The sequence below is a fragment of the Ambystoma mexicanum genome, chromosome 14 (assembly GCF_040938575.1).
Source record: "Ambystoma mexicanum isolate Mex_15411 chromosome 14, UKY_AmexF1_1, whole genome shotgun sequence".
Classification (NCBI taxonomy): Eukaryota; Metazoa; Chordata; class Amphibia; order Caudata; family Ambystomatidae; genus Ambystoma; species Ambystoma mexicanum.
The window spans coordinates 409,006,437-409,150,615 of NC_090940.1; the positions used below are offsets into that span (position 1 = coordinate 409,006,437).

General features: G+C 45.3%; 1 long non-coding RNA gene across 1 annotated transcript; it reads left to right on the top strand.

Moving 5' to 3' along the window:
• Window positions 1-6,057: 6,057 nt before the first annotated feature.
• Window positions 6,058-117,772, top strand: LOC138526832 (uncharacterized). Its single transcript, XR_011283742.1, has 2 exons — window positions 6,058-6,146; window positions 117,444-117,772. It is a non-coding gene; the product is annotated as an uncharacterized lncRNA (long non-coding RNA).
• Window positions 117,773-144,179: the final 26,407 nt, after the last annotated feature.

Below are 144,179 nucleotides of genomic sequence, written 5' to 3' on the forward strand. Positions count from 1 at the left end.
TACTGAAGTACAAAGTTGAAGCAGAAATACCAGAACTGTGGTTGTCTCTATTATTTTGAACTGTGGCAAAACAATCTTGGAGAGAGGATATCCAGGAGTACCATTGGTGCTATTTTCTTGGCTGGAATTGGAAGGGGATCTTTTCAACTGAAAGATGACGAACTGTTTACAGTAGATTTTTATTTGATGAATGGGTTTTATTTGGACCTTACAATAACTGGTTCAAGACTTTACTTTTTCTTTTGAACATTTGGGGAAGTTGACTTTGGACAATACTGGGGAAGGGATTTACCCAGAACAAGTGAGGATCATGCAAATAATATTGGTAATTGTTGTTTACTCTTTTATGTTGTTTATGAATTACTTTGAAAGTTTTGTTGTTTAGTGTGAGGTCCAGTTTGCATATGTTAGGAGTTTTCCCCTTTGCCTTAAGACTAGGGAGGAATTTCCCTGTTAGAGTATGATTAGTAAGGCGTTGTTTAAAACCTTTTCTTTAATTGTGAGAAAACTACAAGCAGTTGTCTGCCTCGCATTACTGCCCCCTCACAGTCATTTGTTTTCAGTTATCTTGCACTTTTTATAGCTCAGTATCCAATAAAAAGTGAGTTTTAAGTTGAGTTGAGTTGAGTTAAGTTGGGTGTGCATGTTGTTGCCTGGCAGCCTAAAAGAGTTCCTCAGTCCTGGGAGGGGGGTTTATGGGACAAAAAGCACTGCACACGCAACAAAGGAGGTCACAACCTTATGGTAACAGTCAAATCACAGTAGCATGACATAACAATAGTCTACCAGGGTGTTATTGCATACAGAAAGACAGACATCTGTCCCTTTTCTTCCTAACTATGATTGTTGCATATCCACTTCCGCCTTTTACACAGTGTAATTAACTCAGCCTGTTTAATTAGCTAAGACTGTGTTTTTTCACTATCAATGGCCATGTATTACTATTCTGTGATAGCCTAATTCCAGGCAAGGGACAACCCTGTCCCAGTGTGAACTAAAATAAAGTCTAGCATGACATGACATGGAGCAAACTCTTATTGATAAAATGTTTGACATCAAGATGGCAAGCTTTTTAATTTTACCCTACTAGTTTGAGCACTCCGTTCTCGTACCTTCTGTTACCAACAACAGTCACCTTTATTCACAGAATATTATTGACTATGCCACTCTTGGAAGAGGCTTGGCAGTCACAAAACTAACATTCTGGAGTATAACCTGTGATACATTGTATAGAGAAGGCAACAAACCTCCAGGATTACAAAGCACACGCTCAAGTCCCTCAAGCCTCGAACATTACATTGCATACTAACTTAAATTCTCTAAATCTGCCTTAGAAACACATCACAATTCCCCCAACACATTTGGACATATCTGCCTCCTCCCTTTTGCAGAACTATGGTCCACCTAATAGGACTGGCATGCACACATGGTGTCACAAACCATTGTCCTGTGTGTAATAAAAAATGGGAGGAACCCTCTTTTTTAGTGTGGGGGCCTGACTCTAGAGGGTTAGGAGATATACTGAAACAAAGGGAGATAGAGTCAAGGGCTACCCTAGACATAGGCATGACTCGAGGTCACCACACAATTGCAGCGAGGCCAGGTGACTGCTGGCTCTCAGAAAGGAATATCACCATAGACTACAGGAGTGGTACATGAACAAGGTTTATTTTTAACTAACAAAAAGACATATATACAAAGGGTGTCGTGCCACGTGGAATATGCAAGGTCAAATATTTCGTGGTCTGCATATTTAGTGGGTTAGTAGACAGAGTGTCAAACTTATTTGATTTCTTGCATTGTTTTACAGTAACAATGGGTCAACATTGTCTACACACTGATAGGTGTTTCAGGTTTGGTGTGTAATTGATGGTAGGCAGTGGCTGTACAGGGTGAGCAGCGCTGCTGGGGTACACCGAACTGTCTTCAGGACAAAGTAGTCCTGGTCATGACGTTGTTAATTGAAAAACAGTCGTCCACCTAAAGTAGAGGGGGACTGTATTAGTGATGAGAAAGGTGGTGATGTTACTAAGTTAGATAAAAGCAAAACTGCAAGCGGGTGACCTACCATGTCAGGTAAGTAAAATGCCTTGTCTAAAATACTTGATTTGAACCAGTTGCTGATTGATGGGGCTGGGAGGCAGGTCTGCAGAAGTCAGATGCCAGAATCAGAAAGTGAAAAGCATATATCAACAATTTAAAAAAAGGGCCACTAAGAATTTGGCGTGGACGTGTCTATTTGAGGTGCAGTATAGCACTGGAACTAGGCTGGAAGGACGGATGGTGACCAGCGCGTGGTGTCCTTAATAAGCAACATGAGACTAAGTAGCCATGCTGGCAGCCCGGGGTAAATAGCTGGGACAAGGCTCTAAAGCGGAATATATTAGTCCAGGACGTTCATATGCATACAAAGGCTTAGCGTAGAAGAGTCTGACAGAGTGTGCTGGAGGTGCGCTTACAGAGTGGATTTATCTACAAAAGCCTAAGCGGATCGGGCGTAGCAAAACTCTAACACTGTGATGTGGAGTCATTAGCGAGTGCAAGTGTTGACGTGTAAACACCAAGGGTGTGCTAGCGAAGTCAAAGGCAAGGTGGCTGACCAAGTGTCTGAAAACAGGAGAGCCGAAATATGCGGTGGCTGCGGCAGGCTTACCAATTTCAAAGAAGCTGTGTCACTGCGAGCGCTGGAAGGTGAAAAGCGCATGCGTGTAGAACTATTATTAGCCAGCTATGACTCAGCTCTAATGCGCATGTGTCGAGCGGTTTAGTGTTACTGGAGGGTGCGCGTCCGTGGGAAGGGCGGCTGCGCATGTGTGGAAGAATCACGCAATGGTAGAGGAAGGATACTAAGTACACCAGCTGACTTCCAAAGCATGTGCAAGGAAACACACTTGGACAGAGGAAAGGCTAATAGTACATCAGTAGGCAATACACGAAATTGTAACAGACTTGTTACAGCACAAACACAACACAAGGTTGTGACGGTCTTGATACAGCATACCAATGCAATTGGCAAAGAATGGACACAAGCACACAAATTTACATCGCAACTAGGAAAACATATTTTAATTGTCACACAAGTTTCTAAGACATAAGTGAGCTAGCAATTTGTTATTGTCCCGTGTATTATGAGTACTTGTGTCAGAGGAACAAAATGGCATTCTGTAACATGTATACGCCCTGAAATACATCGATTGACAATGAATGGACGGACACAGAATTTGTGAAATACAACGGGCATAATTACAGCACAAAATTTCAACTTGTCATTATGAAAGGACATATTGTGAATGTCACCTGAGCAACAAACATATGAGTGAGCTAGTACTTTGACGCATTTGCAGTTGTCCTGTAAATTATGAGTACTTGTGTCAGAGAAACAGATTGGCATACTGTGACATATATCTGCTCTAATTACATTATTGATGAAGACTGAAGGTAGCTACAAAACCAGAGAAATAGTGAATTTAAATTGGCATTTATCTATTGAAAAAGAGGTTCCATTCGATAGAAATGTTTAAGCCATTTTTCACTGAATTCAAACGATAAATCAATTTCTGCTTCAGTTTACGTAGGGCAAGATATCTATCCCCTCCGTAGAATGGGTTCCCAACTGTTTGCAGTATTGTCCAAAAAATGTCATTATGGGTATGGTTTTTAGCTTTAAAATGTGCCATCAGGGGCTTGTCTTCAATTTGATTGTGCACACAGGAGCGGTGTTCACAAATGCTTTTTCGCATTTCCCTTTTGCATTTGCCCACATGGATGAGGTCACACGGGCATCTGATTATGTATACAGACCATTTTGTTCTACAGTTGGTGAAATAATTTAGGTACCAGGGTTTGCCTTTCAACATAATGGTTTTAAGATTAGCTGTTAGGGTACACACAGAGCAATTCTTTCAGACGTGTGGCCAGTTCTTTGCTTTTACAGTCATATTCAATAAGTGTAGAACAATTTTGTCTTATTCAGAGAAATTGACCGTATGGGAGGTTCATCTTAATGCCTGAAGGATGGAAGCTGGAGTATTCAAGGAGGGTATTTTTTGATGTCGGTTTCCGATACAGCGTGGTGCTTAGGGAATTGTCCAGATTTTTACACATTTCTAGATCAAGGGAAGGTATTTTTTCCTTGCTGTGATCTATGGTGAACTTGATGCAGTTATTGCTTGAGTTAAGCCATTGTAGAAATGGGATGAGGTCATCTTCTGTTCCTTTCCAGGTCATGAAAACATCATCTATATACCGTAACAGCATCCGATGAAGTGTTTGAAAGCGTTGAGTTCATTATAGATGGAGTTTTTTTCAAAATTGTCCATGAATAGATTACCAACATTAGGGGCAAACGTGGCCCCCATACTGGTTCCATGACATTGGTGGTAAAAGGTTTGTTTGTAAAAGAAATAGTTTTCCATCAGGGCTATTCTGGTGCACTCCAAGAGGAAAGCTGTGGGTGGTTCCAGTGTAGTTCTATGGTCTAAGTAGGTTTTAAGGACTTGTAGGCACTCCATTTGTGGGATACTTGTGTATAATGATTCCACGTCTAGGGTCACTAGTAGATCTCCTTGTCGTATTTGTATAGTGTCTAACTTTTTTATCATGGCCGTGGTGTCTTGGATATAGGAGGGCATTTTGCAAATGAAAGGCCTTAGGAAAAATACGAAGATGACCTGCGTCACAACCTTCACTCCATTGAGTAATTCCATCAAAAAAATGGTTCTTAAACACTGGGACAAACTCCAAACAGACTCTTTCAGACCAGAGAAACCCAGATTTGCGTTCAAACGCAGTCGCAACGTAAAAGACCATCTTGTACACATGTACACCGAAATGGACGTCCCGGACAACGATCAAACCACACTATGGCAACTTCCACCAGTCAAAGGTCACTTCAAATGCGGGCATTGCTCTGTGTGTACCCTAACAGCTAATCTTAAAACCATTATGTTGAAAGGCAAACCCTGGACCGTAAATTCTTTCACCAACTGCAGAACAAAATGGTCCGTATACATAATCAGATGCCGGTGTGACCTCATGTATGTGGGCAAATGCAAAAGGGAAATACGACAACGCATTTGTGAACACCGCTCCTGTGTGCACAATCAAATTGAAGACAAGCCCCTGGAGGCCATTTTAAAGCTAAAAACCATACCCATAATGACATTTTTTGGACAATACTGCAAACAGTGGGGAACCCATTCCGCGGAGGGGATAGAGATCTTGCCCTACCTAAACTGGAGCAGAAATGAATTTATCGTTTGAATTCAGTGAAAAATGGCTTAAACATTTCTATCGAATGAAACCTCTTTTTCAATAGATAAATGCCAATGTAAATTCACTATTTCTCTGGTTTTGTAGTTACCTTCAGTCTTCATCAATAATGCAATTAGAGCAGATGTATGTCATAATATGCCAATCTGTTTCTCTGACACAAGTACTCATAATTTACGGGACAAGTGCAAATGCGTCAAAGTACTAGCTCACTTGTATGTTTGTCACTCAGGTGACATTAACAATATGTCCTTTCATAATGACGAGTTGAAATTGTGTGCTGTAATTATGCACGTCGTATTTCACAAATTCTGTGTCTGTCCATTCATTGTCAATCAATGTATTTCAGGGCGTATACATGTTACAGAATGCCATTTTGTTCCTCTGACACAAGTACTCATAATATACGGGACAATGACAGATTGCTAGCTCACTTATGTCTTAGAAACTCGTGTGACAATTACAATATGTTTTCCTAGTTACGATGTAAAATTGTGTGCTTCTGTCCATTCTTTGCCAATTGCATTAGTGTGCTGTAACAAGACCGTCACAACCTTGTGTTGTGTTTGTGCTGTAACAAGTCTGTTACAATTTCGTGTATTGCCACTGATGTACTATTAGCCTTTCCTCTGTCCAAGCGTGTTTCCTTGCACATGCTTTGAGAGTCAGCTGGTGTACTTAGTATCCTTCCTCTGCCATTGCGTGATTCTTCCACACACGCGTATTTGCCCTTCCCACAGATGCGCACCCTCCAGTAACACTAATCCGCTCGACACACGCGCATTAGAGCTGAGTCGTAGCCGGCTATTAATAGTTCTACACGCATGCGCTTTTCACCTTCCAGCGCTCGCAGTGACACAGCTTCTTTAAAATAGGTAAGCCTGCCGCAGCCGCCGCATATTTCGGCTCTCCTGTTTTCAGACACTTGGTCAGCCACCTTGCCTCTGACTTCGCTAACACATCCTTGGTGTTTACACAGCAACACTTGCACTCGCTAATGACTCCACACCACAGTGTTAGAGTTTTGCTGCACCCGATCCGCTTAGGCTTTTGTAGATAAATCCACTGTGTAAGCACACCTCCAGCATACTCTGGCAGACTCTTCCACGCTCAGCCTTTGTATGCATACGAATGTCCCGGACTAATATATTCTGCTTTAGAGCCTTGTCCCAGCTATTTATCACGGGCTGCCAGCATAGCTACTTAGTCTCATGTTGCTCATTAAGGACACCCCGCCCTGGTCACCATCCGTCCTTCCAGCCTAGTTCCAGTGCTAAACTGCACCTCAAATGGACACGTCCACGCTGAATTCTTAGTGGCACTTTTTTAAAATTGTTGATATATGCTTTTCACTTAGATTCTGGCATCTGACTTCTGCAGACCTGCCTCCCAGCCGCATCAATAAGCAACTGGTTCAAATCAAGTATTTTAGACAAGGCGTTTTACTTACCTGACATGGTAGGTCACCCGCTTGCAGTTTTGCTTTTATCTAATTTAGGAACATCACCACCTTTCTCATCACTAACACAGTCCCCCTTTACTTTAGGTGGACGCTTGTTTTTCAATTAACAACGTCACGACCAGGACTACTTTGTCCTGAAGACAGTTCGGTGTACCCCAGCAGCGCTGCTCACCCTGTACAGCCACTGCCTACCATCAATTACACACCAAACCTGAAACACCTATCAGTGTGTCGACAATGTTAACGCATTGTTACTGTAAAACAATGCAAGAAATCAAATAAGTTTGTCACTCTGTCTACTAACCCACTAAATATGGAGACCACGAAATATTTGACCATGCATATTCCACGTGCCACGGCACCCTTTGTATATATGTCTTTTTCTGTTAGTTAAAAATAAACCTTGTTCATGTACCACTCCTGTAGTCTATGGTGATATCCCTTTCTGAGAGCCAACAGTCACCTGGCCTTGCTGCAATTGTGTGGTGACCTCGAGTCAGGCCTATGCCTAGGGTATCCTTTGACTCTATCTCCTTTTGTTTCACAAACAATTGTCCTCCACTGCATGTCTCCCTCCTTCTGTTTGTAGCATCTCTTTTCCATTTTCCGATCCTCGTACCTTTCATCTTACTCATTGCCTCTCCTTACAACAGACCAAGATCAGAATGCTCCTGAAAAGCGCACAGTACACTATTCAATGGACAAGCCTCAGCACTGTTATACCAATACTGTGGGGATTTGGTGCAGTATAAAAGCAGATTAAATATAACATAACTCACTTTGGATGCTGATTCAGCCATATCCTTTTAGTATACCTCCCTTGACTGTCTCTCTTTGCTCTCATGCTTGCAAGCTAGCCAGAATCCTACAAGGTATGCGTGCACCAACCTGACCACGCTCCATTCCATCCTCCACCTCGGCAGATGATGTTTGATTGTTAGTTCTCCTCCATATTCTCTCAGATGTGAAATATCCTCAGAGCTCTGCCTTCCATCCCCATCCTCCTTCTTTCAACATTGTACCCAGTCAACCATCCTCTTCTGTCTGCAACGTCGCCAACCAAAATGAGTCCCATCCTCCTGTTAACTCACCCATCTTGCACCCCCATCAATCCCTCTACATCTTAACTTGCTCCTCTTAACACCACCAATCCCTCTTCTCAAAGTAGTCTATCACTGTCATCCAGATTCTTACTATCCTCCTACAAAGTAGCCTCTCTGCTTCCTCTTCTTAAAAATCTACAGCTGATCTTTACAACTCAGTCAACTACCACACTGTCTTTCTTCCCCTCCACTTTTCCAAGATAAGCGAGGGTGTGGTTGTCAACTGAATTAACTCATATCTTGAAACTTTGGGATTTATCAACCCTCTTTAGTCTAGCTTTTGCAGCTGTCACTCCACTGACAAAGCCCTTACTTTTGTCTCTGACTTTCTCACAATTACCTACACTCTAAACTAAAATAATTACTAATTCTTCCTGAGCCTTGTGTGGTCTTTGACACAGTCGACCACTCTTCTCTTCTCTCGGCTCGTGTCCACCTCAGCATTCAGGGTACTGCCTTAGATTGAATTGCATCATACCAAATAAAGGTTCTGTTTGATATAGTTAAATACAGTGTGTGTGGTGTTTAACTATCCTTAACCACTTTTTGTGATAATCTGAACATTTATTTGATTCTTGTGTTAATCAATAAGCATTTTAATACATTTCTTAAACCAAAAACCTCTACCAATAATAATGGTTTCTATACACAAAACCTTCACATCCAACACAGAATCACAAAATGACATAATTCCTACTCATGTTGTTCAATTAATTTCAACAGAAAAATAATTCAATTATGAAATTCATGATTTTCATATACCCTGTGTCAAACAAGAGTGCAATGCCTACATACGATAGGAACAACAATCATTTCCATTATATACATATAAACAATGTTTTCCGAATTTGCTCAACATGTTACTGTTCCTACAGAGTATTGTGTAGTTATTTATTTATTTTATTTATGTATAGAAATCACAGGAAAGCAATGCATTTTTGGCTCGAAAAACGTGTACAAAATGTAACATTGATAACAGCGCGGAGGGCATGGGTGCTTGACAATGGCGTGAGAATGTGACTTGAGGATCAGATGTTGAAGGGGAAGGTGGAAAAAAACCAGGAACGAGGACAGGACATAATTACTTAGGAACGGGATGGTGGAGGAAGTGCTAAATTAAGGATGGGGTGGCAGAACAGTGCTGTAGGGTTGTCTGTAAGGGTAGAGGGAGAAGGAAGCAGAGTGATGGAGTAAAGACATAGACTGCTAGGAAACAGGTTATTCTGAAAGGAGGAGGTCTTTAAGGTTGTATTTTAATAGTGGTAGAGTTGGAGTAGTGTGGAAAAGGAAAGGAAGAGCATTCCAGAGCAGGGGAGCAAGGAGAGGGAGAAGGCGGAAACGAGTGGGGGTGCAGGGGCCTCAAGTTGTGGCAAGGAGGTGAGCTGAGGATGATTGTAACAAGCGAGGGAGACAGTAGGGAGTGAGATGAGCAGAGAGGAAAGGTGGGGTAGGTCCATGTATAGATTTGAAGATGATGAGAAAACGTTTAAACTTAGCTCTTTGCTTCATATTTAGCCAGTCAATCTGGCAACAGGCAGAGTAGGTAGAGGTAAAGGGAGAAAGGTTGAAAAGTGTGCAGACCATAAAGTTGAGGAAGATGTCCGGAGGTGGAAAAGCATAGTTAGGAAGGCCATAGAGAAGACTGACACACTAGTCTGATCTAGAAAGGACTAAGGAGGAGATTAGCTGTTTAACAGTATTGAAAGGAAGAAGATGACAGGTTGTTCTGATATTGCAGAGGTTGAGTCTGGCTGAAGTGACAGATTTGGAGATGAAGAGCGAGAAGTTGTGAGATGGGCTGAAGATGACACCAAGGTTACAAGTGGAAACAGACTAAGGAAGGTAGTCAGGAGAGAAGAGAAGAAGGGGGAGAAGAAGAAATAGGCTGTTTGGCTGGGATAATATTGGATGGTGGGAAGACAGTTTGAACATTTTGATGACAGCTCATCAGATAAGGAGGTAAATGAGAAGAGGATCTGAGTGTTATCAGCAAAGAGTTGAATGGAGAAGCTGTAAGAGGAGATCAGGGTGCCAAGATCTGAAGTATAGAGAGTGAAGAGAAGTGGTCCATTGACAGATTGTTGGGGAACTCCAACTGTAAGGGTTGTGAGTGGGAGGTAAGGCTGTACCAGGACATCTGAAAGTGTCTATGGGCAAGGTATGACACAAACCAAGCAAGGGCTTTATCTCTAATGCCAAGGATGCCAAGGAGAGATACTGGAGAAAGAAGGTTAGAATTGTCGACAGTCTCGAAGGCAGTAGAGAGGTCGAGAAGGATATGAACAAGGGAGCGGTTTGCGTGACGTGCAGAAGAGACAAAGTTGCTGATATTGAGGAGAGCTGTCTCAGTAAAATGCAGAGGTCAGAAGCCATATTGAAGAGGATCCAAGTTGTATCTAGAAAATGAGTGAGTCGATTGAATATGACTCGCTCTACAATTTTTTAATACTGTTGTAGAAGAAAGACAGGATGAAAGCTAGCAGGACAGTTAGGATCGAGACCAGGTTTCTTAAGGACAGGGATGAAAGTAGCTGATTTATAGGATGAGGGAATAGTAAAGAGGAGTTGAAAAGGGAAGTAAGATGTCGAACAACACTGAGAGCTATGTGCTTGACAAGTGCGGGTACCGTTGGTCAGTGGGAGCACAGGAAGGGTTAGCCATGAGGAGTAAGGCAAGAACTTCAGTGTCCATCGTGGTTGATTGGGGCAAAGGAAGACATAGTAACTGGAGTGGATGGTAGGAGTAGTGGTGAAATGCGAGCATTCCTATGGCGATGATACACCGTTTATTTTACTGGTTGATCTGTCTCGGCCTGATATGGCTGCTCATCTTAGGGACTGCCTGGAGGCCAATGTGGATGGATGACCAAGAACCGGCTGAAGTTGAACAGTGCAAAGACAGAGGTACTGGTTGTAGGCTCTGTTCACCCATTATCCTTTTGGACTCCGTACTTCTGGCCTTCTAGTCTTGGACCTTTCCCATCACCAGCTACTCTGGTGAAAGATTTGTGTATTAAAATCTTGGCCTCGTTGTCAATGTCTGATCAGGTGGCTTCTATCTGCCAAGCTGGCCATTTTAAATTAAGGACCCTTTGTAAGGTCCTACCTTATATTCCTTCTAAATTCCATGCCCCCACTGTGTCTTCCTTGATGATAAGCGGAATTGACTACTGCAACACACTCTGTATGGTTCAACCTGCCCATCTAATTTATTGCCTCCAGCTCTTGCAGAATATGACTGCTAGAGCTGTGCTTCATCCTCCTTTTGGCTCTCATATTACCCCATCCTACGTCAGCTACACTGACTTCCTGTTGAGAAGCGTTGTGTTGTTTAAGTCCTTATGCATTTACAAGCTGGGGGCTGAATATCTTCAGACAAAATGTTGTCCCTATGTCCCTTCTAGATCACTTTGCTCTCAATCTTCCTTGAGAATTCAAGTTCCCCGGATAACATTTTCCCGTATAGGTGGACGTGCGTTCTCCGTTGCTGCAGCGAAAGCAAGGATCTCTCTTCCATTTGCCCTCCATGCAACGGATAACCATCATTCTTTTCGTCACACCCTGATGACTCTTCTGTTCTAATATTCTGTGACTCTGCTTTCTGTCTGTTACCTACGTTTTTTAAGGGCCAGAATGATCCCGGGTGGCAGTTGCCCGTTATACGTTTTATTAACATAACATACCATAGTAGGAGGAGGAGATAGAAGGTAGGTAGTGAGTGTACTGTGCATGGTAGACATTTCTGAAGCAAAGTAGAGTGTAAGATCATTTGTAGGAAGAGTGGAAGAGATGTAAGAGGGTTTAGGAGGTGAGAGAATTGAGTTGAGGGATTTTTGGGGGTAACTGGGTTCGTAGGATTGAGATGAAATAAGAGAGAGATAGAAGTTACGTTTGGCACAGTCAAGAGCAGAGGAGTAGTTTTGAAGAGCAATGAGGTAGAGTTGGAGATCTGAGGAATATCTTGACCTTTGCCAAGTGCAAAGCTTTTTCCGTATTTTTTGTTTTCAGGGTGCAGATGAGAGGTGTAATCCAAGGCCTTGGAGGGGAGGATTGAGGAGTATCTATTGAAAGAGGGTAGTGAGAGGAAAAGGGAGCATAGAGAGCAGTATTCTAGTTAGAGAAGGCTTCTTCAGTGAATGGAAAGGTGAGCTCAGCATAGGAGGAGAGAGAGTGGTGTAGGTCAGAGAGGCAGTCAGGGAGTTTGAAGGGGGAAATGTGTGCTTATTAACAGTAGTATTAGATGGAGAGAGTGAGGATGAAGCAGGATTGGAGATGAATGCATATACGATAGAGTGATTGGAGGGAGAAGGAGCAGTGGAGATATTAGAGGGGGAGAGTTGAGAGGCGATGACAATAAGCTCGAGGGAGTTTCTATTTGAATGGGTGGATGAATGAGGGAAGAAGACTGGGAGATTGCCCTTTATTGCAATGTCCTTAACTGAAGAGGCCCTGGGGCTTGACGCCCATATGGAGCTACTAAACTATGTAACAGGGCTGCTGCTTTTGGCTTCAGGACCCTGGTCACATGATCTGGGACCAGTGCCCCCAATTGGTGATTAGAACAGAGGCAGGCACATGGGCAATTGGGAGCAGTGCTTGCTGGGAGTAGGAGTTGTTTCTGGGCTCTGCTGTGGACAAAGTCACTTTAAGATGTTGGCTTCTTATAGTCCTGGGACCCTGGACACATGATATGAGACCAGGACCCCCAATTGTTGGTTAGAATGGAGGCAGTTCTGTGGGAAAGCTGGGAGCAGTGTTGGCTGGGAGTAGGAACTGTTGCTTGAGGTGGAAAGACTTTTCAAAGGTGGGAGTTTTTGGGGTCAGAGGTCACCTGAGCAGCCCCTAGACCAATCCTGGATGCTTCCTATAGGTCCCCTGAACTCTGCAGGAAGCCTCAGCCAGATGGAATGAGTGCCTCTGATGTTGTTGTAATGAGCTCTGTGTTGCTCTTAGACCAGTTGAAGCCCATTTTGGAGGTGGAAAGACCTTTCAAAGATGACGGTTTTGGGATCAGAAGTCACCTGCGCAGCCCCTACATCTATCCTGGAAGCTTATTGTAGGTCACTTGACGTCTACAGGCTGCCTCAGGCAGATGAAATAAGTGTATTCGAGGAACATTCATAAGGAGTGATCTTCATTAATTTCCTATCTTTAGCGGAAATTAACTCCAACATATTTTTGTTCCTATAGAGTACTGAAGGAAAATTAATCAGGGGCTGGCTTCATTCATTTCCTATCTTTAGAGGAACTTGACTCCATCTGTGTGAAAATAGTCAACTGTAAGATAACTAACAAATGTCAATTTTAGAGTTCGGCCAATTGCTTCTTCTAAACAATTTGTGATAATGACCTCACAGGGGTATTTCTTCCTATCATCCCTACCCACAACAAATTGTGTATGTTCTTATTTACCGGTAAAAACAAACATTTTCACAGGGAGACAGTTCCAAGGTGTTCTGCTCTTGGTTAGCTGCCTGGAAAAACAAAGGAAATAAATGACGTCCCCTTCTAAGGAAAAAAGAAGCTTGCCATATTTGTGGTCCTTTACTGGCACTAAACTTTCATTTTGAATTTGCCATTTCAACTTTCTTATGAATCTATCCAACTACCCCATATCCATTGAGGAAGGGAAAGTGATGAACAAGGGTCTTAGTTTTGTTGCTACTAAAATTCAAGAACCATTCAAATTTCCCAATGAATTCCAACTAGCAGACAGGTTTCTGATATATTCGGATCTAGGCAACAGGGATCCACTATTTAACTTTTATAGTCAATGTAAGAAAGTTGAATGGCATATTTAAAATAAAAGCTTAGCATCCACTTAACACTCTTACCCCATTACATCCAGGCTTACAACCTCAGAGTCCTCTTTGGCACCGGTCACACCTTGATCAGTGGTTCACCTCCATTGCCAGGGCTGCCAGGCATAATCGTCTGTTCATGCACAAGATCCTTTCTCACCTGGCTTCCCCTCTACCAAAAATGCTGATATCTAGCCTTGTCCTCGTCTCATGTGATTAACAATCCAGCCTGCTGGTGGGGCTCCTGTTCTACTTCTTCACCACTACGAAAAAGGTCACTGACTTTGCTGTGTGCACTTTCTTCCTTCTTTCCTGTTCTGCTTGCACATCCCACTACCAACTACAATTGGGGTGACTATCTTTGCAAAATATAGAGAAGCCCCTTAACGCTCATACCAGAAATAATCCAACCCACTAGGAAAAAAGGCCCAGCACACCTCTAGCAAGGAGAACAACGTTTTATTTCCACAAAAATAGAAATGCTCCATGAAAGAGCTCTGCTGCCACGGAACGTTCTGGCAAAATCAATACGAGCAACACTTTATGGAGACACACAGCAGCATCAGTGACATAAGTTACATAATGTACAAATCCAAATAGCTAGTTGGTGTGACCCTATACATAGGCTACCTGCTCCATAGGGGATGCCAGGCCATTGGACCCAGCCCCGTCTGTCCATCTTCTTCCACGTGGGCTCCTTCTTGTGTATCATCAGAAGATACAAATAATTGGCTATTATGTGAAGCAAAACAATACATGCTCTGTCACTAACCTAATGTGCACCTGGTACTGCAGAGATGGGCTGAGAGGATACTTTGAGGTCATTGCTTCTACAGCTTGATTCCAGACACGTCGGTGCCCATCCAAATCTTCCCATCCTCATTTTGGCTATGTTGTTTTATCCCTCCCATCACCTCGCAGCACAAATCACATGACCTATGGTGATGGCAACTAATCCCTGCTTTCTGATCTTCCATGATCGATTGTGGGTCTATTAGTTTTATGGTTGGTGGTCTGGAACTGATTGGTACCCTGGAATAGCTGGGTTATTGGGACTGGGGCTCTTGACTGCTATCACTTAGAGCGGCGACAGGCAAGGTTGAAGGCTTGTACCCTTCTTCTCGTAGGATCGCTTTCCCTCTTGTGGCCTTGCAGGGCGCATTCCTTCTGAGATGCAAAATGTTGGCAACATGAGACAATGAAGGGTCAATGAATCTCTGCAGCTCTGGCCTTTTTCACTGGTGCCCAAGCTACAACCTATTCCCGCATGCATATGCTTTATTTCTATGTGTGTGGCTCCCGCCTGCGGCTCTGGTTTCAGCACAAAACTAGGCCTTGATTCCAATATGGCTTCTAATATCTAAGATGGCGTTTGGTTCTCCCTGTATACCAAAACAAAACATACACTACCCTCCCCACACTATGGCCCCTAAATCCCCCGGCCCTCTGTAACCGTCCCGATTCCCTACTGCACAATCCCAGGCCTCTGTCTCATCTGAATAGGCTGGGGGACCTAGGACGATCGTCCCCCATTTTCAACAGAAACCGCCCTGTCTCCACATTTCTCCTAATGGTCTGTAAATCCATGAATGAACTGGCACCATCCAACCTATCTGCATCTATCTCTCATCACTCACTTACTCTCACTCTGTGGTCATCAATCATCCTCAACCCCTCTGTCCCTGCACCCCTTGTATTACCTCACACTTTCATTCTCTCTCCCTTTTTGCATAACACAATGGGACCTCCCTAACAACAGAATTCAGAGGCACCTCCTCCTTGGATGCCTCTAACATAGCCTAAAATGGCCCGCTCCTCTCTCAGGAGGGAACACGTCCCCACCAATAGGCATCTCCTCCCTTCCACCCCTCTTCATCCGTCCCTATGCTTACCCATCTGTGAATGTCTATAGAGTTGTGTTCATTTTAAATATACCACTGTATATATGATGCTGTTATTGATGTGTATTGTCCCCTTTTTATGTACCACTAGTTAGGTCTCCCAAGTATTGGGTTTGCTGGTGCTTGGTTTAGGAAGCTAGTATGTGGGAGGCAGCAGATCGAGAGTAAATTGTGTGAGCGTGAGATGGGAATTGTTTCTTATAGTTGAGTTCCTTGATTGGTTTCTTTTCAAGTGACTAAAACCAAAAGCGAGGGAGAGACAGAAAAACTATTGGTGCTGGGGAACTCGACAGGAATCTGGAACTTGCGTGTACATTCTAAACTGTATTTGTATTTATTTAAAGAACAGGGACATCAATTTTGATCACACATGACTTACAATAATACATTACAGATGGCGTATGCATTCCCACGAAGGGTGAGTGTACAATAGCACAAAGATGAGAACAAGTCGTGAGCCGGTTTATGAGGGTGTGAAAAAGTAGCACATATACGAGGGACAAAACAAAACAACCAGAACAAATAATATATAAGAAACCAGGTGACTTACAAAGGTAAAATTAAGGGCGCAAGTGCTTCAAACTAAAGAGTAGTACTATATGAATATACAAAAGGACATTATTAAGAGTCACTCAAGGAGTTGGTGGGGTCAGATAGGGAGAATGAGGGAGAGTTCACTGCGGAAATGATTGGATCGAACAAGATGGTGAGTGAACTGAGATACAATCAGACAGGTACTGAGGATCAAAACCATTTGTAGCTTTGTAGGCTATGAGAAGGAACTTAAAAAGAGAGCAGTTGTGCTTGAAGAGCCCACCAGCATGTTTTCGATATGTAGAAGTGGGGGATGATCTGGACAGGTGGTAGAGAGTGGGGGTAGTAAAGTTGAGGACTTGGTCTAGGGGGAGGAAGGAGTAGAGAGGAAGGCCAAGAAGTAGGCTCGACCAGTAGTAAAGTTTGCTGACCATGAGAGAAGCGATTAGAGTTTTTGTAGAGTGGCTAGTAAGAAAAGCAAGAATGTTGAGGAGGTTAACCTGAGCAAATGAAGCAGTGGTAGCAGTGAATTGTTGCAGTTGGGGGTTGCTACCAAAGACACAACAAGATTGCAAGCCTTGATTGAGGGGGCAAGAAGGTCAGGTGGGAAGGAGATAGGATAGGTAGGAATGGCATTGGAAGCCAGGAGAAAGAAGAGTTACATTTACTTATTTATTTATTTTATTTAATTTTTCAGATCAGCAATCGCCAAGTAAATACAAAAAGTAAAAACAGACATATTTCCAGTGCATTACTCAAACATACATTATCTCAGTGCATGACATAGTTATCTTTGAGAGTGCAGAATGAGGCGGAAGTGAACCATCCAGTGACAAATTGCAGTGGGCCAGTTTGTAATCTGTTCAAAGATGACTGGAGTGAAGGAAGGGAAGGAGAAACATATTTGAGTATTGTAGACTTATTTCCCAGCCCTAAGTCTTTCAAAGGAGTGCACCTCTCTCACCACAAACCAGAACCAGGACAGTCCCCATAGGAACCACCACCCAGCCCGCTGGGTAGGGAGGGGCGCTGCACCTGCTAAATAAAATTGCTAATACAGGAGGTGGCCCACACCCTGAGTTCCTTGATCAGTAATAGACACAGACACCAGAGTTCATTTTCTTTGGAGCCCTTCCTTGGAGGGTGCTGCAGGGGCTGTCTCTTTAAGACATACCCCACAAGCGCGCGTCACGCCAGGATGTGACGCGGTGAAAGAAGGGATTTGTGGGAAGGGGCAGGAAGTAAGTTCACTTCCAATTTATAATAGAATAAAGAAGGTTCCAATCAGTACCGCTGGTGTGTGCCTCTTTATTTCCGAGGTTGGAGTCCCAATAACAACTGGCGACGAGGCTTAATACGGCCCACCAGCGTCCTCCACCATTCGCGCACCAGCAATCCTGCTGTGCGCACGTCCGTCTATGTCCGTGATCCCACGGATCCACAACACCGAGCCGCGCGCCCTTCGTCTCCACACGCAAGCGGTCCTGCTGCGTGCTCCATCCGGAAGCCAGAAGCATTGTTTTCCATCACCAGCGATCCCGCTGCGTGAGTCATCCAGGACAAAGATTCCGAGGCACCCGTGCCTACAGCCCCTCCTACAGTCTGTGATCAGCGATCCCGCCTGCAACACAAGCCCCCTGAAAGTCCTTTCTCTATGTCAGGTGACCCTGCCTGGCGCCTGAGACCTGAGCCCTGCCATGAAAGCCCATCCAGACCGGCATGACTCCCACAGTAAACCCTGACCTCTGAAACAGCGCCCCACCTGGCCAGCCACACGCAGACAACGTACAGCCCAGAAATAAGGAGCAGGAGGCCCAGATAAGGCCCAAGGAACCAGCTTCAAGAGCAACCTGAAGCGCCTACCAAGCCAGGTGGGTGTCCCCATATCCCCAAAGTCTCCAAAGGCCATATTAACAAGAGTGATGGGGGGGTACAAGAAAAAAAAACTCTGTGTATCCTACAAATCAGTGCAAACGTTTACTGACAACATTGATAGAAGAAAACGCCAAGACAAGCTCCCTGCACCTTTTCATCAACCCACGCACCATGAGCACATCCCCTGATCAAGCGGGACAGGCCCAGCAGCCCCCCCCACTAGTGTCCAGGTCAACGGCCACAGCATGGCGCATGCTCCCGCCGTTCTCTATGACACCGCAGGCTGACAAGGGCCCTCAATGGATTGAATGGCTTGAGGACTTTAACAACTTTAAAGCGGCAGCAGGAGAAGAAACCTCTCCACGCCTACGCAGCATGTTTATTAACACGGCTGGTACGGAAATAAAAACCTTAATCAAAACCATCCCACCAGCAGAGCACACCGATTTTGCCACATTAATAACTGCTCTAAACAAGGCACTATGAAAGATATATGTTTAACCAATGTACACAACGCAGTGATGAAACTGTGGATGATTTCATCACGAGACTTCAAATTAAAGGGGCCCATTGCCAATTCCACGCATTTTCTCTAGAGGAGGCCATCCGCCTAAGAGTAATAGAGGGGTCTCTCTCGCCGACCCTGAAAAAGCAGCTACTCAAGAAACCCCTCACCATTGAGGAAGTAAGAGAAATGGCTAGGATCCTCCAAAGAGTTGACAAGCAAGCCACGCAGATGACCAGCACAACGACTCTCAAGCAAGAAAAACATGAAACAATAGCTGCGTTCCAGCCTGCTAACACCAGAGCAAGCGAGAAGCATACCAACTCCAACTACGCGTCAACCCCAAGATTGCAAAGACAGTGCTATAGATGTAGAATGGCTTTCCCCCATGCAGGATCATACCCCGCACTTACCCAAAAGTGTGGGAACTGTGGTAGAGAGGGCCACTTTCAGTCCATTTGCAGAGAAGGGAGACCTTTTCCCACGACCAACCTCCTCACCACAATAAAGATCGTATGAAAGGACTACATCAAATCAGCCATACCAAGCACGCCTGTATCAACGGGGGCCGAGAAGATATGTCAGAGTAGTGGAAGAACTATACCCTGAAGATGAAATTCATGACTATGAACCACAAGAGCTCGGTGCACGCATCCGGGATGAATATGACAATCCACCTCCGCTGAGACCAAGCTATCACACCATATCTCAACCCTCTCCAGACTATGAAGGTGACAACTTTGACTTATACACGCAAGACGATTTCGTGAATCTCATCATGGACGAGGAGGAGGAGTGGGAAGCACCGTGAATACCCGTAGACATCTGCGACAAACGTTTTGCTTCCTTATTGACTCGGGAGCCACAGTGAACATTATGGGAGAGAGAGAATTTCAACAACTCCAAGACTCACCACCACTGATGCCAACGTCATCCTGTATATTTCAATGGGGTGCCGACGTCCCCCTACACAGTATCGGGTCGTTCAAACGACGACTCATCCACAGAGGCAAATCGATAACCACCTTAATTCACGTCATAGGAAGCCTTACAAAAGGACGATGCCTCCTGAGCTACAAAACGGCCTCCTCGCTAGGTCTCATCAACATAAATGTGCTGTAAGGTGACATGATTAGTTCGACTGCGCCTGGAAACAAACTCCAGAACCACATCTGTAACATGGATTATGTGCCACACAGTGGCCCACTCATCACGAAAGAAGACCTCCTGAGAGAATTTCCACAGCTCTGCCAAGGACTGGGTAAACTGAAAGGCCCACCGGTCAAGCTACAGATTGACCCGGCAGTCCGCCCGATCCCACAACACCCATGCAGGGTGGGGTTCCACCTTCAGGAAGCCGTATCAAAAGAACTGGATCAACTCTAATGGATGACATTATAGAACCAGCCACTGGTCTAACCCCATGGGTCTCCCCAATTCTGATTGTCCCAAAGGAAGGGGGTCGGTTGCGGTTATGTGTCAACATGAGGATGGCCAATACAGCCATCCAAAGGGAACGCCACCCGGGTCCCAAGATCGAAGACATGATCGTTCAATTGAACAAAGCGGTATTCTTCTCCAAGTTGGACTTAAATCAGGGATACCATCAGCTAGAACTCCACCCAGACTCAAGACCAATCAACACATTTGCATCCCATGATGGACATTTCCTTTCTATATAACCCCATTCTACTTTTCCCTACTTAACAATACTTAAATTTATACATTTAAATATACATACATATATACGTTGACATACATCATATATACAACATATATCACTAAATAAATAGTATGTCACAATGGGGGTGACTGCTGCAGTCAGTCACCCCATAACAGTACCTTGAGGGCTATCTCTGGTGACCCTGGCACCCTGAGGGCTGGCTAGCAGGCTGCATGAAGGGCTGGCTGGGCGCCTGTCTCCTGATGATAGATGGGGGCATGGCCCCTAGTATTTCTTCAGGGTGGTTTAAGGGGTCAGAAATTTGAGGTGGACCAAGTTGTGAAATGTTCTCAATAAGTGCGATTTTACTGTAATATAAGGTTAGATGAATGCCTCACTATCTGTGCCCTGGCGAGGGGTTCCCTGCCAAAAATAAACTAAAGGAAACACTCTAACAAATTGTATCCATCCCTCACACTTAAACATCTAACAAATAAACAAGGAAATGCATGGCAGTACCAAACAACGATTCAGTTCAGAAAGTAACCAAAGTCTCTGTTCAGAACCTGGGCGAACTCCCCTTGCCCAGGTTTAAACGAGATTCAGTTTCACAGTTCAAGAAAAGAACAACAGGGAATCCTGATTCACAACAAAGTTCCAAAACAGTCTGATGTAACTTCATCTTGTCAGCAGAAAGTTCCAACACATAGGCTATAAGATTCTTCTTCTTCTTGGAACAGGTTATTAGTTCCTCAATAGCAACCATGTTTATATTGGTCAAGATGATTTGCCACTTTAACAACTTCAGGAAATATAACTCTACGACAGCCTTGCTTGGCACTTCCTCCAGTTCTAATAACAACAAAAAATGTTTGTCAGGACTACCTTGTAGCACTTCTCCAACTTCCACCTGGTCTGCTTCCTTACCAGGCCTACACTCTCCAAATGTTTGCCATCAGAAATACTCCACTGCCCGAGCAACGTTTCACAACAAGTGCTTTTTGTGGTCAATGTCAATGACAGCTTCAAAACTTTCCTCACCTTTTCAGGGAAGACAAGATTCACATTGATGTTCTTTAATCCTTTTTTTGCAAATGATGCTCCTCTCCTTCAAGGTTATCTTTTCCAAGAAGGTTAGTCTTTTTGCCATCCCTGTTTCCCCACTTCACAAGCAAACAAAGACTGACAGGGATGGGGTTTCTTCCTACCTCTCACCAGGTTTTGACAATGTGTGGGAGTACCAACTTGTACCAGTTGTTTATAATATGGGCAACCAATTCCAGAGTTTATAAACCTTGCAGACCCCTTCTGCTGTTGGCAATATTGGATACACTGTGCTTACCTTTCTTTCAGTGTCTCTTAGCCAGGCAATGCTGATTAACTCGAAATAAAGATGCCCCCACAGTTGGTTGGGTTTTCTACAAACTCCCATTTTCAAGATGACATTTAGCTTGGACACAGAGTTGTGCTGCTGTTCCCTAGTTTGGTATTTAGAAATCATACATGGGAACCACTTTCACTGTTATGCGAGTGCTGCGTCTACCGTTTTACAATTGTTCGGTATTCAAAACAAATATGTGTATTACTTTAATTCACACACGAGTGCTGCGTTGCACTCAGTCTGCTTCTACCAGAGCCCCTACATGTGTGCTGCTTTGCAATCGATCTGCTTCTACGCTAGTGTCTCTCACTTGCACGCCTGCTTCCAACTTGCGAGTGGGGACAGAATGCTCCGGGACCACTGACAACCTGTGAACTCACCGGTTCACACGTGCACCTTGCATCTCACAGGACTTCTGCTGCATTGGCTCCTCACGACTCGGCAATCCGCTTCGGTAAGTCTGCCTTTGACCACGACACTTCAACTTGGAGCTGCTCTAGCTCCGGAGGCCCTCTGGAGAATGCCAGCCTTCAGAGACAGCCTTGAGGCTCACAGGTGCATTCCAGCCACCTGTAACAGCCTCCTGCATGCTTCCTGCTGCGCAGCCTCTGCAGAACGGGTCACAACAGAGAAAGCCTTGCTTTTGCACGCTTCCTGCTGCGTGAACTCTGCAGCTCAGATTTTTAGGGATACAGACCCTCTCAGGACCGCCAGCTGATATCTGCCATGCAGTGGTTCCGGCGTCCTCTTTCCTCCAGCTTCTGTCTGTGCTGTCAACTCAAACTACGTGCCTTCTGCTTCTGACTTCCTTTGCTTTTCACCAGCAAAGCCAACTCTATGTCCTGCACCTAAGTGGGCTTTTTAAGCCTCTGTGCCTCCCTCAGGTGTGGGTCATCCACATTAATGAACTGCCCACTCCTATAACATTGCACCTCTTCATCCCTCTTCCTCATCCCAGTGCTTAGGGAATTCTGGGACTTGAAGTCCCTAATAGAAACATTTGTTTTTCTTATTTCTATTGTTTAACAATAAGCCAATAAAAGGGTGGGGCTTTGAGGAAAGTTAAACAAGGGTGTTTCCCAGCATTCCTGACCTGCTTCAACCTCATGTGATCCTCCAGCAGAACATCACCTCCAGGGTCAGGATCAGAAAGGGGCTGCCATAACCTGGCCACATGACAAGGGTCGCAGGCCATGTTTTCTGGGGGAATCATTGCTGATTCATCACAGTGGCCCCGTTCACCACATGTAGTGACCCAAGCTTTGCTGGTCTTCTGGGTGACTCCCTGCACAAGTGGGGGTCCACCCACCATCACTGTGACTCTCCACGGCCTCTTTCATTCTTCCGGGCGAACCGGTTGGAGTGGGGGCTACAAATGATAATCACCACACCTGCAGCCCTTTTAAAATGTTCTGGGTGGGCCCCGTTGGCTGACATCTGCCAGGGCCTTGTGGCAGCTGACCTGCCCCTGGCATAAGCTATTTGGCCACTTGGCTCACTCTTCAGGGGACTCCTGTCATAAGCAATTATGCCCATTGGCTCACTTTAGAGGGGGCTCTGCACATGCCCACCACACCCAGATTCTTGGGGCCACCAACGGCCACCAGGTAATCCTTGTTCTCCTTCTCTGCTGTCTTTTTCTTCTCTCTTTCTTCCTGTCCTTTTCTAACTGTCTTTTTCTAACTCTGACTTTACTTCGATCCTCTCAGGATTCTTTTCTCCACTTCCCAGCCAATTCTTGGGCAGGCAAGTTCTATTCCTTTATTTTCTTTATTAGTACCCGGCGAGGGCGCAATCAGAATGAGAGAGCCATTCTGTTTGGCCCTCGCCGAGTCATTACCAGGTCGGGAATCCCTCTGTCGGGATTCCACGTCCTTTGTCCCGGCGGTGGGTGTGGCAGCCCCTCAACCAATGAGGATGCTCGAAGCGGGGCCATCCCTGCTCCGAGCCTCCCCACGGCTGAGAGGCTACCGTCGCCCCCGCTGGGGACTGAGGTAAAGCTTTTTTTTCTCCCCTTTCCTCCATCCTCCCACCTCCCTGCCCTCCCCACCCCACTTACCTTCTATCCCTTGGTCCCCGGTGGGGGATGATGGCAGCCTCCTGCCGTGTGGAGACTCGGAGCGGGGCCATCCCCTCTCCGAGTCTCCACACGGCTGGAGACTTCCATCATCCCCTGCCGGGGACCCAGGTACGCTTTATTTATTTCGTTTTTTTTCACCTTCCCTTCCCTTCCGCCCTCCCAACCGCACTTACCTTCTTTTTTTTCAGGAGCGGCCGCTCTGGAAATGCTTCTGTTTCCAGCACCTCTGCTCCCGATGTCCACCATGGAAAGGGAAAACGGGCTCCGTTTTCCCTTTCCCGGCAGGCATTTTCTTTGTCGTATTTAACTATGGGCCCGAGGGCATTACCTGAGACGGTAATGCCTCCGCAGCTCGGGGCATATTGCTTTATTAACATTCCATCCAGCCCCATTGTGGGCTGGATGGTTTGACCCAAAGCCAAACACATTGAACACACAAACATAAATAAAGCATACCCTACATATGTAATAAAGTACTATTGTTGCCTGGGTGTCAGCATCTTTAATTCTAGGTTGGCTACACTATTATCAGCAAGAAGGTGATAGTGAAAGCGAAAGGATGAGAGAAGACTTCCTAAGGCAGATGTATAGCGGGTGAAGAGCACATGTCCAAGGACTAATCCTTGCGAGACGCCGACAGAGAGAGGGATGGAGTCTGTGTGGTCCAAGAGGTTTTAAATGATCAACCTTCTAGGTAGGAGGTGATCGAGGCAAGAGCAGATCTGGGAAACCCAAAGTCCTGCACAGTGAGGAGGAGAGGGAAGAGGTCGCCAGTGTCAACCGTGGCAGAAAGGTCCAAAAGGATGAGTATAGAAGAGATTGAAGTGATGAGCATTAGGCATGAGTGCAGTTTCGGTGAAGTGTTTACTACAGAGGCCAGACTGAAATAGATCTCCAAGGCCATTATCCTCAAAGTACTTAGTGATCTGTCAAAGGCCACACTCTCAAGGACCTTCGAACAATGGTTAAGGAGAGAAACTGGCCGATAGTTTGCTAGGATGTTTCGCTCAGCAAAGGATTTCTTCAATATGGGTAAGAAAGACATCTGCAGATTTGAAGAAGGCAGTGCAGATTCCGGCAGAGAGAGGAAGGACAAGTGATTGAGACTAAGTGCATGATTCACAGGTCATTTCCAATGGGATTGCACCATTATAAAACGCTTCTGTGAATCAGGCCTTGAATCTTTGACCATTTGGTATCAAAAGGGTCAAATGGAGCACAATATGGTTTGGCATTGCAAAGGATGGGTGCCAATTCAATAGGAGAGTTTGGGGAAGTTGTTAAGACTTGAAGAGGCAGGGAGAGGTGGTGGACAGAAGCAGAATTGCGGAAGAAGAGACTGGAGGGCAGTAAGAGTGTCACAAATTTTAGAGGATTTAGTGAGCAAATTCATAAGCACTATGGGACAAGGCAAAGGAGATTGACTTGGAAGGTGTGAGCAAAGATTGGAGGTAGATGAAAGTTTGTGTGGGTGATGGTGAAGGGAGGAGATTATGTTTGTGGAGTAGGAATTCAGTGCAGAGGTTAGGACAGCAAGAGATTTTTTGTAGGATATTAGGGTAGGTGTCCGTAACTTTGTTCAGTGTTGTAGGCCATGGCACACGTTTGTTTTGGCAGTCTGCATTTCAGAAGTGATTGAATTCTGATTACAGGAAGGTTGGAATGTGTGAGCAACATAGTGCTGCTCAAATTGACCCATAAGTATACATGTGAAAGTCATATAAAGCGTGGTCAATGGAAGAGATATCATTAGAAACTGCCCTTCGTCTGTATTGCTATAGGGGAAGGATCCCCTTTCCAGTACTCCTGGTAAAAGATGAAAGAACCCAGAAAATTGTCTTTAAATACTCCTGATTTGGCAGGGAAAACCTTGTGGGACATGATCCAGTAAACACTGATGCATGCTGTGTTGTCAGAAGTCAGAAAGCTTGATTTTAAATTGAAGACATTCTTAGTTATATGAATAATTGCAGTGAAATAAGCAGAGTTAACTAGTCAAGCTCATGGGTGGCCCACCAGACTCTGAGAGAGCGGATCTATGTATCTCTGGGCGGGCAACACAACTGCAGTATGAGAATCAGCTATTGATGGGAAGTGCGCAGGTCCAGACAGGTGCCTAGGTAACTATTGCCCCATCACCCATCTTCCCTTTCTAGGTAAGATCATCAAGAAAGTGTTACCCCTAGTATTGCAGCAACATATCGACACCAATAATCTCCTCCAAACCTACCAATCCGGATTTAGACTCAGATGTAGCACAGAGACAGCAACCATACAGGTGGTCGACAACGCCCCCAACATCCTTGATGACAGCCACCCCTGCCTCCTGGTTATACTCAACCTCTCACCTGCTTTTGACACAGTTGACCACTAAGCGCATATGGACACCAAACATGTCACGACCATAGTCCCTGGCCTGGGCACTTCCACACTGCGATCCGCTTCCATCTGGCTGCATTTCTTCTAGGAACTTCTCGGCGACCTGCAAGGAAGAATAGCACAGGTTAGCCTTATTCAAAGGACACTCATAGCACTGCGCTTCACGCATTCTCTTACCTTCTCCAGCACCGCCCTTTCCATCAGCTCGACGTCTTCATCATCCCTTCTGCATCTTCGAGAGAAGGAGAAGGTTCCCAGGGCAACAACTATTGCGGACACACATTCTTTTAAAACTAAAGACTTACTTCAAGAGTGGAGTCGCAGCCGGCCTGGACTCCCGGGCCCACACCAGTGAAGTAACTTGGCCGAAAGGTGCCCAGCCACGACACGCCCCTGCACAGAACAGCAGGATGGAGAGCGCACCTTATCGAAATACAAGAATAGACCCACGGCAGCGCGAGTCCCCGGAGGGGGTGAATCCAAGTCAGAAGCGCTCCAGTCCAGTCAGGTGGCGTCCCCGTGGATACAAGGTGAGCGTTACAGAACGCGAAGCCCAAACATTATAATCCACCCCGGCGCCTAGTATGGAAACCTCGGAAACTGACCAGTTGGCTCAGTTGCTGGGGCAGTTACGTGCGGAGGTACATTCAGCCCCACAAGAAACCAATGCCTTGAGGAGAGAACTAATTGTAGCCAAAAAACAAACTGATGATCTTGGCAGACAACTCCTTCAATCGCAGGCCGGACAAGCCCTGTTGCCCGGAATTAGCCCATCAATGCCAACCCCCACGAGTAATCCGGTTCAGATCAACCTACAGTTCCACTAGCTCCACCGGAGTGATTCTCGGGGGATCCCCGAAGATACGCGACCTTCATGAATCAGTGTCGCCTCCACTTTTTGTGCAGAGCTGGGGCATTTCCCAATGACCAGTCGCGAGTGGCCTTTGTTTTGTCCTACTTGAGTGGTAGTGCAGCAGACTGGTCAGTGCCGTTCATTAGCCGGGATGATCCGCTGTTACATGATTTCGGGGGCTTTCAACAGGAGCTGGAAAAACTCTTCGCCCGTCGCTCCCATGGACAGGCCTTGGACAACAAACTTTTGTTCCTTCGTCAAGGAAACCAAGATCTGTTGACATACATAGCCACCTTTAATAGGCTGGTGGTCGAAGCAGAATGGTCAGAGGACAAAAGAACCACCTTGTTCCACAAGGGCTTGCGAGGGGAGTTAAAGGATGTACTGACCTAAGTAGTGGACCCATCCAAGGAGTGTGCCGAGTTCATTAATCTGGTGGTACAACTCGACCATCGGTTGCAAGATTGGAGAACAGATCGAAGCAAACCGGATGCACGCCCCATGTTCGTGCGCCCCAAAGATCATGCCCAGCGGGAATCAGAAAGTTCTGTAGAACCAATGCAACTAGGAGGAGTTAGACCCCCTTTAACCAAAGCCGAACGGGACAAGAGGAGAGAACAGCAGTTATGCCTGTACTGCGGAAAGGCAGGCCATTTTCTCAAGGAGTGTCCAGTTAAACCACCAAGAAGAACCGTAGGAGCCACAGACAAGGAGAAACCAAGTGAGGAGTCGGAAAACTACCAAGCCCGGCAATTGTAGGGGTCAAATTGTCGAACAAAGAAATCCAATTACAGGCCTCCCATTTTTCTTTACCCGTGATCCTAATTACCCATCAACAGCCATCAAAGATGCATTTGTAGAAGCCTACATTGAAAGCGGAGCCGCAGGGAATTACATGGACCAGGATCTTGCAGCAAAGATGGGGCTCCCACTCTGCTCTAAGCCCACCACAGAGACTGTAACCACTGTAGATGTCACCGAAATCGCCTCTGGTCCCGTGTCCGAATGTACCACTGAACTCACCCTCCTATGTCAACATGGCCATCGAGAATCCATCACTTTTGACCTCATCAAAGCACCGCAGTTCAGATTAATCCTAGAGATGCCGTGGCTGGTCGCACATAACCCACGGATCAACTGGCATGCCTGAGAGTTGGTCTTCTCCCATGACTGCACACATACCTGCTATCCCAAAGGAAGGAAGGTTAAGCATGCCGACTCATCCGTTCAGGAAGATGCGATAAGTGTCTTAGGTGTGGTTGCTACCTTACCAACGAAATACCAGGACTTTCAAGATGTGTTCCAGAAGGAACAAGCAAATACTTTGCCACCCCACAAGCCCTACGATTGCTAGATCGATCCGATACCGGGAGCCCAAATTCCTTGTGGCCGTATCTACGCACTCACCGAATCCGAGAACCAACATCTGAAGACATATCTGAAACAATATCTGGCCAACGGTTTCATCCGTCCCTCAACGTCATCAGCAGCGTCTCCCTTATTCTTCGTACCGAAGAAGGAAGGAGAATTGAGGACCTGCATCGACTACCGTGCATTGAACCAAGTCACCGTCAAGAACCGCTACCACCTACCCCTGATCCCGGAATTGCTAGACCAAGTCAAAGAAGCCCAAATCTACACAAAATTGGACCATAGAGGGGCCTACCATCTTGTGCGCATTAAAGAAGGGGAAGAGTGGAAAACAGCGTTCCGTACCAAATATGGCTTACATGAATATCAAGTGATGCCGTTCGGCCTGTGCAATGCCCCGGCCGCATTCCAATACTTCATGAACAATGTTCTAAGAGAGCTGATTGACGTCTGCGCCTTAGTCTACATAGATGACATCCTGGTGTATTCGGCTTCAGAGCATGTCAGGCATGTACGGGCCGTCTTTACCAAGCTCTGTCAACATCATCTCTATGCCAAGCTTGAGAAATGCTCATTCCACGTTACGGAAGTAGAGTTCCTGGGTTTTATCCTCACTCCAAAAGGAATACGAATGGATATGCACAAGGTCGATGCCGTCCTCAATTGGCCAGCCCCTAGCTCATTCAAGGGAGTCCAGAGCATGCTAGGTTTTGCGAACTTTTACCGCCGTTTCATCCCAGGGTTCTCGCAAATAGTACACCCAATCACTTCACTGTTAAGGAAGTGCAAAAAAACATTCCGATGGACAGAAGAGGCCGAAAAAGCCTTTCAAGAACTCAAGGCGAAATTCACTACAGCTCCAATCTTACGACATCCACGCCCGAACCTTCCATATGTGGTGGAGACAGACGCTTCCAGTATGGCGATGGGTGCTGTATTATCACAAAGGGACCCACAAACCGACCAGATACATCCTGTGGCCTTCGGGTCACGTAAATTCACACCACCTGAGCTCAATTATGCCATCATGGAAAAGGAACTGCTGGCCATAAAAGCAGCCTTCAAGGCCTGGCGACATTATCTGTTGGGAGCCAGACACACTATCACTGTGATAACGGACCACCTAAATCTACAATACCTGAAGAGTGCGAAGGCTCAATCCTCTCGACAACTGTGCTGGGCCCTTTTCTTCGCGGAGTACGACTATGTGATCACGTACCGACCAGGAGTCAAAAATGGCAAAGCTGATGCCCTTTCACGCATGGGCACCGATGAGCTGGTGTATACACCTCCTGACCCTGTGGCCATTATTTCGATGAGACAGACTCTTAGGCATTACAACCACCATGACTCAAGATGAGTTGCTGTATGAAGTCTGACAAGTATTAACTCAGGAGCAGCTACGAGAATGGGGTTCAAGAGGAGAACACTATAACGTTAAGGACCAATTGCCTTACTACAGGAATCGGCTATTCGTGCCTGTAAAAGAACTCCAAGAAAAGGTCATCTCGGAGTACCATGACTCCCTCATGGAAGGCCACACGGGAATTGCCAAAACCCTGGCCAAGGTGAAAAGAAGTTACTGGTGGCCAACGTGGCGCAAAGATGTTATTCAATTCATCACCTCCTGTAGTATCTGTGCTCAAAATAAATCGTCAAAGCAAAGACCTGCTGGGCTCCTGCAACCATTGGACATTCCGCCGGCTCCGTGGCACACGTTATCACTTGACTTCATCACCGACCTACCCTCCTGTCAAGGTCATAACACCATCCTAGTGATCGTAGAACTGTTCTCAAAGATGGCCCTTTTCTTCCCGTTCAAGGGTCTACCAAATGCATCCGGTCTCGCTAAAACCTTCCTTGAACACGTGGTACGACTGCACGGGTTCCCATCAGTCTTGATTTCGGATCAAGGTACCCAATTTGAGTCGAACTTCTGGAGGAAGTGTTGCTCGATGGCCCAAATAGACATCCGATTATCCACTAGCGGATGGTCAAACTGAGAGGACGAATCAGACGCTCGAACAATACTTGCGCTGCATGCTTCACCAAGAGGAAGGGAATTGGAAGGATTTATTGTGCATTGCTGAGTATGTCTATAACAATTCACCACACAGCAGTACCGGGCAGACTCCATTCTTTACTGTGTATGGCAGACACCCATGCACGTCAGAACTGGACATTCCTACCACTCTGGAAATGCCAGCCATCAAGAACCTACACGCGACCATTTCGGAGGCCTTCAGGAGAGCCATAGAACATTTGCGCCAAGCCAAGGTTCGCCAGAAGAAATACGCGGACCAGCATCGCGAAAAAGCTCCCAACTACTAAATAGGGGACATGGTGTGGCTAGCATTTGAGCATGTGCCTCTGAAGGGAACCCGGACATTCCGCCCATGGTTTTTAGGGCCGTTCCCCATCGAATCCATCATAAATCCAGCCGCTGTAAAGCTTACTTTGCCAAACCACATGCAGATACATCCGGTGTTTCATGTATCCCTTCTGAAACCAGTTCAGCCTGGAACTCGAGTAACTACCCCACCAGGGCCTGTGATAATTCATGGAGAGCCAGAATTTGAAGTAAAAGACATCCTAGATTCAAATTAAGTTTGAACGAAACTCTACTATCTAGTGGACTGGAAAGGGTATGGTCCGCAGGACAGAACATGGGAGCCCAGTGACTACATTCATGCCCCACGTCTGATACAGCACTTCCACCAAGAGTACCCCACCAAGCCGGGACCAGACAGAAGAACCACCTTGAGAGGGGCCTTAGGGGGAGTGCTGTCACGACCATAGCCCCTGGCATGGGAACTTGGGGTCTCTGGCCCTCGCTACAGTGTTCCTGCAAGGCCCCAAGGGCCCAATCATGCCCCCCTCGGCTGTCCTGGAGCCAGTCCTGGCGCCTTTGGTGCCAGGCTCATATGGCAGGTGGAGTTTCCATTGGGGAATGGACCAACATGGCTGCCCCACAAGGTTCGGCGTGAAACTGCATCATGCAGTCTAGCATCTAGGGCGTGGTCCGGCATGAAGGCACCTGGGATACCTGCTGGCTATTTAAGCCACGCCCGAGCTGAGGCACGTGCTACGCGTTGTTCTGCACTTGCAGCGTGACGTTCACCAAGACCTGCTCGCAGCATCCTTGGCCTGCACCTACAGGGAGAAGAACACCATTATTCCTCCTTACCTGTTCAGCATCCAGCTTCTCAATCGCTCCGCAGTCTTCCCGGGAGCTCGTCTTCTTCCGCAGGCAACATCCTAGAGGGGGGAGAGAAGAAGAGGACAATTAGTAAGCGTTTGTCTTCTGATTCCATCACCTTCAGACTCCGCTTACCTACCGAAGCTCTCTTGGAATTCAACGGTCCGGACATCTTCCACACTGCGCTCCGCTTCCACCTGGCCGCATTTCTTCTAGGAACTTCTCGGCGACCTGCAAGTAAGAATAGCACAGGTTAGCCTTATTCAAAGGACGGTCATAGCGCTGCGTGTCGCGCATTCTCTTACCTTTCCGGGCACCACCCTTTGCATCAGCTCGACGTCTTCATCATCCCTTATGCATCTACGAGAGAAGGAGAAGGTTAACAGGGCAACAACTATTTCAGACACACATTCTTTTAAAACTAAAGACTTACTTCAAGAATGGAGTCGCAGCCGGCATGGACTCCCGGGCCCACGCCAGTGAAGTAACTTGGCCAAAAGGTGCCCAGCCACAACGCGCCCCTGCACAGAACAGCAGGACGGAGAGTGCACCTTATCAAAATAAAAGAATAGACCCACAGCAGCGCGAGTCCCCGGGGGAGGTGAATCCAACCCAGAAGCTCCCCAGTACAGTCAGGTGGCATCCCCGTGGCTACAAGGTGACCGTTACAGTACATCGGAGAATGGGGATCAGCAACCTTGTCCTAGGCTGGTTCAAGTCCTACCTTACCAACTGCCAGCAGTTTGCCAATGCTACCCGTCACCTATGGAGTCCCGCAGGGTTCCATCCTCTTTCAATCTATACATGGAACTGCGGGGAGCCCTCCTAGCCACACACAACATCCCCAGCCACCAATACGCTGCACCTCAAGATCGACTCCATCAAGGACATCCATAGGACCAAAACCTCTCGCTGATCCAGTCTTTGATGTCCAGTGCATACTTGAAGCTCAACCCCCCCCAAGACCAAATTCCTACTCCTCACCAACAACATTGAACACCCACACATACAGACCTGGCTTTCAACCATGAACTCTGAGGGCTTCACACTCGAGCTCACCTCCTCTGCCAAGTCCCTCGGGTTCCACATCAACAAAAACCTCTCCTTCACCACACACATAGCTAATATCATTCAGACTGTTTGGTATCAGCTCTCCCTCCTGCAGAATGTCAAGCCCTTCCTCCCTTCGAATAGCTTTAGGTCTTACCATTGAAGCATTGGTCCTATCTCACTTGGATGTGGGCAATGCACTCCTCAAAGTTCACCAGTTGTCCCCCCCTGTGCCCCTGAGAAGTGTTCTACACGCAGCCGCACGCCTCGTCAAAGGTCTACGCACATACAAACACATCACCCAGCCCTCATCGACCTTCACTGGCTTCCGCTGCAAACATGAATCACCTTCAAGTCTTGCTACATCATCTGTAAGGCAGTCATCCTCAATTCACCCAGCTACCTCATACCAGAAGCCAGGACACATGTAGACTTGAAATCTGCTGCTGCACAAAGGTAAGGACCGGAAACCAAGCCTTCTCTGCCTACGCCACAAGACCATGGAACCGTCCACTCCATCAGCATCAGACGCGCCCCTACACTCCTACAATTCAGAAAAGAACTCAAGACCCAGCTCTTTAAAGAATTTCTCCCCCTCAACACCTAGGCCATCATGTTACTCAGGCAACCTGACTCGCTAGACACCGCCCACACCTCTCTACCACCCGGTACAGCTGTACTCCTCCTCTGTGCCTCTCTGTATCCTACCCCCGCTGTATATCTGTTCTGATGTTACCTCTGAAAAGAGCTCTGTTATGCATCTCTACTGGTATATACCTCTGTAAAATGCTCCGTTACGTATTTGTATTGTTGTATACCTTTTTAAAGCGCTCCATTGCTTCTCGAAGCTAGGTCCATGCTCAATAAATACAATAATAAGAATATTAATAATAATAATTATTATTATATTAACCACAACAAGGTATTGGTGAGCTGTGGAGTCTGTGCAGGCCCACTTTTCGCTGAATGTTAGACAGTGAGTAGTTAGAGTAATTCGAACTGTGCAGGCTTGAAAAGGAGATGGCTTTAGCAGCCCAACAATGGTAAACCTTTTGCTGCAAATGTATGGAGGGATCAGTTTGAGTCTGCACATAATAAGAAAGAAGAGTCTCAGGCTCAGAAATAATTCAAAGGAAGATGCTACATTAGGAACTCAGGATACCATATATAACCAGAGTTAAGCAGAGACTATTCATCAGTAATACGGGTGATGCAGCTCAGGAACCCAAGGAGAAAAAACCTTAATAGCTATAAGAGGAATACAGCGAGAGGTAAGGTGTTGTGGAGAATGTTCTGAAGGTTTACATTCTAATATATTTTCTATCATCTCTCTTTAACTCTACAAATGTCTCGAAGAGTGTCACATTCCATCATTTTGTCCCAATCCCCTTTCCCTTCAGGGAGTCCTGCGAGTGTAGCATAGTAGTGAGTGCTGCTTATAGGATGCTCTGAGGGACAGGGGGACGGGTAGTGGGGCCTGGATCTGCTCCTGTAGAAATTGAAAAGGTTGTGTCCTGACACCACCGACCACTATTACAACAGATTTTTATGTTTGCTCATACTCCACCTTTATCATTGCAATGCACCCCAAGAGTGGCCAGTTCCCAAATATACTATGTATGGCGATTGTGTTAAAAACCCCAAAAATATAAGAAATACAAATACCCTGGGATTTGCCCCCTCATTCAACTTTTTTTTTTATTTCAGCAAACTCCCACAGCTATCATGGCTTCTCTCATATCCCAGTAGTGAGTAGTGTGCTCTCCGTCCCAGGAGGAGAAAGGAAACACGCAGACAAAGATGGAGTGACAGATGAGACAGCCATCTTACCCTTGCCTCCAAATCTTAGGACTGTAGGAACGAATATATCTAGTGAATGAGCATTGAGCCCAGTGTACTTTATGTAGAGGGTGGCTCAAGAGCTATAGTCATCATGAGTTATTGCCATCTTGCAAAAGTGTAGAAGCCCTGGATCTTTTTATTTGTAATGATTAATACAACAATGCCGGTAATTCCATCTCTAAAAGGTTAATTTGTCAATCAGATTCCCCTTTCATATGTTCCATGCCAAAAACACAGTGGGCCTCATTCACGGATGGCGGTAAGGGTTTACCGGTACCGGTATTTTACCGGTACCGGTAAATCCTTACCGCCTTACTACAAGGTCCCTTTGCGGGTTGGGGAATTTAACGCCTGCTTTTTGCAGGCGGTAAAAACCAACCCGCAAAGGGACCAGGGAGCTAATTACGGTACCGCAATTTGCGGTACCGTAATTAACGCCTTCCCCATTCCCATAGAGCCCTATGGGGCAAAAATGGGAATGGGGAAGGGCAATGGTGGAAGGGGGAATTACCGCCCCGCCAACCTTCGAATAGGGCGGTAATTCCCCTTTCCACCAAGGCGGTGCCAGTATTTTACCGGCATGAACCATGGCACTAATAGCGCCATGGTTCACCGCCATCCGTGTAATGAGGCCCAGTGTGTTCATATGCCCTGCTCCATAGTTATCCTGATCTGCAGCATCTGCTCTACCAGTGGCGCAGAGCATGTTCAGGGATCACATGTGCCCATTTGATGTCTTAAGTCACAGCCAAGTCTCTGCAACACAGGGGCTGCATTTACGACATGCACCTCTGTACCAAAACCCTATAATTATGAGTCTATTCTGGTAGCAGATACGTCATTAAATATAAGGCATGCCTGAGTAATGGTATGGTGAATGGTATTTCTCATAGTTATTGTAGGCATAACCATTGGGTATCACACATGTGGCAACCATGTGAGCCCAGCTCAGCTCAGCTGTGAAGTGATTATGGGCCTCATCACAAGTTGGGCTGTATTCCCGGCTGTAATACCGCCGACTGTAATAGCCCTAGCACCGACCGGTCCGGCTGTATTACCGCCGGATCACGAGTTGGGTGTTAACGGTAAATCCCCATTCCCAATTGGGTCCATTGGATTCAATGGGGTATTTTCAGCACTAATTATGCGGGGTAATACAGCCGAAAACGGGATTTTCACCTCTAGAGAAAGGCTGGAGGTAAAACAGTCCATTTAGCGCCCAACTCGTGATAGGGCCAGCCCTTAAATGTGGCTGTAATACCGTTACCACAGCATTTAAGGGCTACAGCCCAACTCGTGATGAGGGCCTATGTGTATTATTCACAGCCAAGGCTGTACTTGCCATTGCTGGCAGGACTGTAACCTTGGGGATTGCCTCTCATCGTTCCCCTTGAGGACAAGTAGCACCCTCCCCAGTGAGACAGCAGCTCAACAGGATGCTTTCCTGGGAACAGGAGCATTCACAAAAGGATAGGCCTCACCCCATGGTACCGCATATCTAAAGGCCTTTGATTCTATTGAGAAGGGAATGGGCGTGGCTAGCGTAGACAGAGCGAGCTCTTTACAGCTGGCGGAAGAATCTACCATCTTATTTCTTTCTGCTTCTATCTTCCCTTCCTATCCACTCCACTTACTGTAGCACAAAGCCCTTTGGGTGTGATGTCAGAAGGCAAAGTACACTTGATCTAAGAACAGGGATTGGGCCCCTAAAAAAGGTTAGCTTTAGTCCAATCACCTGTAGGCTTTTGCCTTTAAAAGAAGGAGTCTCCCACTCCTTCTTTGATTCACATTTGGGCAAACACTTAAAAAGAATACATTGGACTTCTGTTGAGAGAGTTGATCTTTCCAGAGTGCTCCACCAGTGATGTGAAAACTGAGTGCCAGATTCTCAAAACCTTTTGTCGCGCAAGTGAGGAGATGTACTAGCTAGTGCATTTTCTCACTTGCACCCAAAAAGTGCCAGCCCAATTCACAAAGGGCATCTAAATGAGCACATATTAGGTGTGCTCAATGCGCTCATTCAGATGTCCTTTTTCCCCTTTTCTGCAGTTGTGAAAAAAAGAGGGTGTTGCTGGGCATTTAAAGTGCATGCCAAATTCACAAATGGAATGTGCTTTATAATGCTCAGAAACAAGGGGCAACTTGCTTTGTCTGTTCAGAACAGGCTCAGGGAGAAGTGCAAATCATGGCAGGGTCATTTCTGAACCTGCCATGAATTGTTTTTGATGTGTGGCAGACCGCAGCTCCCAGAACATATTTGCCCGAAAATGAACCTTTCACCCAGAAATAATACATTGTCAGTGCTGATAATCAGCAATCCTTATAAGCTGAATCAATATTGCTGATTGTGTATTGATCACCTGCAAACTAACTCTGTGTAAGTTAATAACACCTGCAGCCTTTTTATCCCACGTTCCTCTGTTATTGCCATGAGGGGTTTGGGGAAGGATACTCTGGGTTGTCTCGACTGCGTGTGATCTTTACATAAGAAGCAGCCACTGCAACAAAATAAGAGGGACTGAACCCACATACCCCGGGGCAGAGTCTTGACGGCTGGCCTCAGGATGAATGTGACTGCACCTGATCAGCAGAAGAGAGGGCAGTCAAAAGCACTGACTGAAAATGGGGAAGACCAGGTCATAAAATGTATTTACCCCGGAAGTAATCCATTCAGAAGGGACCTGTTCTTTCAGAACAAATCTGCCCAGAAATGAACCTTTCACCTGGAAGTAATTAACTGTCAGTGATAATTATTAGCAATCCTTTTAATCTGAATCATCATTGCTGTTTATGTATTGAACACGAGCAAACTAGCATTTCCATCCCCAAAACAGGCATAGAAATGCTTTCTTTGGGTCAGTTCAATGAGAGTGGCCATTTAATGGCCCATCTCGGTGAAATGCGCTTCCAGCAACCAAGCGGTTGCTGGGAGTCTGTCATGCATTAGTCTTAGCAGCGCGCTCCTGGCACTAATGTATGAAAATGGGCTTGACAGCGTATTTTTCACCAATCTCCAGCCCATCCTGAAATGAGGAGGTCACCTTTAAGAATAAGGTGACCTGTGCATTTCTAAAAATATCACAAACTAAACAAGCATATTCTCTGTGTTCCTTTCATTAGCACTATTTTTTGTGAATCTGGCCCTCAGAGTCAAAGGCAGAGAACCTTCCCCAGGGACAAGTGGGGGTGAACTGTTGTCGGGAGTAGACCTGCCTGTCTTCCAGCTACATCAGTATCCACAACCTCACTGTGTTGAAGGACCTATGCAGTTGTGTTGCACTCTCCCCTGTATTATGGGGCCGGGGAACAAGGACCATTCGGCTCTTGGAATCCCTGGATTGGGATTGACAGAACACTGATTCAAAACAGTCAAGACCCCTATTTTCATTGTATCAAACTGGTCAAACTGTTTTGAACCACTGCCTTTGGCACTTAATCAAACTTTTTGAAGCTATCTCAAACATACTCAACACAACTTCATGCCTTGCGGAGCCTGTCACCTGCTTGAATAAACTGCTTATCACCGGACCCCGACTTGAACCGCTGGAGTATCACTCACTGACTCAATCCATGTATTACACAAATGGCTCAACCCGACTACAGCTCCAACTGCCGCTGCATCGAACCTCACACCTGGGCATCAAAATCACTGTTTCGTACCGTCTACAACCTTCGATTCAAACCATGGGAGTGTCACTTGACAAGCCTACCCTGAGGTTACAACCTTGACTCAAACCAGCACAACCCCAAATCAATCCTTGTGAGTGCTCCAACTTGCATTGCTCAAATGCTGCCATTCGAACTGCTCTGTGCACCATATTTGACCCAGCTCAACCTGAGCTCACTTCTTCGATCCACATGGGTCGCTGCACACAAACTCAGCTCGAACCCCACCAGCTCGAAGCCTGGTTCGCAAAAAGGTACTATTGACTGCTAACTGCCCCATTGGTCCATGTCTGGGCCCTAGAGACTGGTTAGGTCACTCTAAACCCTGTTGCATCCAAGAACATATCCTTTATAAAGAACATTGTGACATTTACTTGCCTTTCACCTCTTATAATTACTCAGGGTGATGCATCTTTCAATCTTTGCTTATTATGTGTTCTTTCCGTAGGGGTGGGTTTTGTGTAGTGTTTTCTATTAGTTATTATTTCATATTGTGTGTTCAATAAAGTATATATATATATATTTGTATAGAACCTTGATTTGACACACCTTTATTTTGGACTCTAATACTTAGCTGTTTGAGTTGCTACATTCACACTGCTCTTGAGAGTATAGTCTTCCCTCGTTCCACGTTACCACAAAAGGCAATAGAGGTATATCTCTTGACGGTGCCTGCTTTATCTTCATGATTGTCTTAGCTCTTGATTTGTGGATGTGTGACGGCTAAATGGGCGTTTTAGATGCTATTCATCCCTGTACTCCTGTAGGGTACAAGTCAATTCATCACAGTCACGTTCTGCCCGTGCTGCGGCCTTGCCTAGCGTAGCTTCCCCGGCTCCCCACTTCCCCCTCCCTCCCTCCTCCCGCCTCCCAGCCTGCCCCATGTACCTGATTGGTGGATTCACACCCACCTTGCTCGGTGTAGACACTGTAGCTCCAACTGGGTGCTCTGTCATCCTGAGGCCCAGATGACTGAGGCTGCTTGTGGTGACCCTCCTGGCACTGCCTTTGCCATTTGGGTGACTCTTTGTGGCCGTGCTGTGGCCTTGCCTAGCGTAGCTTCCCCGACTCCCCACCACCCTCTCCCTCCCTCCTCCCGCCTCTCAGCCCGTCCCGTGAACCTGATTGGTGGATTCACACCCCCCTTGCTCGGTGTAGACTCTGTAGCTCCACCTGGGTGCTCTTTGTCATCCTGAGCCCCAGGTGACTGAGGCTGCTCGTAGCGACCCTCCTGGGACTGCCTTTGCCATTTGGGTGACCCTTTGTGCCCTTGCTGCGGCCTTGCCTAGCGTAGCTTCCCCCCACACCCCACTTCCCTCTCCCTCCTCCCACCTCTCAGCCCGCCCGTGAACCTGATTGGTGGTTTCAAAGCCTTTCAAAGTGGGGGACTGGACCTGATTGGTCAGACATTTGCCCAAAACCCATCCTCCCTGGGCAGCCCTCTGCCCGGCAGCCCCTGTGGCTAAGGGCACCAAGGCAAAGGGCGGCTCCCACAGAGGCGGCTCCAGATCGTGTCTGCAGGTGTCAGCAGGGAAAGCCAGCAGTTAGCAGACACCAACAAAAACTGTAAGTGCAGCATGGGTGGGGTGTGGAGCAATTACTCTACTCCAGAAAGCCCCCGCCACTCTACCTTACCTTTCCATAACATAGACTGCCATAGACTTAGACCATGAACACTTAGAAAGATTTGTGATTTATTCATGACAGGATTGTAAATGTTGCCTTGTATTGCATCCTAACACACTAGTCAATGTTAACAAATGCCACACTTAGATGGAATGGTGAACACTAGCCTGCATCGCATCTAGATAGGATTGTGAAAGTTAGCACGTGTCACACATAGATGGAATTCTGAATGTTAGCATATGCCACACATAGATGGATTTGGGAATGTTAGCATATGCCACACTTAGATAGAATTGTGTATGTTAGCATATGCCACACTTAGATAGAATTGTGAAAGTTAGCCTACCTCACACATAGATGGATTTGGGAATGGTAGCTTTTGCCACACTTAGATAGAATTTTGAATGTTAGCATATGCCACACTTAGATAGAATTGTGAAAGTTAACATGTGCCACACATAGATGGATTTGGGAATGTTAGCAGATGCCACACTTAGATGGAATTGTGAACATTAGCCTCCGTTGCATCTAGATAGGATTGTGAATGTTGCATATGCCACACAAAGATGGATTTGGGAATGTTAGCATATGCCACACTTAGATGGAATTGTGAACATTAGCCTGCATCGCATCTAGACAGGATTGTGAATGTTGCATATGCCACACTAAGATGGAATTTAAACGCTAGCATGTGCTACACTTAGAAATGTAAACCTTAGCCTGCATCACATCTAGATAGGATTGTGAATGCTGCATGTGCCACACTTAGATAGGATTGTGAATGTTAGCATCTGCCACACATAGATGGAATTATGAAGGCTAACAAGCGCCACACTTATATGGAATTATAAAGCTTACCAAGTGCTACACTTAAATGGAATTGGGAATGTTAGCATGTCCCACAATTAGATAGAATTGTGAACATTAGCCTGAGTCGCATCTATATATGATTGTGAAGGCTAGCAAGTGCCACACTTAATCGGAACTGTGAATGTTAGCATGTGCCACACTTAGATAGAATTGTGAACATCAGCCTGCGCCGCATCTAGATAGGATTTGAAGGCTAGCAAGTCCCACACTTAGATGGAATTATGAAGGTTAGCAGATTTGTGAATCTTAGCATGTTAAATGTCATATAACCCACTAACCAAAAAGCTCAAACTTTCTGCATACTTATCTCACTCTAAACACTCACACAACCATCTCTCGCACAACATGCCACACACACTTCACCACACCGCGACAACGGACTAAAAGCACACGAGGACTGACATTGATCCGATACTCGCACCAAAGCTCAGCACCCGGTGTATACTGAGTTGAAGCTGCCAACAGAACACCACCCCTCTCATTATCCTACCCCCTCTTCACCTTACTAACCCGTCCCACCTTCTCATTTATAGATCCGCCAGAGCGCCTGGGGACCAACTCCGTTGGTGACGGTGCGCGGAACAAATACCTTTAACATTTAACATATGTTCCCAAAATGTTCTTTCATTGTATGCAAAGCAGCCACAAACAGGCATTGGTGCTTTCTGTCCCCTTTCCTATAGCATGGGGGTATTTTGAAATAGTGCAATAGATGTGTAGGTCTTCAAAATGTGCTTTGCTTAGTAAGACAAGTGTGATTTTCTTATTATGAATTCAATATATTCTGGAAAAGATTGTCAGAAAAGATCATCAGAATTGAACATTGTCAAATTTTAAAAAGAGCCTGTTTCCGTGCAAGTATATTTAAACAGGTTCTTTATTAATAGCATTATTTGCTGACAAAACACAGTGTCTAGTCAAAGGATCGAATCAAAAGGGTCGACAGGTCAAAGGATCAAATTTTTTTTTTATTATATATATTTTTTTAGGTTTTAGTTTAGGGAAAAAAGTGGTTTTTAGCAAATAAAGGGGGTTGGGGGGACCCCCCCAAAAAAAAAAATATGTGAAAAAAAAAAATCGATCCTTTGACCTGTCAACCCTTTGGTGTCGATCCTTTGACCTGTCGACCCTTTTGATTCGATCCTTTGACTGGCAACCACAAAACACAACATTTTGCCATATAAAATGCCCTTCCTTTCAGAAAGTTTCAGGTGCAGATTAAAAGAAATAATCTGTGTCTTCAGTGTGCTGCTGACCTCACACATTTGTTTCAGTTATTGGAAACAGTATAATTAACAAAAAACAGAAAATAACAAACACAGTTATAGGCCTTGCAGAGTTATAGGCCTTGCAGCCTGCTCCACTGGTTCCTTGCCAGGTATATCAGGACTCCTGTACCTCCTAGGCCAGACCACTACATCCCCTTTATATGGACAATGTGACATCAACGTGATGGTGACATTCTGCAGGACACATACAAAGCATGGGGTTTGTGGGAAGCGGGACAGGCCAGCAGGGAACATTGTTCCACTTTTTACTACAAATTTCGACCAAAGAGAGAGAAAGAGAGAGTGCGAGAGAGAGAGAGCGCTACATTGGCATATTATGCAAGGGCAAAGTTTTTTTAGTATAAATGCCCAATTTTTAAGATATATAATGGGCCTCATTATGAGTTTGGCAGTGTGGCCAAAAATGGTATGACTGCATTACTGCCCCAGCCGAACTATGGGTTTGGAGGTAAGGTGGAGAAGAAACCTCCAGCAAAATGCTGGAGGTAATGCCGCCACCTTATCCTCAAACAACGGCCATTTCGGTAGAATTACCACTGCCGGTAATTCTACCGAAATCCCAATCCCTATGGACTCCATAAATGGAAACTAACACCGCCATCACCACTTGTAATCCAGGGGTAATTCTGCCGGACCAAGTGGCTGTAACGGTAAATCAATTTGGTGGTATCTTGGCAGATTTACCCCCGAGATTCCGCCAAACTCATAATGAGGCGGCCCAGGGCTACAGACTTGTGCTTCTGCTCAGTGGATTGTAGGAACAAAGCCTAATCCTTAGTGCAAATGATTCATTGATGCCTAGTTCCCCCTCCATGAAGGAGAAGAGTGTATGGAATTCTCCGACAGTGCTCAGTGCTGTTTCTCTTCAGGTTCTACTTGACAGCTATGGAAATTTGGGAAGAGGGGCCAGTGTCATTTTGCAGCAAATGGTGAATTCATCAATAGCAACTCTGTTGTTGGGTTGCACAAATAGGAGTTCCTGCATGTAAATTCTGATGCTACGCAATTCATCAAAAGGATTGCATTCACCCATCCAGAAAGAGCAACTTGATCTTATGCGTGCGAAACACAGCCAGTTACTGCTTGGGTTCTGGGACTTGCTGAATATTCACTCGGGTGGCATGAATCACGTCATCGAAGTAAGTTCGACCACAAGCAAAATATCTGTCTAACTTGTTGTTCCAGTGATATTAGGACTTGTAGGCAGGATTGCATACACTTTCAGCAGTGAGAGTAATGTTGCATCTCAAGGAGAACCATCTCCGGTTCCGGAAGCACCTCAAAACCTTCCTCTTTGCCTCTGCCTTCTCTCCCCCTCTCCCCTGCTAAACTTCCTGAAACTGCACTGAATCTGCAACTGGGCCACTTACCGCTCTCGGTCCTTGGCCCAGCCACTCTCCCCTGCTCTGCCTCCCTGGCAATCCCCTGCACCGCGGGACTGTGTCTGCATCCCTACAGCCCCACTTCCCAGCACTTTTCTGCACTTATCTCGCACTTGCCACTAGCTGGCCCTTGTTATTTATCCTTATGCTCTTAACCCTGTACTGCACTCTCCCCTTTCCACCTCCCCTTTGTACTTTTCCCCTTCCCTCTACCCTTGCACTTGCGCGATCTGAATGACACCTGGCCTAGTAGGATCGTTGTCTGTCTCCCCTTGTTCCCCCCCGCCTCGTCGCGCCTTGAAACACTTGTGTATAGGCGCGTTACAAATGCCATATCATATCATATCATCTCCCTAAACATGACCGCAGTGAAATATGCTTTATGTCAATGCATCTTTGAATGTGGCCAAAATATGTTCTGCGTAGGACCAACAAAACATGTGACACAAAAGTGGGAGTTTTAACACTTAATTTCTTGTCAGGATAAAGTTAGGATGAATACCTATGGGGTCTAAGAGGCTTATCTACAACTAAATAGGCTGATCCTGACTTGACTCATCAGAAGGTGTCAGGATGGACTCAATTTTAAGTTGTAGGGTTTATTACCTAAGCATACTAGTCTCCACACAGTCACAGTGATATATGATATGATATGGCATTTATAACGCGCCTATACACAATTGTATCGAGGTGCGACGAGGCAAGGGAGGGGGAACAGAGTGAAGACAGACACCGATCTTACTAGGCCAGGTGACATTGAGATCGTGCAAGTGCAGGGGAAGGGGGAAAGGGGAAAGTGCTGAAGGGAGGTGGAGGGGGCAGTGCAGTACATGGGATCGACCGTAAAAATAAATAGAATAAATAAAAGCAATAAGTAAAAGGTGCGGCCAGCTGGTGGCAAGTGCAAGGGTAAGTGCAGTCATCAGGTGTCAAGTGCTGGTAGGGGCTGTAGAGATACAGAAAACTGTCCTCAAGTGCAGGGGTTGCCAGGGAGGCAGTGCAGGTGTGCAACTGGCAGGGGAGGGGACCTGGGCCCGAGATCAGAGGGTAGCCAGGTGACCAGTGCAGTTTTAGTTTCAGCCAGGAGTTCAGCAGGAGAGAGGAGGAGAGAAAGCAGAAGCAAAGAGGAAGGTTTTGAGGTGCTTACAGAACCAGAGATGGTTCTCCTCAAGTTTCAGGGAGGCAGGGAGGCTTTTCCAGAGGGAGGGCCCCAGCCGAAGAGAGAGATCTACCATCAACTCGTTGCTTGGAGAAGCGACTGACCCTGAGGGTGGTGGAGGCAGATGAGTGAAGAGCTTGAGAAGGAAGATATTTAGGAAGAGAGAGTTGAAGGAATTGAGGCCCCAGGCCCGAGAAGACCTTGTGGATAATGCAGAGGGTTTTGAACTTAATCCTCACAGCCATGGGAGCCAGTGCAGAGATTTCAGTCCTGGAGAGATACGATCCCTGGGCTTGAGGCCAAGGACACATCTCGCAGTCCTGTTCTGGATGAGTTGAAGGGGGCAGAGAGTAGAAGCAGGCAGATTTAGAAAGAGGCTGGTGTAGTAGTCCAGCCTAGTGAGAATCAGAACTCTGGAGACAGTGAGCTTATGGGGGAAGGAGAGGAAAGGAAGAATACATCTGAGGAGGTGCAGCTGGTATTGTGACTTCTTAGAGACATCAGAGATGTGAGGAGAGAAGGAGAGTGTGGAGTCGAAGATGACCTCTAGGTTTTTAGCCTCACAGGTGGGAGCAGGAAGAGGGCAGAGAGGGGCTGGCCATAGAGTGACAGGAAAGGACGGAGCGGGTGTGTCGATGAGGAGAATCTCGGTCTTACTGGCATTAAGGCAGAGATCATTGGCGGCACACTACCCCCAGATAGCAGACAGACAGTCAGAGATGAGAGAAGGAGAAGAAGTGGCGGAAGGAAGCCTGAAAATGAGTTGAGTGTCATCCGCATAGCACTGAAAGTTGGGGAAGAGAGTGGCAATGTGGTGGGTAAGAAGTGCAAGGTAGTGGTATATAGCCCCCAGCTCGCCTCTTTGCTCCAATCACAGTCACAGGAAAATAAAGTGCAGCTTGCTTTTCATGTACAAAGGGATAAAACGCAGAGCCTGGCTCACTTTTTCCTGTTTCAGCGATCATGGAGTCCAAATCACGCTTCAGGGGTGTAGTGCCCAGCTCACTATTCCGTAGCCCCAAGCCTTTCAGGGGTGACAGGCTTTTAAGCCGCCCAGGCTGCTGAGTTGCTGAAGGGTCTAAAGAATGATCACATGTCTATGTTTCGCAGATCCTGTGCTGCCTCTGCTCTTTTAGACCCTTGAGTTCTTGTCATTCTCTCCTGGAGCCTGATCATGGAGCGTGCCGTCAGGCATGCTTCATTGCCCCTAACTCCATCTACATATAGGCCTTTCCTATTGTGGCCTGACTACCAGGGGTCCAGACTGACTAGATTAAATTTGGCAGGTACCTCAGGTTAGACCTCACCCACTTGTTTCTTTTATCACAGCTGTTGAATTTCTGCAGTGGCCTGAGGCTTCAAAAAGCCTGATCATCCATCTTTAATTTGGGGAGAGGTCCTGGCTTCACCCTTCAGGTACACTATGGTGGTTTGTGGCTCTTCAGAGGCTTTTCTTTCACCAGCCATGCTGCTATGCTCTTCCTTGTAGATTGTCTGCTTCTTCTGGCAATAGCCTCTGGAATCCCTCCTGGCATATGGTATCCCTTGGATTTGCCTTGCACACTAGATAGTTATTTGTCTCTGTTCTCAGTCCACGGGTCTTCTATGCCTTGCACCACAAGAATCACTCGTTTTGCATGAGAACACAGAACTCCAAATTATTTCTAAACTCTGCTTCTTGTCCTTAAGTATGCAACTTCTGGCATGTTACCGGTAGCAGTTAGGGCCCAATAGGAAGTGTTCTCACGTCCTTGATCCTCGGTGTTTGTCAATGTCAATGGGCTTACAGTATGGGTAACCATAGTGATCTTTCAGACATCGTCTGGCACCAGTGAGCAGAACTCGTAATTTTGGCGGTACTGTATGAACAGTGCTGGTGCCTTACCGGCACTGTTCATACCGTTACCGCCAACATTATAATGAGGCCCATTGTCATGGTTTGTGTGTGGAATATTTCCTGCCAGAGATTTGAATCTTGACAAGTATCAGACACTGTTCTGTGGTGTTCGCAAATGGGGCAATTTTTGATAAAGCAGACAGACAAAACCACTGGACAAATATAGACCAGGTCTGAAACAACTTGGACATGAAGCGTTCAAAATAGTGCTTTGCTTGGTTTGGGGTTATTCTGTGAATTAGTTATTTAAATATTTGACAGAGAAGGGAGTGCCCCCTTCCCCCTGAAAAATAGAGATATCTTCCATGGTGCATTGCAGGATCATGGTTTTCAGAAATGAAACAACCACCATCTTGTTTTTCTCTCGATGCAAGAGATATTCGCAGCTATAACCGAGGATATGGGAAAATGAAACGCAGTAAAAAGCTATTTGCAAGTCAAAAACATGGAAATGCCATCAGACTAGAGGGGGAGTAAGGGGGGCTAGAGGGCACCAAGTGAAATTTTGGAGTTGAAGTGGGGGATCTAGGGACTGAATTTGCAGCACAAAGCTTTCTGTAGCCGTCATCTTAAAGCAGAAACAGCATGTGTTGTGGGGGGAAAGGTAGAGGGCAGGGCAGGAGGCCATCTAGGGAGTGGGGGAATGGGAGGGATGAGGCAACACTTGCTGAGGTGCTGTTTGTGTAGTCCAGTACACACAGTCACTTTTTAAAAGATATTTCTACAGCTATAGTGACGTCGGGATGAAAGATCACTGGCTGGCCGGCCATTTGATTGTCATCCTGATCTTCCATCCATGCAGTAACCAGGACAGACTCTGCTTAGCTTCATAGTGAGGAAAGGGTCCGCCCCCTCAGGCCATGTTGCCAGATAAATGAGCCAAAGTGACAAGACCACTTAGAGGATCGGGCTGGCCTTTTTTCTTGCTTTGAAGCTAAACAGGGTCTGTCCCTGTTACTGCATGGATGGGCAACCAAATGGGCATCTGAATATTTTTTTTAAACCGTGCTACTGTCAGTACTTGAAGGTTTTGCACTCAGAGACTATTTTTTGCCTTTTGCTGATTTGCATTCTGGTATTTATAGTCTCTCAGTCAATAATAATTTTTAAAAAACGATATTTTTACAGCAGCAGTGGGTTTCCCACCCCTGCAGTAACTGGGATGAACGCTGCTTATCTTACAAGACCACTCAGAGAAACATGGCATAAGGGGGCTGGATCCTTCTTTGCTTTGAATCTAAGCAGTGTTGGTCCCAGTTATTGTATGGAGGGCAGACAATCCACAGTCCAGAATGCTGTGTGTTTTCTTAGTGTTAAATATCTCATAATAAACAGCATTTGCATTATTATTATTTTTAAACTGTGCTAGTGTCAGTCCTTGAAAGTTTTGCACTCAGAGACCATTTGTTTGCCTTTTGCTGAATTGCATTCTGATAAGTGTAGTCTCACAAGATGGTGGAATATTGCCACAATTGTGCACTTTTGCCTAACATAGTTCTGCAAGGATTTATATATATGAATGACACTATGGTTTGTCTACTTCTTTTCAAGGTAGCTTTATAAAGCAGAGTATTGTTGAAACATGGACATGGGGGCGAGGAGGGGAAATGATGAGAGGGCAAGTAAGTGTAACGCCCACCTGGTTCCTACGGGGGCACTGATCTAGTCTGGATTACTGCGGCCTCTTCTAGCGTGATGCGCAGGACCCGGAACACCGATTGGACAGGACCTCCAAATCGTGCTTCCTTTACCCGTAGGAATATCCTTATGCAGATGAGAAAGGGGATTAACAGTCTGCAGAATGGTGTGCTAGCTCCCCCCTTCCCCCCTCCGTTCCTCTCTATTCCTCCAAACCCGGTTTAAGCTCACCTTATGGTTTGGAAGGTTGAACTCTCCATCCTGCTTCTGGTGCAGGGGCGCGCATTCGTCCAGTTACTTCACTGGTTTTCAGAATGGCGCTGGCAAAATCCACTTGACTTTCCTGAGCGATGCGCCGTAAGTATGAAAGTTCAAAGTTCAAGTGAGGCCCCCTTTATGCTGCCTTTCTCACCTGTGATCTGTCCTTTATTTCAGGTGCAGAATGAAGGCGATGCGTCGAGGGGTTAACCTGCCGAGGTGAGTAGTAATGAGGGCGATCCCTCTAGATGTCCTTATTATACCTCTGAAATGTCTGTAGTCCTTTCCCCATAGGGGCCGGGGTACAGTACCTGCCAACGGGGCGGCGCCGACCCGAAATGTGGAAGAAAAGCCGGTAAGTATTATGGCTGTTAATCAGGCTTTCCTTCTGAGTGTCCTTCTGCTCACCTTTTGTTTCATCCTCTCTCCCCTAGGTGCAGAGATGTGGCGTCCGATGCTGACAGCCGCGATGGAGCCGGGAGATGTCTCGAGGACAGGACAGGTGAGTGAAGCGTGGCGCTGCAGCGAGCAACGCGATGCTTTTAAATTGAAGTCTTCCTTCAGGGATGCTGGCGAGAAGATTCCGGATGCAGGTAAGAAGCTTGAAATAATCCTTGGTTTTCACCTTTCTCTTCTCTTCCTTCCTTGCAGGTCTTCCAGGTTCAAGACGGGCGTGGCTGTAGTCCAGGAGCAGGAGCAGACACGGTGAGCATTAAGCTGCAGGAAGCAGAACAACCCGAAGCATGAGCTGCTGGCTGGGCGTGGCTTAAATAGCCTCCAAAGAAGTCCCAGGTATGTATCCTTCCCCAACTAGGTATGTATCCTTCCCTGGCCACGCCCGAGTGAAAAAATAGTCCCTATGAAAAAATAGTCCCTTTCAGGTCTCCGGGAGGCCTGAAGCGTGCAGCATGGTCTGCATCAGGTAAGTGCACAAAACACCTCCCTTTATGAGCCTTGCGCCTATGGCGCCAGGACTGATGTCCAACATGAGCCTGGCGCCAAAGGCGCCAGAACTGAGTCCAAAGAGTCCCAATAAGGGGCCGCTGGGCTTTTTCCCCGAGGGCATGATGCCTGCTTCCGGGGGTGCTGGGCCTGGCCTGATGCTCCGGGGGTAGGCATCATGACAGTAAGTCATAAGTATTTGCCCATGATGTGGCAAGAGAGTTTGCAATCCTGGACACTGGTGCTGTTATTTTCCCCTGATTGTGGCTGCTTTTCAGGGCACCAGTTCCCAGTGCAGACACTTACCCGCAAGACCACAAGCACTTGCTTCATATTGGGATTTTGTTTTCCATTGATTATTTCTCTACAGATTACTGGGTTTAAAAGGTGGGGGACCATGGAGCAGGCACTCAACCTGTATTTACTGATATCAAATGTTGTTTATTGTCGGGGTGCAACGGTTTACCTTGCTATCATGGACTTAAGCACGGCTTTTGACAAGGTGGATCGCACCAAGTTGTGAGCCGTGCTTGAGTCCATGGGCTGTCCGGTTGATCTTGTGACAGTATTGCGGTAGATTAATGCAAATACTAAGACAAATGTTCGTTTTGGCCCGGGGGTAGCTGCACAGAGTGATTCGAAGTCATATTGGGAGTACACCATGGGTGTGTATTGGCACTGCTCCTCTTCACTCTATACATCAACGGGTTAGTGCAGGCACTTTTAAACACTGCTGCAGACTTTTTACGTGTGGGGGCAGACCATTCCTCATCTTGGCGTACGCGGATGACATGGTGCTCATGGTCTGAACACCTAAGGCACTGCAGGCATTGGTCGATGCGTACGCCTCATTCATGACAAGCTTAAGTCTAAAAATAAGTTCAGTCAAATCAGCGGTCATGAGCTGCAGTGCCAGCAAAAAGTTGTTTAAGATGCGCCCCATTGTTTGTGCAGGGGATATAATCCCGAGGGTACACGAGTATGATTACTTGGGTGTGCGGTTTTCTGAGTGTTTCTCGAGTAAGGCACATGTCACAAAACAATCTTTGAAAATGTGCCAATACTTGGGGGCCTTAATGGTTTTTCTTTGAGGTGTAAGGCTCGACACCTTGAATCTGCACTCAACGTCTATTCTATGCAGGTCAAGGCAGCCTCCCTTTATGCGGCAGCTATCTGGGGGTTCCAACAGCCTGGTGATATGCAGGTGAGGGAAAATCGCTATTTTAAAAGGCTTTTGGGACTCCCCTGGTCATCATCCTGTGCATCTGCACACAGGGAACTGGGAATGCCATTTTTGGAGGATGAGTGGGTGGCAGCTCCTGGTTTACTGTGGCTTAGAATCTGGGGAAATCCGAAGGCTGAGTTGTGCCATTTTATAATTAATTCAACCATGACGATACCCTGGCTCAAATTTGTATATCAGCACACATGTCCAGGGTAAACTTAGCGGTTATGCCACCTGTAACTAGGTTGCTTCAATCTAGAGAAGTAAGCTCTTTCAAGAAGTTGGTAACGAGGGAACAAGCGCCAACTCGTATTAGCGCAGTACGGCCTTCGCAGGCTGATGCGTATCATCAGCTAATTAGTTGTTTGCCCTCTATTCAGCCATACCTTATTTGGGCTAGGGTGGGTCACCACAGCAGGCTTATTACTAGGGCTCGGTTTGATTGCCTGTGCTTCAGGGGAAACACGGCAAAGTGGACAGGCTACTCGGACAATTCAAGCTGTCCTGTCTGTGGTGCCCCCTCTGAAGATTTGGCCCACTTTATTTTGTTTTGTCCTGGCTATTCAATCATTAGAGAGTGAACTATTTTGCAAGTATTGAAAGGTACTGGCTTTGATTTTATTGGCCAGCGCTGATGTTGCTACTAAAGGCAGAAACTAAATGCATTGCTTGGGCCCTGCTTTCATGTTTGAAGGTTGCAATGTGTTTGAGAGGGGTTGCCATAAGAAGACATGCTCTGGTATCCTAATCTATTCTGTAATGTGTGTTTTTTTATTGTATTAATTATTTTTGTATTTCAGAAGACTGATGAATTGCCCTATTGTGATATTTTATTGGTGCTTATGAACTATATTGTGGATTGTTAATTAATGATTCTGTCATGCTTCTATTGTGATATTTTTTAGATATGTGTTTGATGGATATTGTTTTGTCCGAATAAACTTTTCAAACTCAAAAGGTGAGCACCTTTTATACTTTCAATCTACAGAGCATTTAATCATTACACTGACTAAGTACACTTATAACTCATATACTGGACCAGGACTACCAATCCCAAAGAGAGGTATTGGGCAAAAAAAAGGGACAGAACACAGCTTTATCTGTACCTACAGCCCGCCCCTAATCCTAGGACCCGCTGGCACACAGTTTATCTGCAAAAGGATATAATAAGAGCATAAGTGATCATAGTTGTCAACGAGGTCACAGCAAGTTGTTAACACGTCCTGGTCTGTATAGCAAAAAGTCACACATGCCTAAAATCCAAGGTGTTATAATACATAACTGCCTTAGCCCTAAAGTCAAGGCCATAGGACAAATAAAACAATGGGCCTCCTTACAGCTTTGCCGATCCGGAAACAACGGTGGTGGTAAGCTTACTGTCACCGTTTTTTCCGGACAGTCAAAGTACAAGTCTGCGGTTATGTGCCGTCCCGTCTGCTCTTTCACTGAAACAATGGCACCGTTATTGCAGGGTGCTGGTGTTTACGTGATCCCCATTCCCATTGAGTTCTATGGGACTCAAATGGGAATGGGGATTCACGAATGTCGCCGCATGACTTACCGGACCGCAGGGGCTGTAATGCCCTGGTCATTCCGGCAAGTAAGGCGCAGTAAATCATCACGAGTCCGGCAGCAGCCTGCCGGTTATACATGCACGGCTACCGCCGGACTCGTAATGAAGCCCAATGTTTTTTTTTAAAGTGGAATAACCATGTGTGTGCATGTCTCAGGACTGATATTCAGCAATGTTATTCCCCCTGGATCATGCTTAAAATCCCCAAATCACTGGGCTCCACCCGTCCAGATCTGTCATCATGCCTCTTGGATACTGACCACTGGATGACGACCAACCACCTCATCCTCAACCCAAGGAAAACAGAAATCCTAGTCTGCGGAACAACTGTGCTTCTTCCGCAACCTGTGCCCTGGCCTCACTCTCTAGTACCCTCCCCCACCCCCGGTAAGATCCACTTCGGTGAAAAACCTTGATGCACGCTGGACACAGATATATCCCTCTCCCTACACATCAACTTCGTTTCCAGAACCTGTTTCTTCCACCTATGCATCATCAGACATATGTTCCCTACCTCACCTATCCTCACCGAATCTCTGCCATTCTCACCATCATCCTCTTTTGCTTACATTACGCAAACTGCCTTTATCTAGGCACACTGGCTTTCCTGCTTAGGAAACTACAAAGAGTCAAAAACGCCATGGCCCCCCTCCCAGAGAACACATCAGCCCACACTGAGCGTCCTCCACTGGCTCCCTATTGGACAATGAACTACTTTTAAAGCCATGTACATTACTCACCGTGCCCTCCACAACACAGGCCCGGAATTCCTCCAAGACAAACTAACCCTCTACCGACCCTCTAGGACACTCAGAACGAGACTTTCTCTTAGTTATCTCCCAATATAACTGCATCAGACTAGACAGATCCTCCTTCTCCGTCCAAGCTCCCAACATCTGGAACTCTATGCCCCTCCACATCTGCAGCAGTGACAATTGTAGGCCGCGCCGGCGGAGCCACCGATACCCCTCCAGCCGACACGGATACCAGAGCGGCCATGGGAAAGAGGGGCGGTCGACTTCTACGGGCCACCAATCCCCATCAGGCCCTATGCCGGATCCTAAGGGACTATCGTAACACCCCCATGAGGCCACGAACAAGACCCCAGCAGAACTGATGGTTCGATATGATGTACACACCCGCATTGTCAGGGGCCCCTCGACACCCGGAGGAGCTGATGCCGAGGTGATACAACGGGATGCAGAAGTGAAGGATAAAGCAAAGCAGTACGCTGACGCGAGACGTCGAGCGATCCCCAAGAACTTCCAAGTTGGGGACGAGGTCCTTGTTCAACAGCCCATGGTAAAGAAAACCGACTCCCGGTTTGCCCCGAGCCCCATGCAAGTCACAGCTATAAAGGGGACAATGGTAACCGCCCAGAACGAAGACAAATCCATCACGAGAAACAGCTCCTTGTTCAAACACTACACCAAGAGAGAAGACTGTGAATCTCTCCCACAGGAACCTGATCCAGTGCCTCGAGAACCGTGTGACGAATTGTGGGTCCTGCCTGGTGGAAGTGCAAGCCAGGAAGACCCCCCGGAGAACCCGTCAGCGGAAGGAGACACACAGGCCCCTCGCTACAGGCCACAGCGGATCACCAAGAAGCTGTTGCACTGGGTTGAAGAATGCTGACTCTGACGTCTGAACATTTCATGTGGAGGAGGTGTTGCCAGCCGCTGCACCTTTAAGAAATACGCCCGCCATGTCTGGTGGCGGAGTTGAGTGATGAAAGGGAAAGCGAGGTGCGTAAGCGCTGTAGCGCCAGTTCATGTTATACGTAAATAAAGAAAGGTTGCATTAGACTCCTTTCCGGCTGTGCGGCCTACGCATACAAAAAGGATGCACAGCTGGAAAAGATTCTAATACAACCTTTCTTTATTAACGTATAACATGAACTGGCGCTACAGCGCTTACGCACCTCCCTTTCCCTTTTGTCACTCAACTCCGCCCCCAGACTTGGCGGGCGTATTTCTTAAAGGTGCAGCGGCTAGCAACACCAATCACCTCACATTCAGAAAGGCCCTCAAGACCTGGGTTTTCCTCTCCTCCTCTTGAAACTCTGCCACTTTATACAGTGATTGCCCGAGCAAACAAACTGGCCCAGACCCAATTAAACACCCACTTTCCAAACCACTTCAGATGCCGACAGTGTTCTCAGCGGCACACTATGAAAAACATGCACTCCCTTGATGCCCCACGTACACAAGTAATGGCCCAGGCCCACGTAAACACCTACTCTTCCAAACTACTGCTGATGCCGGCAGCGTTCATAGCGGCACACCATGAGATACGTGCACTTCCCCCCACCCAAAGACGATCATACTCCACCCCATCCGTCCAAGGCCATGCCCGAACCACCAACTCTCTAACCGGTGCAATCTGGTGACTAAACAACGCCAGTAAATCTGATGCACCTTGGATGTGCCAACTTAAAGATGCAGGGACAGAATGCTTGTTCAGATGGACATCTAGAGATAGCAATGGTAGCAGGATCATTTTGGACAGGGGACAGCTATGATTTGCGCACTCAGCTGGAGGCCCCTACGTAATTATCAAAAGGCTTACCCACAGAATGCTAAAACCATAGGTCACACAGGGGGTAGTGAGGCAATGCCTAGTTCAACCAGGCTATGGGGCACAGAATACACTTTAATTGCTGTGGCGGTAGGATCAGAGACACACTAAGGAGCACTGAGACGATACTTTCCATCAGGGACGGGAACGATACTAGTGGTCTCGGCCAGAGGTGGCAAGATCTATTTAATGTATTTCCTATTGCACTCAAACAAAGGCACCAGTTAGGTCCTTCACAAAGGTAGTATGCTAACACCACCAAAGATGCACTCAAACAACCAATCTACTATTTTAAGAGACCTAAGAAAACAACACTGAACGAAAATCCGCCAGAGACTGAAGTATGTATAACTCGCAACCACGTCTGTGGACACATGCTGCAGGCACGGCTCCCCATCCTATGGCTATGCAAATCCAGTCTTGCAGCTCGCATAGGCGTCGTCACTGAAACCCCTGACTTACCTCAACACCTCTGCCATTAGTATACAGTGACAACCAACCTATACAAATTCAGCCTAGCTGGGCACACATCAAATCTCCTGTACTAGCACTCAGTCCCAATCCACCAACAGCACCCACCCACATGCCTGACCTCAGGGATGCTTACTGGGGCCCAGACAAGCCTCCTAAGTCCTAACCTGGCAGAATGCACACACACGTCTTAAACTTAACTCTTAGAATCTCTGATGCATGGATTTCAGTTCCTGAGTTTGTTCCATCTACAAAGCACATTGAGGCCATACAAATGGGAAAGGGCGCTATATAAATGATTATTCCAATTATAAGATCTAATGAGACCACGGGTGCCACCAGCATGCAGGGGCCCATATTGTCCCTAAAAACAGCTAATATGACCACATATCAAGAGAGGTGAGTCTCAAATTGGTTCTTCGCCTGGCGCAAACTCTTGCACCGGCTGCCATAAAACATGGCTCTTTCATGCCACTTCTCCCTCACTAATAATACAGAGGGACATAAAAGCAAGAGGAAAAAAGAGAACATAGACGAGTTGCCCAAGAGGGTGACCTTGCCACTTCAGCGAGAATCTTTTCTCTGTTCAACCTTTAATTTACCAAAGGCATTGATATTTTCACGTGCACTTCATATGGAAGGACTGGAAGGCAGTGCAATAGTAAAAAAAGAAAATGGAAAAAAGGCATGTGCCTTTTATCATAGCTAAATCAAAAGGCAGCTCTGAACACTCAGTCGTCAACTAAATTGCAGAATTGTTTGAAGACCGATGTCAGACATTTTAACTTTCATATTTAAAAAAAATGGACAGAATTTCCACTAGGTCAGTGAAGGGGCAAAAACTCAGTGAGGCCGGAGTGTGGGGGGAAAAACTAGTCAGGCTAGACCGCTTCCAGCTTATGGCTTCCGTTATCCCATTGATTAAAAGCGACTTTCTTCTGCGAACCCCCACAATCGCCTAACCGCAGTTATTTCATGGAGTCTCTCTGTGTCTTGCTTATTTCATACAAACACACACTCTCTCGTGTGCTTCAGACGGTTTATGTTTGGGGCTTTCGGAGAGAAAAACACGATGGCCTTTATAACTGTACGCACCCGACTGTTGGCATGCAGAGAAAGTGTTGTTGGCGTTAAACCTGCCACAACCCTGCAATCTACGGCACTGATTATCAATAAAAAACATGCGAACGCCCTTTACATTACATTTTCCTTGCGGCCGTATTATGAGTACTGCGGTGCGGTAAGAAACTGTGGTAATGCAGTGGTAACAATGTATTTATTTATTAATTCATATTTCTATACAGTTCAAACGAACTTTATCAAAACGCAAATAATCACTATTAACATACATTTCATAACATACACGCATCATAATACATTATACAGTAGCAATCCTAAAAGGCCCAGTGGTTTCCAATAAATACCGTAAGAAGCATAAAAGATCTGATACAATAATTCCTATAAAAAATGAGAATAGAAATAGCTAAACATGTATACATTCTACACCCTTCGACTTTTCCCAGAGACTTGTTTTCCTTTTAGCACACCCGCCTTCATTCTCCTGTCCCTTTACTATGTTTAAAGGATTGCTCCGCCCAGTGCCATACCCAATAAAGTGCAATGTGCAGGGCCTCCGATTTGGAATTCAGACAGTAAGTCCAAAAAGCCTCTGTCTTAATCGAATCGTCACTGTGAACACATTTCTCAAGCGTGCTCATGTATACCGTTCCTAGCATTGGGCATTCAGTGAGCACATGCTGTGCTGTCTCCAACCGGTTAGGGGGTAGACACAGCAGACAGAATCTCTTCTCTGTCGTGGTATACCAAGTTGCGTTCCTTGGAGAGACAGTTGCCGGAGTAACTTCAGCCTAAAAGCAGTTACGGCAGGGTTAGGGTTCTGCAGCAGATACCGCAGTGTGTTCAGACAACGATGGGTTACCCAAGCCACTACACTATAATTGCACAGATTGGATAAATGGAGAACATGTTTGATCCAGTTCCACAGGTTGGCCTTATTATGCATAGAGGCTTTTATGGCTTCAAGATTTCTCCAAGGTTCAGGCTGAGGTACCCAACTTATACTTTTGAAGAAGTCAAAATTGAACTCCTCAAATTTATGACAGCATCCCAATTCCCTCAACATAGGGCAATCTGGTGTCATTGTGGATTTAATATATAGGTCCCTCTCCTTTTGAGCAGCTGGGTACTTAGAGAAACAATCCCTAACTCAAGTCCATGGGGATCATACGGGGCTGGTTGAGGGCCTTCCCTCGGAAGAAACCCTCCAGCTGATGTAGGCTCCCCATCTCTCCCATTAACAAAGCCTCCAACCCATATAATACCATTGAGCAGAAGCATTGTTTATAGAGTATTAGTATCCCCTCAATAGTGTATCCAGCTGTCTTTCTGGCAAATTTGCACAAGAGCACCGTCAATTGCCTTGCCTTTCTTATTGTAGTGCCCTTTATAAACTGGAAACGATTGTCATAACACATCTCCAAACCCAGAAACATATAACTATTTACGTACTCGATTCTGCCAAACGGGGTAATCATCTCAAGTGTATGTACCTTTTTTACTGTAATTAACATAGTTTTTGGTTTGGAAACATTTATTTCCAGCTTACTCTCTAGTGCATAATTATGTAATTCCATGAACTTATGTTTCATCCCTCTGTATGGGTGGTCTAATACCACAAGGACGTCAGCATAAAGCATGCTCGCCACATGCTCAGCACCTAGTTTAGGGGGGCAATTAGAACTAGCTGTGGCGGACGGTCCGTCAGGTAGATATTGAACAGCAGGGCAGCCAGCACACAACCTTGCTTGACTCCTCTGCTTATAACAATCTCTCCCTACATGCCACTGCCATTATCCAGTGTGGCACGGGCTGAGGCATTCATGTGCAAAAGCTGGAGCACATATACTGGCCAATCTGGGCATCCCATTCTCGTCAGTTTCTGCCACAATAATCCTCGGTCAACATGATCAAACGCTACGTCGCATATAGTGAAGGTTTGTTCTTTCCTACCAGTCCCTTCATAGATCTGTCAAGTAGCCTAATATTATGCGTTGTGGTAGATTCTGGACAGAAGCCCGTCTTGTATTTGTAAATGATCCCCTTGGTCTTTACCCATCCCTGCAGTTCCTTCAGCAGAAAAGACCCAAAGAGTTTCCCTGTGCGTCCAACATGGACAGCAGCCTATAGTTGTCCAGAATATTCCTATCACCCTTCTTGAAAACCGGATCAAGTATAGACTCCCGCCATGAAGTTGCCAACTGATGGTCAATACTATCCCGCTCCTGCATCACCAGCAGGATCCTCGACCATGCCTCAGGTGCCTTTTTCAATACCAAGTTAGCCAATCCTTTAGGTCCCGGGCTCTGGAGCTTTTCAAATTCTCAATTGCCTCCACCAGCGACTTGTATGTAATACCAGCCTGCCACCTCATGTCACTATTGGGATCAACCAGCTTTTTCTGTTCCTTTTCCTCTGCCATATGCAAATGACTTTGCCACTTTTCTTCATTAATTGGTTTTAAGAGCTTCTTGTTATTGTCACCCCTAGCTTGAGATAGAATTTTCCATATAGAGCGCATGTTTCTACTACCAAGCACCCCTATCATTCTTTGCCTCTGTATATTTTTAATTGAGAACTTCCAGTGTCTAAGCCAGTTGTTGTACCTACATTTCTCTGTTCTTATTTTCGCGGTTCTCACTTCCCAAGGTTTTTGTGAATTTCTAATTTGTCTGACTGTTCTTCTCAACTTGCGTCTTGTGTCTCGAATTGCGAAATCGAATACATTTCAATGTCTCTTATTCAAGATGGTTGTACACTTACCCTTACTTGTTCCAGCACCATTTGCCACCCACTGAAGCCACTCTTCAAGTTCATATGGGGAGAGGGTATTCGGTGTATCCATTTCAAACTGAGAGGTTTCAGTGCCGCTCCTGTAACCTTGTTTACATTTTTGAGAGACCAATAAATGCGGTTACCTGTGCAATTATGCTCCAGGCCCTCATTATCCTCAAATTACCTTTGAAACCATCGATTGCTATAATCAAAGTGAGTATGGCATGGCCGCTACTTTCGGCAAATTCTATTCTAAGCTCCTGTGTCCTTTCCAGGACGTTATTACCACACAGGTAATCTAGTGTTGTCCAGTTCTTCCCATCTTTCCAAGTCGGTTGGCCTGGGGTCTCCCCCTTAGTTCTCCCATTCAATAGATACATTTCCCAATCTTTCATTGATTCTACCCATAACTTGCTATTCTTGTTTCTATTTTTCTGAAGCATGTTACTCTTTCTCGATATATTCTCATAGACAACACATTCAGTATCATCAACACATCGAGCATTAAGATCACCCCCCAGCAAAATTGCATCCTGGCTTTCACCACCCCCCACCAACCCCATTTTCCACAAATATCCTCGATGCAGTCATAAATTGTATCTAAATTCCCTGCACCTGGGGGCAAATATACATTTACCAGGAGCAGATTTTCCAACCTTTTTTCCTCATTAAGAAGGATTTCCTCCGCTTTCACATTGTCATTTGCCTTTTTTAACATTATACCAACAGATTTTTACTCATGAGATGAACCAATAATGAGGCCTCTGTAAGGTTGTCCGCGAGGTCCGTTCTTCAAAAATACCTCGTATAATTGATAACCATCTACACCTATTGTAGAAGTCAGCCAGGTCTCTTGTAGCATTAATATATCATGCTTTGTAAGGACATCTAGGGACCCTGACTCCTCCAATAGGTGAGCATGCCCCCTGGTATTTGGGCATGCAATCTCAATGGTTCACTTTGTAACAGCCCCCTGTATGCGAAGGAATCCCTTTAACCAAGCCCAGCCCTTCTCATTCTCATCCAATGGCACCTGAGGGACCAACTTCTTGCCTCCCTCCATGTTTCGCCTTGCCAGATACTGGCTTTGGCAAATATCACAACACAATACTGGCTTATCGTGTGCCTCCTCTTTATCCAGGACATACCCTAGGCTTGGTTAACTGCTCAACAAGCACACAAAAGAAAGTCATCTTTTTTTGGGGGCTGATTTGGGAGAGGACGTAAGTATAAGTGAACACACAAACAAGTCCCAAATGGCTACCCTTCGATTATACAACAGCTGGGGACTTATGATTGACCAAACAAAGTGAGATGTCATCTTTATAAACCTATATCAAAAGATGAGAAAAGGTTGCGTATATACAAAAATATGAAATCTTTTCAACAGGCATAGTAAAATACTCAGACTACTTAGTCATGAGAGTTAACAGACACAAACTAATAAAAAATAAAAAATCAGAAATACATTTCATGTGTTATCATGACTCAAGCCTACCATTTATAGAGAAAAGGAATGATTTCTCTGTATATGATAGGTTATGACACAGACTGGAGGTGATGTTAGTAACCTGTGGGTGACTTATCAACATGCATTTGTTTGAATTTCATCTATGCATTAGTCCCCACAAATATACAGGTGTCGACAGTCTAGATCTGTTTCCAGCCTTGTAGTTTGAACACAAAGAACACAGCCTTATTGTCACTAGTACAACCTATAGGTGGTGATGCAAGGCTTTCTTCAGGACACACACGGACTCCTTAGGATAGAGTAATATTGTATCTTGATTTGCATTTGCCGCATACAGAATTCATGAATGTATACGGTCCAGTCACATCTAGGGAGCGGACTGCGCTGGTATTTTGCACAAAATCATTACGGATGCGATTGACGAACGACCGATAGACAAGCTGGACAAAACAGCCCAATACATGACAAGGAAATCCCTGAAGATTAGTCACGAAATCCGCTTCTCTTCAAAATACAGGAAGGTGCCTAAGAATCAACATGCAGGCAAAGGTCCTTTGACCACGCCTACACCAGCACAGGAAGACAAATTCCAGTGCATTCTGCCGTATTTCCATACCAGCGCAGTCCGCTGACCAATCACGGGTTGCTTTTGTGCTATCCTATCTGAGCGGCAGTGCTGCAGACTGGTCTGTACCCTTTGTCAGTCAAGATGATCTTTTGCTACATGACTTCAAGGGTTTCTAGCAGGAGATGGAGAAACTTTTCGCCTGTCGTTCTCATGGACAGGCTTTAGACAACAAACTTTTGTCCCTTCGTCAAGGGAACCAAGACCTATTAACATACATAGCCACCTTCAATAGACTCTTGGTTGAAGCAGAATGGCCGGAGGAGAAGAGAACCACGTTATTTCATCGGGGTCTGCGGGGAGAGCTAAAAGATGTTCTCGCACAAGTGGTGGACCCCCCAAAAGACTGTGCAGAATGTATTAACCTTGTTGTCCAATTAGATCAAAGGTTGCAAGACCGAAGAGCAGATCGAACCAGACTGGACCCTTGCCCTATGTATGCGCATTCAAAGGACAATGTTGCTCGAACAACAGAGAACTCAGGGGAACCAATGCAGATCGGAGGGGTCAGGTTTCCCTTGACTAAGGCTGAAAGGGATAAAAGGAGACAGCAGCAGTTATGTTTGTACTGTGGAAAGTCAGGCCATTTCCTTAAAGAGTGTCCAGTGAAACCACCAAAGAGAACAGTATGGGCCACGGACAAGGAAGATCCTAACAAGGAATCGGAAAACTACCAAACCCGGCAAGTGTAGGGGTCCACTTGTTGAGCGAAGAAAGTGAACTACAGACCTCCCATTTTGCATTGCTGTGATCTTGATCAATCACCAACAACCATCTTGGATGCACGCAGTAAGAGCGTACATAGACAGTGGAGCCGTTGGGAACTATATGGACCAAGATCTCGCAGCGAAGATGGGGCTTCCTTTATGCCATAAGTCAACCACAGACACTGTCACCACTGTTGATGGCATGAAAATAGCTTCTGGTCCAGTATCTCAATGCACTGCAGCCTTAACCCTTCTATGCCAGGATGGACACCAGGAATCTATCACCTTTGACCTCATCAAGGTGCCTCAGTTCCGGTTGATTTTAGGAATGCCCTGGTTGGTAGCTCACAATCCTCGAATAGATTGGCGAACAAAGGAGTTGGCCTTTTCCGAAAGCTGTGCTCACATTTGTTATCGCCAAGGGAAACAGCCAATTTATACCAGAACTTCTGCACTTGTAACAGTGGCAACTGTTACCTTACCAAGCGAATACCAGGATTTTCAAGATGTATTTCAGAAAGAACAAGCCAATACCCTACCGCCGCACAGACCATACGATTGTCAGATCGACCTGATACCGGCGCACAGATCCCTTGTGGGCGAATCTACGCACTCACTGAACCAGAAAACCAGCACCTGAAGTCCTACTTAGGCCAATACCTTGCAAACGGATTCATCTGTCCCTCGAAGTCACCAGCAGCCTCTCCCCTATTCTTCATGCCGAAGAAGGAAGGGGACTTGAGAACGTGCATCGACTATCGCGCACTGAACCAGATCACCGTAAAAACTTGTTACCCTCTGCCACTCATTCCCGAACTGCTTGATCAAGTCAAATACGCCCAAATCTACACAAAATTAGATCTTAGAGGAGCGTATCACCTTGTTCGAGTGAAAAAGGGTGACAAATGGAAAACCGCCTTTCGTACCAAGTATGGCCTGTACGAATATCAAGTAATGCCTGTAGGCCTTTGCAATGCTCCCGCTGCATTTCAATACTTCATGAATGATGTCTTAAGGGAATTAATTGATGTCTGTGCCTTAGTATATATTCAAATCAGGACCACGTTAAGCATGTTCGATCCGTACTGGCAAAACTCCACCAACACCAGCTCTATGCCAAACTCGAAAAGTGCTCATTTCATGTCTCCGTGGTGGAATTCCTTGGCTTTGTTCTCACCCCAAATGGAATTCGAATGGATGTACACAAAGTAGATGCTATCCTAAACTGGCCATCGTCAAATTCATTCAAGGGAGTCCAGAGCATGTTGGGTTTCGCAAACTTCTGCCGCCTATTCATCCCGGGGTTCTCACAAATAGTGCATCCCATCACATCATTGCTAAGGAAATGCAATAAAACGTTTCACTGAACAGAAGAAGCAGAAAAAGCCTTCCGGGAACTCAAGGTGAGATTCACTTCTGCCCCGATTCTATGTCATCCTCGCCCAAATCTCTCGTAAGCGGTAGAGATGGACGCCTCAAGTATGGCTATGGGAGTCGTCCTCTCACGACCCAGAAACGGGTCAATTACACCCTGTTGCCTTCTGGTCGCGTAAATTCACACCACCCGAGCTCAATTACGCTATCACAGACAAAGAACTTCTAGCCATCAAGTCAGCCTTTAAGGCCTGGCGCCATTATCCCCTAGGTGCCAGACACACAATCACCGTAATAATTGACCATCGAAATCTCCAGTACCTAAAAACAGCAAAGGCTCAATCTTCATGACAACTACGCTGGGCCCTTTTCTTCGCTGAATATGATTACATGATCACATTTTGACCAGGAGTTAAAAACAGGAAAGCCAATGCTCTTTCCCGTATGGGTGTTGATGAACAGGGATACAAGAACCCGGATCCAATAGCCATCATTCCAAGTGACATACTCCTTGGAATCACAGCAACCATGACTCTGAACGAGTTACATGAAAAAATCCAAAGCTTAATGAGTCCCGAGCAATTGCAAGAGTCGAGTATGCAAGGGGAACATCACACGATAAAGGACCAGTTGCCCTATTTCAGGAACCGTAAGAACAAGTCAAGTCCGGTTATCATGATTCTTTAATCGAGGGCCATCCTGGAATTGCAAAAACCATAGCCAAGGTAAAACAGAGTTACTGGTGGCCCACATGGCGTAAAGACATTATCCAGTTCATCCTATCCTGTGGAGTGTGTGCACAAAAAAAATCATCCAAGCAGAAACCAGCTGGACTCTTACAACCATTGGATATTCCACCAGTGCCCTGGCATACGCTATCCCTTGACTTAATTACTGACTTACCACCCAGTCAAGGGTTTAACACCATTCTAGTGGTTGTGGACCTGTTTTAGAAAATGACACACTTCATTCCTCTTAAGTGTCTCCCAAACGCATCCACTCTTGCAAAGGTGTTTCTCGAACGCATCGTACGGCTCCATGGGTTTTCTTCGGTATTGGTCTCAGATTGAGGTACTCAATTTGTGTCCAACTTCTGGAGGAAGTGCTGTTCTATAGCCCAAATCGACATCCAACTATCCACCAGTCACCACCCCCAAACGGATGGTCAAACAGAGAGAACGAATCAAACGCTCGAGCAGTACTTACGTTGTATGCTACACCAAGCAGAAGGAAGCTGGTCAGACCTGTTACCGATAGATGAATATGCCTATAATAATTCCCTACACACCAGCACTGGGCAGCCGGCCTTTTACACCATATATGGCAGGCACCCACGCACTTCCGAGCTAGACGCCCCTGCGACCCTGGAAATGCCAGCAATTAAAACTTTGCACACAACCATTTCTCAAACCTTTAAAAGGGCAGCTGAACACTTACTCCAAGCTAAGAACTGCCAGAAGAAATTTGCTGACCAATGCCGAGTAAAGGCCCCCAATTACCAAGTTGGGGGTGAAGTCTGGTTGGCATCTAAACATGTGCCCATTAAAGGAACCCGGACCTTCCGCCCAAGATACCTGGGCCCATTCACCATCACCTCTGTGATAAATCCAGTAGCAGTCAAACTAGCCTTACCATCTAACATGCAAATTCATCCTGTGTTCCACGTATCTCTTCTAAAAACTGTTCAACCTGGAACCCGTGTAACAACACCAACGAAGCCAGTAGTAATCAATGGAGAGCCAGAATTTGAGGTCAAGGACATTCTGGATTCAAAGTATGTCAGATCTAATCTATACTATCTAGTGGACTGGAAAGGGTATGGCCCGCAAGACAGAACATGGGAACCTTTCGAAAACATCCATGCACCTCACTTGCTCAAAAGGTTCCATCAAAACCATCCAACTAAACCAGGGCCAGACAGGAGAACTACCATGAGAGGGGCCTTAGGGCGGAGTGCTGTCAAGATCCTTGCCCCTAGCCCTCTGGGACACCGTGCTGGAGCCAGGCCACAATACCTCAAATGGACCTTAAGGGCCTCTCCATCTTACCAGAGACCCACTTGGAGTCAGACCTGGCGCCTATGGCACCAGGCTCCCACATAACTTTGAGGACAACTTGGCATTGGACTTGTAATGCATTGTGGGCAAGATGGATGTCCCCACATAACCCAGTTCCACAAACTGAGTATGCGGTCTAGCCTTTTGGGTGTGGTTCGACCCAGGGATACCTGGGATACCTGGAAGCTATTTAAACCATGCCCAGGCAGAGAAACGCGCTTTGCATTTTTCTGCACCCGCAGCGTGACACTCACCGTGTTCGGATCGGTCTCCTGAAGGCCTTCGCCTTTCCTCCGCATCCCGCGCACCTGCAAGAACAAGAACAGCATTAATATTCTTACTTACCTTGAGGAGTATCCTGCTTCCATCCATCGCTCCCCAGTCCAGTGGGCAGCTTTACGGCGGTGTCACCTCCATATCGGCATGCCACATCCTGGGAAAGGATAACTAACAAAAGGAAAGACATTAGTAAGCATTCTTCATATCCCAGCTTAACCGAAAACTGCAAGAAGAGTCAAACGCTTACCTGAACTCGAGCCGCTCAGGGCAACTTCAGCTCCGGAGCATCCTGTCGACCTGCAAAGGGAAACAACAGTACAGGTTAGCACAGAAAGCGTAAGAAGGCGCCGCACATCGTGCTTACTCACTGCATCTTATTCTCTCAGCCGGCAGCCACGCTGGGACATTGCGGCGCCTGTAAGGGACAGAGAGAGAGAGACATTGGTCAATACAAGAAAGAGTGAACAGCTCCGCGCATAGCGCTTTCACTCACCGCTTAGTGCTCGGCTTCCATAAGCAGCACAACGCCAACTTCGACCCCTTCAACACCTAAGGGAGAAGAGACAAGTTATAAAGGGGACAAGAGACAAGAAAGGAACAGTTCATTAAGAATCATCCAACCTACCGGTCGGGCTGGAGTTACAACAAGCCTAGTCCGTTGGGCCCGCGCCAGTGAAGCAACTAGGCTGCACAGAGCCCCCATCAATCAACGCGCCCCTGCACCAAAGGGCAGGACGGAGAGCACACCACACAAGAAAACAAGGTGAGGAGAACCATCAGGGAAGGTTTGGTCCCCAAGGGAAGAGTGGGTCAAGCAACCAGAGGCAATAGAGTTAAACTCCAGAATCCTGCGTTTCAGGCCCAGTCTCCAGTCAAACAGATTCCAGGGAAGGGTTTGAGGTTGTAGGAGGTCCAAGCAGGCTGAGTGGAGTCCCCATGGATACCAGGTGAGCGTTACAGTTACCTGGGGAATAGGAGATATTGAGAAAGCTGACACTGAGACACTTTGATGTTGCCACAATCAGCCCTTGATGTCCACCTGTTAAGATAGGCACAAATATGCCAACAAGAGAAAACAACTCCAAGTGCACGAGAAAACTCAGCTTTATTCAGATGCAAGCGGCTGCTGGCAGAGCGTACATGGGACTATCTGAAAATGGCGTTAGGAACATAGCTGGTGTGATAGTTAATAATAATAAAAAACTTCTGCTCTGTTATTTTATTTGTTGGTATAGTATTGAACATATACTTATCTATAAGCAAACCTTTTACTATTGGTTCTTTTACAACTAATAACTCCTCCTAGATACATCCTTCTACAAATTATACATTTCATTCTAACATGCCATTGGTTGGAACTCTATTACATTAGTTGATAAGGAAGACAGGGTTTAATTGGTCACCTATTTGCCCATCTGGTCTCGAACACATTTATGCAGTGCCAAGGCATGTGGTGGGGAAGGATAGTTGGGTGAACTGCTATGATCCAGTTTAAAGAAGTTACTCCCTTCTCATTCCCAGTCCTGAGTCCTTATCTGCCAGTCTGTTTGTGGTTTTGGCATGTTGCCTCTGTGTCTAGATGTACTAAGAACATAGCAGGTGCACTATCTAGTTGGGCCTGGAATAAATAACCATTGTTTCAAACACATGGTAGAGGACCACTGTTCAGCTGTACAGCTCAATTACCTCCATTTATTGGATTTTCTGCTCTCTTAATGTGCGTGTGCTTTCTTTCGGCAGCCATTTGGGGTGCTGTGTATTCATTTGTTATGGGATAAATTGGCACGGTAGCTACTTGCACTTGGCATTCAAGGGTATGTGTATTTTTCACTGCTACCAATAGAAACTAATTAACTTGAATAATTGTAAGCTGTGTGCCCTGGTAAACATTATCTGGCACGGTTTCAGCTTCAATGCAGAACTCCTCTCAGTGCATTGACCTTGGTGCTTGGGTCTGCTGTCTTATCCTCGTAAGGGCAAGGATTTCATTTTAAGCAATTTTATGTCAGGATGTAGCATTTCAGAATCGAGGCCTTGCAGAGTTCAGTCTGCATAATGCCGGTACGTCTGCTCATTTTCTGCCATTCTAGTGTTCTTAGTGTCTTTTCTATGTCCCCATTCATTATTCCCTGCCTTTGTATGCTGCAACCTCTCCCCACCTGCTCATCTCTATACTACTTGTGTAACCCTTTCTGAGTATTCTGCAACCTCCTACGAATGCAAACTACTTTTCGCCCTACTTGTGTTGCACGGCTGATTCTACTCTTATGGCGGCTGCGTGATCATTGTTGTTTTAATAGTTTATTGAACCTGTCTAAGCTTATACTTTCGTTCATGGTTGGTAACATGTGGGGGTGTGGCCAGTACCAGTGTAACTCTCCTCTCCATTATTACCTCCCCCCTCTGGTCAATTTATTGACAACACCTTCATTTTTCTTCATTCTGTCATACCCATCTTTAGGTATCTATATTGTACAACCACACCTCATCAGCTGCCTCCTTTTTCTATGTACGCCCCTGGCCCACATGTCATGAAGCAGCACTCCCCATCTCCTTCACAATCAACCCAGGGCTGGGTATAATTTTCAGGGTCAAAAGGGGACTCAAACATAGTGCCTGGGGACCCTATCCGTATTTCAGCGATGTGCATTTCAAGTGGTTCATCAGTTTGAGTGTGGATGTGCACCTTGTTAACTTTACCAAATATCACTGTGATCATGTGCTGTTCTACAACCTTTTTCCCAGTTTTCCAACATTGTGATAATGTTATTTGCAAGACGCAGAAACCTGTTAGTACCAATAGCAGGTCTGCTATTAGTATTTTGAATGTGCTACCTAGCCAGGCAGGCACCCATGAGAAGAAAAGTCATCATCTTCAGCTTCACTAGTTTCCTGGACCATTATTTGGAAACCATTATTTGTGTGCAAATTTTACAGGGAACTTATCGCTTCTGTCAAGCTCCCCTTCTGCTCATCGTGTGCTGGTGTGGATGTGCAAAAGCTTGGGCCAATTTTCACACATACACCACCCTCCATGGCAGTGAAGAGATCAAGGACGTATCTGTTTTGGAGAGTCATCAATTTGATAGCTCTCAGCTCCTCCTTAATGACGTTGAGCCCTTTCTCTGTGGCATTTATAGCTTGGAGTAACTCCCATCGGGTTATTTGCAACCATTTGGCATTTACTACTGCTTGCAAGTCAGGGGCAAGATAGGATGTAAAGAACATTGATGCCTTGCTAAACAGCCTGTGTTCAGAGGGGATAGCATCCACTGAGCCGAAAGACAGCTTAGAAAAGTAAATGTGCCTTTTCTGCATTATAGTGTTTCGTATGCCTTCTCTTTCTGTTTACTTTTCACCATTGGATAATCTCCTATCTGCATCACATCACTTTGTGGCATGACCAGTGCTGGTGATATATGGTATGTGATATGCCATTTATAACATGCATATACACAAGTGTTTCAAGGTGTGACAAGACAAGGGAGGGAAGGCAGAGGGAGGACAATTCGATCGTGCAAGTGCAACAATGTGAAGTGCAGGGGGAGGGAGAAGTTGGGGGAAAGTGCAGTCAGGGCAGCATTGCTCCGAGTAAGTGCAACTAGGGCAGAATGACTCGGGGAAAGTGCGAAGGAGGCAGGGGACTGTAGAGGTAGCAGTTACAGACACTAAGTTTGCAGAAGGCCAGGAGGCAGGGAAGGTGAGACTGATCAGGTGGAGCCTGGTACCCAATGAAACTCTAAGGGTAGCAAGCACCCAGTCGGCGCAGCAAACAGGTAGGTCAGCAGGGGAGGGAGAGAGAGAATGCAGGGGAGAGAAGGAAGGTCTTGAGCTGCTTCCGGAACTTTTAGGTGGTCTGGCTCAAGTTTGAGAGGGGCAGGGAGGCCTTTCCAGAGGGAGGCACCCAAAGAGGAGAGAGATCTACCGCCACTTTCTGCCTGGAGAAGCATCTGACCCTCAGAGAGTTGGAAGTCCCTGAGGGAAGAGCTCAGAAAGGGACGTATTTGGGAAGAGGGTGTTGGATTTAATTTGGGCCCGGCTCCAGAAAGCCTTGTGGAGGATGCAGCTGGTCTTGAACTTTATCTTTGTAGCCACTGCGAGCCAGTGTAGAGATTTCAGGGCTGGGGAGACGCAGTCCCTGGACTTGAGGCCAAGGATTAATCTCACAGTCCTGTTCTGGATTAATTGCAGAGGAAGGCAGATTGAGGAAGAGGCTGTTGCAGCAGTCCAGCCTATAGAGAACCATGGCTCTGGAGACAGTGAGCCTCTGGGGGAAGTGACTAAGGGAAGAATACCTCTGAGGAGGTGAAGCTGGTAGTGGGACTTCTTAGCGAGGTCCATGACGTGAGGAGAGAAGGAAACAGTGGAGTAAGAGAGGGAAAGAGTCAGCAAGGGTCCCAATGAGAAGGATCTCAGTGTTACTGGCATTAAGGCAGAGATTGCTGTAAGTGCACCACTCATGACATTCAGGAATGAGCGAGTGTGGAGAGGAGGCTGAGGGGAGCCTGAAAGGTAGCTGAGTGTCATCTGCATAATACTAAAAGTTGGAAGAGAAGGTAGAGATCAGGTGTGCCAAAGGGGCCAAGGAGACATTGAAGAGCCAGGGTGAGAGTATAGAGCCCGGGGAACACCACATGTGGTGGAGTGAAAGGACCCAAATTGGACCGGCAGGGTCGGTCCAGAAAGAAGGAGGTCAACCATTCCAGGGCCTGATCCATGATGCCCAGGTGCTCTCAGAGTCGATAGTTAGTAATGAAGACTATCGTCTAGGAGCTTTGCATCCTCTGACCATCTTTTCCGATTACCGAAATCTTCACTTTCTGCATTCTGTCAAGATATTGACCTCCAATACAAGTACAACCCAGGGAGATAGAATAGTGCAGTGGAAACCTCATCTCAGCAATTTCACTGCAGTGTAAAGGTCGAGCAGATGGAGTCAGTGCCAGTGATACCTTCTGGGCACATTGTGGGCAAAGTCAGTTTTAGTTGAAAGTCAGTCGATTAACGCTGGGATGAGTCTAGAACAAATGTGTGAATGTGAGGTGTAAGAACGCGAGAGAAGAATCTGAGACGGTTTGCATATGGTTCTCATTTACACTTCCCAATGAAAGATAAGCATCATAGAGCTTTCAGGAGCACTCCGTCACTTATGACTGGCCATCCAGGGTACTTTTAGATTGTAGGCCACCTCCAAAGAAGTGTGTTTTGGGAATCCATGCATTCTGGCTTAGCAAGCTTATTGTCTCCTGTGAAGTGTGCTTGAGGGCACAGTCAGACAGGACCAAGTCATCTGTCTTTTTGACTGCATCTACCACCAGTACCACCTAGACAATGAAATACTATTTCATGGACCTCATAGTTGACCTTCCCCATGATAAAATTCATTGAGCTATACTGATCACAGTTAATTGAGGCTAGTGATTTCATTCCAGTCAAGTGGTAGGGGGACCAGTGTGTCAGTTCAGGTGCAATTATTCTTTCTTCATATTGTATGTTTGCGTCACGTTCAGAGTCCTACAAGGGACCATATCCTGCCTTGTTTTTTTAAAGCAGAATTACAGCATGAGGTTAAGGATTAATGCCACACTGTCCTGTCATTATCAAGCTGGAAAAAATGGTCCAATGGAACTGGTGAACTAAGAAGTAGCACATGCATTGCAAATTTAAGGTAGGGTGGATTTACTTTGGGCGGACGATGGAATCCACTAATGAAAGCTATAAAGATGTTAAATTCCATTGCAATGCAGAATTGGACATCCCATTGCTCCCCGCATTTTCTAAGAGAAATCAGCACTGAGGAGATGGAAAATGTTGATTGTGATGCTCGTTTGATGCACATACAAAAACAGTTTACAATGTGCTGTTCAGGCCCTGTAGAAAGCGAAGGTGTTGTGCAAAATGGTGGCTGATCTAAAATGACAGCTTGCACAAAATTAGGTATGACATTACACATGGTTGTCCACCAACGCTTGAGATTGTGTTGGCTAAGTGCTCTCCTTGTTTCATTGGGCCATTCTCCATTTAGAAGATTGTGAATCCAATGCTGTTTGATTGACGCTCGCCCTGGGTCATGTCATATAAGATCCAAGAGGTTTTCATTATGTATATTATGTATGGGATTTATAAACTAACAGCGGACTATACATAAACCACGCATGCATGGGGTTGCAAGAATGGGGCCGGGGTAGAAGAGAAGCTGGGATGGGTAGTGGAGACAGGGAAGAGTATAGATCCAGAGCTAGAGAAGTAGTGCATGTATGTAATGTTAGTTTAGTGAAACATGTTCATGCAGGACCAAAGTTACCAGTAGCCGTTCCAGTGGGTGATCAAGGAGTTTGTGGTTGAAGTGATCCTAAAGTCCAGGATAGTGCAATGAAAGTTGTAAAATCTCAATTAGAAAGGGTGTGGGTTGAAGGGTATGTATTGGCAGCTAGCTAGTAACCCTCTTGCTCCTGATTTCACTCATTGTTGTGATTCCCATAAGCACCTTTGAGAGGGAGATGTGATGTTGAGCTATCCTGCCGGACAAAGCTATTCTTCTTTATCTTAGGGAGATAAAAAACAAATAATCCTGTTTTTATGGAAGTTATTTTGTCAATATTTCCATCTGTATTTATCCCTACTTATTTTTAGTCATTTTATCAGTATTTATCCACATTTAGATTTGCTCTGGAAAAAAATTGCAACTACTACTTTTCTGCATTTTTTGAAATTCAAAATGTGCTTTAATGGGTGTAAGGTTAAAGAGCTGGATTCTTGCACATCAAGCCAAGATCCATTTTCACCTTAAAAACAAACAACTGCTCCTTATGATGATGTGATGCAGATCTCTGTAGCTCTTTAAACAATTTCAAAGAGAAATACATTATCTTTTTTAGCCTTTCCACTGTGTTCCTTTGCACGGCCTTTGGCCTCTAAGGCTTAATGGACAATCTGAAGACATACTCAAGACACATGAATTCATGTTTCTTTCCATTCATTTTCACAAATGTCAAAACGGAAAACTGGGAACCCTTTATAATACTTAAAAAATCTTGGTATTTGCTGGAATATTTAATGAGTAGAGCAGTGTCATTACTTCTGTAACTGGAAAGTAGGGATTTCACTGGTTGTAATGCCTGTGTATTTTGTGAGGGACAACAGAGGCTGGCAGTATGCAGTATATCTTTAACGGCTCCTCCAGCAGGAGCAATTCACAATAAATGAAAATAGAAACTGCAACGCAGTTAAGCCACAAAAACAGGGTAGAATAAGATTCATCTGAGCAAAACAGGGAATTATCTTCCAAACGACACAATGAAAATACCAGGGAAGGTGACACCATTTCCCAATCTGAGAACAAGGGTAAAAATTTGACCCGACAAAAGTAGAAATAGCAATCCAACTGAAAGAAAACTTCAAATCAAGGAACCAACATAAGTGTAGAAAAGGCAGGGTGTTTCATAATAAAGCATCCAGCTGCAGTGTTTTCTTGTACCAATAAAATGGGGGCAGCAAGGGTTGGAGTATAGGCAGCCTCCAAGTACAAGGAAAAGAAAATTCAGGTTTAATCGGGACCAGGCACTCCCAAGTACAAGGAAAAAAATATAAATTTAAAAAAACAGACAATAAGAAATGAACATAAGAAAATAAAAGATCAAACAGCAAACATTTAGGAACTAAAATAAAACTAAGCATGGAGTTTTAGAATAAAGCAGCCAGCTGCATCATTTCCATGTGCAGTACAGACATCCACTGGCAAAAACACATGTACAGCGTCAATGAGGATGTAACAGACTGAACGACAATTAAAGGAGGAATACAGCTCTGCTCAATAGCCTTCTATTTTGTAATGCTAAAGGCTGCAGCCCAAGAGAAGGCAGCAGAGCAACATACTGCAAAGTAATAAAAACAGGTTGGAAGGGAGGGCTGCAGGCTAACCCCAAGTACAAGGAAAGTAAAATATGGTCAAATCAGGACCAGGCAATCCCAAATACAAGGAAATAAATACAAGTAAAGAAAAATTGTGAGAAATTGACCTAATTAGCCAAATCATCCAACTGAATATGGAAAACAAACAGAATATGACAAAAGCAGCTGGCTGCAGAGTTTCATTGTATACAATAAAGTGATAAAATAGGAAGAACGTGGAGTCCAGGCAACCTCCAAGTACAAGAAACAAAAGCCAAATTAAAGGAAACAAAGGTGAAATAGACAATTTGACATTTTAATCAAGTTCAAAGGCTTTTAATAAAGAATCAATTTGCAGAATGTCCTTTTGCAGCGAGGATTCTCATTATGGGCATATATAGGAAAGATCAGAGACATCAAGGCAGAAACAGCAGAATTGCTCACTAGACCACCATCATAAAAGAAACAGGAAGTAGAGGGAGCAGTTAATGAAAACTAAAGGTCTGTGGAAACAAACAATACCAGAGAAGTGGGTTTAACAATATCAAATACAAGTAAAATATGCTGGCTAAATAACAGATACAAAATATAAATACATTACCTAGAAAAACAAACCAATCAAGGAAAAGTCAATTGGATGTTGCCAAAGGGCAAATGCAAGTTCTACATGTTGGGGAATAAGGAGTACAGTCAACATGGGCTTTTCTGCTTCATTATTGGAGGCCCTGAAACATTTCTAGGTCTTCATGATACCAGCTGACGTTTGCAAAATTGACTCTTCTACAATTTAGGAAGAGGCTAAAAACATTACGGTTTTAATAATGGCCACTGTCTCTATTATTTATCTTTTACTCTCTTGATTTTAGCATCTGTGCCCAGATGGAGACTCTGCCCGGCCCTAAGTGAAATGCGCATTATCAATCCTCAAATCAAATCAAATCATGACCATGAATAGATCATCAGGAATGAGGTCTATATCTGTATCTACAGCCCTGGAGGGCTATTTTCTTTTACTCTTTATCTCTCTGCCAATGTCTCCACAATTTCTTTAGAGTGGATATGTATGTGTATCTAATGACTTATTTATAATGCAAGATGTGTTGTAATTTGGCTACTAGAGCATAGCTCAGCCTCATAGATAAATTGCTGAGAAAAAAAAGGATATTGTCACGTATAAGTGGAATAAGTCGAGTGGCTAATCTTTTGAAGGACCCTGGGATAAAAGACAGGTGTAGGGTATATTCTCAGGGGAGCAGTACCACAATAACAAAATGTCACCAGATTAGGTGTATCTCCTCTAGAAAATATATCCAACATATTTGGTGCGTTGGCCTTTGGGAACTGAAACAGTTACTAGGCGTGGCATTGCATTAGGCATAGCCATTCTGTGCACTTAAAAAAGGAATTCATTCTGTGAAGTGATAGTGCAGCATTGTGTGCAGTGTCACCATGTCCCAAACTGAAGCAGATTTTTCTGATCTAGCAAATTACCTGAGGCAAGATTTTTGCCCATGGGATTTGGTCTTCAGAAAATGCAATTCTATGGAAGGACAGGATATGTGAAGAGGTGCAGGACATTTTTGAAGAAGGGAGCATCATATAGATATGCCTTATGAGACTTTCTAAAGCTCCAGACCGGAAGGGGGAAAAGGATTTCATAATACGATTATGTGCTAAGTTGTGGTTCCTTTTACACCAGTCTTTAAAAATAAAGGGAAATTATTCTGAAGTAATTAATATGTTTCAGGGCAGTTTGGATGATGCATTTGATCAAATAAAGTGCCTGAAAACTGAATTAAAGCAGTCTAACGCAGAAATGTAGTCTAAATGCAGTGATACGGATAATCAGTTAACTCAGAAGGAAAGGCAATTTAAGGAGAGTGAACAGGAATTGGTGCACTTAAAAAGGGCCTTAGATGCAATAAGACAGGACAAGGATGATGTCATTTCAGAATTACAAACAATTAGAAAGAATAACATGGAGAAAGATAAGGAATTGTCATGATGCCTACCTCCAAGGAGCCAGACCAGGCCCAGCTACCTCAGAGGCAGACATCATGTCCCCGAGGGAAGTCTCAGCAGCCCCAAGTAGGGGCCCTTTGGACTCAGACCTGGCGCCTTTGGTGCCAGGCTCATATTGGACAACAGTCCTGGCGCCATAGGCGCCAGGCTCATAAAAGATGACTTTGTGTTTAAAGGTGCTTGGTGTAAACTTACGTGATGCAGACCATGCTGCAACATCCGGGCCATCTCGAGGCCTGAATGGTACTACTTTATCTTTGGGGACTACTTAACCACACAGGTGTGGCCGGAGGAAGAATACATACCTGAGAGGAAGGATACATACCTGGAACTACTTTGAAGGCTATTTAAGCCACGCCCAAGCAGCAACTCACGCTTTGCGTTGTTCTGCATCTAGCAGCTGGACGCTCACTGTGTCTGCTCCTGCATCCTGACTTCTGCCACGCCCGCCAGCATCCTGGAACACCTGCAAAGGGAGAAGAGAAGAGAATAGGAGAAAGAAGAGTCCTTACCTGCTAAATCCGCATTCCGGAGACATTTCGCCGACGATCCTGAAAAGGAAGACATTCATTTTAAAAGCACATCGCATCGATCGCTGCAGCGCCGCATTCCACTCACCTTTACTAGGCGCCTCCATGTTCATCAGCGACCATCTGGATCCGCAGCCACATTTCAGCGCCTAGGGAGAAAAAGACAAGAACAAAGGTGAGCTAGGGAAGAGAATAAGAAAACCTTAATTTGCCATCATAAGACTTACCTGTTGGGTCATTCCCACTTCATTTCGGGTCGGTACTGCATCCTGGCATTTCCGGACCCCGGCCCCTAAGGGGAAAAAAGAGACATCAGCGTTAGTGAGCGAATGCTAAGACATTACCTGAACGCTCATTAAAGACTTACCTGATATCTACTGGAACTGCACCTCTCACTTCGGGTCGGTGCCATATCTCCGGCATTTCCGAACCCCGGCCCCTATGGGGAAAAAAGACACAAGCATTAGTGCATTAATGCAAGGACACTAAAGGAACCTCTCATCAAACAACTCACCTGAGTTTCCTTCGTCGGTTCCATTGCTCATCTAGGAATTTTTGTTCTGCACCTGAAAAAGAGACAACGGACAATTATTATTTCGGGCTCATACTTATAAACAGAATTCTCACAGTACTTTACCGGGAAGGTCAAGCAAACTTGAACTCTCTACAATCCATGATCCAGTGAAGTAACTGGATTACAACGCGCCCCTGCATCAGAAGCAGGATGGAGAGCTCGTCCTTTCAGACCCTAAGGTGAGACTTCACAGGGAATCGCAGAAGGGTTTCGTTGAAGGTGAGAAGGGGAGTGGGAGGCCTACGCATTATCCTGCAGATTGTTAATACTCCCTTTTCACACACAGAAGGATATTTCTACGAGCCAGACAAGCCAGATTTGGGGGTCCGGTCCATTCCATCTTCCGAGCCCTGCGCATCACCCTAGAAGAGGCCACAGCAATCCAAACCAGGCCAGCGCCTCCGTGGGAGTCAGGTGAGCATTACAGAACGCGAAGCCTACCTACAATTTCCTACCCGGGCGCTATGGATACTTCCGAGACAGACCAGCTGGCCCAACTTTTGGGGGAATTACGGGCAGAAGTACATTCCGCCCGCCAGGAGACTAACGCTCTCAGGAGAGAACTGATCCTATCCAAGGAACGAACTGATGACCTGGCCAAACAGCTATTGCAAGGTCAGGCAGGACAAACTCCGTTACCTGGTTCCGAGGGTAATCCCACTCCTGTGGTTTCGAATAACCCGGTACAAATCAATCTTCCTGGAAATATGCCACTGGCCCCGCCTGACTGTTTTGCTGGGGACCCCAAGAAATATGTCGTTTTCATGAACCAATGTCGCTTACACTTTCTATGCAGACCTGGGGCCTTCCCTAATGACCAAACCAAGGTAGCTTTTGTATTATCTTATCTCAGCGGCTGTGCTGCCGATTGGTCAGTTCCTTTGGTAAGTCAAGATGACCCAATTCTCCAGGATTTTCAAGGCTTCCAGGCAAGCATGGAAAGATTATTTGCTTGACGCTCCCAGGGACAGGCCCTGGACAATGAACTGCTATCCTTACGACAAGGTAACCAGGATCTCTTATCCTACATCGCCACCTTTAATAGGTTGATTGTGGAAACAGGGTGGCCAGAAAATAAAAGGATCACATTATTTCATCGAGGCCTGCGCAGAGAACTTAAAGACGTTCTAGCTCAAATTGTAAATCCGCCCCAAGCCTGCGCGGAATACATAGACTTAGTGGTCCAACTTGATCACAGACTTCAGAATAGAAAAGCAGATCGGTCTAAGTTTGAAACCCGAGTGTTGATCAAAACTCACGCTAACCCCAAGGGTACCGATGTTTCATAACCTATGCAAATCGGTGGAGTTAAAGGACTGTTAACTCAGAAGGAACGAGAAAGAAGGCGGCAGAAGCAATTATGTCTTTATTGCAGGGCTTCTGGCCACTTTTTACGAGATTGTCCGGTAAAACCACCCAAGAAGGTGGTTGGAGCCACTGACAACAATCTAACGGAACCTGATTCGGGAAACGACCAAGCCCGACAAGCGTAGAGGTCCGCTTGCCGAGCTTGAAAACAAACTCTTTGACCTCGCATTTCATCATGCCAATGGTCCTCGTGGATCCGAGACAATCTCGGCGGTTGCATGCTATAAAGGCATACATCGACAGTGGAGCTATCGGAAACTATGTTGATCGTGAATTGGCCTCCAGGATTAATCTCCCTCTCCGTCCGAAAACCAACAAGGATGTCATTACCACAGTTGATGGAACCGAAATTGCCACAGGGCTGGTAACACATTCTACTACAGAAATGACACTAGTGGGTCAGGATGGACATCGGGAAGCTATTGTGTTTGACGTAATCAAGGCCCCACAGTTTCAAGTAATTCTAGGAATTCCTTGGTTAGAAACACATAATCCTCAAATTGACTGGCGAGCAAAGAGAATAACCTTTCCTGATTGTACACAAACTTGCTATCCAAGAAATCCAAACATGGGCCTGGCCACAGTAACCTCCGCCACAATACAACTACCGCCTGAGTACCAAAAATTCCAAGACGTTTTCCAAAAAGAACAGGCCAACACGTTACCTCCCCACCGGTCGTACGATTGTCAAATCGATCTGGTACCCAATGCTCAACTGCCTTGTAGTAGGATCTATGCCCTTACTGAACCTGAGAATCTTCATTTGCGACAGTATTTAGATCAGTACCTTGCCAATGGTTTTATTCGCCCGTCAAAGTCTCCTGTTTCCTCAGCTCTGTTCTTCGTGCCGAAAAAAGAAGGCGACCTTAGAACTTGTATTGACTACCGCGCCCTAAAGCAAATAACGATTAAGAATCGTTATCCTCTGCCCCTGATCCCTGAACTTCTCGACCAGGTAAAAGATGCTTGTATATACACCAAGTTAGATCTTCGGGGAGCTTATCACCTGGTGCGTGTAAAAGAAGGCGACGAATGGAAGACTGCTTTCCGCACCAAATATGGACTCTTCGAATACCAGGTGATGCCTTTCGGATTGTGCAACGCACCTGCTGCCTTTCAATACTTTATGAATGATGTTCTTCGGGAACTTATCGATGTTTGTGTCATCGTATATATCGACGACATTCTGATGTACTCCTCTTCGGAATCCGATCACAGAAAACATGTCAAGGCAGTTCTTGAGAAATTGCGCCAGCACAAACTGTTTGCAAAACTCGAAAAATGTGTTTTTCATACCACAGAAGTCGAGTTTCTTGGATTCATCCTGACACCAAAGGGAGTCCGAATGGACTCACGAAAAGTGGACGCCATCCTCAAATGGCCATCTCCTAGCTCTGTGAAGGGTGTTCAGAGCATGCTTGGTTTTGCCAATTTTTATCGAAGATTTATCCTGGAATTTTCTCGGGTGGTTCAACCCATCACTGCACTCTTACGGAAAAATAAACGCTTCGAATGGACTAATGAGGCAGAACAGGCCTTTCAAGAACTAAAAACTAAATTCACCTCCGCACCTGTACTGAAACATCCGCGCCCAGATCTCCCTTACATTGTTGAAACCGACGCATCCAATCTTAGCCATGGGAGCTGTCCTGTCTCAAAGGGATCCTGTAACTAATCAATTGCACCCTGTAGCCTTTTGGTCCAGAAAATTCTCGGCTCCTGAAGTTAATTATGCAATCACCGACAAGGAGTTATTAGCTATTAAGTCCGCCTTCAAGGCTTTACCTTCTCAGCGCAAGACACACCATCACAGTGATTACAGATCACAGAAATTTGCAATATTTAAAAACGGCCAAAGCTCAATCAACACGTCAACTCTGATGGGCTTTATTCTTTGTGGAGTTTGATTTTGTAATCGCATACCGCCCTGGCCGCAAGAATGGCAAAGCGGATCCTTTATCCCGGATTGGGATGGGAGAAACAAATTCAAGCTTAGAACCAGTACCGATTATACCTGAACAGAGAATTTTGGGGTTGACCTCTTTACAAACTATTGAGGACATTCAAACTAGAGTTAAACAACTTTTAGACCCTACAGCCTTGCATGAATGGAGTCAAAAGGGTTCACACTTTTCTGTCAATAATGATCTACCCTACTTCCAGGGGCGATTATTTCTGCCTCATAAGGAATTGCAAGAACTGGTTATTGCCCACTATTATGATACATTAATGGAAGGACAACCTGGTATTGCTAAAACTGAAGAAAAGATCAAAAGGCAATTCTGGTGGCCCTCCGGCCGAAAGGATATAAAATCCTTTGTGATGTCCTGCAGAGTTTGCGCCCATGTGTTCAGAAACAACACAAATAGAAATCAATCTCCTGAGAGGTACCAGAATAGGCTCAATCAGGGTGAGTTTAAAAAATATTGGCTCAGGCCACAAAGAGAGGAATCCACGGACATGGACAGGTTTCAATGCCTAGAGGCCCAAGTTAAAATGTTGGCTGAGCAAATAGGCAAACTTTGTGCAGTTCAAAAAGTAGCAGCCAAGTGAAATTGCAGAATATCATAGGAGTGATTGTGTGCATTCTGATAACAAGTTACTATTTAATAGTCCCTGCACTGATAAAAATACAGAAGCCCAGGAATCACCTTTGTATAACGGTTCTGAGTTGCTTGCTGATCCAAAAATAAAAATACAAACAACTGAATGTGAGACAAGGAATGCCCACACACACAAAAAAAGGAGTGTGGTTCAACTTAGAGTTGAATAAGACTGTTGAAGTGTGTGCAGAGGAAGAACAGAAAGGGGAAAATGAACAAGAAAACCCTAAAGAACAAAGATACAGATTTAAGAAAAACATACTATGTGAAAATAAAATGTTTGATGAAGATGTAGGATTAGTTGTTAAAATATCCTCCCTTAATAGTCAAAATATTGTAGAGATACAGACAGAAAAAACGTTACCTCAAAAGGAGGGTGCAGGTCCGTCACCTGAGGAGTGTTTTGAGCCACGAATGTTCCAGGAGCCCGAAAGGATTGACACCATGAAAAACCCAGGTGAGTGCCATGCGCCAGAAAATGACAGGCTGCCACGTGACACTGTGAAAAGGTTCAGTCAAAAAGCTGTAGTGAGAACACTGGTAGTCCCAGGTCAGAGAGTCGGTCAGTGGCTACACTTCAAATGGGTTCTGAGCACAGAAAAATAGACAAAGAAATCCAAAATTAAATGGGCAAAAAGGAGGGAAAAGTATCATTTCACATGTCCATGTGTTTAGCAAGGAGTGAAAAGGGGCTAAGAAAGGGGAGTCCTGAAATCAGAAAAAATTCACACTTTTTGTGTGTGCTAGAGGAAGTTGAAGACAGGTACTATGCTCCTCTCACTGTGGAAGAAAAATGTAAGGCATTTGTAATGATCGACACGGGTGCACAGGCCACGATAATGTCCAAGCAGTTGGTAAAAAGTATCAATGAAGGGAGATCCCCACAAAATTATATACAGGTGAGACAAAAAGAAGGTCCTGTGCACAATTCCAATGGTGCGGAAATACCTATCGAAGGTGTCACTGAGGTTGACATAAAGATAGGGAAGCATCGGATGAGACAGGAAGTATTGATTACATCCATCAGTGAAATACCTTTCCTCATAGAGACACATTGCCTGAAGGGGTTGTAGCCCTCATTGATGGGGTAAATGGGGTATTATGGTCCCTAGCCAAAAAATTGTTGAAGCTTAAGAAGGTGATGTCACAAAACAACAGGACAAAAGAATGCCATGCTGTGGCTAAGTCAGATAGTGCAGTGGAAGTATATCTTCAGAATGGTTGTGTGCCTAGTATCACTGTCATTCGTATGTGTCAGGGTGAAAGGTGAGGTGAAAAAGAGAAGCAATCTATAGAGAATTATTTGGACCCCTAGAAAAAACGGCAAACCGAAATAGATTAAGACACATTACACTTTTATTTAAAGGAAGAGAAATGCAAGCCAAATGTTACTCCAGAGATAAACACAGAAAAACACATTTCAACTCTTTCGGAGATACACATGGGAGATGAGCCGCCATGGATCCCTATCCATGTAAATGGGCACTCTGAAATGATAGAAGCCACTTTATCACTTGAGCAGGAAAGAAGTTTCATTAGTGAGAAAATCCTCCAGCGGAAAATTGATAGGGAGTTTTTACATGCAAAACCTTGTACCAGTTTATTACACTTCATATCTCCATGCTAATTTTAAAACTTTTAAAATCTGTCCAACTTATTCTGATGATTTCATAATGTCCTTCATTATTTTGTGTATCAACATGTTCTTATTTTGTTTTGCTGAAAATATCTCTTAATAATTTCACCAATGCTATGGTCAGACTGATTTGTTGGCCTCTCAACAACTCCAACCACCATTCTTCGTGCGTTCTTGCTGTGCACTTTTTTGTAATATCTGTCATCAATTTGTTTAGTTTATCTTCTATGACCGGACAGAACATCACCAGATGTTTGAGGGTTTCCTCTACATTTGGATTGTTACACCATCTACATCTGATTTTCGTTGTTTGAGTTGGCCATCTATTTACTATTTCTCCCGTAGCGAATAGATTTAATCTGATCCATAGATATTGTTCTCTAAAGGCCCAGTTTGGAAATTGTTCCAAGTAGTGCGATAGAGTATTTAGTTTCCGGCTTTCTTCAAATGGTTTTCAGTAGCCTTTAAGATCTTGTCTCGCATCTTGTGGTGCTATCCAATCCAGTCTTCACAGTTTCATCTTAATTTTGTTCGGGTTTTCAAGTAATGTTTCTTCGGTTTCACCCAGATCGCTGATTATGGCACAGCATGTCATCTTCCATTCCACCAATGTATCTTCCCATTCTTTTCTTATTGCTTCCTGGATTATCTTGAACCCTCCATTCCCTGGGCAGTCAATGCATTTTTGGTATAATGCTAATGTTTTCCATGTTACTATGGTTTTTAATGCAGTCAACCCCAGCTCCATCCTCAATGCTTGCATTGGTGTACTTAGGGGCACTCTCATTACTCTCTTCCAAAAGGCCCCTTCGATGACCGTCCAGTTTTCCTGTTTGAATGTAAACACTGTATCAGCTCCATGTGTTAAAATGGTTACCACTTTTAATCTGTAGAATTCAATCAAGGGTTTTATTGTGTATCCACAGTATTTTTTCAGTAGTATTTTCCCCTGACTTTCCAGGTTCTTAGCTTTAGCTTTCAATGTTTTAAAACGATGTACATCCATTTTAGAGGTGTTTATTAACAACCCAAATAAGTTAACGCCGCTACTTGTGGAATCGTATTCCCTTCTAATTGCCATTTGTAGGCCTTTTTTTTGTTGTTGATGTCCCCAAAGACCATTACCCTTGATTTCTGTGCGTTGTTTTTTGTGCGTTGATCTTCAATCCATTTGTTTGAATATAACTGTGCAGTGCCTCCAATTGTCTTTGTAGTCCTACTGGTGTTTGGTCCAGTAGGACTACATCATCAGCATAGAGTAGTCTGCTTATCTCTATTCCTCCAATATTTGGTGGGAAACCTCTATCTCTTCAAAAGCTTGTTCCATATCTTAGATAAACATATTGAACAGACTTGCTGCTAGGGGGCATCCTTGCTTTAGCCCCTTATTTGTTATGATGTTTTCTGTTAGCGTACCTGCTCGATCTAATTGGATCTGAATTGATGTTTCCGAAAATAAGTCTTGGATCGCCTCTAAGATTGGCAACGGGCAGCTCCAATTTGTTAATTTGGTCCACATTTTTGGTCGTTCAAAGGCTTCAGTTAGATCTATAAAAAACATATATAGTTTTTTCCCCTTTTGCCCTTTGTTTTTGTGCTCTCAGTATGTTTATTAGGAATATATTAAGGAAAGTACCAATGACCTTAATAAATCCACATTGCCACATATCCTGCTGGTTCACCTCTTCACTCCATTGATTCAGTTTTTTTGCCACCATTGCTGCAAATATCTTGCCCGCAACATCTAACAATGCAATGGGCCAGTAATGATTAGGGTCTGATCTTACTCCTTTTTTTAATATAGGAATCATAATTGCTAACCTCCAACTTCGTGGAACTTCTTGCTTGTGGATGATGTGGGTGAACAGAATAGATAGAATTTCTGCCCATTGTTCAGGATTTTCTTTCAAATGGGCGTTCATAAAACCACCAGGCCCTGGTGCTCTGGACGTGTTCAGTTTTCCGATAGATTCCCGCAATGTCTGAGAGTTAGTTTTTAGCATATTCCAAGTGCTTTTTGTAGTGGCCCGTTGTTGATTCTCTTCCGCCGTCAGATCATAGAATTTGGCACAATGCCTGATCCATTTTTCGGCAGGAATTTGGTTTGACAAGATTGCCTCTTGAGGTGCATCTAAGTTGTTGATTTGGCTCCATATTTTGGCAGTATTTATTTGGCGATATTATCTTACATGGTTTCAGCATCAGCTTGTTGTAACATTTTCTTATGATTTTTCAGTCAGTTTCTGTACTTATGTTTAATCTTTTTGGCTTTCGTTTTTCCTTTAACTTCCTGTATATTTTTTATTGTTCTCAGCTCTTTTATTTTTTGTTTCTTCCGTTTCCATGTTTCACGGTCAAAACTACGTTTGTCTGAAAGTTGGTTTATTCATTTTACCTTTTTTTGGCTCAAATTCCATTAGCAGTAGTGCTGTGTAGCCTGCTGTTTTTGCTGATTTCGCTGACTGGTTTTTGGTTATTAAGTGTTCTAACTTTGATTGCAATTTTTTAATCTGTTCCTTGTATAATCTTAATCTATTTCGCCCTGGGACTAGTCCAGGGTCTATGTTTTGCAACTGCATCTTGTGTTCGCTGTTACACCACCAAGTTATTTCCAATAAATTGTGGTCGCTTTGGGTTTTTTCCACAACTTCCATCGATATTTGTCGTCTCAGTATATTATCACACATAAAGTCTAGAATTTGACCTTTCTTCCTTCCTCTCCATGTTATCTTTCCAGCTTTTTTCTCGTCTATATTATCCGTCAATAGATAGAGATTTCTTGAGGTCATCAGTCTCTTCCAGATTCTCTTCCTGTCTCCTCCCTTTCTCTCCCTTTTAGTTTAATACTATTACTCTCATATCAACCCAGTTCTTCATTTTGTTTTTCTAATGATCCAGGAGATGTATTTTTTTTTCAACTTCTATCATTTTAATCTGGAGTTTATGTTCGTCATTAGTCTATTCTTTCGTCCTCTCTTTCAACAATGTAGGTCTTGATGGTGACCTACTTACTTCAGTTCCTCCATGTTTAGGCTTAGATCCTTTGAGTACATTGTGTTTTCGTTTCCATGTGAAGCACTTTCGACCTATTGCGCGGCATACCCGCTCTGGTTTTTCGTTCAATTGTGTTTCTTCTTCACTTTCCGATGAGTCAGGTTCATGCAATGATTCCTCTTCCGTTGTGGAAGATTCATAGGATTGTTCCGACATCTTGACTGAATAAGTGGATAAATCTAACAGGTCAATTTGGGGCACGTCCTCCAGTGGTAGCGTGTCCTCCATTCGCACAATTTCTTCTACTTTCTCTGCTGGTGTCCACACTTTCATTGCATTTTGTTCTATTTGTGTTATTGGAGGGCACGTGATGTTTTTGATGAAGCTTCTGCTTCCGTTTAATCTTAATTTTCGCTCCCCCGCCATATTCTTCGTTTTCTTAGTTGGTTTACTTTTTCTTTGTTTCCTCCTTTGGTATTTTGTTTGATCTTATTTCTGTTTTGTCCCATCTCCAAAAGCTGTTTTAACTGTTCTTCGGTCATCTTCATAGTTTTGGAGAAGATGGGACATATCTTCCTTCCTACTTCGGCCTGTTGCATCTCTTTAATTTCGCTGATCTTTGAGTTTTTCATCTCCTTCATGACCTTTTCTTGATCTTTAAGACTAGGACCATCCTTGTCAGACAACTTATCAAATATTTATCTCGCATACTCTTAAGGTGTACCAAAAAGAGAAACTTTGCCACAGAAACACAGAATCACTAACCTGTTCAGCAGATGTATTCGAGATGATAGTGAAAGTTCCCGTGGGGTTCCTACAATTCCCAGCCCACCAAACAGGGAAAACTGAGGGCCGCAGAAATCCCAGGGAAACCCTCTGGGGTAAAAGACCCTGCTGCTCATCAGGAGACGGGTGGAGTGTCGTCTCAGGAATGGTGGGCATTGCAGTTTACTCCGATGAGTCAGGTAAGACGAAGCTCTTGCAAGAAGACAGAGGTCTGATAGGAGTAAATGAGAAGAGATCAGTTAAAGGTAAATCGAGGTAAGTAGTGGGTAGAAAGGTTCGGGAGAGGAGGAAAGGCTACCTTAGTATGAACACTGAAGAGATTAATATTTCGGTTCTCAGCTCCGCAGAATGTAGGGAGTACAGGGAACCACGGAATGGGAGCGGTAAGATTCCTACAGTCCGCTCAAGGGTATTATCTATGGGAGATAACAAAGGAGGGTTGCGGTGTTGGATTGTTTAGATAGGGTTTGAAATCTATGGTAAGTCTTTCCTACCGTTATGATGCTGAAGGGTCTCTCGGCCTGATGGTGTGTGACTGCAGAGAGAGCGGAACGGCGTCTGACAGTAACGCGCGGAAGGAGCCCCAACGTGCGAGCAGAGATGGGGAAAAAGGTTTGAAGGTAAGATCTCTGAGCAGATACAAGTGTTAATCATAGGCGGAAGTAAGAAGAGTACAGAACTTTGAAAGAGCAACAGGAGAGTAATAGTTGCAAACTTACGGAGCGTCTGGTAACAAAGTAGCGAAGCAATGCCATGTTTGTGTTCCTGCTTGAAATACGGTCACCTGACCGTTCGTGGGTGGAGTTCCGTGTCACATTAGTCCCCAAATGAATACTACGGACACAGACATATCTCCGCCGATTCCTCCGCCACCAAGACCATTTGGAGAAAGGAGACATGACAGTATGCCCCCCCCCCTCAGTGGCGGACAACCCGGCTTGCCCGGGTGGAGCCGATAGAAACGGTGGATTAATCGGGGGGCATGAACCCCGGAGTGTCATGAACCATCGGACGCGTCCCTTCTGGACTTCCTGGTCCCTGACACATAGGGGCTTGCACTCAGCAGTACTGCCAACATGGCTGTCAAACACGAACGCTGTTTACCAGCTTCCGTGTCGGACGCATCACGTTCTATAAAGAAGACACGCCCCCGCGGCTCTGCGCGTCTCAACGCTACCGCTTGCATTGGCTAGACATGTGCTGCCGTAGTTCGTTCTTGCTAACTTCTTTGATTCCTGGTTCCTGGCCCCTATTATTCCTCCTCATTCATTCCTTTCCTCTTTGTCCCCTCTTGCATCCCGGATCTCCATGTACCCGTTTCCGAGTACACTCTTCATCGTTTTTCCAGGACTTCCCGGACACTCTGAACGTTCCAGGAGTCGGAACGTTGAACGCATGCTGGAACCCGAGGACGTACGCACAGGGTTATACAAGACCCGAACTGTGCGCAAGAAGACTCCATCAAAGAACTCCAATAAACAACACAGACAGGTGAGAAGGGGGGGAAACCTGTGACACGGAGGCTGGTTCCGAATATCGGTCGACAGGAGAGTATCCCTTCCAGTCGACCAAAAATTGCAATTTCCCTCTACAGTAACGTGAATCACAGATTCCAGAAACTTCAAACTCGGGCCCCGTAGAGGTGGCCACTGGGGGAGGACGTGTCCTTGTTGACCTTGTGAATCGGTCCGAGACATGTACTTTAATCTGGGAGACATGAAATACAGGATGGATGCGAGACCAAGAGGGAGGTAAGTGAAGGCACACCGCAGCCTCTCCCACTAGCTGAGTGATCAGGAATGTACCGAAATACTTGGGAGATAGCTTGGAAGGCACCAGATGTCGTGGAAGAAATTTAGACGATAACCATACAGGATCACCTACAGCCAGAACGGGAGCTGATCTACGTTGTAGGTCCGCATAGTGTTAAACTCGTTCCTGGGCATCCAATAGGCCGGTTCGAGTTAGCTTCTGACTTTGATGTATGTTCTCAATCAATGCATCCACCCCAGGAAATCTAGATGATGATGGGGATGTGATAGGCAGGAATGATGGGTGAAACCCATAAGAGCAGTAGAAGGGGCTCAAGTTGAGAGCCATATGAATAGAATTATTGTACGCGAACTCTGCCAAGGGTAATAATTCCACCGATCATCTTGTGCAGCAGACACAAAACATCGTTAATAGCCTTCCAGAGTTTGATTAAGGCGCACGGTCTGCCCATTTGTTTGTGGATGAAATCCGGAACTGAAGGCTCTTTGGATCTGTAGCACAGAGCACATCTTCTTCCAGAATTGTGAAACATACTGTGTTCCCCTATCAGAAATAATTCTTTCAGGGAGTCCATGACGAGAGAAGATTTCAGTAATAAAAATACGTGCCATCTGAGAAGCTGAAGGGATCCCGGGAAGAGCTGTGAAATGTGCTAGTTTGGTGAAGTAATCTATAGTCACCATGATAGCTGTGGAAGGCAGGTCTACAATGAAGTCAGTTGATATAATTTGCCAAGGTTTCGTAGGTATGGGCATCCATGTAAGAAGTCCCATAGGAACCTGATGTGACAGTTTGGATTGCAAACTGGTAGTACAGGCAGTCACATAATCTTGCACATCTAGAGATACAGAAGGCCACCAAAATTGCCTCTGTATGAGGTCCAGTGTCTTTTCAATTCCTTGATGCCCGGCTGCCTTCGAATCATGACACATGAAAAGGACCTTTTTCTGGAGTTCTACTGAAGGAACTAGGACCTTTTCTTCCTTAAAATAAAGACCCTTTTCCTTTACCAAATGATGGATGTGCTCCAAATCCTGGCAAATTTCCTGATTATCAACAGTCGATTGTCTGATCTCTTGTATAAAATCAGTGACTGCGTGTACAAATACTGCCTTGGGGAATATTTGATCTGCTTTAAATTGAAGTTTCGGAGAATCTCTTCGAGACAATGCATCTGCTTGGAGATTTTGGTGTCCAAGTAAGAACGTGAATAGGATCCTGTGAGGAGAAAAGAAGTATGCCCAGCGTGCCTGACGACTATTGACTGTTTGTGCGTATTGTAGTACTTTGAGATTTTGATGGTCAGTGCGAACCTCGATGGGATGAAGTGATCCAAGGAGTAGATGTCTCCATTCTTCAAAGGAGTGTTTGATAGCCAATAGTTCTTTTTCTAGAACTGAGTAATTCACCTCTGATGGTCCAAAGGTTTTAGAGAGGAATGCTACTGGTCTTTCAGTTCCTTCAGAGTCTTCCTGAAGGAGCACAGATCCCATCGCATGATGAGAGGCATCAGTCTCCAGAATGAATCTCTTTGAATGGTCAGGTGTTAATAGGATTGGAGCCATGGTGAAAAGTCTTTTTAACGTGTCAAAGGTTTCTTGAGCCTGAGGGTTCCAGACGAATGGCTCGTTCTTTCGCAAAAGTCGGGTAATGGGAAGAACAATCTCTGAAAAGCAAGGAATGGACTTTCGGTAAAAGTTTGCAAATCCCAAAAACCTCTGGATTTCTTAAACATTTACAGGAGTTGGCCAATTTTCTACAGCGTTTACCTTCTGTGGATCCATTGATATTCCGTTGGCTGAAAGCACAAACCCTAAGTAAGTTACTTGAGACTGATGAAAGATGCATTTGTCTGGCTTGCAGAATAACTGGTTGGCTTGGAGTCTCTCCAATACTAAATTGACATGATGTATGTGTTGATCCTTTTTCGGGGAAAAAATCAATATGTCGTCTAGATAGACAATTACAAAGTCTAACAATACATCAGCAAATAGGTGGTCCATAAAATGCTGAAATATGGCAGGGGCATTTGATAGGCCAAAGGGCATGACATGATATTCGTAGTGTCCGAAGGGAGTCCGGAATGCGGTCTTCCACCCGTCCCCTGGAGCAATTCGAATTAGGTGATAAGCCCCTCGAAGATCCAATTTTGTATACATTTTAGCTCCTGTAACAGCTTCTAAAATATCCAGAATAAGTGGCATTGGATATTTATCCAGAATTGTGATCTTATTTAATGCTCTGTAATCGATGCACAGGCGAAGCTCATCAGTGTCTTTCTTTGGGATGAAGAATAAAGAAGCGCCAGCAGGTGATTTTGATTCAGTTATCAGACCATTTTCTAAGTTAGTTTGCAGATAAGCTTTTAACACCTTTTTCTTTTTGGGAGAGCATGTACATTCGGCCAAAGGGAATAGGGTGGTCAGGTACCAATTCAATGTGGCAATCATCCCTTCTATGAGGGGGAAGAGAAGAAAACTGTGGATGATCAAAAACTGGAAGGTACGTTTTGTGACATTCAGGGATTTGGCATAAATTACTGATAGTTGTAGGGGGATCAGTTTCTGAATCCTGAGAAGAAACTGGAACCGGACTATTACTTTGTGGAAAACAGTGGGTGACGCAATACTCAGAACCCATAAAGAGGGTTCCAGTGGTCCAATTTATGAACAGTTTATGTGTCCGTAGCCATGGCAATCCGAGGATAATCGGGAAATGAGCCGCCTTGATTATGTCGAAGCTGAGTTTCTCTTGATGGGTTGAAATATGACATAGCAGTGGATAGGTCTGTTCTTTTATGGGTCCGGACCTGAGAGGATTGCCATCGACTCCTTGGATGGGAACAGCCAGGGTCTTAGTGAATCATCGAAATCCCATATCCTTGGCCCATTCATCATCAATGAAGCATCTTGCGGCCCCACTGTCCACCAAAGCTGGTGCCTCACAAACTCTCTGATCCTGTAGAAAGAGTTTTACCAGGACTAAAATCATGGATGTATGCGGAAGACTAGTATTATGAAGCTAAGGTAAGTTCTGGAAACCATCCTGTATCACCCGAGCCGAGGTTCCCTTTATGACTGGGTGCAGGAGTTTCCCGACTTCTTGTCTCCCATCTTCTGGGAGAAGTGATAGGGCAGTCCCTTGCTACATGACTGGATGATCCGCAGTAGATGCACAATCCTCCAGAACGCCTCCATTCTCTTTCTTCAGGTGATAAAATTCCTCTGGCTATCCCTAACTGCATGGTTTCTTCTTCAGGGGATTCTCCTTTGAAGGTTGCACCGGTTCCTTCTGTTCTTGATTTGGGAGTTCTGGAGATTCGACTCCTTCTACGTTCAGCATGCCTCTCCTGAATACGGTAGTCAATTTGTAATGTCACTGTGATCATATCGGCTAGATTCGCCGGTCTAGGGACTTTAGACAGCTCGTCCTTCAATTCTTCTGTCAGTCCTCGACGAACAAAGTAACCAATGCACTGTCTGGCCATTCGGATTCTGCTGATAATTGCTTAAACTTAGTCACGTACTGAAGTAAATCTTGAGAGCTCTGGCATAAATCAAGTAATTGTTCTTGAGAGGAAATTGAAATCTCTTGCCTGTTAAACATGGTCTTGAGGGCGTTTATAAATGCAGGGTAAGAGTCCAGGATAATATTCCCTGAGGTAACTAATGGCGTAGCCCATGCTAACATGGCCCCACTCTCAACACTCTCAACACTCTCACTCTGAAACACTTGTGTACGAGCGCGATACAAATATCATATCATATCATATCTTTGTCCATTGGGAAATATTTGGCCTTGAACGTGAACTGAACAGTGCAGCTGTCCAGAAAGTCTTTGAGTTTATGGGGAGAGCCATCATACTTTCCCGTAGGGAGTGAGGATGGGGGTAATTCAGTATTAGCCCTGAATACTTGTTGTCTGAGGTGCGCGTTTTCTTGTTTTAGGCCTTGCATTTCATGGGATAGGGTTTGCATGGCAGACATTAATTGCTGCATCTTCTGCTCCATATTTACTGTAGCAATAGCTCCTCAATGGTACTATAATTTTTTAATTTTCGGGCGTCGCTATCTATCAAATGTTTATCTCGCATACTCTTAAGGTGTACCAAAAAGAGAAACTTTGCCACAGAAACACAGAATCACTAACCTGTTCAGCAGATGTATTTCAGAGGATAGTGAAAGTTCCTGTGGGGTTCCTACAGTTCCCAGCCCACCAAACAGGGAAAACAGGGCCGCAGAAATCCCAGGGAAACCCTCTGGGGTAAAAAACCCTGCTGCGACTCGTCAGGAGACGGGTGGAGTGTCGTCTCAGGAATGGTGGGCGTTGCGGTTTACTCCAATGAGTCAGGTAAGATGAAGGTCTTGCAAGAAGACAGAGGTCTGATAGGAGTAAATGAGAAGAGATCAGTTAAAGGTAAATCGAGGTAAGTAGTGGGTAGAAAGGTTCGGGAGAGGTGGAAAGGCTACCTTAGTATGAACACTAAAGAGATTAATATTTCGGTCCTCAGCTGCGCAGAATGTAGTGAGTACAGGGAACCACGGAATGAGAGCGGTAAGATTCCTACAGTCCGCTCAAGGGTAGAATCTATGGGAGATAACAAAGGAGGGTTGCGGTGTTGGATTGTTTAGATAGGGTTTGAAATCTATGGTAAGTCTTTCCTACCATTATGAGGCTGAAGGGTCTTTCGGGCTGATGGTGTGTGACTGCAGAGAGGGCGGAACGGCGTCTGACAGTAACGCACGGAAGGAGCCCCAACGTGCGAGCGGAGATGGGAAAAAGGTTTGAAGGTAAGATCTCTGAAAAGATACAAGTGTTAATCATAGGCGGAAGTAAGAAGAGTACAGAACTATGAAACAGCAACAGGAGAGTAATAGTTGCGAACTTACGGAGCGTCTGGTAACAAAGTAGCGACGCGATGCCATGTTTGTGTTCCTGTTTGAAATACGGTCACCTGACCGTTCGTGAGTGGAGTTTCCACTGAAGTAGAAACAGTGGAAGGTAGGAGCGGATTAGGTCCGTGAGCACGCCACCTTGGAAGGATTCCGTGTCACATTAGTCCCCAAATGAATACTATGGACAAAGACATATCTCCGCCGATTCCTCCGCCACCAAGACCATTTGGAGTAAGGAGACATGACACAACTGCCGATTGCATTCTCTTCTGTTCATTGGCAAGTTGATTGTATTTGATTTGGTTAGTTTTGCATGTTTGGGGTCATTGAATTCAATGGATTCTCTCGAATTGTGAGAGGTTTGGTTTGACTTATGTGTTTTTGTTTGCCCTTTTTCACTAGTGTTGTTAGATACTTTCCCTTTGTGTGGAATAGTCACATCCGCCACTCTTGGATTTTCCTCCCTTATTTCTGTTTGGGATTGTTTAGATTCAAGCACCTTTTGCACATTATTGGGAATTTTTAAATTTGTCTCTGCCATTTCAAATTTTCTCGATTGTCTTCGTATTTTTTTATTATTTGGTCTAAGATGTCACGTAATAAAGTAGACTCTTTGGCTATGCTATTGTCAAGTTCCCTTTGTACTCCAGTCACAAATTATTCTACATGCAAAATCTTTGAGTGTAACAATGCTAATACTGCTGTGTTGTTTCTTGTGCGTTCCCCAATTTGCTCATAGAGCTTCATGAAGGGCGCAAGTACCGTAGTCAGCGTTGCAATCACTTTCTTTTGCATTTGTTTCGGGTTCCCCTGTATTCAGTGAATTTTTCTTTTATATTCTCAGTTTGTGTTTCTGTTGTCACATACTTTATTGCACCTTCCACCACATTTCTGTCCCTAAAACTTTGCTTACTTGACTTTATTAAGTCTTGCGGGTCCTCGCTTCTCTCACTCTGATCTGCGTTATATATGGGTTCAACCCCGTCTTATGTGGAAGAGGCAGGATCCAGTTCCAGCTTGATATTACATCCTGTGGTCTCTGCTCATCTTTTTCCAGCCCTCTGTCCCCGGATTGTTGATGAATTACCCTCTCTGATTCCATTGTCAATGAGGTTTCTAACAGCAATACATCCGATATTTCGGGTTGATTGAGCTTTCCCTTCCACAATAGGGTTCATCGGTCGCCATGGTGGTGTTTGCTTATTCTTTCATCTACTGGCTTCCTATAGTTTCTCTACATTAATTGCACTCCTGTTGGTCCTTCCTGTGCCATATGTTGCGCTTTGAAGCTTATTAGCTTCCATATGTTTGCTCTCTTGGCCGTTTCAAACATCAGCCTCTGCTCTTGCTTTGTCCCTTCATGTTTTCTTTTTTGGTACAGCGCCAGGCATTGTTTCTCCTCTATTTTCTTTAATGAGTTTGTTCTGACGCTTGTCTCCTCTTGTGCGATCTCCGTAGCGTTATTTCACTGTTTTTAGTTATTGGGGGCCATTTTTATTCTGTCTATAATCAGCCCTCCTTTTAGTGAGCTGTCTGGTGGGGGTTGGGTGTCATTAAGCTGTTCACCCATCCCAAGCTTATTTCTTTCATCACTCCACCCACCAGTCGCATCTCCATCTCTTGTTGGAAATTTTCCATTTTGTAAAATGTTTATGTGAGACTCTGTACACGCTGCTATTTTCATTGCCGCGTTGATTGGCATTGGCGGGTGACAGCTCTGATTTATTAAGCTAGTCATCACTGGTCTCTGGGTTTTGATGTGTGGACTGCTACCTCGATCTTCATAACTGTTCTCACAGTTTTCCCCCGTAAACTTAGTGCTGTCTGTATTTGGTTCCTCCCATTGAGTTTTCATGCTCGTGTGAATGTGAGTGTAAGTTCCCAGTTTCAGCTGGCCTTACCTCATCTTAATTACTTGGCAGACTCAGTGAACTCGAGGTGCTTCTTTCATACAATGTGTCCTTAGACTCAGAGTTCCGGGTTTTTCAATAGGCACGCCCCTCCTGTCTTTTTCCATTTCAGCAATTTCCAACCTTCTTTGTTATAAATCTGTGTATTCTTTTCGTGTGTTGATTTCTGAGTGTCTAGTTATTCCCCTGTGCTATGGAAATGGCAACACTCAGCAACTTCCCCCTGGTGGTCGAACAAGGTGGCTCAAAGGGCTCACGTCCCGCAGTCACCGCCCTTAAGCACGACTGGCAGGGTAACCTCCTCGCCACCCGAGGTCGCCTGAGATCACTGCAGATCACTTTCTCTCCACTTTCCGCTTTGCGTTCCGTAGTGGAATTGAGATTTTAAGTGTTTGTGGCAAACAGCAGTCACAGTAGACACTTCTCCAAGGCAAAACGAGTACACAGACTGCAGCACGTTTCCAGTAGCCTCAGTAACAGCAGATCACTTTCTCTCCATTTTCCCGCCGTATGTATGGATATTGTGAATAGATTTTACCTGAGAAATGACATCATGCAGAGAATGTGTATGGTGTTAGATTTCCTCAATTCTAACTGGTCCAGATTGGGAGGGGCTCCGCCTGTATTTGAGGACAAGACAAGAGACAAGCTCATCATTGTGCGCAAATGACCCCATATGCGATTGAATTGCAGGTGAGGAAGGATATTACCAACCCCGCATTTGCTAGACAAGTTACAATAGCATTAAAATACAGGAAGGCAAAACAGATAAAAGATCCTGATGCATTTGTATGCCTAAATGAATCCATGAGGCAGCAAGGGCTAGAATGCAAATATACACCACTGGTAGAGATTGGGGATGGACCCATTAAAATTCTGGTGGACAATAAAGGATGCCAGAACATTCATTTAGAGGAGAATTTAGCGATAGGAATGGCAATACAAAGATCTCCTTACACTGCAGATTTCAGTAATGCAGTGATTGGGAACATCCCTGAAAGGTATGTGACTGCGCAGGGTGAGTTGCCAGAATTCTTGGCCTCTCAACAAAAGGAATCTTTAGAATTCAGTCTATGTATCCTTATGAGTCGAGCGAGACAGTGTGCTGTCACCAAGATGATTGCATCCTATTTGATTTAAAGGAGAATAAAACAGAAAAACAGCATATTGAAATGGAAGTCAACTCTCCAAAGAGATACAGCCAACCAGTTAGAGGAAAGTACAGAGTTTCCTCCATTGGAGTACTTCCCAGAATTTTCAAAAATTGGGAGAAGAGCATATTTAAGCTGCAGATGCGTGCACAAATGAAGAAGAAAAGGACCAATTGAGAAAAATATGCATAGAATTTAAAGAGGTTTTTGCCAAAGACGCATATGATTGTGTGTTAACAGATTTGCATGTTGCCACATTACTAGAGGGACATGGTAGGGAACCAGTATTTGTGCAACAATATCGGTTGCCACTGGCATGTTTGGAATCACTAGCTGAAATAATTCAAAATGTAGAATCCAGAGGGATCATTAGGCCCATTCATTAAACATCAAACACTCCCATATTAGGTGTGTTAAAACCGAATGTCCAATGGCATTTGTGTGCAGATCTACGAGAGTTAAACAAGAGAGCACCCGTTGTTAAGGATTTCAATCAGGCGACACACACCTTGGTCTCAGCCTAGGATGTAGCGCTCAATTGATATGCCTTTCTCTTTATTTAATGCAAATTCAATTTGAGATGGTACACAACTCGTATCACATCCCCTTTTTCAAATACCCCGGGACACAATGGACCATGAACCAGGCCGGTTGGTGAAAATACAATATTTATTTATTTTTTAAATTCAAAATAAATCATACAATTATTAATATGGGGCAGCAATCACCAATGGGATGATATTTACAATGAAAATGGAAGCAATGCACTTGGTTTACCTTCTCCTAGAACATATACAAAACACACTGAATAGGAGCACTTTTTGGATGAGGATAGATAGCACCCAAGTTAAGGTTTCCCCCTGTAATGTTCCCTCAACCCCCATGTAAAGTTCCCTAACCCACAAATAATCGAATTCTGAGTGGATAGAAAGAAGCAGCAGGTAGTAAGGGATAAAAATCCGACCTTGCCTCACAGAATAAGAGGCAAAAACAGACTTTAAACCCTTAGCAACGGTCTAAAATAACACTCGGAAATGGCAAATAAATCATTAATATGCAGTTAAAACCTTGAAGGTAATATGATTTCTCTCTGAGGCAACAATGCATGGACACTTAACAATCACAATGCAATGGATCAACAAGGAGCATACAATTCGAAAATGAGTGGAAAGTTAACACAGCTGCAGCCAAATGACACGTTGAAAAATTCCCGTTTAAAATGTCAAAAACGGTTTCTTTGGAAAACGGGTGAAATACTCTGATTTGGAGTGCGGTTTTTGGGCTGGGGAATAGATATATATCACAGGGACAATATAAAGGTGAAAATAGGTCTCTAGCTGGTGAATTGAGAGAGATTTGGAAGGTAGAGTAAGGTTCATTTTTAGGAAAATAGAGCAGTTCAAAGTGGGAACATTTTGGTTTTGCAAGAAAGGAAAATGTTACTGTCACTAAATGATCTAGGCTATATTGTTAAAGAGAAACACAGTAAGCTCCAAGGTTGATTCGCAAGGTCAACCTTGTCACCCAAGTGCTCAACCCCAACAATAAAATATATGGAAATTAGTTTGATTACTCCAAATATAACTAAGGGCTTACCAATTACACCAGACAAAATAGAAAATAGATGGCTCTAGCACTTAAACATTAAGGACAGGATACAAGGGTAATTCTAACAGTTTCAACAAGTTACCAGGGTATAAATATGACTACTCAGAGAGTGGGATAAGGACAAAGGCAAGACAAGATGGGCTATGCGTTTCTAAGGGGTGGGGATGATACTCACAGTCCACATTTTGGTTTCGGGATTTTTGTTTAGTAAACAGGGTCTGGTTACCACACGGCAGCATGCCTGGCAAACTTCAGCTGGGCAAGGTCTGGTCTACGGGTAGCGAACAGCTGGGCGATTTGGGTCACTCGATGGCACAGGTACCACTGGATGCAGTTAGTGAGCAAGCAGTTAGTGGGCCGCAAACCAGTCTGATTTCAGGATGCAAAAGGTACGACAGCTCTTCCCCTTTTTAATGGGAGTCTAGTGGATTTTTCTGGATCAATAGCCTTGCTGGAGTAGGAATCAGCTATGCTTGGGTTTTGCAGGGGGCTCTGGAGTAGGGTCAGCAATGCTTTGCCCTTGTAGTTGGAAGCAGCAAGATGAATGGATCAGATCAGGAACTCAGAGCAGGAACTTCAGGAAAAGTGTCTGTCTGTAGTTCTGTCAGCTACTCTTTATATAGAGCATGGTGACATCACAGAATTCTTGGTGGGCAGAACTGAACTAGGCCTACCTCCAAGAAGCGGATAGGACAATCAATGTTGGTTGCCTCCTCGAGGAGGAGTGCCAGTTTATGAGGTTGCATTTTATGAGGTAAAAAGCCATCCCACAGTCCTTTTTACACAAAATCATTCATAACCTAATTTACACATTTATACATTTGTGGCATTTTAACAAATCACATGGGCAGAATACATATTGTATGTAGAGCATAGCAGTCCAATCCTCACAATTGTGGGACCTTGTTTCGCCCTTCTACCAGTTTTCCGCGCTTTTCAGGGAGAATTATATTACCTAATGCCCAATTCTCTGCCATTTCTATTCCGTAGGGGTCAGTGAATGCTACAATTTCTTAAATTATAAACCACAAAATCACATTTAAACGGTGACATTTTCACATTTTTGCAAAATCCTGCTGCAGAGATAAAAGTCTTTAAAGTTTATTTATCTAATAGTCTCTGGAAACAGATGGTCTGTATTGTCACCCATTGGACAATTTTTTTCCTTTTCAGTTACCACCAACTGTCACTTCCCCCAGAGGGGGGATGGGATTTTCCCAGCTTGATTGAAGGTTTATTGCCCCTTATCCACTTTGCACATCCGTGTCCTGGAAGTTCCATTGTCAGAGGGTTCAGCCTAGACCAGATTCTGTCCAACCTAGTAATTATCACTGGGGTGTTAGTATCTACTGAGAGGGCCCCTTTTGTTTCTGTCATCCTCTCAGCAGAAACCTGTATTGGGCTGATTACTCCCCCCATGCAGCCACTGAAGTTTGATTTAATTCTATTTATTTTTGCTCTGAATTGGAAGAAAATCTGCTGAATAGAACCATCTTATCCATGTATTGTCACAGCACAATCCCCTTTCACATTGTTAGGCAAGAATTTTTTGTTCAACCTAGTACTCTCAAACAAGCATTTTTCTCTTTTAGTTTCCAAAGCCCATTTTTACACATGTGGTGCAAGCTGCTAGCACTTTGCATGTTGATTTTTCTCAGATTTCGTTTCACAGAGCCTGTCATTCAGGGGTCATGCTTGGTTTTGCTGAAGCACAATGGGGATATGAATGGGCATGGCAGGGCCTTATTACTAACAGTAGTTTGAGGAAGAACAGATAAAAATAGCATCAGAGAAGCATCATTTTAAGGTAAAATACCCCCTTTTCAATGGGGACTTTGAGCTGGCAGCAAAGCAGCGCTGCTTTTTCACTCTGTTTCTTTTGTCGATGTAAGAACACACTGACAAGCTCCCTCAGTGTGCCCCCTTGTTTTGAGGCCATGGTGCTCACAGAAGCCAGCGCAGACATTTTGCTGCTGACTGTAGATGCACAGCTTGGTGACGTTAGGACGTACTGCTGAATGGGTAAATTTTTCCCACCCCCCGACTCTTCTGAGATTCCGAGTCGAGGGAGAGTTGGGCAACGTGGTATCCATCAGGCAGGGAACACAGGTCCTCCTTGGTCTTTGAATAGGCGCAACCAGTACAAATCTTTTAAATAAATAAGAACTGGTTATTTCATTTTCTCACTAACTGCCTTCCAATAGGGTTGACGGCAGTGGGACACGCATGCATTCAATAATGACAATGATAGTGAAGTAAAATACTCCCTGTTACATAATTATACTTGTAAATCCATTGTTCCCTTCCGATTCTTCTTTTTCTTATTCTCATGCTTCAGATGTCTCCTCTAATTGATTCCCTCTTGGCTCCTCAATTTGCTGCAAAGTGTGCATAGAGTGAAAACTCTTTAGCTGATTAATATGGACCCATTTCTCTTCTGTCAGTTCTCCTTTGGGGATGCAGATTCTGTGTGCGACTGGTTAAATGTTATCTACAATTTGAAAAGGACCACGCCAGCTTGGCAAAAATGTAAGCTCTTTGGTCTGGTGCCTTTGGAAATTGTACAAGTAGACCAGGTCTCCTACTTGGTATTCCTTTTTGGTTGTTTTCAAATCATATTGAGTCTTCATACCCTCTGCAGCTCTTTCCTGATTCCGCTGAGCGTACGCAAAAGCATGTTGAAGGTGATTCTCAACATACCCATGAGTTGTGGAGGCGTTTATCAGTGTCTGCTCTTGTGTTCTATAGAGCAGATGCTGAGGTAGCACCATCCTTCGTCCAGTCATCAGCTCAAATGGAGATATCTTGGTCTGCCACAAACATTTTTAGAATGCTCACAGTGGTTTTATTGTACCTCTCAACTCCACCACTAGAGGGTGTCGGTATGCAATGGGATGTAAGTATCTCCCACATCTTTGTCATCACTTCTCTGTAGGACGAATCCTTTGGGGTAGCGAAAAGATGTGGTTGTTCATCAGGGCTGCTGTTTCTGCCTTGCAATTTGGGGCTGGGAGACATTCCACCCATTTAGTAAACAAGCATGTTACGGTTAACATGTACTTGTTCCCCCTAGAGGAGCGAATCACAGGCCCGATGAAATCTACTTGTAAATCTGACCAAGGCAGTGTCATCCGCCTCTTCTGGAGGGGAGCTCGGTGTGTGAGTGAGGTTGGCTGAAATTATGCACACACAAGACACCCCTTCAAGTATTGGTCGAAGTCCTGCCCCATGTGTGGCCAGTATGCAACCTCTCGCAAGATTTCTACAGTAGTGTGAAACCCCCGATGAACGGCTGTGGCCACGTCATGGGCGTGATTTAGCATCAGGCTTCGGAATGAGGTAGGGACCACCCACTGGTCACAGCCAGATATAGATCTCCTTACCAACAAACCGTCTTGGATTTGGAACATTTTTGGACATTTCATCAACCATCCTGAGTTCCTCTTGCCCAATGTAATCGATATCCGTCAGGGGAAAGTTCTCAGGGTCCTCAATGTGTTGATAAAATGTTCCAATAATTGGATCCCCCTTTTGTACCGTGATTAAATCAGCATCTTGGGTCTCCTTACTCCACTGAGCAGTTGAGAGTTCATTGTGAGCATTTGTCTGGGAACTAGTGATAGCAGTGACCTGGATTTACCCCAACAGGGACTCGATCTCGAGGAGATCCCCCTGGATGGCTATGGGTTTGGGCAACTGATCAGCTAGGTTGTTTCCAGTTTTGTCTGGCTCCTCTATTCTGGAATGACCCTTGATCTTCTTCCAATAGATGGTCGTTCCACTAGAGATGACCATATCATCAATATTTTTGATTAGCTTGCCATGTTTAAGTAGTTTGTTGTTAGCACATAGCATGCTTCTGGTTTTCCAATTAACCAGGTGTTCCACGTACCCTTTCCGGACATAATCTGAATCAGTGATTATGACCAGTTTGTGGAGTTGGTGTTGGACAGCAGTGAGGATGGCCTGGTGAACTGCCATCAACTCCATCAACTCCATCACCTGACTACTACGGGGACCGATTTTTTTACCCGGTGGAGGGCTCTGGGGCATCATTCACACAGGCATTCCCCACACCGGCCACCAGTTACTTTTACCCTGTTGTTGTCCTGGGTTTTAAGACTTTTTTCCTCGAGACAGTTTTCTTTGGCACAATCATGCAAGTCAGCCAGACCTTGCGCGAGGGGACTCTTCTTGTTTTGGCCATATCTGACCTCCATAGGAAAGCCTTGCATTGACAAAATCCCGGAAGTAATTCTGGAATTACTCATATTTCTGGCCCGGATTCTGTCGCCTTGGAGGCATTGCAAAGGCTGGTGTGGAGTCTCCACTATGATGTGTTCCCCCTGGATGAACGGGCGGTAATTTTTCAATGCCCACACCGTTGCCAGGAGTGCCTTCTCACAATAGTTGAATTTTTCCTCACAGAGTATAAAGTCTTGCTTGCATAGGAGATTACTTTATTGACCTTGTCATTGTCATGCTTTTGATATTATACTGCTGTCAAGCATATATTCGAGAACCCTGTCTCCAAGAAGAACTCCTTGTTTTTGACAGGCTAAGCTAGACAAGGCGCTTGTGAGAGGCTTCTTTTGAGTTGCTTTAATGCCTCGGCTTGTTCTGGACCCCACTCCCACTTGACCCCCCTTTCAACAGATGGATAAGGGGTCTTGTGATCTCTGCGTAATCCTCAATTAACTTCCTACTGTAATTAGTCAGTCCAAGGAGGCTTCTTAGCTCACGCAGAGTTGTGGGGTGTTTTAGTTTTAGGAGTGCTTCCACTTTCTTTTCCTGGGGACAGAGACCCTCAGGAGTTATCTCATGCCCCAAGAAGTTGACATCCTCTTTTAATACTTGATTCCCTGGATGCTCATTCTGGGGTTCAAGGATGGGCGATAATGAATAAGTCCCCACACCCACCCAGTCTTCATTGATCTCTTGGGGCCCATTTTTCTTTGGGCGGAGTTCCCCAGCCCCTGAAGGAGAAGAATTTTTTCCAAGAATCCTCTGAGGATTCTTCCCCTTCAAATTGGAGGACACTAACATCCTCCACAAAATGAGCCTTTTTGCTGTCTTTATTTCTCCTACCCAACCGCTGTTCCTTGGGTTTCAGATTTTTGGGGGCAAGAGATTTTTGTTCCGGTTTCTGGGTGTCTAGGGGCTTTTCACGAGTACGGAAGGAAGCTTCCCCTAAGGTTTTACACTCCCCTTTCCCCCGTGCCTCCTCCTCTGGAACCGGTGAGTTGTCAGGGTTCTCTCCCCGTCATTGTTCTGGGGTGCCAGACCCTTGGTTTGTGGGGTTCTGAGCTGCCATGTTCATCTGAGGGTTCTGTTGAGCCCTCAACATGCGACCCAGATCCTGGGTAAGGTTCGGGACCTGGCACTCTAGTTGGGACACCCGTTCCGGCTGGTACGGGATCTCGGTTCAAATCTAGGTGGATCACGGGAAGGGTAACTATCCCTTCTCCTGTAGGACCCTGGATATTGTGAATGTGTTATGATGCCTACCCCCGGGCATCAGGACCAAGCCCATCAGCTCCGGGAGCAGGCATCCAGACACTTACTAAAACACCAACAGCCCCGGCTGGGGGCTCTTTGGGTTCAGTCCTGGCGCTTTAGGCGCCAGGCTCATAGACTTTACTTACCTGATGCAGACCATGCTGCTAGTGAGTCCAAGCCAACGTGAGGCCTGGATGGGACTATTTTATTACAGGGACTATTTTTTACTCTGGCGTGGTTCTAGGGAACTTCTTACCTGGAACTACTTTGGAGGCTATTTAAACCACGCCAGAACAACAGCACACGCTTCACGTTATTCTGCATCCAGCAGCGTAATGCTCACCGTGCCTGCAGTCTACATCCAGTCTTCTGCCACGCCTGCCTCGAATCTGAAGCTCCTAAAACAAAGAGGAAAGAAAAGGACAAGGTTAGAAAAAGAACTATTTTTGAATTCCTCACCTGATTCCGGATCCATCTCGCCTCCGGACCTGGAAAGAACGTCATTTCTGTATGCGTCGCATCTCCAGCTGCAGCGCCGCGCCATACTCACCAGTCCTCGCAGCATCTTTCGATTCGGCGCAGTCTCCATCATTTTTTCGCCGAACTCCAGCACCTGAGGGACAAAAGAAAACAACAAGGTGAGCCGAGAAAACCAACAAATATAACTCTTATCACCATAGACTTACCGGATTTACCACCGGAGGCATTATTCTATAACTCTCCACATCTTCATGTGCCGCACCTGCAAAGAGAGAGAAAACAACACGTTAAACATGTGCAACATTTACCGGACAGCGTCGGGTAATACAGACTCTTACCTGAGCTCCACCAGCTGCTACGAGAGCATCTTCTCACGATCTCAGCTGCAAGACAAGGAAGGAAGGAAGGGGGGACAAGAGTGAAACATCGGACATATTGAACTCTATAACCTTGATACTTACTGGACCTTGCCAGGAACCTCAGAGTTAATACTCTCGGGAACTCTCCCACGCCTTCAAACCAGTGAAGTAACTGGCATCAACGTGCCCCTGCAATCCATGCAGGATGGAGAGCTCATCTTTCAAGAATATAAGGTGAGATTCCTGAGAGGGCACTTCGGAGGTGATTAGTTGGGAGGACTGTGAGGGGTGCCATCACTTGAATCCACGGGTGGCTAAATCCATCCCTCCACTTGCAGGAGGATACTTCTACGGGTCATGCAGACAAGATTAGGAGGGCCAGTCCAGTCAGTCATCTCTGCACTATGCATCACGTTGGTGGAGACCGCAGCTGTCCGGATCCGACCGACGCCCCTGTGGGAGCCACGTGAGCGTAACAGAATGTTGGTAACCCTCCACCCTCGGCCTCCCCTCTCCCAGATTGGGTTGTCTGATTTCCTGAAAGCAGGAAAAGAAAGGAGGGTTGTCCTGCAGGTTGGGGTTTTGTGAGTACCATGGGAAGAAACTTAACCCAGCATTTGGGGGATTACTGCCCTCCTCGGGGAAGTTAGGAAGGAAGTTTCCCGGGGCAGTACTTACCTGTTTGGATCCCCCCTTGGGCTGGGGGAGTCCATACATACCCCAAGATTGGTCGGTTGCCCTTGTATCTGCGACTTATATAATCAGGGGAATTAGGGGTGTCATTGGGGGAATTACCTCCCTGACATCCACCTGTTTGTGATTGGCCTAAGGGCCTTCTGGGTCCCTGATTTTGCTGATTTTGTGTAGGTACATTTGTAGGCTCCCACATCTCTAGGTCTAGAATGGGGGGTCCTTCACCTCCGCCACCTTAGCAGCAGCAGGGGTGTTGGCTAGTTTGGGGTTTTTGGGCAGATTTCTTTTTTCAGCAGGTTTTTGGACTTCATAAATGCGGGTCGCCTGCTCTATGACCCAGTCCAGAGATCTTTTATCATGGAAGTCCCTCACCAGCTGGGTCATAATATACTTTGGGAGTGTATGAAAGAAGGTAGTTATAAACTCCCTGCTATCCGTGCGCACCCTCCTAGTGGTTTGTGCAAAGGCGCATTTTAGCTCCTGCACAAATTCTCGTGGGGCTTGATTGTAGTGTCCTCAGTGTTCTTTACATAGCACGTGAGATCTGCACAGCTCGAGAGAACTGCACGAGGGACTGGAATGAGAAAGAGGGATTCCAGGGCGGAACGCTGGGAGAGAGAAGGACGGTTGGAAAGGAGGAGGAGAGAAGAGACGTTTGCAGTTCATGTCCCCTTATGTTATTATATAAATATATTTATAATTTATGAATAAATATACATTTAATCTCCTTATTAATTGTCACTGTTACTTCAGTGGCGACGAGGATACCAGAACCCATTGTGGCTGTTGAGAAGGATCTCCGGCTGCGGAGGAGGTAGGAGCAGCTGTTACCGTTTAGCCAGCCTCTCGTTACCGGCATCTAACACTGTAGCCTCACAATTTCGTCTCCTGAGAAGAGCGTAAAGACCCCACTGCGCACACCCGCACCTCAGACACTGCTGGGAACCCCTCTACGGTAACACAGCCATTCGTCAACACGGTACCGTACATTGATTGGGTACCTGTCAGGAGAGGGTGTGTCACGCAGTTGTGGGAGGATAACACCGTCGACGGTTGAACGCACCGAAGCAGTCGAAGGCGGTCTCTATATACTGCATCCCTGAGCCAGATTACACGCCCCTACCTCCGCACTGCCAATAGCTACGCGAGTCAAGACGAAGCAAGACAGCTTTTACATATTACTCTTCTTTTCTGCCCCACGTGACACATCGCAGTTCATACATATTACACTGCCGAGCTGCATTGCTATCCGCCTCACTATCACGTGACCCATACGTTGATACGACGTATGCGACCACATATAAAGAAGAATACCAACAATGTTGACACGGCACAGTTCTGATATAAACAGGTCATTAAATGAGTGTTAGCCGTCTGCTAACTGCACGGCTACGGATAATATTGAAGCCTGTGTTAAACCACGTGATTTAAATAAAAATAAAAAAAGGGAGAAGGAGTTACAAACTATTTAAGACAACAATAAGACTGTCATACGCCCAGAATCTATGTTTATATTCCTTATTTTCATATTTGATACGGCACGTACTACGTCACCAGAACAGTGTCAACACATTATTCCACAGTTCATATTTCTTCTAGTACCGCACAATAAAAGCTCTACACACTGAATTGGACGTACCAATTGTAGTGTCTTCCACACAGGTGTTTAACAAAGGCACTTTCAAGTTTTTCAAGCACAGTTGCATAGCCATTACATTTTCAATAACTCATTGAAGTAAGGAACAGCATGACAATGCAAGGGGTCCAACCTCCTCACATGTTTTTGCCAGAAGTAGGAGAACCTGTTCTTCCATGGAAGCGCTGGCTTAAAGCATTTGAACATTACGCCCATGTAGTTTGTGGCGCGACATACAGAATTGAAAGAAAGAAATCTTTGTTGTTGCACTGCTTAGGTCCGGCTGGACAGGAGAAATTTGAAGATCTTCCTGACCTGTTAGATGGTGAATTAGGGGACATGAACGAATACGAAATAGCCATAACTAAACTCAACAGGCACTATGACAAGAAAATGAGTACCACACTAAAGAGGTACAAATTTGGCAAACGAGTTCAGGAACAAGGCGAGACAGTGGAGCAATATGTTACAGCCTTGAGAAAACTGGCTCGTTATTGCAAATTCAATGGACAGTTAGAGGAACGGATTAGGGATCAATTCATGCTTGAGTGTAGAAGCAGCAAAGTCAGAGAGAGACTATGGTCTGAAGACGACCCCTCACTTGATATAGTATTAAGGTTGGCCAAAGAAGTGGAACACACAGAAACATGCATAATGACCTTGGAGAACAGAGTAAAGGAAGTATCGCTCAAACCATCCGGATACAGCCGGAACAGGAAGAAGAAATAAGTGTGATAAGAGGTGCCAGGAAGAACAAACTATCACCATACCACGGCAGAATGATGTCGAACCCCAACAATTCACCCCGCAGGGGTACAGGAAACCCGGAAGTATGCAGAAACCGTACAATGGTGAAGAGACCAGACAGAGTGGACATTTGGAAGTCTGACAAGTTTGAGTCAAGCAGAATGTCCACTTTGGGAGGAGAATATCAAAGCAAGGGACAGATTTCCCAGAGTGGAAGAGAAAGGACTAGACAAAGAGGATGTTATAGGTGCGCCAGTCCATCCCACTGGGCGAATAACAAAGATTGTCCAGTGCTGAAAATTATCTGCAGGAGGTGTGGAGGTAAAGGACATTTAGTAAAATGCTATAAGACCAACCAGAATGACGATCATACCTCCAACTGGATTGGGGACGATGATGAGGAGGAAGAGTGTGTGTTCATGATTTCTGATGAAGAGACACAAATTGAAAGTCCCAGAACAACGTTTTTTATAAATGGTTCTATAAAAATGATGGTGGACTCAGGTGCCAAATATACCTTTATTCCAGAGGAGATGTGGAGGATGTGCGGACCGGAGTACCTACGTGAAGTAGATGTGAAGCCCAAAGCCTACAGGGGAGCTAGAATAGACCTTATTGGGTGGTTCAAGGCCCATTTACAATTTAAAGACAGAGAGGCATGTGGTCACATTTATGTTTCAAAGAGAGGTGAGACGGCTTTACTCAGTTGGACCCATCAGAAATTACTTAAAGTACGATTAGACCCAAATGCCGATGACACAGTATTCCAAGTTGAAGGGAGCAACAATGAAAACATCAAAAAAATTAAGTATGAAATATTCAAAGACGATGTTATTGGTTGTTTGAAAGGGGTTTCCCATCGCATTATACTCAGGTCGGGGTCTAAGCCGGAAGCCCAAAAACTTAGAAGTGTTCAGTTGGCCCTCCGCACCAAAGTTAAACAAGAACTAATCAAATTGGAAGAACAGGGCATAATAGAGAGAATTGACGCTGCAGAGTGGGTATCGCTGATGGTCATAGTGAGGAAACCAACAGGAAAAGTGAGATTGTGCGTGGATATGAGGGAATTGAACAAGAGCTTAGTTCCGGATAGGCACCCGTTGCCTAACATATAGGAACTAATATCAACACTAGGTCCTGCGAAGGTGTTCTCTACTTTGGACCTCACGGACGCCTATCACCAAGTCAAACTACATGATGACTCTGAACATCTGACTGCCTTCATAACCCCGGAGGGGCTTTACCAATTTCGGAGGATGCCCTTTGGCCTAATATCCACTGCCTCCGCTTTTCAGAGGGTTATGCAGAGAATACTAGGAGATGTGGATGGAGTTGTGTTCTTTCAGGATGACGTATTAGTCTACGGCAACGACCAAAGAGAGCATAATTTGAGGCTGAGCAGAGTGTTACAGAAACTACATCAGGCAGGCATGGGGTTGAGTAGAGTCAAATCTAAATTAGACAGAAAGGAAGTTGAATACTTAGAACATATAATATCTGGAGAAGGCATCAAACCAAAGAAGGATTTAACGGACTCTATCAGATCTATGATTGTACCGAGTGGCAAGGAGCAGCTCAGAACATTCCTTGGCATGGCTGAATACTATGCGAAGTTCATAGAAAATTATTCAGACCATACAGTGAAGTTGAGAAGATTGTTGAATCAGGCCATATCTGAACAGGATTGGAAGGATGAAATGGGGAAAGATGAGACGTTGATGGAAGTTGTGAGAAATGTTGAGGAAGGAAGATGGAGGAAGAACGAGGTGTTCTGTTCAGAAGTCAAGGCGTTCTGGGTTGTAAGAGAAGAACTGTATTTACAGAGCGGCTATCTCATGAAGGGTGATAAGATGATACCTCCCACCAACCTGAGAGAGAAGATAATGCAGCTAGGCCACGAAGGCCACCAAGGCATAGTAAAGACAAAAAGAAGGATCAGAAATACATATTGGTGGCCCGGATGTGATCGTCAAATAGAGGACCAAATCAGAACGTGTATCCTTTGCTCAAGAAGCGATAAAGTATGCGTGGGTACCAGTTATCCTATGGTGTTGAGAGAAGTCCCTGAGAGTCCGTGGAGTGAGATTGCTATGGATGTGATTGGTCCAATATGGAGTGATGGGTGTTCAACTTTTGGGTTGGTGGTCATTGACATGTTAACCAGATGGATTGAAATTACTTTCTTGCCACAGGTTACTACACGGAAGGTTATTGATTTCCTAGAAGAACTGTGTGAAAGAGAAGGGTATCCCCAAGAAATTCTCACAGACAATGGTACTCAGTTTAAATCCAAAGAATGAGAGAAATATTTGAGTGATAGGTCCATTACTCATAAAATTTGTGCAATATTCCAACTTCAGGCCAATGGTATCGTTGAGCGATGTAATAGAATAATCAAGGACACTATAAAGTTGGCGTGGGCGAATGGTAAAGATTGGAAAAGAGCTGTTAAGGAGACTTTGTTAGCTCACAGATTTATCCCTCACAGCACTACGGGTGTTTCCCCCTTTGAGCTGAGTAGGGCCAGAAAAGCGAATACCAAGCTTTTCCCAGGTTGGATGAGTGCGGTAGCAGGTAATGGAGTTAATCTGGATGGGGTGAAAAAGAGTGTGGTACAGAGTCAATTAAACAATAAGGGAGTGCATGACAGCAAATATTTTAGGAAAGTACCCGAACCACATGTTGGTTGTTTAGTAAGGATTAAACTGCCATTAACTTTGAGGAAAGATGGATGTCACTGGTCTACGCCTATTAGAGTGGTGGAGGTATTTTCCCATGCTGTGAAAACCAAAGATGGTAGGATATGGAATAATGAAAGAGTGATGGTTTTAAGGGATGAATGTGTGGAGAAAGACACCAATGGAGGGATGGAGATGAGCAGAGAGAGAAGTGCGATGTATGATGGAAGAGGTACAAATTATGAGAGTGAATGGAGGGAGAATAGGAGAGATAGGCTGGCCTGTAGTGTTTCTTCCTTGGCAAACCATCCAGATAACCATCGAGGAGAGAGTAGGAAGAAGTCCATAGCCGGGAGAACCTACAGACGACCGAGACAGCTTTCAGATTATGTGAATCAACAAGTTTGATGTCGTTCCATAAGGAAGGGGGATGTGTAGTGTCCTGGGTGTTCTTTGCATAGCACGTGAGACCTGCACAGCTCGAGAGAACTGTACGAGGGACTGGAATGAGAAAGAGGGATTCCAGGGCGGAACACTGGGAGAGAGAAGGACGGTTGGAAAGGAGAAGGAGAGAAGAGACGTTTGCAGTTCATGTCCCCTTATGTTATTATATAAATATATTTATAATTTATGAATAAATATACATTTAATCTCCCCATTAATTGTGACTGTTACTTCACTGATCTTCCCTGCACTGCAGATTGTAGGCCACTTTGCGAGCCTCTTAGGGGTTTCTGTGGGCGGAAAAGTGTTTCAAGATGGCCGCCCTGTAGATGGACCATCTTGAATGGTTCTGGTCCTCCAGTCCAGCAAAGAAGCTGGAGTACTCAGGAGAGAAGGTGCATTTAACATACTCTATGCAGTTCTGGTTGTTTTTCAGATGAAAAGTGTCCATCATCTGCTCATAGAGTTCCAAGTGTTCCCACACAGAATATTGTGCGTTTCTGTGGTATGGGGTTATGGAACTACTAATGGCCTTAATCTGCCTAATGGGGTCTTTTGTCATAACTCTCTTGAGTTTAATTGCCTTCTTTGGCTTAGTCACCAAGTCCACTCGCCCTCAGATGCAGAGGCACTGCTACTTGAGGTCCCCTCATGATCATCTAGGCGCTCCCTGATTCTGTGAACTTGAGAGAGGCTCGCAGAATGGTGGGACCTAGTTTCTACTCCCCTGTGACGCACAGGAGAGTAGTCTCCTGACTCCTCCCTGCTTCCAGAGTTGGCGGAGGATCCCCCGGCCCCACTGCCCTGATTGGGTGGAGATCTTCAGGATGCTCTTATGGGGCCTCTTTTCCTGTTGTTCCTGAGCAAATTGAACCAACTGGTCCCTTTGGAGGTAGTACTCCTGCAGGTCTGATTCCCTGACTCTCTCCTCATAGGAGGTTTCCTGGTCAGAGACATAAGCCTTTATATGTTTGTACCTGCATAGGGATGCCCTTCTATCAATTTCTTGGGGGCACAGACCTGTCAGCTCCATTACGCTTGGCCCAATAAATTCTGTTGGCCTCATGGTTTCCGGCTCATGTGAACCGTAGCCATGAAGTCAGTAGTGCGCAAAGGATTAAATCGGTGTGAGTCCCTTAGTATAGAGGTCTTCATACTATGATCAGGGGTTGCCCTGTCCCTCTTTACCTGTTCGGGGTCCTACCAGTTTGTATTAGATCTAGGATACTCCTTCTCCAACCTCGCTAGTTTTTCTTTCTCTGCCCCTATCTCTTGATAGTAGGCAAAGATCTGAGCCTTTTGTTCGGCTATCAGGGTTTTACTGGCCTCTATGACCCGCTCTTGTGCTGCCACTTGTTTGTGGAGCCCGTCATTCGCTTCACAGAGGGCCTCATTATCTCTTTGTGCTGCCTGTATAGTTTGGGCACCCTGAGCCAATTTTTGTTGTAGGAGACTCACTTCCTGAGTTTGTGCATTTTTGGTTTGGGTATTCTCTTTCAGAGCACCTTCTATCCGTCTGGCATGCTCCAGTGGACTCCCATATTCTGTCTTGAGTTCATTTAGCTTCTGGAGGCCTAACTCTCTTCCCTGTAACTCTGTTTTTAATTTGCTTACTTCCTGGCTTAGGGCGTCTTTCTCCTGATTGAGGGTGCCTCTCTGTTCAGCCAGGTCATACCTTGGTATTTAATCTTTGGCGCTCTTGATCGAATTCTGCTTGGGAGTGGAGTTCTTTAATAATGTATTTGCTATTCTCCTCTTCCATCCTTTTGACCTGATCTTGCAGCATGGTTATTTATCCTGAGCAGCTCCTGTTATACGTTAATTGTTGAGTCAGTTTCTGTTGACTCTCTTCCAGGGAGGCAACCTTTTCCTGACACTCTAGTCTTAATGCGTCTAATTGGGCTTCTTGGGCTACATTATTCTGTTGTTGGAGGACCAAGTCCTCTTTTATTTTTTTTATGTAATCCCCAGATTCTGCCTCAAACTCTTGGCTCTTTTGTAATTTTTGTTCTGCTAATTTCAGTTCCGTCTGGATTTTATTTAATAGTTCAGATTGATTCTGCGCAAGAGTTGTGTTTTCCTTATGCTTTTCCTTCATCACTCCCATGTTGAGATACATGAAGGCTGCGATTCTAACAATTGTGATTTGCTCCTCTTTAATTTGTGGGGTCATACATAACTCACTCAATGCTTGGTGTAATAGGCCACCGTCCTGCCACGTATCCATGTCTATGGCAGTGACCTGTTGCATTATTTCCCCCAGACAAATTGTTTGTGCAGAAGATGCTCCCTAGCTATGTTGATCTCTACTGTGGCCATTTTGAAAAGTGTTCTTTCTTTATTAATTTATTTATTTGTGTAAGGGTAACCTGTATTCTGTTGCTTTCTGTCTATTTTGGGGTTGATTTAGTTTTACTTTTAGACACAGGCCTGATACTTAGAGTATTTGTTTTGGGGAGGTGCTTGTACAGTGTAACCCAGAATTCCAACCACACACAGTATCACTACCTTGCAGGTTAGTCGGCTGTGTTAGACTGCCACGGGTGGCAACCAAAACCCAAATCCCGGCGACGAGCCCCCAAGTTTGTTAAGGATTTCAATCAGGCGACACACCCCTTGGTCTCAGCCTAGGATGTAGCGCTCAATTGATATGCCTTTCTCTTTATTTTATGCGAATTCAATTTGAGATGGTACACAACTCGTATCACACCCCCTTTTTCAAATACCCCGGGTCACAATGGACCATGAACCAGGCCAGTGGGTGAAAATACAATATTTATTTATTTTAAAATTCAAAAGAAATCATACAATTTTTAATATGGGGCAGCAATCACCAATGGGGTGATAGTTACAATGAAAATGGAAGCAATGCACTTGGTTTACCTTCTCCTAGAACATATACAAAGCACACTGAAGCTGCACTTTTTGGATGAGGATAGATAGCACCCAAGTTACGGTTTCCATCTGCAATTTTCCCTCAACCCACAAATAATCGAATTCTGAGTGGATAGAAAGAAGCAGCAGGTAGTCAGGGACAAGAGGCAGAAGACAAAATAAAAATCTGGCCTTCCCTCACAGAAAAAGAGGCAAAAGACTTTAAACCCTTAGCAACAGCCTAAAATAACATTCGGAAATGTCAAATAAATAATTAATATGCGGTTAAAACCTTGAAGTTAATATGATTGCTCCCTGAGGCAACAATGCATAGACACTTAACAATCACAATGCAATGGATCAACAAGGAGAATACAATTCAAAAATGAGTGGAAAGTTAACACAGCTGCAGCCAAATGACATGTTGTAAAATTTGCAATTTACCCATTTCCCGTTTAAAATGTCAAAAACGGTTTCTTTGAAAAACGGGTGAAATTCTTTGATTTGGAATGCGGTTGTTGGGCTGGGGAATAGATATAGATCACAGGGACAATATAGAGGTGAACATAGGTCTCTAGCTGGTGAATTGAGAGAGATTTGGAAGGTAGAGTGAGGTTCGTTAATAGGAAAATAGAGCAGTTAAACGTGAGAAAATGTCGGTTTTGCAAGAAAGGAAAATGTTACTGACACTAAATTATCTAGGCTATATTGTTAAAGAGGAACACAGTAAGCTCCAAGGTTGATTCGCGAGGTCAACCTTGTCACCCCAGTGTTCAACCCCAACAATAAAATATATGGAAATTAGTTTGATTACTCCAGATATAACTAAGGGCTTATAATTTACACCAGACAAAAGATTCTGTCCAACCTAGTAATTATCACTGGGGTGTTAGTATCTACTGAGAGGGCCCCTTTTGTCTCTGCCATCCTCTCAGCAGAAACCTGTCTTGGGCTGATTCCTCCCCCCATGCAGCCACTGAAGTTTGATGATTTAATTCTATTTATTTTTGCTCTGAATTGAAAGGAAATCTGCTGAATAGAACCATCTCATCCATGTATTGCCATAGCACAATCCCCTTTCACATTGTTAGGCAAGAAGTTTTTGTTCAACCTAGTACTCTCAAACTAGCATTGTTCTCCTTTAGTTTGCAAACGCCCATTTGTACACATGTGGTGCAAGCTGCTAGCACTTTGCTTGTTGATTTTTCTCAGATTTGGTTTGACAGAGTCTGTCATTCAGGGGTCATGCTTGGTTTTGCTGAAGCACAATGGGGATATCAATAGGCATGGCAGTGCCTTATTACTAACAGTAGTTTGAGGAAGAACAGATAATAATAGCATCAGAGCAGCATCATGTTAAGGTAAAATAGCCCCTTTTCAATGGGGACTTTGGGCTGGCAGCAAAGCAGCATTGCTTTTTCACTCTATTTCTTTTGTATATGTAAGAACGCACTGGCAAGCTCCCTCAGTGTGCCATCCTGCCCATGTGTGCATGGCAAGAGGGTGCGGCCATCTTTTTGTTGCTGAAAAACACAGTTTTGAGGCCATGGTGCTCACAGAGGCCAGTGCAGCCACATTGCTGGTGACTGTAGATGCAAAGCTTGGTGATGTGGGGACGTACTGCTGAGTGGGTAAATATATCCCACAACGTTTCACGGTGGCTGCTTCCATTTATTGATCAGGGTCTCGCACAGGTTCATGGGTCAAAGGTGTTTACCACATTAGATTTTTCAGCTGGATACAGGTGTGTATTTTATTTTTTATTTGTTTTGGTTTCTTACAAAAAACCTTTACAAAATTACAGTTTACAGATTAATTTATGTGTACCATTGGCTGAAGATATCCAAAACGTGTTTGCATTTTCTTTTGACAAATCCCAATATTCATGGGTCCGGACACCTTCTGGATATGTCAATAGTGGGAGTGAATTTGGGATATTCCTAAGCAAGGCGCTACCAGATGCAGCAGAAATGGGGACACTAGTTTATGTGGATGATGTGCTAATTAAAAATGAGAATCTGAAAAATCATTTCGATGAGATTGAACATGTGCTTAACCAATTACAGAAGGCTGGAGCCAAAGTATCTTTACAGAAAGCACAATAGTGTAAAAAGAAAGTTAATTTCTTAGGCCATGAGGTGACTGAAAATGGGTTAAACCCACAAAAGAAGGTGGAGCCAATATATAAATTGAAAGATCCTACTAATCTGAAGGGGTTAAAAAGTTTGTTAGGGATGACAGGTTATAACAGGAAATGTATATAGAACTATACAGAGATTACACAGCCTTTAACAAGATTACTAAAGCAGGGTGTATGCTGGAATTGGGAATAAAACAATGTGAAGCAGTGGTCAGGCTGAAAGAGTGTCTCATTAAGGTGCCATGGCTGGCATATCCCATAAAGAACCAGGATTTCTTTGTAGAGATAGGGTTCACTGATCAGTGCATGTCTGCAGTGTTATATCAGAAGCATGATGGGAATAAACAACTATTGCATACTCTAGTAAAGCCTTGTTGCAGGTTAAAACTAGGTTCAGTGAATGTGAAAAAGCACTCCTAACCACTGTCTGGGCGTTACATCATTTCTGCCCCATAATTCAAGGGAAAGAGTAATTATTGAAACAAATCACCAGCCCCTGCAGTTTCTGCAAAGTAAAAGAATTAGATCAGGGAATTTGGGAGAGTGTAGAATTACCTCCTGGACATTGGCACTTCAGGGATTTCCTGTGGAAGTAAAATATGGACAACATAAAAAGAGCCCAGTTGCCCAAGGGCTAGCAGATTTGCATGATTGTTCTGCTGCATGTGCACCTGATGAAGCAGAAATAGAATCAAGTTTGAATTAATTTGAATAATCCCGACACAAAGCATTCAATGAAGAGATATGTAGGGATTTACCAACTTGTATGTAGATGATTGTGCATACCATGTGGAAAATAACACAGAAAAAGAGCTTGTGACAGGAATAGGAACCATCTGGTTTAAATGTGACAACATTCCAAGAGTGAGCATGAGGATTGGGCCTAGAAGTAGTCAAGTGGCAGAGTTGCCTGCTATTTACAAAGTAGTCGCTACCACAGTAGAAAACAAACTCAAAGAGATAGTCCTAGTGACTGATTCTGACTATGCACAAAATAGTTGTGTAGAATATTTACCTGGCTGGAAGGTAAAAGGTTTGCTCACCATTAACAAAAAAACACTTAAACATGGTAAGATGATTTAAGCCATAGACAAACTTGTATTAGAAAATGATTTGGTAATACATTGGAGAAAAATATGTGGCCATTTAAAGATGCCATGTGAGGGCAATGACAAGGCAGATAAGTTATCCAAAATTGGAGCTGTGATAGGAGAAATATTTCCTACCGAGCAACTGCTTGGTGAAATACAGGTAGATGTGATAACACGCTCCAAATATCCAAAAGTAGTTCAGCAGCCTATGGTGAAATGGAGTTTTGATACTCCAGACCAGGACCAGGTCAAAGCGCAAGAGGAGGATCTGATATTAGGCATATTCTATGTTCATCTGTTAGATGCTGAGAAAAATCCTCTGACTGAAGAAGAGTGTAAAGGGAAAGGAGTTGAGGGTGTTGCTAAAAAAACAAAAAGAGTATTAGGTTACAAGATGGACTGATGAATAGAGAATCCGTGACAGGTCAAATACAATGGGTGGAACCTTTGTCTTTTCTGGAATTGATGTTACATCATGCTCATGATGCGATAACTGCAGGACACAGAGATTCCCAGAAAACTTTGGACATTTTTAAAAGATTACATTTATTGGCCACACATGTCCCAAGATGTTGAACTATACACAAGAGGGTGTTTAGTGTGTGCACAATTTCAACCTGCTTCACTTACGCATAGAGCACCATTAATAAAAAGGGGTTTGACCCTCCCATGGTCTGATATACAAATCGACTATGTCGGGCCTGTAAAAAGATCAGCAAGGAGAAACAATTATATGTTAAAAGTAGTTTGTTTAATGTCTAAATGCGTGAAGTGCATTCCAGCGCCAGATTGTAGTGCACAAACGGCAGCCACATTACTCGTGAATCACATTTTTTCAAGATTCAGGTTACCCCAAAGGATAGAGTCAGACCGGGGAAGTCATTTCACTAGTGCATTGATAACAAAAGTATGGGAAATTTTGGTTCTGAAACGGAAAATGCACATATCATACCGACCTTCCTCTTCAGGTGGAGTAGAACGGAACAACAGGTTAATTGTGAATATATTAAAGAAATGTGTGGCTGAAGTAGGTTCTAGTTGTGATCTTCGGCTTCCATTAGTATTAATGGCCATTAGGTCGACTCCTACTATATCAACAAACCTCAGCCCTCATGAAATACTGACAGGAAGAAAAATGGTGTTTCCACAGCATTTATTTCACAAGACCCATGAGCAGACACTTGTAAATGCCCCCACAAGTCACGGATATGTGGAAGAATTTGGAAAAGGCTGCTGACGGTGCAACAACATATTATGATAGGAAGACATCTACAAAAGTGTACGACGTAGGAGATCAAGTTTAATTTTTGAAAGGGCAGGCATAAAAACTCTAAATTCCTTTCAGCATGGCAAGGGCCGTACAGAATAACAGACAAAATATCACCCGTGGTGTACAGAATAGCTAGAAAGGAGGGTGAGTTGATAGTGGAACAGTTTGTCCATGTAAACCAAATCAAACCATTCCACTCGAAACATGAGGTGAAGATGTTGAAGATGTTGGAGCAAGTTGAGGCTAGTTAAAAAAAAAAAAAGATAATGAGTGTAGAATGAAAGGTTATCATAGCCAGGGAGTCAATGTAAATACTGCTAGGACGTGGGAGATGCTAAGGGGTTCTAGTATAAAGGTCCAATGTGGGGAAGGTGTATATTTTTGGAATTGTTTGGTTGCATGACATGATATGTATGTCCCTGATTTTTATAATGATACATTTATTTTCAGGTGTTCCAGCACGGCAGGCGAGTACCTATGGTTGCGCGAAATAATAATACAATTTCATTTTAGTTGTTCCAGTAGAAGAGTGATGAAAAATGTATTGTTTGTGGTACTTAATGTGTCTTTTCCTTTTACTCTAGAGGATTAACTTAGCACTGGGCCCCTGGAGGATGCCATGGGATCAGAGGCCCTGGGAGGGCCCCCTGACCGAAGAAAGGGGGTGAAGATAAGGAGCCTGAAGGACCATGGAGATGACACCTTTGGCAGAGGTCCCCTGGAGTGCCGGACTGGAGGAATTCTGCCAATGAGAGCGTGGTGTGCAGTTGTAGTACAACGGTTAATGGAGCAGATATACCTGTGACATAGTACCACAAACCAAATTACTACAGGACACATGCAGTTTATTGTAACGTTTATTTTGTGTTTTTTAATTGGTTTTACATTTAATTAAATGACACAGATGTGTAAATACTCTCTGGGAATGTTAATGATTTGATTGTGATCTTACAAAAAAATACACTACGGCCCGTGGAAGCAGCCGTGTAGTTATGGTTAAGTTGCTAAACTCATAGGACGAGCACTTTTTCGGCGGCTTATAACTTTGCTCCCCCTGGAGGAATCCTCACCAAGCTTTGCAAAAAAAGTATATGGCCGGGTCTGAATGTATTCGCCAAGTTGGGGGGGGGTTTGTGCGGGGGGGCAAAGTTATAGGGGGGTCTGAATGGGGAAAAACTTTACGCACGGCTACAGGCCGTAATTTGCAGCAAGAGTGGGGGCTTGGGTCAGAAATCGTGCTTTTGTGTGTTTGGTGGAAATCCAACCAGTAGTTTTGTTGCAAATAACTGAAATGTACGTCACAAAACATGCGTGATATCTGGGTCCGCTCCACGGACCCATTTCCCTGTTCGCTCCGTAGACAGAAGTGTCATTGACTCGTGGTACGACGTGCTGTCAGAGAAGTTTGGACGCGACCGGTGGTTGGCTGGAGAGAAGCGTGGTGTATGTCGACATTTTTTGGGAAAGCCGCCATGATGTATTGGAGGACAGTGCAGCGGCGGAAGGGTCTGGAAAATGTACTGCATGGAATGCATTGGCGGCAATAAGGAAGGGGATGGGTGGGGGAGGGAGAAGTGCGTAATGTGACATATGTAGGAGAGTACTGTGTGTGGTGATTGGAGGCAGCGGTCGTAACAGCTCCACAGGTTCTGCCGCAAATTGTTTGCAGCAACCTCTGTTTGTGGTGGCAGGTGAATTGTCCCGGGAGGATAGATCAGCGGCAGCGTGCGCGTCTTGGAAGCAAGGCGACACGAAGCAACAACAGGTTCGATACCCGGGTCCGCGCTTAGAAACCTCTGGGTGTTTAAGCGCGTTATAAATAGTAACTAAGACAAAAAAAAAAAACAACACACACAATTACGCAACTAGAAAAACAAACAATTCCTGTAAGAGCGCCTCGATGCCTGCGGGCTATGTGAGCGCTTTATAAATGTAAAATAAATAAATAAATAAATTGCAGAAGGGGAGTGATTTGGACATGACATAGGGTGGGTGGGAGCGTGGGTGCCTGTTCGCTGCAGATGGAATGTGGTAGTTGGCGACTTGGTGGCATGCATGGGTGAATGAAGGAGCGGTGGGTCTGTGGAAGGATTGGACTAATGGGTGCATGGGCGAAGGGCGTAGGCCTTAGGGTGTAGGGCATGCACTCAAGAGCATAGGGCTGCTACATACCCACCGCAGGAATGCATGTTTGACTCTGCATTTGGTACAGGGTGGTGCCTGTATAGTGTGGTATCTGCCGATTGGTTGCAATAAGGCTAGTGTTCCGACCAGAATGTGGGTAGGTTGGCAGTGACACAGTACTTTGTGAATGGAAGTGGGGACACCCATTGTAAGTGAATAAAAGTGCACAGGGGTGCAGGAGCAGGGGCGTTGCTAGGTTTTTAAAAGATCCGGGGCTAGAGCCCATTGCAAGTTTGGACGTCACATAACTGCATGATATGAAAGCACGCACCGCGTGGCGATTTCAAGCTTTAATATTGCAAACTATACTGCTCAAAGGGCTCATACTCATTTGGAAGATTTGCCATTCCAAAACCGGAATGATCATCCAGTAGTGCTATGTAATACTTTATGAGGTTATATAAGGCAAAGAAAAGCCTTTGTACAGGACAGCCAAAAACTTGGTGTGGATTGAGAAATTTTATTTAAGCAGCAACTGGAGAGATATCTGTTTGCTACATTAACCATTCAGTCACTTACTGCTGGTTTTTGGACTGACAGTGGGTAGCTAGTGGGCTTACGAAGTGGCGGGACATAACGAATGTAATTAACCAATGTAGCGAGCGAGTGCAGCGAGAGAGCCTCAACTTGACCAGGGTGGTACGGGGTCGGAGGGTCCTCCCCGCCACCCCCCACCAGAACATTTTTGAAAAAATGCTGTCAAAATCACACACATTTCAGCATGATTTTTTCAAAGTTACCAGTATAGTACATATGTTTCTTAGTGATCTAAATGGCTGCTGAATACTGTAACACTAATAAGCTGCAGCAAGCAGGTGGGATACAAATACCCAGTATAACATAACATAACTAACAAATGAAAAGCATTTTCAATTCCAACATACATTTTCAAACAAGTATATTTGTGGTTTCATTCCATTTGCATTTGCATGTAGTTGCATTTAGTAGAAATGCAGTATGGACAGAACATACTGCAGTAAAAATGAAAGACTAATTTCCAATTCCAACGGTTGTTAATGAATTAAAATTCAAAGATACCTAATAAAAAAACAAATATGATCCTTTGCAATAACTGAACTGTACATAGATACTGCATCAATCCCACCCTTTTTCCAGCCTACCTCCCTTCGCTGCACATGCATATTGTGTGTTCAAAGGTTAGTGTGGGGGCGGGTGGGACATGGTTCACATTACTGGGACACAGTGCCTCACACTGCAGAGCAGTGAATGATGGGACTGGTTTTTGGCTGTCAGAAATTATGGCCTGGGCCGATTGATTGTCTGGGGTGCACTTCTCACCTCTTCCTGATGTCGATTCTTGGGGGGTAGTGGTGGGAAGTGGTGATAAGAGTGCCCTGTGCATCTTAAAGAGGCTCACGTTTCCCAATGGCATAAAGCGATGGCAGAGGTGGACCGCGTCTGTAAAGCCTAATGCGGGGTTGAGAGGACAACTTAAAACAGTTACATGTGATCACCAAGAGCCCCTTTACGGTGTCAAAAAGAGCACCTTGATATTTTCATGAATGAAACGTTAATGAAGCACTGCATTTATTCATGCTTGGGATGGACAGGGTTACTCCGTAAAACTCAACTCCGACCTATGGTGCACCGTGCATGTGCTGTCGTTGATACACATTCTGGGGGCATGGCTTCCCAGAGACACCAATAGGAGCCCAAAGGGCCCGGCTTATGATAGCACGTACACAATGGTGCTGCACGATCAATGGGTGGAAGGGTGCCTGGCTGGCAGGCTGCGCGGGGGTGAGCGCTGATGAGCAGGCACTGTCGGGATGCATTTCGTGAGTGGATGCCCCCTGACAATCGGACCCCTTCAGCACTCACCCCTACCTGACCCTGTACGGGGTTCAGTGTCTGGGGCCTGCCACTACAGCCCTTTCACGCCTACCCACTTCTGACTCCGCCATTTTGCTCCCACACTCTGGACACGTTTGACACTGCAATGTGGAGAAGGAACAGTGTTTCACTCCCCGGGCCCGGGCCAGGTTTAATGGCGGCATTACACTTATGAGCTGGGACGTGTCTGCTCCAACAGGGACCATTCAGTCAAGTGGGGAATGAGCACGAGCTTGGTAATGGGGCTGTGTCTGCGTGCTCCCTTTACCCCCACATCGGTCTCTAAACACAAAATTACATCAATAGAATATCAGTCATTTAACCAGTCGAGATATTGTTAACTTTGCATTTTAGACGACATTGTGTGTGCTATCTTCCCGGGGGGGGGGGGAAGGGTGTGGGGAGTATTTGGGGGTGAGACCACTGCTAGACAGTACAGGCCGTGAAGGCGGAACTGTTCCACCCCATTTGCACATAACATGCCATCGCCCACAACAAAGATGCGTGCCCTTTGCCGAATGGCATCTGCAAAGTCACCCCTTTTCAGCCAATTTCAAGGGAGGGTCCATTTGCATGGGAACCACTTTGGAGAACACTGTGGAAAATCGTGTGCCCATAAGTGCAACAATGGGCATGGGATAGGCGTATCTGCTCTATAGATGTCCTCTCTAAAGTGCCCTGGCAGCAAGCGTGTTGGACTGGAGTTGTTTGTTTTTGAGGTGCTGGAGCAGTGCAACCCAAAGAGCAGAAGCAAGCGAGGCATAGGCGCAGGGCGGGGAAGCAGGTGTGTCTGGGCATTAATGCATGCAATAAACAAGAAACATGTATGCCTTTGTCACCGATGGTCACCTGTCTCCAAACGGTATGCATGGCCCGAGGGCAAAGTGTGTGCAAACATCCCATAACTAAGTCCCTTGCATGCATTTACATTTAATATTACAACTTTCCTGCTTTACAATTGTCAACAAATCAAGGAAAAACATGGATCAAACAATACTATAAACCGTTAACTTTTGGGACAAATTCAAATTAAAGATCGCTACTTTGAGACGCAGATGACATGATGTATAAAAAAAAAATTCCATTGAAATTTCCCATTTAAAAAAAAAAGCCTTTTGTATCTCTGGCTCAGAGGGTCTCTCGGGAGACGTGAATGACGTTCTGCTGCATGACGAGCTACCTAGACTAGAGGTGGAATGTGCTGGACTCTCCAGCCTCCCGGATTCATTTGTGCAGCATTAACAACATCAAATAGTTATCATAGTCCCTGTGTTTACCCCACTGCCCTACACTGCTGTCTGACCTAGCATCTCCCAGTGGAAGCGGCCATATTGCAGATCCTTGCAGTCTGCTTCACCGAGCAGGAGAAGGAAGCCCAGTTTTCAACCATTATACCTCCATATGTTTGCTGCACCACCTTTGACTTTCATAGTGAGAGCGAATAAAGAGCCGCTGCACTTGCAGACCACCGTGCTACCAGCAGGGAGAACACCACCTTACCCAATACGGTCTGGAGGAAAACAAATACTCTCCACTTGCCGCCCAGTGACAAAGTGCTATAGAAACACGAGGGAGCTGCGTGCTGGCACTGTACAGCCGTGAGTTCAGAATCATTCCTTTTAGATATGTCAATGGCCCCTACAGGGAAAGCATGAGCACGTCCCCTTTTGGACGCTGGTGCAACCACATGCATATTCATGAGCCATGCCCCTTGCCAATGCACCATGCGAAGGTGCCACATGCTTCATGCTGTGGAGACTCCTCTGAAGACTGGTGAAACCCTTTGCCATTTAATCTATTTGTGCCCGGGCACATCTGGCAGGTGAGGGATGAGGGTGCCCCTATGTTTGCGTTTTGGATGAAAGGTGGCCCATGCTTGTCCACAAATGGTGCCACTGTGCCAAGGCTTGAGTTTGCCAAACTCTCTCCTGCCCACAAAGCTTCTACAGCCCCTGACGAGGAAGGCGTGAGTGTGTAGGGCAGGCGCAACCCCCCCACCCCAACAGCCTCAATTCAGCGGCCACGTGCGCTGGCCCCAGAGCCACTCAGCAGCCTCTCAGCACCTCCATTGTGTGCCCAAAACCAACACGGTCAGCTTCATCCCCCCTCCCTGAAAGGGATCTTATCTGCCATTTCCACTACTTGCCGCTTAAATGCTTGTGACAGCTCCCGGCCCACAGCCCCCCAGCCCTGCTCCCTTTTCCCCCCTTGTGCCAAATGAGCCGCCTTGTTTTGGACGAGAGATGTCTATGTGCAAACGAACTGACGTTATTTTAGGCAGTTCACTCAACTGTCTAAAATAATGTTGGTTCGGTTCCAATTCCAAACGTACGCCGACGCCTATACAACGCATATATTCAGAGCCGGCCTTAGGGGGGGGCCAGCCGGGCGACCGCCCGGGGCGCCACGCCCCCCAGGGCGCCATATGCCCCCACCACGCCAGCTGGGGGGAGTCTTTCAAGGGCTCTCCCGAGCTGGCGTTGTGGGAGAAGGCGCGGCAGGCAGCCTTTTGCTGTTGAGAGCGCCCGTCACCGTGGGTGCCTTTAACAGCAAAATGCGCCATTATTCCCCCACCACGCCAGCTCAGGGGAGTCTTTCAAGGGCTCCCCGCGCTGGCGTGGTGGCAGAAGGTGTGGGAGGCGCCTCATTGTCATTGAATGAACCTGCAGCGGCAGGCTCATTCAATGACAATGGGGTGTTAATGTGCCCTGTTCACACCATTACCTCCGCACGAAAAAAAAGTGGCCCCTCTTGGCCCCACCCCCTGTTAAACAGGGGTGCCGGAGGGCGCCAATTTGCCCAGGCTGCTGCTGCCCTTAAGGCCGGCCCTGCATATATTACCTACCTAGGCTAGGTGGCGGTGCACATGGCATGGGATTCGCAGCTCGCACCGGCACCTAATAAATTCTTCACAGTGGGGGTAGGTGATAGCCGGAGGGGTCACAAGCCGGTGGTGGTATTGGGGCAGCTCGAGTTCCTTGCGGCAGAGAGCACCAGTGTCTGCATGCAGGCACAGGGCGACTCTCACACTTGCTACTGCCTAGTGCGCATGCAGGGAATTTTAGCGCATGCAGAATTCTAAAAAAAAAACAAAAAAAAAACTCTTCATTCCATTCAGTTCCTCAATCAGTATGTAAAAGGCAAAGATAAATTGAAAATAAAACTATTACAAAGTATGGACTCCTGGCCAGTGCGAAAATACACAGGACTACAAGGACATTCATTAGCCTAAATTTCTGGACCTATTTGAAAAAGCACCTTCCACCATATCAAAATGATTGCAACACACCATTGAACTGTAAGAAATCTTGTTCATAAACTGTACTATGCCAAATGTCCTGCTTTCGCACTGGCCAATTTAAATAACATTTTTCTACATGGTACAGCCAAAGAACTACTCAAAGAAATAGAGCACTTCCAGAGAAAATATTTTGGAAGTGAAACCCACTTACACAATTCAATATCTTTAGAACAGAGTAGCAACATCTTTGCAGATGGCAGCCTTCTACTACACACATAACAAGTACCAAACAATGTGTGCGTGTGTGTTGCCGCAGGACTTTTTATGAAAATAGCACAAAAACTGTAGAGATAATGTAAAAACAGAAGACAATGAAGATTCCAAGTGGTTCCAATTAGCTCTGTATCTTATAGAAGAAAACAAATACGAAATGACTAACCCCTCAATACTTTGCAGATACTGTACAGTAAAATTTGACAAAAACCAAATACCTTCACGTGCTATCACTAATAACTTGGAAATATTTCCACTACCAAATCCACTGCAACAACTTAACTTGCCATTAGATATCAAAGAAAATGTACACACTCTGGGAGTGCAACGTCTAATAGATCAATCTATGATAATCCTAGTAAATTGCGTACCTACAAAAGACAAAATAATTTGGCAGCAACTAGTGGACTTACATAAAGTTAGGGAAGCCCTGCAATATCTAAAAGACAACAATGAATACTACAAAGAAATAGACTTTGAAGAAAACCTGAGGGAAAACACTAAAATAATTAAAGACTCGTCAGGAACTGGCCGAATTCAACTTCTAGATCCTACAACAGAATCCAATATTTTAGATCATTAACAATTCACCCATTGCATTCTAAAGTCACCATAGATGATGCACTGGAAACATACCAAATGCGGCAAGCCAGAGGATCTCCAATCAGCATTTGGGAAAAAAGTGTAGAAGCACAAGCCTTTCCTCTACTCTTTCCTACTGGAAAAGGAGAAAGGTACGATGAAAGACCCACACAAATAACAGCATCAGAATACCGCTCTTTACAAATGTATTCTGAAGACCCCAGATTCAGACAAAACGTGTAATACATATTCCACCTTCTCTTTGAAAGTGAACTAGCAACTCTATGCTATGGAGTTGCACACACATTGAAATCAGGTACCAATTTTCAAAATATGTCTGCTATGCAATTACTACAAAAAGTGCAGGAAAAAGATGAAGTTTTACACTCAAGCATTACAAATATTTTAGCAAACATGCATGGTACAAAAGAATACTGGTTCTGACGACATGCAGAAGTACGCTGTATGATAAGAAACCTTGACCCACCTACATGGTTTGTGACATTAAGATGTGCAGAGTATGCATGGGAAGATTTGCACAATTTCCTACGCCTAACAAACAAAAACAAAACAAATACAGATATAAAAACACCAGGAGAACTCTGCTCTCTAGATCCTGTAAAGGTATCAAGATATTTCCATCATTGCTTTATTGACATGCTACACTTAATTTGTAATAAAACAGTTCCTCCCCTCGGATAAGGGCAACACTTCTTTTGGAGAAAGGAATACCAAGCCAGAGGAGCACCACAAATGCACATGCTTTTGTGGACTAAAGATGCTCCTAACTTTGGTAACGACAGTGATGCCACTGTCTTGCAGTTCATTCAAAAATATTCAAAGACACAAGTGTGGGAAGTATTGTCGGCGCAAATGTAAAAACAAAGGGAAATACTACATCAAATGCCGCTTTGGTTTCCCTAGACCAGTTTTAACAACAGGACAAGTGAACAACGTCATGTCTTCAGTTAGACATAGTGTCAAAGGTAAATCACCTAAGAACACATACATCATAAAAAGAACAGAAGGATCAAAGTACATGAATGATTACAATGCAATCATTGCCCTCCTATGGAATGCAAATATAAATGTGCAATACATTGCAGACAATTCCACTGCAGTTACACGATATGTCATAGCCTACTTAACCAAAGCAGAAAAAACAGAGCTCAAAGAACTCTGGGACGACATATCATCTGACAAAACACTGTCACAGAAATTGTACAGCTTTTGCATAGAACTGCTCTCCCATAGAGAATGTGGCTGCTACGAAGTCACAGACCATTTAACCGGTACTGCCTTGTATGGAAAATCTGGAAACATAGTATGGCTAAGCCTTGGTCCTGCTAAATCCAGAAAAAGAGTGCTCAAATCATATGAAGACATAGAAACAATAGCTAAAAATTATCCCAACAGCCAAGACATTTTGAAAAACAACTTACTAAACACATACTACCCAAACAGGAGTAGCGCTTTGGAAACCATGTGTCTATACCACGTAGCCCAAAATTTCACATACAAAAATAATATTAAACCAGATGAGAAGAAAGGTAGATACAGAGTCAAAAATTGTGAAGGCAGCCTAGTGAAACTACCAAACACAGCCTTATTAATCATATGAAATTGTCATTAAAACCTCCTCAACATAAATAACTTCATTACATGTCCCTACTACAACTTTTTAAACCATGGAGAAAAGAAGAACATTTATTAGATACCTATATCTCCTAAGAAGATGCTTTCAAAGCAAATGAAAGCACTATAACAGATGTAAACTTTACGCAGTACAAAACAATGTTAGACAATGAACAGCAACAAGAAGAAGAACACTCCTGACAGCAGTCAATCTTCACTAACAGGAAGCCAAGAACCATTTGGACAGCCACACATAGCAAATGAGGCTGAATTAGCCATGACTGAAGTAGAAAACACCATGTACCAGTATGAAGGGTCTACAGAAGACTTTGCTATAGTCAAATCACAATTAAACAATGAACAGCATAGCATTTTCCTAGAAATAACAAAAGAAATTGAACATGGTATGCAGCACGAAACTAAAACTTGTAACTGTCAAGATTACAAACCTATACTGCTATACGTGTGGTGGTCAAGCTGGCTCAGGGAAACCATTCTTAATAAAAATCAACAGCCGGTTCCTCCAACAATTGACAAACAACAAACTGTCAGCTGTTGTAACTGCGCCCACAGGTTTAGCCGCCTAAAACATAGGCAGTGTCACTTTTACACCAATTACTACTCCTTCCAGTAGAATACCAAAACAAATTAGACTACTACAATCTTTCTCCAGAAGCTGCAATGGAACTACAGAAAGTTTGAAACAAATGAAAATGCTACTAATAGATGAGGTGAGCATGGTCTCCAACCTAATGTTGGCTTTGATTCACCTCAGATTACAAGAGGTCCTCAAAACAGACTACGAAGAACTCTTTGGAGGAAAACACATTAGGCCGATTCATGGAACAAACGTGCGCCAAAAATCTATGCGCAAGCAGGCGCAAGCGCAAAAAAACAGACGCACACGTGCGATTCATGGAAGTCCCTGTGCGTGTTTTCCTCGGGATGTGCGCCAAACCCATGCATGGCGCACATGTCACTGAAACATCCCGAACGGCGTGCGCGACGCGCACAGTGAAAGCGCACAACCTCGGCGCACACACCAAAAAGGGGGCAGAACACGGGGCGGAACGCGCGGAATGGGGAACAACGCGCGAAAATAAGGGCGTAACTGGGATGCACTGCTGGGAAGCAGACGGAACGCTCACACGCACGCGAACCACACGTATTCATGGAATCGAATAGGGCAAAGCCGCGCACGGCCAAAGACACGCACAGGCCTAAACACGTCCGCCACACGAAGGCAGGCGGTAGCGTCCCTGCGCATCACAAAAGCGCCAATATACAGCAATGAATAATGTCCCATAATGCTATTGTGCCTGGGGTTCGCGTGAAGTTTTTCACGCGATCGGCCCTGGGGGAGCGGGGTACGTGTATTACGGGGGTTCGCGTGAAGTTTTTCACGCGATCGGGCCTGGGGGAGCGGGCTACGTGTATTACAGGGGTTCGCGTGAAGTTTTTCACGCGATCGGGCTTGGGGGAGCGGGCTACCACTCACCGTCTGCCTTGCGTGTAGAAGAACGCGTAGCCAACACTCGCTGTGAAGTAATAGCGTGTGAACCCCAACGGCTGGAAAACACACGCACTGCACCCCACGAAAACCACGTACAGAGCAATGTAAAGGCACGTGGGATCTACAAGCCCTGCCAGGGAAACGCCCGTGCGCCAAACGTCACAGACGCGCTTACGCACTAAGGGCCTTTGGTCCAATGAAATCGCGTATGCACCGTGCCCTGCCATTTGGTGCCTGCACATCAGCCATCTGCAGGGGTCCATTTGCTGTGTCCACCCCTGCTGGAACAGAAGACTCCCGACTGGGATACCATCGCTCCACAGCCCAGCCCCAGGACCCAGTTGCCCACCCACTCCTGCCTCTGGGGTTGCCCTGTCGGGCACTGCAACATCTGGCACCACTGGCAACCCCCGGCCAGAGAGGCAGAGGGGCACCAGCTTCACTGCCACCGAAGTTGGTGTCCTGGTGGAGCAAGTCCTGGGGCAGTATGATGCCCTCTTCGGAAGTAAGCGTGCCAACAAGGAAGGACGGACTCGGATCTGGACAGACATCGTGACTGCCATCTACACGGAGGGGGTGGCAGTCCGCGACTACCAACATGTCAAGAAGCGCTGGGATGACTGCAGGTCCAGGACCCTCTTGAAGGCCCGGCGCCTCGTGGAGGGGGGCTGAGGCCGCATGAGTACCATCCAGATGAGGGTCCTGGAACGCGTAGGCCCAGCGCTCCACGCCCAGATCCTTGAGAGGCAGACCCGTCTGGAGTTGAGCGGTAAGTGGCCAAGCATTGCTGTGCGAGACAGGGCATGTTGCAGTGTGCTGGTTGTCTGATACTTGCCTGTATGTGTGATATAGGCCATGTATGCATGTGTGTGTGCAGGGACGTCATGCATGTGAGACCAGTAATGTGTGAACCACATGGTTGGTGCATGTGTTCAAATGCAACAGGGGTTGCCCTATGCGGAATGGCCACATGAAAGCATGCCAGTCTCTGTTCCTGGACATGGGTGGGGGTGAGGGATGGGTGCCGATGCCATGTACATGTATGCTGTCCATGTCTGTGTGTCTGTGACTTGTGAATGCCAGGGATGCATGACACATGTTGTCGCAATGTTCAGGTTCACTGGTGCAGCCTAGTCATCCTTGTATCCACTGTGTCTGTGGTGTACGAGGCCAGATGGATGAAACTAGGGTGAAGTGTGTGCATGTGATAGGCATGGCCCATGATGCATGTGAGTTCCAAAACAACATTGTATGTTTCAAGAATCCCTTGGACATGTATGCTAATGTCCATAGCATGCGCCATGCCTGTTACCGCATGTGTTTTACCTGCACTGACCCATGTGTTGTGGATGGATATGATGGAAGTGATCTTTGACAGTGCCACTCATCTGCTATTGCTTCCTGTCTAGGGGACCATTGTACAGTACCCTGATGCTTGTGTTCTATGTCTCCCTCTACACCGCGCCATGTGAAGAAGAGGGCGGAGACGGCGCTGTGGAGCAAAGCGGAAGGGGTGGGTGAGCCCCCACAGGGGCTTGCAACGGCGGAAGACGGGGTGGAGCCATCTAGGTTGGTGGTTTCCACAGAGGAGGAGGAGGCCGCTACTGAGGCGCACATGGGGCCTGGTGGGGGCATCCCTGCTGGTGCAAGTGTTGCAGACCAGGGGCAGGGGCAGGAGGCAGCACAGGTTGCCGTGGAGGGGCCTGTGCATGTCACTGTCCCTGACACTGTGACTGCACCACCATGCACCAGCAGGGATGCCCCATCCCAGGCCCGTCCGCAGGTAGGGGGGATGTCCATGTCATCTGACTTCCCTCCACCTGTGGACGAGGGGACCCCTGGCCGTATGGAGAAGGTCCTGATAGGTGTCGCATTGCGCACAGGTGCAATTCGTGATGAGGTGCGTGCTTCCCGGGAGGAGCATGCACGTCATCACGGAGAGCACCGTGCCGACGTGGCCCAGTTGGGATCGGCCATGGTCGGGGGTTTCCTACATGTGTCGGCCAATCTGGCGACCCTCTCCTCCTCTGTGGAGACTATGCACCAGTCGTTCTCCATGCCGTCTTCCGGCCCAGATGCCACCAGGGCCCCCTGTGGACCTGCCCCGACCAATGCAGCCAGCTCGTTGGGGATCCCATCCCTGCCACAGTCCGGAGTCGGAGGTCCAGCAGGGGTGGACACACCAGCAACTGGACCCCAGCAGATGGAGGATGTGACGGCATCATTGGGCAGGGCACGTGCACAATGGCGTCAGTGGATTCCATCAGCCTGGATGCCGTCGTGCTGGCACAGGCAGTTGCGTCGGAGGCAGCGGCAGGCTCGACGTGGGAGGCATCATGGCTCGGGGCCATCAACATCAGGGGTGCAGGCATCGGCCGGAGGGCAGGAGAACCCTGGAATGGGAATGGCTTCCGTGTGGGAGCGGTTGGACCAGCAGATAGGTGCGGAGCGGCAGCGGGCAGAGGAGGAACGGCTCACAATGGTCAGGGCGGAGAACTCCATGCGGAGGGCGCTGAGGCGGGCTGAGTGCCTCGAGGGTCTTGGCAAGGAGTTGGAGCTGGACACTGCTTTATCCCTGCGAAACCTCGGGCCAGGGAACATGCCCGCCTCCAAGCCATTGAACAGGAGTTCGATGATGCCCTGTCCCATGACAACATCCAGTGAGCCTTGGACTAGCCCGCTGCCCTTGTAAATAGTTATGTAGTTAGTGTTAGGTTTCCTTTGTTTTTGCATTTTTTTTGGACCTTTTGGACAATGGGCCACATTTTTGTATATAGTTTTTTTTCATTAGGTAGTGTTGTTAGATAGGTTTCATTTCTTTTGTTGGGATCATGGACCCTGGCTTGTTCATCTGTACATAGTTCACTGTTGGATTTTCTTTTCATTTTACATGGACACCATTCCTTTGGATTATGATTTTTGGTTTTGCATTTTTTCACGGACATGCTTCTTTTTATTTTTTTACATTCCCATTTCTGTTTGTATGTTTGATTCAATTCATGTTTCCTTTAATACATATTTTTTGATCAAACTTCAATGTGTAGTATCATCTCATTGGTTTCATGCATATCATGATATGGGTTTTGAGATTCACTGACACCCATTGGGTGTATGTGAGGGACATGTGTTCGTTTCCAAACTTGCAATTGGTGTTCTATCATGTTATTGCCATTTCTAAGTGGGTGGATGCAATACTCGGGTGGGTGTTTTGCATTTGGAGGCTGACCATAGGGACCAGGGATCTAGATTGTGATGACATGTTGGCTGGGGAACATGAGTTGGGGCCTGGTGGAGGGTGCACCACAGTGCTGGGGGGGTGGGGGTGCAGGGGAACATGAGTTGGACATGAGTGGGGGCCTGCTGGCAGGTGCCCCTCAGTGCTGGGGGGTGGGGGTGCAGGGGAACATGAGTGGGACATGAGTGGGGGCCTGCTGGCAGGTGCCCCACAGTGCTGGGGGGTGGGGGTGCAGGGGAACATGAGTGGGGCATGAGTGGGGGCCTGCTGGCAGGTGCCCCACAGTGCTGGGGGGTGGGGGGAACAGGGGAACATGAGTTGGACATGAGTGGGGGCCTGCTGGCAGGTGCCCCACAGTGCTGGGGGGTGGGGGTGCAGGGGAACATGAGTGGGACATGAGTGGGGGCCTGCTGGCAGGTGCCCCACAGTGCTGGGGGGTGGGGGTGCAGGGGAACATGAGTGGGACATGAGTGGGGGCCTGCAGGCAGGTGCTCCACAGTGCTGGGGGGTGTGGGTGCAGGGGGACATGTGTGGGGGCCTGGTGGAGGGTGCCCTTGAATGGTGGGGGATGGGGGTGCAGGGAGACAGGAGTGGGGGCCTGGTGGTGGGTGCCCTGCACTGCTGGGGTGTGGGGGTGCTGGGAGACATGTGTGGGGGCCTGGTGGAGGGTGCCCCTGACTGGTGGGGGATGGGGGTGCAGGGAGACAGGAGTGGGGGCCTGGTGGAGGGTGCCCTGCACTGCTGGGGGGTGGGGGTGCTGGGAGACATGCATTGTTGATCAGTAGTGCAAGGTGACATGTGGCTTGGCTGGGGGGCATGCCCATGGTGGATGGGCTGCCTGCGGGACATGAGCAAGGGTGCAGGGTAGTCCCCCGTGGTGTGGGCTGCCTGCAGGGGCCTTGGAGGTTGTAGAGCGAACACCTAGGAGGACCCACACGGCCAATTCACGTGTAGTACTCCCCAGAACCCCTGAAATACACGTACCCTGCTGAAATCGCATGTGGAACTTCCCGCGCACCCCTGAAATACACGTACCCTGATGGAATCGCGTGTGGAACTTCCCGCGCACCCCTGAAATACATGTACAGTGATGGAATCGCGTGTGGAACTTCCCGCGCACCCCTGAAATACACGTACACAGGACATTCGCGTGTGGAACTTCCCGCGCACCCCTGAAATACACGTACCAAGCTGAAATCGCGTGTGAAACTTCCTGCGCACCCCAGTAATACATGTACCCCGCACGCACGGGGCCAATCGCGTGTGGAACTTCCCACGCACCCCTGAAATACACGTACCCTGATGGAATCGCGTGTGAAACTTCCCACGCACCCCTGAAATACACGTACCCTGCTGAATTTGCGTGTGGAACTTCCCACGCACCCCTGAAATACAAGTACCCAGCTGAAATTGCATGTGAAACTTCCCGCGCACCCCAGTAATACACGTACCCCGCACGCACGGGGCCAATCGCCTGTGGAACTTCCCACGCACCCCTGAAATACACGTACCCTGATGGAATCGCGTGTGAAACTTCCCACGCACCCCTGAAATACACGTACCCTGCTGAATTCGCGTGTGGAACTCCCCGCGCACCCCTGAAATACACGTACCCTGATGGAATCGCGTGTGAAACTTCCCGCACACCCCTGAAATACACGTACCCTGCTGAATTCGCGTGTGGAACTTCCCACGCACCCCTGATATACACATATCCTGCTGAATTCGCATGTGAAACTTCCCGCGCACCCCAGTAATACACGTACCCCGCTCGCACGGGCCCAATCGCGTGTGGAACTTCCCGCGCACCCCTGAAATACACGTACCCTGATGGAATCGCGTGTGAAACTTCCCGCGCACCCCTAAAATACACGTACCCTGCTGAATTCGCGTGTGGAACTTCCCGCACACCCCTGAAATACACATACCCTGATGGAATCGCGTGTGAAACTTCCCGCGCACCCCTGAAATACACGTACCCTGCTGAATTTGCGTGTGGAACTTCCCGCGCACCCCTGAAATACACGTACCCTGCTGAATTCGCATTTGAAACTTCCCGCGCACCCCAGTAATACACGCACCCTGCTCGCACAGGGCCAATCGCGTGTGGAACTTCCCGCGCACCCCTGAAATACACGTACCCTGATGGAATCGCGTGGGAAACTTCCCACGCACCCCTGAAATACACGTACCCTGCTGAAAACACGTGTGAAACTTCCAGCGCACCCCTGAAATGCACGTACCCTGCTGAATTCGCGTGTGAAACTTCCCGCACACCCCAGTAAAACACGTACCCAGCTGAAATCACGTGAGAAACTTCCCGCGCACCCCAGTGATACACGTACCCCGCTTGCCGTGCTGGTACAGGGTTAGCGCAGCCCTTTGCGCTGGATTGGAGATTTTGATGGCTTTTCCCTGCGCAAGGGGCGTTCTTGGGGGCATAACTGGCGCTGCTGCAGGGTCGCTGCGCCACTGTGCGCCACGGCTGGTTTTGGTGGCTGGAATCCATGAATACGCTGTGCGCGGAAATGTATTTTAGTGCACGCGGCTGGCGCAGGGATTCGCACGCACACACTGTGCGCCAGCCACGTGCGCCACTTGTGCGCTGAATTCTATGAATTACCCCCATTATTGTTTTCAGAGATCTTCAATTAACACCAGTTAAAGGTGAACCTATTTTTAAAACCTTAGGGCACAAACTATGCCGTAAAACCCTTAGCAGCATAGGAAATGTCAATCTTTGGCAACATTTCCAATACAAAGAATTAACTGAAAACATGCGTCAGTCTGCAGACCTCACCCGAGCCAACATTTTAAAAAGTATTAGAGTTGGTGTGCTATCTAAAGAAGCATAATCTATATTAAATACCAGGTACATCCATGTACTCTACGGGCATAACTCATGTGCTACTGATGTCATGGAACAATTAGCACAAAAAAAATGTAATCTGTATATCCTTGATGCCAACTCTTGCAAGCTGTGCACAATTCAATGAAACAATGTTGAAAAAAGAAATGCAACCAATAGTTCAGATTTACTCCAGAGACAAACTGGACATGTACGGTATGACACTACCCATGTGTGAACAAGCCACAGCACGACTAAATTCCTTAGAAAACTCTATCTCTAACACAGCTGGTTAAGAGAAAATATAAAAATTATCTTTAAACTGTAGAGTAATGCTCAAACGTAACCTTGACGTGGAGCAAGGACTAGTTAATGGAATACTTGGTATAGTTGTTGGCTTTCAAAAATACCCACATGGTAACAAAATTCAGTTTGTCAATATTAACCTTGACAAATTGTCAGAAGTTAAAAGGATAGGATGCTCAACAGCCCAATTCCTACATTTCAAAGAGATGTATGTACGCAGAGAAAAATGTTCTCTATCTCTAGTATATCCAGTCACCATTCATAAATCACAAGGTCTTACCCTAGATCAAGCATTGATCGATATTGGCAGCACAGTGTTTAAAGAAGGCATGAACTATGTAGCGCTATCATGCTTACGTACACTTGAAGGACAATTTCGAGTCAACTTTGATGCAAGTAAAGTAAACGCTGATATTCCTTGCATTTTAGAATACAATAGACTATGTGCACTCTACACACCCCATCTCAAAACCTATCCTGTTCCTCAAAAAGCAAAAGTTTGTAAAAGAAAACTAGTTCAGACTCAAATTACACAGGATCTCACAACAATACCTCCAAAGAAATTAAAAGAAGCTAATACTTCATCAGTGACCACAACCAAAGAAGGATCTACTGCACAAACAAAACCAACTACCTCTTCAAAGAAACAACGCACACTTCCAACAAATAACTTAGACACAAAACTGTCTGGTTCATTCAAATTTTCCAATACAACTGGTGTAAATTGCAATGCAAATGTAGCAATCAATATATATTTTTTTTTTTATTTATTTATTTGATTTATATTTCAGGCCGAGACCTGTAATTTTATCAAAAAGATCTACGCATTTAACTCTTCAAGATTCTCCGGAGAGTTGGCTTTCAACAGATCGAGGTACATCTTTTTATAAACAATAGATACGTTTCCAATGTCATTGTTCCGATACTCCTTAGGTTTGTATTAATGAGGCGTCTTCGATAAGAAGAATTTCATTTATCTGTTTGAAAGCCAACTCGATTAGGTTTGTCATGGCCATTGTCCACCGCGTAGCTTCACCTGAGATCAATCTGTTCCATATGTTATCCTCTTCGAACATCCAAGGAGTTGTAATCAACGGAGATAGATAAGTGATTCTGTTCTGTTTGGTGTATGGACAGTTTAAAACCAGGTGCCTAATCGTTTCCACGGTGTCCACATTTTTACATAACCTGCATGCTTGGTTTTCCACCAAACCTCGGATGGCGAGTATTTGCTTTGTGTGAAGTGTATTTAGTCTCGCTTTCATAAACAAGTGTCTTTTTTTCTTTTCTGGAAATTTGCTGACGTATTTTATAGGTACCTTTAATTTGTTGCATGTAGGTGGAAGATGCTGTAGCAATTTGTTGTCTGCTGCTATTTCTATTGTTTTAATCCAGTCCATTTCCTGCATTTTCCGCTTGATTTTGTCTGGATTTTCTTTTAAATCTGTTTCCGTGCACATTATTTGCGACAGTCTTTCTTTTCTAGTTTCGGCCCAATTTCTAAATATCGTGCAATTCCCGTTTATCATTTCTTCTTTAACTACAGCGTAGATCGGGAGGGAGTCTGCCAGAATGATTTTTCTAAATAACCTCATTGCGCTAACGTCGACTATCGAAGCCAAAGACGTTAGCCCAAGTTCCCTTCTAATGGCCGCAATTGCCGTTGATTTGGGCAATCCCAAAACAGATCTCCAGACCATACCTTCTATCTTATTCCAAATGTTCTCCGGAATACAGAGAGAGGCTTCCATACCGCTTGTTAGCGAGGGCACTACTTTCATTTTATAGAAGTTGATTGCCGGAGTTAAGGTGAATTTGCCAAATTTCTTGTCTATTGTTCTCATTTGTGCTATCAAGCTCTTCACTTTGTCCCAGAGTACTGTTTGCATAGCTTTGTCTGTTGTTGTATTGTCTATTTCAAACCCTAGATATCTGATATTTTTTACTTTTTCAATTTTTATGTCGTCCAGATACCATGCCTCCTTGGTTGTTGGGTTCTTTCTATGTTTCTCAAGGATCATGATTTTTGTTTTATTTCTATTTATCTCCAGAAGGTTTTCATCTGTATATTTTTTCAAGTTTGTTAATTTTCGTTGTAAACCCACTTTGGTCTGGTCGATGAGAATCACGTCGTCCGCGTATAGGAGACGGGGAATATGAGTTTTCCCTAGTTTCGGAGGGAACGTTCTGATCTCATTTTCCGAGTATTGCAAATCTCCCAGAAAGGCGATAAAAAGTGCGGGCGCAAGAGGACAACCCTGTTTTACGCCTCTTTTTACTTGAATTTCCTCCGAGAGAATTCCCTGTTGGTTTAATTTCACTCTTACCGTTGTATTTGAGTGCAGGGCGATTAGTGGATCTAACAGTGATCTTGGGCATCCCCACCCATTCAATTTTCCCCAAAGCATGTTTCTGTCCACTTTGTCGAATGCTTTTGACATGTCCACAAAGGCCAGATATATTTTTGGTGCTCCTTCTTTGATTTTTGCTTTGAAAATGTTTATTATCAGAATGTTGATTGCTGTCGTTCCGTTTTTCTGGAAGCCTGTTTGTAATATGTCTTTCGATTTTGATGACCTTTCCCATATCCTCAGATGGTCCAGGATGAGGGATGAAAAGATCTTTCCCAGAATGTCTAATAAAGCAATCGGTCTATAATTAGCGGGGTCCTCCCGACTACCTTTCTTATATATTGGGACGATGACTGCTTTTAGCCAAGTATCTTGAATTTGATGGGATTGTTCACAGATCTCGAAAATCTTTCCAATCACTTTTGCCCATTCTTTAGGGAATTCTTTTAGGATGGTGTTTGTCAATCCGTCCGGGCCGGGTGCTCTAGATGATTTCAAGCTTATTATTTTTTTTTCAATGTCCTCCACATTGGCTACCGACACCCAAGTCGAGTTTGTTACAGATTTCTGAACTTTTGTCAGTTTCTGAGGTTCCTCAAATTCATTCGAAATGTACTCCATCCATTTTACTTCTGATACTGCATTTGTAGGTGTTACGTTGTATGATGTTACTTTTTTTAATTAAAAACCAGAAGTCGCTAGATTTATTGGTGATCAGTTTTTTCATCATTTCTTCTGCGTCCAACTGGTATTGTGTTGCTTTTGTTTGTTTTCTCCAGGCAGTGTATCTTTTTACTTCCAATTTCCAGTTTAGCCAGTCTTGTGCCTGATTTGTTTTTTTTGCCTTTCTTTTTAATTGCCGCCCTAGTTTCCTTTGTTCTACAAGTTCTTTGTTGTATGCGTGGGCGGCCTGTGGTACAGGCTTCTTTCTAGCGACTATTGGTTTCCGGTATGGTATTAGAAGTGGTAGATAATCCGGTTTCTCAATTGTTTTTGTTTGTTGATTTGCTCTTATTTTTTTATCCCATGCTGGTTTTATTTGTTGAATATTTGCCTCCGTTATACGTAGACGGGTTTGTTGCACATTTGTTTCAAGTGTGGCTTTATATACCACTTTAGTTGGTCTCCGGCCATTCCACTTACAAATAAGTAAGTTATGGTCGCTGTTGTTCGTTTTCAGCACTTTAAAGCTCACTATATTCGCTGCCAGTCCAGATGATACAAAGATGTAATCTAGGGTTGCTTTTGATTCTTCCCTTTCCCAAGTCGGGATGTTCAGTTGATTTGGGAAGAGTGTCGCTATGTTTTGTAAGTCTCTATCGCTTGTTACTTTCATCCAGGCTTTTCCTCGTTCTTGTGTTGCAGTTGTTTCTGTTCTCTCTATTTCTTCATTGCAATTGGCGTTTAAGTCGCCGCATATCATGATCTCGATATCGTCGAAATCTTCGTAGAGCTGGTCAATAGTCGCACTCATTCTTGCACAGAAAGCCTTTGTTGTTGTCCGCTGGGGATTCCAATAGCAATTTATAATTGCTAAGGTGTTTCTTGTGGTGCCGTTTCCCTTTTCCCTGGGGGGAGACCATGTGGAAAGGGTCACCAGCATTTCGTATGCTTCACTCCATTTCTTTGGAGGTTCCAGTCCTAATCCGTTTTTGATGGCTGTAAGCAAGCCAGACGATGGTCTTCCTAAAGGACCTCTAATTGCAGCAGATGTTTCCAAGCAGAATCCGTCCAGTGAGGGTTTCTCAAGTAGCCACGTCTCTTGAAGGCATATTATATCAAGTGAACCCAGATTTACATCCCCCGGTACTGTTAAATGATTATGCCCTCTGGTGTTCCATGAGCCTACCTTGTAGTGGTTTTGTTCGGGCCGTTCCTCTAAGATGGGGGCCGACGACAAAGTCTCGGGACTCCGTCCTATTTGTTGCTATTTTTGTGATTTCTTTGACCAGGTGGATGTAAACCAATCCCACGGACCTCTCGGCGATCTTGATTCTTGTGTTTTAGGTGAACTCTTTTGAGCCATTATTTCTCCTCCGGAATGTTTGAATTGTTGTGTGGATTTCTCATTTTCTCTGCTTCTATTGGTAGGTCTCCGTTCCTGTGGGTCACTACTGCTTTCTTGGAGGCTACTCAAACGTGCTTTACTGTTTCCCCACTTGGAGGCTCCCTCCCAATTCAGCGGCCCATTTCTTCGGCTATCTTTTGGGTCTTCACGAACGTGCTTGATGTCCCTCTTTTCGTTCCATCGCTTATGAGAATACAGCCTTTCAGTTTTTGAATGGTAATGTGTGCTCTGATCGTTTATTTTTGTTGGATTTCTGCTTCGCTCTTCCCGCTGTGGGTGGGTGTGTTAGCTCTCTCAAGTGGAAGCCCATATCTTTCAGCTCTTCAAACACTGATTTGTCCAGGTGCGTTATACTCTCCGCTTTTACATGTAAAAATGCTTTTGCTATCTTACCCCTGTGGTACGGTTCGACCAAGTCTAGGTCCTTTGTTCTGAGGTCCCTGAGCGTTTTCGATTTTTTCAGGATCTGCAGAACTGTTGGCCTGTTTAAAATTAAAAAGTCTTGACTTGTTGCTCAAGTTTGAACAATCGGGTTTTACCTCTTTCTTCTGTTGTCATTTTCCCATTTCCCCTCACTTGAGCTTGTTTTCTCGGGGTACTTCTGCTTCTTCGCCTCGCTTGAACTTGTTTTCTCGGGGTACTTCTGCTTCTTCGCCTCACTCTTTGTGGTGATGCTTTGTTGTCTTTCTGATTTTTACTGTTATAATCTCTAACATCTCTTTTTTCGGGCAATTTTTCCCTTCGCTTCACAAGCACCCATGTTTCTTCATCATTACTCAGCGATCTTTCTCCTTCTTTGTTGCTTGTTTCATCATTCTTTAACTTGTCTATCGTGGCAGCTGTTAACTCCTGTGACTTCGTGGTAGTTTGGATTTGTTTGTCATGTTGTGATATGTTCATCAATGCTGAATCTAAGATGAATTCTTCCACCGTCCTAGGTGATCTCCGATCTGAGGGCGTCTGAGGGGGCTGGGCATCAAGAGTTTGGATGTCATCTTTTTTCATCTCTATTTTGTTTTGACTTTTGGCTAGATGTGGTGGTTTTGCTCTAGCCTCCGATGAGAATGTATGTGAAGCTCTCGGTATAGCTGATTTATTTTGAGTCGATGATGGAATTACTGAGCTCTTCTCTGTAATGACCTCCAGGCCATTCCTCTCATAATCTAATTTTTTAAATTTGTCTACCACATGCTTGTCCCCTTTTAAATCTTGTGTTGTTTGCGGGTTATTTTTTTGTTTCTCCAGCAGTTCGATTTTCCTTTCTAGAGTCTCGATTTTATTTTCCCACAGGATCTCTTGAATACTTTTTTGTGCTTCTACTGCTGTTATATAGCTTTCTACATGCGCCATTTTTGCTATCATATTAAAGAGCATTGCTGTGTTGTCCTGGATTTCTTCTTTTAGTGCTTCATATAGCTTGCAAAAGGTGTTAGAACAATAGACATTGCCGACATGATTGTGGTCATGTCCGGTTTTTTGGTTGACGAATCTTTATGAATAGCCATGGCAATGTCGCTTAACCGTCGATTTTTTTGTGATGACTGTGGTTTTTCTGTTTTTTTTGGCGTCTCCCGAGTCTGAGGACCCAGGCAGTCCATTTGAGAGATGTTAGCCTGATCTGTTACTTGTTGGCTCTGCCCGGTTGCTCTCAGGTCTTGATTTATGGCTTCGTTGCTTGTTTCAGTCTCTGGGGAGGTTTGAAGTCCTGCAGTCTGGTGGGGTTGCGTCCACGCCAACCGTATGTCTTTTTCCTTATTTGTTTGGGATAGATTTTGTTTTTCCTTCACAGGGTGGCTGTGGATACGGCGTACTTCAGTCGCCTCTGACTCCCCTCCGTTGATCCCTTCTGCAGCTGTTTTTTTTATAATCATTGGGTCCCGGGAATTGTTTTCTCGGTCCAACTGAGGCTCTGTACCTGGAGACTCTAGGTTACTGATCTGAGTTTGGGTTTCATGTTTATTCAACCCTCCGACCTTGGTTGGGGTTTCCACTGTTCTTCTTACTTTCGACCCTGGCATAGTTTCTTGCAACACTTCTAACATTTCTGCGTCAGATACCTCCGAGTCCACTGTTAATTTTCGTTTGAACTGTTGCGTAAAGAAGGTTTTTAAGGAGCACGATAATAGTGGTGCCGGCAGCTTTGTGGTTGCGAGTTTTTTTGTTTTTATCGCATTTCCTTCCACTCTACTCCTCTGATTTTGATTTTTCAAAGTCTTCTTGTTTAGTTGAGGTGTGGTCTTCTTTCGCGGGGACTGATTTTTCTTCGATTTCGTTTTTTTCTTTTTTTGTTGGTTACGGCTTGTTTTTACTTGCTCGTAGTCCGTTTCCTTAGTTGAGTCTTCCTGATCGGTTTGTCTGCTGTTTGTGCCTGTTGTTTCACTGTCTATAAACACTTCGTCACTTTCTGATAGTGATTCCGCGAAGCTTATCTCTCCTGATCTTTTATTGGCTTTTGGAGTTTCTCTGTCTAATTGTCTCCTCTTTGATCTGGCGGATTTGCTTTGATCCGAAATCTGCTCTTTATAAGTTGAGTGGATCATCGCTTTGACGTTTAGTGTGTTCTGCACCAAGTCTGATTTGTTTGTTGTAGTTTCCCCAATTTCACCAGTTTTTTGACAGGATGGCCTCTCTCCTACGGGTCCCTTTGGATCTTCCCCCGTTTGCTCAAGATGGAGGTCCTGTTCCTTTGTTGTAATTTTCCCCGGGAGTTTACCCTCCGGGTTTGTCGAGGTTCCGTCCACCTCTCCGATCTGACCACCCCCCCCCACTCCACCGCTGTGGCCCCGCGAAGGTGCCGATGCTGGCCATCCTCCGATAGCCAAAGCATCCTCACCTCTCGTCGTCAAGACGGTGTGCGAGCCCCCAGCAGCGGCATAGGCGGGCTGGACGGGCTGGACGAGCGTGCTGCCTCTCTCGTCTGTTGATTCCCTCTGAATCCTCACATCCGTCACCTGATCCATCTCCTCAGCCTCATTGGCGAATGCTCCTTCCGGGCGAAACTCTCGGGGTACTCGATTGACCCCCCCGGATTGCCACACGAGGTCTACGTGGTCCACCAGATCCGAAGGCTGTTGGTTGGCCTCCGGTGGATACTCCTTTGTCGTTTGCCTACTCAATGGCAACAGCGACTGCGCCCATAGTGCCGGTAAACCTGTCTGCGAGAGTTTCTGAGGTTTCAACTGAGTCCTCGTTGACGGCTTACCTCTGGTCCGTTTCAGGTTTAATGCTGGATCATCTCTCCCGTGCTCTGTTGGTGTTGTTGGTTCCCTTTCCGGGATGATGTTGGGAGGCAGCAAAGGCTCGTCCACTCCTGCCGGCTCCCGCTCCGATGGTGGGATCACTAGCAGCGGTCGTGCTTCTGGCCGTACCTCGGGTTCCATTTTACGCTTGCTGCGCGTCTGCAGCGGACTGCCGCAGACTGGCTCACACCTCGGCTCGCAGCTCCGCTCACCGCTCCGCGGTGTTCTGGGGTTTTTGAAAAAAAAAAAAAAAAACAAACTTCCTCACACAATGATGTGGGCTGGTTGCAGGACTGCCGCAGACTGGCTCACACCTCGGCTCGCAGCTCCGCTCACCGCTCCGCGGTGTTCTGGGGTTTTTGAAAAAAAAAAAAAAAAACGAACTTCCTCACACAATGATGTGGGCTGGTTGCAGGACTGCCGCAGACTGGCTCACACGTCGGCTCGCAGCTCCGCTCACCGCTCCGCGGTGTTCTGGGGTTTTTGAAAAAAAAAAAAAAAACGAACTTCCTCACACAATGATGTGGGCTGGTTGCAGGACTGCCGCAGACTGGCTCACACCTCGGCTCGCAGCTCCGCTCACCGCTCCGCGGTGTTCTGGGGTTTTTGAAAAAAAAAAAAAAAACGAACTTCCTCACACAATGATGTGGGCTGGTTGCAGGACTGCCGCAGACTGGCTCACACCTCGGCTCGCAGCAATCAATATTCTATTCCAATTGCCACCAAAGTTGAAAACATTTACTTAAACAGGACAGACCAATTATGTTTGTAAATGCTAGTCCTTCACAGAAATGCAACCAACAATCCTGACAACACTTGCAGTGTTTCTGCAATAAAGCAGGAATTGGACTACTGTGCTGGAATGGTCAGATAAACTATAAACACACAAGAAAATCCACAATAATTTCTAATGTACTTACTACAAGTAGTGGAAAACAAAAACATACCTATAAATGAAATCTTGCAGATTTCATACATGTGGAAACATACATGCTCTCTCTGCAGCCATGTGGCACAGGGACAAGTCCCTAATGAACGCTTTGTGTATGTATCCATACCTAACTGTGAATCCATTCAATTTCAGCAACTTGTACAAAATGCAAACCATGGCAGATTATGTACTACTTGCAATTCTGATAATCGTTCCACCTTACAAATACAGTCACATAGTGAATACGTAATAGTAATTCTTTTGCGTTACAATGCAGATGGTACCAAAAACAACTGCACGCTGACTGGATTCACACATGGACAATTATCACTTGGGAAGAAAAACCTTCACAACAGTAGGCATAATCTACCACGCAGGAGCCACAACCAGTGCAGGTCACTCCACTGCATACATAAAAAAGAAATGTGGATGGGACGAATGTGATGATACTTCCATTACTCTAAAACAGAGATTACCTGCAAATCTTGCAAACACTTAATTAATATTCTTAAAAACAAACTCTATTCACTAATCTGAGTATAAACATCTACACAATGTCCTCAATAACCTTTAAATCCATGAACAAATAGAATAAGACAACAGCTATCTAACAGTGAAAAACTATAAAGAGTTAGAATACGCCAACTGGCATCGAACTACAACCAGAAAACTGCAATATAAATTTTTCTAAGGAAACCCTGCAACACTTATTACGTATAAAAATACCTTCAACAACTTCAAAACTATCAACAGTTAGAATACGCCAAAAGGTATCTAACTGCCCCAAAATTCTGCAACAACCAAACAGATAAATGAATACTGCTAGAATGCAACAAGAAATAAACAGTTAGAATATGCCAACAGGTATCTAACTGCCCCAAATTCTGCAACGACCAAACAGATAAATGAATACTGCTAAAATGCAACAAGAAATAAACAATTAGAATATGCCAACTATATTTAATTGCAACAATATTACCACCACTTCCAAACCAAAAACCATACACCTATTCAATTCCTCCTACTGAAATCAACCACCGAAAAATATTGTATCATGACG